Source organism: Falco rusticolus, chromosome 6 (genome assembly GCF_015220075.1).
Source record: "Falco rusticolus isolate bFalRus1 chromosome 6, bFalRus1.pri, whole genome shotgun sequence".
Taxonomy (NCBI): domain Eukaryota; kingdom Metazoa; phylum Chordata; class Aves; order Falconiformes; family Falconidae; genus Falco; species Falco rusticolus.
In genome coordinates, this window is record NC_051192.1 from 18122870 (window position 1) to 18258226 (window position 135357).

At 57.3% G+C, this 135357-nt stretch overlaps 8 protein-coding genes across 20 annotated transcripts; 5 read left to right on the forward strand and 3 right to left on the reverse strand.

The window, feature by feature from the left end:
- Positions 1–3545: 3545 nt before the first annotated feature.
- Positions 3546–23328, reverse strand: LOC119150596 (L-gulonolactone oxidase-like). Its single transcript, XM_037393222.1, has 13 exons — positions 23133–23328; positions 22131–22269; positions 20381–20482; positions 19625–19750; positions 18129–18223; positions 16509–16599; positions 15200–15385; positions 6977–7084; positions 6462–6538; positions 5450–5599; positions 4892–5056; positions 4308–4398; positions 3546–3981 (listed from the first exon to the last, which is right to left on the reverse strand). The coding sequence occupies exons 2-13, from the start codon at positions 22131–22133 to the stop codon at positions 3853–3855; spliced, it is 1323 nt and encodes a 440-aa protein (XP_037249119.1). The 5' UTR covers positions 22134–22269; positions 23133–23328; the 3' UTR covers positions 3546–3852.
- A 6978-nt stretch (positions 23329–30306) lies between these two features.
- On the reverse strand, positions 30307–41772 carry EPHX2 (epoxide hydrolase 2). 3 transcript variants are annotated; one of them, XM_037392698.1, is made up of 19 exons: positions 41597–41772; positions 40329–40413; positions 38159–38318; positions 37426–37616; positions 37185–37307; positions 36821–36895; positions 36404–36499; positions 36033–36111; positions 35780–35814; positions 35643–35669; positions 33495–33580; positions 33227–33338; positions 32819–32893; positions 31962–32007; positions 31775–31877; positions 31469–31538; positions 31309–31389; positions 30895–30953; positions 30307–30791 (listed from the first exon to the last, which is right to left on the reverse strand). In XM_037392698.1, exons 1-19 carry the CDS (start codon positions 41695–41697, stop codon positions 30707–30709), a joined length of 1689 nt encoding a protein of 562 aa, XP_037248595.1. In that variant the 5' UTR covers positions 41698–41772; the 3' UTR covers positions 30307–30706. The 3 variants fall into 3 exon arrangements, 2 of the variants coding, with proteins under 2 accessions (XP_037248595.1, XP_037248596.1); XM_037392699.1 differs by lacking the exon at positions 37185–37307; XR_005105003.1 differs by lacking the exons at positions 30307–30791; positions 30895–30953 and having other exon boundaries at positions 31335–31389; positions 31469–31641.
- A 1458-nt stretch (positions 41773–43230) lies between these two features.
- On the forward strand, positions 43231–47146 carry LOC119150183. Its single transcript, XM_037392494.1, has 3 exons — positions 43231–43367; positions 44856–45334; positions 45832–47146. The coding sequence occupies exons 2-3, from the start codon at positions 44862–44864 to the stop codon at positions 45983–45985; spliced, it is 627 nt and encodes a 208-aa protein (XP_037248391.1). The 5' UTR covers positions 43231–43367; positions 44856–44861; the 3' UTR covers positions 45986–47146.
- Positions 47147–49199: 2053 nt separating this feature from the next.
- Positions 49200–58707, forward strand: CHRNA2 (cholinergic receptor nicotinic alpha 2 subunit). Its single transcript, XM_037392493.1, has 7 exons — positions 49200–49289; positions 51351–51700; positions 52899–53053; positions 53901–53945; positions 54158–54267; positions 54728–55829; positions 56395–58707. The coding sequence occupies exons 2-7, from the start codon at positions 51481–51483 to the stop codon at positions 56518–56520; spliced, it is 1758 nt and encodes a 585-aa protein (XP_037248390.1). The 5' UTR covers positions 49200–49289; positions 51351–51480; the 3' UTR covers positions 56521–58707.
- A 125-nt stretch (positions 58708–58832) lies between these two features.
- Positions 58833–88362, reverse strand: PTK2B (protein tyrosine kinase 2 beta). Of its 8 annotated transcripts, none has more exons than XM_037392489.1 (31): positions 87835–88362; positions 74943–75190; positions 72752–72930; positions 72538–72625; positions 72089–72168; positions 71833–71895; positions 71406–71460; positions 70450–70590; positions 69405–69479; positions 69210–69311; positions 68664–68781; positions 68398–68437; positions 68261–68307; positions 67881–67934; positions 67418–67515; positions 67241–67325; positions 66587–66687; positions 66375–66490; positions 66058–66158; positions 65736–65825; positions 64986–65190; positions 64423–64531; positions 64226–64291; positions 63411–63536; positions 62461–62607; positions 61643–61678; positions 61322–61349; positions 60875–60921; positions 60458–60601; positions 59990–60070; positions 58833–59904 (listed from the first exon to the last, which is right to left on the reverse strand). In XM_037392489.1, the coding sequence occupies exons 2-31, from the start codon at positions 75147–75149 to the stop codon at positions 59689–59691; spliced, it is 3045 nt and encodes a 1014-aa protein (XP_037248386.1). In that variant the 5' UTR covers positions 75150–75190; positions 87835–88362; the 3' UTR covers positions 58833–59688. The 8 variants fall into 8 exon arrangements, with proteins under 8 accessions (XP_037248386.1, XP_037248384.1, XP_037248385.1 ...); XM_037392487.1 differs by having other exon boundaries at positions 60875–60930; XM_037392488.1 differs by having other exon boundaries at positions 60458–60604; positions 87835–88361.
- Positions 88363–97857: 9495 nt separating this feature from the next.
- DRC1 (dynein regulatory complex subunit 1) lies at positions 97858–112165 on the forward strand. The gene is made up of 17 exons (XM_037392794.1): positions 97858–97915; positions 99400–99490; positions 100028–100140; positions 101795–101978; positions 103162–103299; positions 103964–104050; positions 104758–104880; positions 107972–108111; positions 108425–108559; positions 108685–108914; positions 109298–109470; positions 109985–110074; positions 110508–110594; positions 110943–111133; positions 111521–111661; positions 111757–111859; positions 111991–112165. The coding sequence occupies exons 2-17, from the start codon at positions 99431–99433 to the stop codon at positions 112063–112065; spliced, it is 2070 nt and encodes a 689-aa protein (XP_037248691.1). The 5' UTR covers positions 97858–97915; positions 99400–99430; the 3' UTR covers positions 112066–112165.
- Positions 112166–113303: 1138 nt separating this feature from the next.
- Positions 113304–118299, forward strand: TRIM35 (tripartite motif containing 35). The gene is made up of 7 exons (XM_037392795.1): positions 113304–113433; positions 114263–114692; positions 115729–115824; positions 116218–116448; positions 116618–116640; positions 117104–117225; positions 117550–118299. The coding sequence occupies exons 1-7, from the start codon at positions 113384–113386 to the stop codon at positions 118113–118115; spliced, it is 1518 nt and encodes a 505-aa protein (XP_037248692.1). The 5' UTR covers positions 113304–113383; the 3' UTR covers positions 118116–118299.
- Positions 118300–123200: 4901 nt separating this feature from the next.
- STMN4 (stathmin 4) lies at positions 123201–129443 on the forward strand. 4 transcript variants are annotated; one of them, XM_037393126.1, is made up of 6 exons: positions 123201–123313; positions 126412–126469; positions 126913–127008; positions 127705–127913; positions 128097–128288; positions 129239–129443. In XM_037393126.1, the coding sequence occupies exons 2-6, from the start codon at positions 126457–126459 to the stop codon at positions 129296–129298; spliced, it is 570 nt and encodes a 189-aa protein (XP_037249023.1). In that variant the 5' UTR covers positions 123201–123313; positions 126412–126456; the 3' UTR covers positions 129299–129443. The 4 variants fall into 4 exon arrangements, with proteins under 4 accessions (XP_037249023.1, XP_037249024.1, XP_037249021.1 ...); XM_037393127.1 differs by having other exon boundaries at positions 127708–127913; XM_037393124.1 differs by lacking the exon at positions 129239–129443 and adding an exon at positions 128791–129230.
- Positions 129444–135357: the final 5914 nt, after the last annotated feature.

Below are 135357 nucleotides of genomic sequence, written 5' to 3' on the forward strand. Positions count from 1 at the left end.
TTTTGATTGGCATTTTTTCACCTAAAATGCTTCATGTAGGACCTGTGGATATGCCAGCAAAACTACTATGCAGAGAAAATTGTGGAAGAATTTTCAGAGAAAATATAAAAAAGCATCCACACTCTACAGCACCAAACTAGACACTGGATGCAGCACACCCTCGGCTGAAAGCACAAGTTTTGAGACAATGGTGTCAGTTTAATTTTCCAAGAGTTCAAAGAGTTTCTTGCATTTAATCGGACTAAAGTTTCTCTAAGAAAACCAAGTCCAACAACTGAAATACAAGTGCTGAGAGACTTAAACCTTTTCCTTGGAAAGAAATCTTCCCCAAAGTTTCTGTCAATAAATACAGCTAAAATTAGAGAGTGTGTTATTTAGATACTAAAGTCATTCAAATATCAGCTCTGTAGGAAGAAGAAGCATGACCACAAAAGAAGTCCATTGCAAAAGAAATTGAAATTTATGTCAGTTTATACAACCTTCAGATTTGTAGAGTTGTCAGAAACTGGCACAGCAGAAATGAAACTGCAGCAGAATCTGAGGGTGGATAAAACCCTCCTCCCAGGAGGGTGGCCAGCTCACTCATGTGAATCTTCACCTGCTTCCTTTTCACACTTTTTAACTATCCGTTCAAAAAACAATTGACCTTCCTCTCTAGGTTGCCCTCAGGTTGTGTTCTCAAGATCTTGCATAAATGTGAAAGATAGAAAGAAAAATTTCAGACCTTACACCCCGCCTGGCTCTGAGGGCTGGAGACCAGGTTAAACCTCATTGAACTGGCAGCTTCTAGGAGGAACCACCAGACCACCAGCCGAACCACCGTGCCTATTTTTTTCCCCTGAGACAATGCACTTTTTCCAGCATCTCCCACTGTTTCATCCCTGATGCTCCTGGGGACCAGCAGTGACATCCATGCTTTTGCTGAAGCCTTCCTCCCATGTTCTTCAACCTGTTTGCTCGGACATGGCTGCAACGCCAGGTTTATTAGCTGGCATTGGACATGACTCCAGCATCTTACCTTGCATGACCTGAGCTCAGTAAGATGCATGAGCTGCAGCATACCCGTGTGCCAGCCGATGGCTGTAGAAGCCAAAGCACATCTGCCCATTAATGGGTTGTCATGGTCCATCAAGATCAACCCCAGAGACATCATTGCTGGTGCCCCTCATCCTGTCCTGCACACCAGCAATCCTGGCCATGCCACCAGACACCCAGGCCATGATGCTTGTGAAGCTGTGGGGAGATGACACACACAGAAACCATGGCAGCAGTGAGTGGGAGAGAGTCAAACCAAGCAGTGTCACAAGATCTGGGGATGTGTCACTCCCATAAAATCTTGCACTCTCTTCCTACATAACCCTGCAGGGCAGGGAGGCTGCATGGCACTGGGAACTGCTCTGAACAACCAACTGAGCAAGCTGACAATGTATCTCTCTGAAAGCATTGTCAACTTGCTGTCCAACTGTCCTGGCCATCCTGAGAAATCCTGCCACTCCTCTTGAGAAACCCATGTTCCCTTCCCCATCTCTTGGCGATGTCAGCAGGGCTCAGACTGGTACCGTTCAGGTTGGCCTAGCAGGGACGGTTTTCAGGAGAGGAGGGTCAGGAGCACGGGCATCACCCCACTGGATCCTGAGGAATATCTACTGCAGGTTTTGGCAGCATGGGACAGCTGTGGTCCCACCTGGGAGAGGACACAACCCATCTGCCCATGCATGGCTTCCCTTACACCAACACAAGCCATGCTGGGGTGGACCTGGCAGGCAGCCTCTTCCTCCCAAAACCTGCCTGTGTGCCTCGGGGGGGGCGATGGCCTGAGCTCAAGGACACAGCTGGCACCAGCCCCAGGCTGTGCAATGGGCTCTGGTCTCCATGCCCAGCCCTGACCCCCGCAGTAGGGCTGTACAGGGACACCAAGCCACTTCCCCAGTCCCCTGGGCTGGGCACCTGTCCCATTAAGAAGGGAGGTTTCCTTGAACCCCTTATATTTGATCAGCCTGGCAGTTTCCCAAGGAAAACGAGACCCTTGTGCCCCCCCCCAGCCTGCCCACCACCTGCACTTTGAGAGCCCGGGGTGTTGGGGGGTGATTCAACCAGCCTATTCAGGGACACACACCCCGACAGCATCCCTGCGTCAAATCCCTTATAACAACCACTCAGATCTCTGGAGATCTATACAAAATGAACTTCAGCTGAAGAGTTTTGTTATACAAAATGCAAGTTTGTGACAGAACAAGGTTCAAAGATTGTCAGTGATAATACACTGACTGCAAAGCAAGCTCAGAACAACACACCCAGTAACAGCTGGCCTGAGTTAGTCACAGAATAAAGCTCTTACCCAGTAGGTGTCCCTGTGGGGGAGAAGACAGGTTCAGCGCATGGACCGATCCAAGTTACGATGGAGTCTTCCCTAACTTCTCCCCTTATTTGTCCACTTTTTATACTTCAGAGTGTAATGCATATTCATTCATCATGCACAGGATTGTTTACAAGTTTCTCACATCTAAAGCAAATCAGTACACCTCCTCAGAGAGCACTGCTGAAGGATTTGCTGACTACACATGCTCCTCAAGCCAGGGTTTGCCCTGTTTCTGGGGGGTTGTTTGAGTTGGATGTCACAATCTCCCACTAGCACAATTATCTTTGTTCTATTTTCAGTTTTCTGTGGATGTCACTGCACTGCAACACCTTGTCAGTCTGTCTCCTCTTATAACCAGAACTTTCCTCACTTGAAGGCTTCTTTCTGTGTAATTTAGGGAATGGTGTTCTGGTGTTCTTTTCATTCTGGTTCTTTGTTTCCCACCTCCCCAAGGCTCCCCCCGATCAGAAGCCCTTCCATTCAGAACACCTTTAGAGAGTGGGTCAGCTTGACCTAACTTTATGCACAGACTTGTGTATAGTTGAACACTAAATCAGAATTTGGTAGTTCAGGAGGTTAGACCACAATCCCCCCTCTTGGGACTTATTTCGGGCCAGGACTAGTCCATTTTCTTTACATTTATGTGGTGTTTGAGTGACTCTAGTCATACATATTGTTGTTACTGGCTGGTACCACATGCCCAGTGAGTGTGGCCGTACCTCGGAGGCAGGTAACTCTGAGATGGAGGTGTGTGTTAGCATTACAGTGAGATTATTTCATCTGGGGAAAGTAATTTCGCCACAACAGTTGGCTCAGCAATGGACATCTTCTCATAGAGTCTTCATTTGATGACTGCTATGCAGCCTATCAGCTGTGTGGTGCCATCACGTTCCCATTCCCGCAGGGAGCATCCCCGCTCCGCTCCACCTTCTGTCACCCCTACCAGCATGCGCTGAGCTGGCAGGTTGTGCTGCTCGGGGAGCCATGGTGAAGTGGACCCCATGCATGCCAACTGTCCTGAAAGTGACAGCTGGATTTTACCCTAAAATCTTTTCTGTAATACTATGCTTCTGTTAGGTCCCAGTTTTCTCCAATTCCCTGCCCCTCCCCACAAAAAAAAAAGGTAATTTTCCCACAGTGCCTCCATCGGACACACGTCCAGGCTGAAAGCACAGGCACAGCTAAAGTCAGCTCAAAGAAAGGTCTTTATTGAGATGTTGGATTGGACAGGAGCCACTTGGGACTGTACAGGTCTTGGGGGGACAGGGAGATGGTCCCCCCACAAGCTGCTGGTATCCAGGAGAGATTTCCAGGCACTGCAGAGTGTTGTTAACATCAAGATCAGAGCATGTCCCTGCCCATGAGGCCAGCCACCTGCTGTCACATAGACAAGGGCAGAGCTGGGGGTACAGCAGCTTGAGACCACAGAGGACCTGGGTGTCCTGAGAAGGGGGCAACGGCTGATTTTTCCTCCATCCCCGGCATTGCCCCCATTAGTAGAACACCTTTTCCAGATAGGAGTTCAGGAAGATCCCCGTGGGGTCCAGCTTCTCCCGGATGGAGCAGAATTTGGGGAAGGCTGGGTACATCTTCTCAAAGTCCTTCCGAGTACAGCTGTGGGCCTGCAGGAGAGAAAGCGTCTGGGGGGGCTGCCCATCACTGGGGAGTGTGTCACTGGCCCTGGACCCCCACCACCCCTGTGGCAAGCCCCTGCAGAAGTGGTGGGACCTCCATCCCCTTATCTACGTGCCCAAGGCAGGCAGCAAACAGGGCAACACCATCTCCTTCAGGCACCCATCTCCCTCTTGGATCAGCCTGATGTGGGGGCCCTTCTCTGAACCCCACTCAACTGCAAACCCCCCCACTCCCATGAGGAGCTGTGATGGAGAAGCGGAAGGGACACCCTTCTGCAGACCCTCTCCTCCCAGAGGAGTGGGGCCATTGGTACCTTTGCCCAGTGTGGTCTCCCACCGTATTTCTTCATGATGCCTTCATAGGTCAGCCAGTAGTTGAGGCGGGGAACGTTCTTCCCGTAGGGCCTGGCGGGGGGGGGGGGGGGGTGTCAGGTAGGGAGGGCATTAGTGGGACCTGTGGGAGGATTTTTGCACACCCGTGAAACCTCCCCAAGAAACTCCCCTCCTGGGGAGGACAACCTAGGGACCCACCATGGGCTCTTTGACCAGTACCAGGTGATGGAAACCCTCCAGGAACAAGCACTCCACCAGCTCTCGGCCAGTGGACCCTCACATGGACAACATCCTCAAGAAACAGGGCTGGGTGGCTCTAGGGTGCTCCAAGGCCACCCCATCCCTGCTGGCTTGATGTCTGCAAATGTCTGAGTGGGGTGAGTGGACAAAGGTGCAGGAGCTCCTTTGATTCAACTCTCCAGAGCCAGCAGAGAACTGGTGTTGGGGTGTTTGGGCTGGGCGTTCGCTGCTGCCGGGACTCTGGGAGCGGCTCCCGGTGCACCAGCATACTGACCTGGGGAGGAAGAGGAGGAGCAGAGTGGGATGCAGTGGGAACATGGCTCACCTGTACATGATGATGTTCATGTAGCAGCTGTCTCGCTGGAAGCAGGGACTCAGCCAGATCTCATCCCCCCGAGTGAAGCGCACCTCCACGGGGTAGTGAGCCACCAACTTGGGGTTGTTCTCCAAGGCGCCCTTCAGCTCCAGCAGGGCTTCCTTCGTCTTCTCACTGCCCAGGAGAAGCCCCCAGCCCCATTTAATGCCGACATGGGCATAGCCAGCTCCCTTCAGGTTTGAACCCCCATCCCCACAGCTCCATCCCTGGCCCCACGCTAATTCAGGGAATGGCTTGGCATGTCCCAGCACACCCCTCCCATTGCTTTGTGCTCACAAAGCCCCAAGATATGGTGTGGCATGGATTTGGTACCCCAGGGCAGGCATGCAGAAGGGTCCCCATGCTAGGCTTGGAGGAAGGAATGGTGCCCCCTGGACCGGTTCCTTTTGTCCATGGCTTTGCCCCTGCTCCAGGCAGCCTGGGCTGAGGTAGAGCACAGGCAGGGGATGGGGTCTGGGCACGAAGCCCAGCTGGGGGTGGCCAGGGAGGGCCTGCAGGGCCATTTACATGGGGATGGCCCAGTCTTGAACGTGCTGCTTGAAGCGACACTCGTAGTTGAAGATCTTGTAGCTGATGGAAATATTCTCCACTCGGGAGCTGAAGAGGAGCCAGAAGAAGAAGCGGTTGATCCAGGATACCAAGCTGGGCACGAAGGTGCTGCAGGGAAGAGAGCAGGAGATGAGGTCTGATCCCAGAGCTGTTGCCCAGGGATTTGCCAAGGGCAGGCTGTGAGCTGTGGTGCCACAGGCCTGGGGGTGCCCTCCCAAAGGGCTGTAAGCAAAGCTGCAATCCTCCAAGGGTGCTGGAGCCCATGGGGTCCTTCAGCCCTGCCTCGAGCTCACCCATGCTCATCCCACATGATCTTGGACCTTGCACCCTTGCCCTCAGCTCCCTTTTCTGCCTCCTGCTGCAAGCTAGAAAAGGGGTGTTTGGTCATCACCTTCCCTGCCCCCTTTGGCCTCTGTACCTCCTCAGAGCATCCTAGCACTGGGGGACTGAGAGATACTGGGAACAGGGTGGAGTGCCAGGGTGGACCCCTTGGCAGAGTCCTAAGCAGCCACAGCCTCTCTTCTCCCTCTTCACGGGGTCCAGCCCAGCTCTCCTGTGCCACCAGGGTCCAGTTTCCCAGCCCAGCCGCCATGACCCGGCTGGATCTCCTCTCTCCACCCTGGTGCTCGGGACATGCCGACAGCCAACATCGTTCCCCCCAAATCTCCCGTGCTGCTGCCAACCCGTGCCGCCTCGGTGTGCCGGTCCACCTCCGTGCACACGAGGGCAGTGCGGCCCCAGGCGTCAGTCCCAGCCTGAACCTGCTCCGCCTGCGCAGCTGAGCTCGCTCGGAGAGCAAGCACCTCCTCCTTTCCCCGGAATGGGGGTTCTCCGGGTCCCAGTCCCACCTTGCCATCAGCCCTGGGGCTCTCAGCGAAGCAGCACAGGTTTCATTGTAAAGGTGCAGAGAACAGATCTGGATGAGGCCAACCTACACTTGCCCCAGCTGCTGCCCAGGGCATGCTCCTACCTGATCCAGAGCAGAAACTCCAGCAAGTAATAGCCAACAGCATAATCCCACAGCCAGCTGGCAGAGGAAGAGGGGGGCTGCAAAGCCAAGCAGAGGAAGATGATGGTTATCAGTGACTAGCAGGGTTTGCAGCTCTCTTGCCAGCAGGCACGAAGGTGGGAGCACAAGCCTGGACCAGAAGCAAACTGGGAGCAGGGGTTTGGAGAAGGGTACCCCAGGACTCCCCAGATCTCTCTCCTGTGATGAAACAGGTTCGCATACAGCCCCAGAAAGAAACCAGGCTTTGTCATGAGGATGGTAAGAGCTTGGACAGCCCCAACTACATCTGTTTCCTGAGACCCTCGGACTGTGGAGCACGGGCAGTGTCCAGCCCAGCCCCAAAATGCTGTTTCCCTGATCAGCCACCCCAGCAGCCCTTGCACTGCAAGCCCATGGTGCAAGGCCAGCTCTGGGAGGGCACCCAGCTTCATGCACGGGCCCTTCTCCCTTCACACATGGAGCCCGGTGGGACCTGCCTTGTTGGTGGGGTCCTGGTAAATGATGCTGACGTTCTCACTGTGAGGGAACCACAGGAATCGGAAGTACTGGGATCTCTTCAGGTGGTCCTCGAGATGATCGAGTACCTGCAATAACCAAAGAAATCCACCATGGTGATTGTCCCCTGCCCTGCAGCAGGGATCCCAGGAGCCAGGGGTGGAGGGATCTCAGAGGACTCCCAGAGGCGGTGGGGCTGGTCCAAGGAGTCTGTCTGCAGAGTCTCAGCGAGCCCTGGGTTGGATGGGAGTCAATACAGCCCAGCCATGCACCAAGGGGCTAACAGAGCCCATGGACCCGACATCTGGGTAAGGGAACAGGACATGCCTGTTGTCTCCTCTCTCAGTTGTGATGGAGCTCCCCATCTTGAAGATGCTGCTGGACCTGCATCTGGCATGTGTCCAAGCTCAGACCCTGCGTCCTCCCGCCATCATACCTCTGCAGCCCACAAACTGCTCCATCAGGCATTCTCAGACATGAGGCAGCACAGCTAGGGCTAGAAGGGCCCCCTCCAGCCATAAAGCCAAGAACTCTACACTGACTGGTGGCTACCAAAAGCCACCTGCTGCTGCAGTGTCAGGGATGCTCTCCCTAGTTTTGACACCCTGGCAGCACAGCTCTCTGCAGCTCTGGAGCCCCAGGGCAAGAGGGAGTGGAGCTGGGATGCCACAGGGGATGGAGCTGGAATGCAATGGATGATGGAGCCAGAAGGCAACAGAGGATGGAGCCGGGAGGCATTACACGGCCCTGTCCTAGAGACATCCCCTGCTTCAAATGCAGAATTGCCAAATCGTACATAAAGACACCAAAAAGGGCTTTAAGAAAGGCAGCTTCCTCGGATAAGCTGCCTGCCCAGCAGCCGAGGACAGCAAGGCATGGGGATTCTGAGTGGGCAGGGAACAGGCAGGACAACACAGATAATGGGGCTCGAAGGGGTGACCATAGCCTCAGGACATACTCAGCCTGTTCCCAGGGCCACCGGGGTCCCGTCCCAGGCTGCCTGACACGGCAGCACCTGCAGAAATTAAAAGACCCTGCATCCTTTCTCTCTGCCCGTTTGCGCAAGCATAGAGGGACTCTGTGCCCACAGTGCTATTTTGGCTGGGCCAGCACTTTTCTTTCTTGCAAACAGCCTCTCCCACCACCCCCTGCAGAGATCTCCCATAGCTTAGCAGATAGGCTTCAAAACCCAGCAGCTTTGCTTTGAGGAGTTTGCTTGACACAAGAGAAGGTGCAATGACCCATGGATATAACCCCAGGACAGTCTCGGCTCCTTTCCGGCTAGGTCATTTAAGTTACTTGTCTTAATGAGCTATTAATCACCAGGCTGGGCTGCTTTAACACCGAGCATCTTGCTGTGACCCTGCCATAAAGTGAGGGCTGTGGTCCCGTTAAAGCAGGGAGGATGGGAAGACAACTAGTGTATTCCCGTAATTGGTGAGAATTGCTAATTGCTAACTGGTGAGAGAGCTAATGCTGTTGTCTTCATCTTCACATCTGCAGCTCCCAAAGAGCCACAAAATCTAAGATGTTCCCAAAACAACCCATTTTCTGGCTAGAAAAGGTCCTATGTTGGAAACAGTTAACAATCGTGCAAGTAGAAGCAGGGCAAAAGCAGCAATCCCACGGTTTTCATTGGTCCAGTTTAGGAACAAACGCATCAAAGTAGTAAAAGAAGTGGGGAAAAGAAGGATGCAGCTTTCCCAAGGTGATCCTGCCGACGTCTGTTTGTCTTCCAGCTGTGGCGTTTGAGTGCAGAAGCAAATAGCTAGCAGGGTGACCTTTTCAATGTGCGCTTTTGATTCTGGTGATATCTGTCTGAAGAAAATAAGCCTGCGACTTTGTAGGATAATTACAGCACAGCGAGCCGGCTTCAGGAGTCCTTGGGGACGTTGTCTGCTGGCTGAGCGCCGGAGTCGGAGGCAGAGGTCAGGCGGTGGAAATCTCGTCACTGTGACGTGGCCAACGCACACAACAGAGATGACCCTGAAGCATGCAGAGATCTGGGGGGATTTTGCTCGCCTTCATTTCCTTCCCAGGAGCCCAGAACAAATCCCTTTGCTTCATAAAGACTGGGTCAAAAGAAGTCACTTGCTTTCTTGCTTGCAAACACCCTCAAGAGCTCACTGAGCCGAGGGTCAGGCACTGCGCCTGCTGCAGTGTAGGTCTGGTGGCTCTGGATGGTCCTCGGGGAAAGGGCTAGGATGGGATGTGGGGCAGTTGTGGCCAAGGTGCTGTGGAGGATGAAACACAAGAAGTCACGAGCACATGTCCCATAGGTTTGTGAGAGCAATGAAGGGGAGCAAGGGAGCATGGGGAGCTCTCATTTTGGGAGAGACGGATGCTCAGCCTCCCCCTTTGCCTGTGTGCTGCCTTGTGCCTGGCAGGGTCCTACCGCAGCAGGGGACGGTGTCCGAGTCCTGGTTGGAAGAGTCACTTCCACGCACCGAGTCCAAAACCAACAGTCCCTCTGGCTAAGAGGGATGAGGTCAGGCCCAGCAATGGAGAGGGGGTTTAGGTGCAGGGTGGTCTTGGAGGGATGAGGCTTGAGGGATCTATCCCCAGTGCCTGGGACGTCCCCCAAAGGGTTCAGGTTTGGGTTAGGGTTAGGATGTGGTAGGGCTCAGACCGAAAGAAGCACTTCTTCACCCACCAGGTTGCTAAGCTGTGCAAGTCTGCAGGCAGTTAAAAGTTTGCATGGGTTCAGAAGCAGAGCAGAGACCTTCCTGGAAGAGAAACTCACTGCCTTACGCCATACATACAAACCACCCCCAGCTCAGGAAGCCCCAAGGCTGCACAGATCAGGGGAAGAAGTATCATACCTAAGACTAATCCATCTTCATTCTCATCAGCCTCCCAGCACATCTGAGGCAAGGGGATGCTGAGTGCATCCCTGCCACCACCCAGGGAGGCTCTGCAGGCCTCTCTGGTGACCTCAGCTGTGCAATAAACCCTCTCGGTCCTGCGCCTTGTTCGTGGTCATTGTCAGCAGCTAGGGCAGCTGAGTTTATCCCAGTGATAAAGATGATCACGAGGCCAGAAAAGAAAGCATGCAGTTCTTATATAACCACAAATCCAAGCCCGGCTCCTCTGACACATATATTATTCGCAATGTCTTAGATAACTCAGGCTTAAATATTTCAAGCAACCTGCTCCCTTGCCATTATTCTCTTCCGCCTCACTGAGCCACTCGACATGAAAGCCAGAGATCGGGGAAGCAGGCGAGGAGCAGTGATGACTGAGAATTGATAATGGCATTAATATTTATAGAGTGCATTCTTGTTTCACCCTCCTAACAGCCCCGAGGGATGCGGAAAGATGGGTTGAGCTGTGCAGAGGGCATAGCCTGGGGAGATGATGCTGAGCAGGGTACCTGCCCTGTTCAGGACAGCAGGGTTATCCTGCACATGAGCTTAAGTTTCCTAGCTAAGAGGCAGTTCAGGAGGTGTAAACCAACACTCAATCTGGTAATGTGGCTGAGGAAAGGTGCTAGAGGATGCAGTGAAGGTCCAAGCAGTCTGGCAGGGTAGGTGAGGGCCAAGATGTAAGGAGCTGGCAGCCTCCCACCACATTTAAAAATAAATCCATTTACACTGAGGAACTCCCTGCTGCAGGGCACCAGGGAAGTCCCAGCTCAGGGTGCAAAGAGGCCATTCACAAGCAAAAACCACTCCTGAGCCTTTAAACTCAAACCCATCACCTCTGCAGCTGGAACCACTGGTAATGAACTCACTGCAGGCTGGGAGGGCTCCCTGGGGAAATATCTTGGTGGGTTTCTCTTATTCCTGTCTTCTTTTCCCACCTCCCAGCAAAAACAAGACCCTGAAGTGCTCCAGCTCTCGACTGCTGTGGTGCAGCTGCTCTTAGAGGGGTGAGAGCAGGCAGGCAGACATGCTAATGGACTTGGATACTGTGCACGGACCCCTCTGCCCCCCTCCCCAGTCAGCCCAGCCACCTGCAGCTCAGCACGAGGACCACTGGGTGCCTGTGGATCAGGGCTGACGAAGCAGATACTGCAAAACCGCATTACATTCACATTCCAGGTGGTGTTCAAGCCACCCCAATGGGGCACTGAATTATTCAGTCCTTAAAAAATTAAGGACAGCATTTCTCAGAGCTTTATTAGTGCTGCAGCTCTGATCAATCCTGCAACAAATTTTGCTGCATTTGTCTAAGGGATATTTTTTTTTCATGAGCCCAACTTAACGAAGGCTTGTGCTGTCATTAGCCAGGACTGGGACTGGACCTGTGAGACCCAAATGAGACGACAGATGAGGATGCTGCTGAGGATGCACTAACAGGGATGTCAGACCTCACAGGAAGACAAAGACAATCGGTGGTTGAAGCAGATCCAATCTCCTGGAGAGGTCCCTTTCTGCCACCTCCTGGTTTCTCCCTCCTGGTGGACTTAATGCCTGTTTCCCCATCCAGAAATCTTCACTGTTTCCAGTGAACACAGTGAGGCAGCACAGCATTTAGAAGGCCACCAGGTCTCTCAAGTTGCAGGTGGCCCCTTCTCTGTAGGCTTTACCCTCTGCAATGCTGCCGCCTCCAGCGATGATCTGGGACAAGCTGGACAATTGCTCAACGAAAGGCAGTAGATCACATCCCGACACAGCAGTTGTGTCCAGCTGTCCCAGCTGTGAAGGGGCTCAGCATCACAAAACCAGCTTGCTCCATCTGGCTTCCCAACACCATGAGGGTGGGAGGGCTCCAAAGAAATGCATCCAGCAGTTAAAAGGAGTTTACATAACTGCAGAGACAGGGAAAGTTGGTTTCAATGTGTTCCCAGGAGAAAGAATTCCTTCAAATCACTCTGTAGAAATGCCCACTGGGCCTTCAAAAGGCTTTCTGAGGGAACCAGATCGCACCCAACATTGGCCACAGAGCCACATGGAGATCCAAGCTCGTAAAGCCCAGGAGATGCACTGCCCCAAAAAGGGACATTTCATGCCTCTTTTGAGAGAAATCAGTCTGTCTCAACCTGGCTCCTCCTGGGGATGGAAGGCTCGGCTGAAGGAAACCACCCTCCAGCACTAAGCATCTCTGTACCAGCATCCCAGGACACTGTCCCCAGTGCCTCAGCCACACACTGAACAAGAATCTAAACTTCTTGTGTGCTCCACGGTCAACTAAGTGCCCTTTCATAGGTTAATGCAAGATGTTGTCTTCAGGAGGGACATGGCCATGAAGCGGAGACAAGAGGGAGAGGATGGATGGCGGGACAGCAGAGCTTGCCAGGAGAAAACAGCATGTGCAGCTGTCAGAGCCATGCAAGATCCTGATCTATGAGAGAGCAGGTCAGACACCCTCCTCAGAAAGCTACCTCCCTTGGGGACATCCCAGTTACTAGCACCATACAACATAGTCTGAGTGATTTAGCACTTTGGTAAAATAGAGACAGACAAGCCCAATTCAACAGAACAATTGGTTTAAAGGGAGTTTCCTAAATGCAGCTCTGAGGTTGGATCCTGATAAAGGGATTTGTTCAATCTGGCTCTTGAACCGTGTCACCCATCCCACTCCTTCTCATCCCCAGCACGGTTCGTCCCAAGTTCAGCTCAAAAAAAAAAAGAGTTAAACCCAACTTCACACTGGGAGATAGAGAGTCCATCCCAAAAAATACCCAGACCTCACACACAGGGAAGGACCAAGTTATTATCTAGAGCACAAGATGCTCATGGACTATTTTAAGTGGCCCATCTGTTGCTGGAAAAAGCAAGGCTTTCTGTTAGCTGAGCAGCAGGAGACAACGAGATGGGAGTCGGCACTTCCTCGGAGAGCGCACGGCTCATGGGAGCAGCTCTGCCCTGCGGGATGCTGCTCTGCTCCTCTGGGACCCAGCTAGGCGCTGCCTGCCTCGAGGGATGCTGGCTCAGCGCAGGCACTCTTCTCCCTGTTCTTCCTTGGTCCAGGCAGCACATCAGCTCGTCAGGCCAACCCAAGATTTCCAGCAAGGGCAATTTTCTCCAGCTGGAACATTAAATCTGCATTAGGCTTAGTCATGCGTGCCTGGAGTTACCAGATCACTGACCTGCCGGCGCCCGTGAATGCTGAGTTAAACGGAGCAGAGGTGTTGGCTCATCCATCTCACGGTGACGTTTCCCATGAAGAAGCAAATGCTGAGTGTGGCAGCGCTGACGCCTGCAGACTCATTCAGCATCTCTAACCTGATTGCGCTGGAGCCTCTGTGCTCAGCCCTGCCGTGGCTTGGAGGCAGCCCAGGGAAGATGAAGCTGATGACCATGGGCAAACTTCCATCCCTGCTCCAGTGGGACCACTGGCATTGCACAGCCCAAAACAGCTCCCCACCACTGCAGCTGCCCTTCCCTTGCTTGTCCCTGCCATCACTGAGGTTAAGGCACTGCTCACCAGGCAGGAGAACAGTTGAAAACCCACAGAGTTGTGCATGAAGGACAGACCCACAGCTGGAGGAGGGGGTCTGATTTCTGTCACCTTTGCGCTGAGTCAGGTAGGGGACAACTGATGCTGAGAAGTGAGGATGATGCTGCAGAGAGGCCAGGACATGGGGATGTTGACAGGGGTCTCATTGTCCATTCTTTTCCCTAAAGAGGGCACTTCCAGAGGGCATGCACCTCGCCAGACCCAAATGTAAATCAGAGGTGAAATCAAGAAGAGTAGAAGTGTTTTCACCCTCCTTTCCCCCGCCTTGGTCTCACCTGTGACATGCAGCTCCCCCCAGTCAACCCAAGCCCAGCCAGGAGACCCCTCCCAAGCAGGAACCCTCTGCCCCCCTAGATCTCAGGTTTGCAATGTACCCCAAGCCCATGCAGCCCCTCCGAGCTGGGGATCATGCCCAGAACAGCAGGCAGCAGTCCCTGCCCGCCTCCCACCTGCCAGGTGGGCCAGCCCTCCCACAGCATCCTCCCGCAGCATAGCGGTCCCATCTCCCCTGCCAGGACCCAGGGGATGTCTCTGAAGGACACAGCCATGCTCCAGCTCAGAGTCACTCTCTGCAGCTCAAGGTGAGTGCAGAAACTCTTTGGCAGGTTCCTGAGGACACTGGAAGCCACTAGCCATCTCCTGCAGCCAAGAGCCACCTTGGGGCTGCACAGAGTTTGGTCCAGGACAGTGAAATCAGTTATTTGAATCTCAGGCTCGATAAATGCAAAAAATCTCTATCAGTCTGGACCAGTTTTAAAAGAGGAGCCTGGGAACAGCTCAGGGGTGAGTGTGGCAATAACAAAAGAGGTGAGGTTTCACATCACCTTCACACCCCTGAGCTGTCCTGGGCCAGATGTGAAGCTGAAGGGAGCTGGGGATGGACACAACTTCTCCCAGAGATCACAGAATCACAGAATGGTCACGGCTGGAAGGGACCTCTGGAGATCACCTAATTCAACCCTCTGCTAAAGCAAGTTCTCCTAAGAGCAGGTGATGCCTTGCAGTTCTCAAAAAAAGCACCAGGAATAATAAATAAGGGAAATTACTTTCATCTCCGTGTCTTTCACACACAGCTCAGCCTCTCTGCCCAGCTCCCCCAGGCTGGACACAGAGGGGTGGCTGCAGAGGGTCCCAGTGCGAGGTGCAGAGGTCCCATCTGCTCTTTTGTGAGGACTGAAGGACTCCTCCTTGTAGACTCACAGCAGCTTGGGCTTCCCCACCCAGCCTCCTCCCAGATTTTGTGGTCAGCAAAGCTGCCAGAGCAGGCTCAGCCCTTGCCTCTGCTCCATGCAGCCCCCCTGAGAACAAAGCAGATGTCTTCCCCCAGCTCAAGGGGACTCAGCACCTCCATTTCCCACCGCCCCACTGGCTCAGTTTGCAGCCAAGCGAGGGGCTGCACCCCAAGCCCTGCTTTGCTCCTGAGCACCAACTGCGCAAAGCAATGCACATCTTGCTGCAGCTCCCAAGCACCCAACTGCCCTACGTGGCATGGAGATGACACTCACGTGTACCTCTCCTCCCCACCCCACTACCTGCACCTCTCTGGTCCCAGAAGATGCTGTTCCATCTGTGGGAAGTTAAAGTGGCATTTCCTAAGAAACATCTCTTTTCCTTCATCACCCTGGAGAACTTTCCAGCTTAAAGGACACCATGAAGATGCAGGAGAAGTACAACCTACACACACATGTGGGATTTTCCACCAGCATGCAACCACTTCCCAATCTTCCTCCAACCATGTTACCTCACTGACAACGTTGCTTATCCCCAAGGTGGCTTTAAAAGCATCTCCCACATCATACCTCAGTGAGGGTGGAGGGGAAGGCCACCTCGTGCAGGTGGAACTGGGGCACACACTGGAAGGTGACAGTGAGCACGATGCCCAGGCAGCCAAGGTGCAGGCGGGCAGCCTGGAATATATCTGCATTGATGGACTCGGAGCACTCCAGGATCTCTCCTGAGGCTGTCAGGAGTGTGAGCGCTACGACCTGTCGAGAGGGGAGCAAAGCTTCAGCAAGCATTCCATGTGCCCCATCTCCATGCCAAGATCCTGCATTCAACCCAAAACTCCAAAACTTAGGGCTGGGGGCTAAGCAGGGAGACCCCTGTAGCATGACCATCATCATAGGGTGCCTTCTGCAGAGCTTGCCTACACCAGCCCCTCCTGCTACCTTGGATGAAAAAGATCCTTCTCTCTCTGGAGTACGCTAGGAAAAACCATCAAATAAAGAAGTAAAACTCCCCCAGATTGATTCACTTCTCCATAACCATCAGTGGAATCACCATACAGGATTTCACAGAATCATGGAATCACAGAATCATTTAGGCTGGAAAAGATCTTCAAGATCATCAGGTCCAGCTGTTAACCCAGCACTGCCAAGCCCACCACTAACCCATGGCCCCAAGCGCCACATCTACACGTCTTTAAATCCCTCCAGGGATGGTGCCTCCCCCCCCTCCCTGGGCAGCCTGTCCCAGTGCTGGACACCCTTTCGGTGAAGAAATGTTTCCCAGTCTCCAACCTAAACCTGCCCTGGTGCAGCCTGAGGCCGTTCCCCCTTGTCCTGTCGCTTGTGACCTGGGAGCAGAGACCGACCCCCCTGGCTGCAGCCCCCTCCCAGGCAGCTGTAGGGAGCGATCGGGTCCCCCCCGAGCCCCCTCCTCTCCAGGCTGACCCCCCAGCCCCCCCATCAGACTGGTGCCCCAGCCCCTTCTCCATTTGAGCTGAGGTGAGGGTTTTCATAAGTGTCTAATTAAAAACAGACCTGGGCCCTGCAGAGACTTGGTGTCGGGGGACTCCGATACAAGAATTGTTTTCCCTTTGGTACAGAGTTTATTCATTAGATTATAAAAGCATAAAGCACAGGGACAGGGCAGTTTTAAGCTGCATGATGTTTTGGCTGGCAGACGAGGTCCCACTATGCATGGGGGACATGGGGGTCCCCCACAGCAGCTCCATGATGGGGGGACAGGACCCTGCCTGCTTGCAGTGTGCTCCTTCCTTACCCCAGGGCCAGGCACACCAGGCTCAGACTGGGGTGGTGGGACATCTACCCCAAAGCCCACAAGATGCTGATGTCCATGCATCGACACGCTCCCAACTTGTCTCACCTGGGTGGAGAGGATGCCATGCTTGATTCCGGTGTTGTGCGTCCCTGTCCCAATCACACCAGCTGCTGCCACCTCCGAAACGGCTCCTAAGCTGGGGGTAGACAAAGGGGCTGAGTGAGGCTCTTTGTGCACAGGACATGGTGTGGGGCACAGCCCACCATGCCAGGCATTACCCCACATGCAGACCCTGTAGAGAGACCCCCAGGACTCTCAAGCCTCAACAAGCAGGGTTTCCCACCCTTCAGGGTACCCTGCAGCAACGGGTGGGTTTGTTGGCCATGTGCACACATCCCCATGGGACATATCGATCAGGATGTTGCTATAGTCCATGGGGAGGAAGAGTCAGCTGGCGAGCACAGATCACCATGGTCAGCTCAGCTGTATCCCATCTCTCCCTACCAACCTGGAGTGACTCATTGGGGTGGAGGCATCCTTCCCACATGCATTCAGAGCATGGGGCGAGGAACCTGGGTTTACCCCAGGAACATCACTGTGCAGCAAGGCTGGAAGTGGCATCCACAAGCACAAGGTCTGCAGACCAAGGTCTGTCCCTCCAACCATCGCCAAGGTGGGCACATGGGGATGGTAGAAGGTTAAAGCAAACAGTGCTGTTCCTGCCATTTCCCCCAAATACTCCTACAGCTTCCAGCAGCTGGGGAGCAGGGACCTCCTGAACCAGCAATGGTTTCTGTGACCACTACAACCCTCAGTGGATTCCTCCACTGTGAGGGTCTCCTGCTCATACTGTTGGCCATCTGCTCAGGTGGGGCTTATTCCTCTGAACTCTCACCCTGTCCCTGGCTCTGACAAACCCATCACTTTCACTGACAGAGGAACACAGCTATTGAGCTAGACTGTAACGCAAGAGCCATTTCTTCCCCGAGGTCAGCAAATGAAAGAGATTGAGCGTGAGAAATGCTCTCCATGGCTATTTCGTTTGCAAACCCCTGTCTGAACGTGGTTCTCACCGAGACCTTGACAATACACCCACAGCAAGGGAGAACCACAGTACTGGAGGCAAAGGGATCAGCTGTGATCAGCTCAAAGCATCCCACCCTCTGCCCTGATTGCCCACCAGTTCCACCTCCTCTTCTGCGGACACCAGACGTCGCCAAACAATGCAGAGCAAAGATACTCCCACACCTCCTGCTAAGATATTCCAATGGCTAATTGCCCTTTTCCACCAAAGACTCATTTCTAACCTAATTTTGCCCACCATCAGCCTTCTTTGCCCAGAGCTGACTGCTATCAGCCTCTGCCCCATGCAAGACATTCCTAGGAAGGGCGCTCGCTTTCACATTTGGAGGGTCAGGGAATGCAGTTTTCCTTGATGAAATGGAAAGGACCAGCCTGGTGGGGGCAGTGAGAATAATAGGGTTAGGGTGGGGATAAAGTCCAGCCTCCTGCTTCGAGGCAGGATCAGCTACTCTATCGTGGAGAAGGTTGACCTGTAGTCTGTGGAACACTGGTGGAAGACCAGATCCTGAAGGAAACACCCCTATTCCACAGTAAAATCTCTTCAAACATCTTTGTTTTGCTACATCCCAGCACTTGATGTGGGGCAAGGCTGGATACCTGGGAGGATGCCCAGGGACAGCCCTGCACACATATCCCACTTACTTGGCCAGGGCCAGCCCATGCTTGCTCAGCTCAACATTCAGATCTGAGAGGAAAATCCCACCTTCCACCGTCACTTGCTGCTTCTCCTTGTCCACCTGCAAAGGATAGGTTGGGAGAGGAGAAGGTCACACAGCTCAGAGGAGAAAACACCCCATGGAAAACACCTCTGCTCTTACCCATGCAGCTGATAACGTCTCTACAGAAAAGCCACAGACCACGAGGGACCTGTTCCATCCTGAGCTGCCACCTTCCTCAGACCTCCACTCAACCTAAACCTCATCCAACCCAATGGTGCCACTGGTTCCTGCCCCTGGTCCAGACCCCCCTCCCCTCTGCTCTCCTCAGTCTCAGGGTGTGTAACCTCTCCCGTAGCTTTTCCCAGGTGCTGGTCAATGCAAGGGGGGAAGACATTGTCCCCCCAGCAAAGCTTTGCCTGCAGCAAACCTCTTCTCTCTGCCCTCCTGCCCTGCTCAACCAGTTCCTGGTTCTCACCATTAGGAGCTATTCATCCTGTTTCTGACAGACAGAGCTGTCAGGGAGGGAGCTGTTCCTTAATTAATTATTGCTGTTAATTACCACTCATGAGCCAGCTCCCAGAATATGTGCTAGAGACAGGATTTTTCATCTTCAGCTGCACACATACACACACATGCACATGTACAGAAACATGCATGCATATATATAGGCACAAATGCACACGCAAGAGGCATGTACACACATACATGTTGTATGCACACACGACACAGGCGTGCACACACATACATTTGCATGCACACATGACACAGAGGTATGCACAAGAGTCAGTTCTCTCACTGTTTATAACCAGTCATCCATACAGCCCCAGTAAGACCCCACTATCTTCCTACACTCTGGGGGTCTGGATGCAAAGCAGAGGTCGGGAAAACCCCTCCTCAGCAGCTCTCCTTTTCCCAGAGTTGTTCAGGATATGATTCACAGGCAACCAGGAAGAACTGTTTCCTTCCCAGCATCACTGAATGGAGCAATCTCCCACAGGGACATTTCCCGCCTGACACAGGAACAAACCATGGACCATGAACAGCCAGCCGGGTCTCTGCCAGGCTGTTCTCCCTGAGGCACCTTTGCAAGCTCACCACAGAAGGTGATCCTGCCAGGTACCTCCTTCCCATCCAGCAGACCATGCTGTGATGAGGACAACGTTCCAAGGCTAAGCCCTCACTGAATGCTTGCTGGGAAGACATCACTTCTTTCCATTTTTATAGCCGCTCCATACGCTTCCAATGCACAAGGCATGCTTTTACACGGGGAAAATGTATCCCCCAGTCTTGTGCCAGTGTTTCAGGGTCTGGTTTGGGAAAACTCCTGGTTGTGAGGAGAGGAAAGCCTCTCCATCCTTCCACCTCCCACCCTGGGTATGGCAGTGTTGGTGCAACACATCCCAACCCTCGGTGGCCTTACAAACAGGGGTGCCACCACATTTCAGGGCCACCACACCACCTCCTAGAAGCCAGTCTCACCTTGAGGACTCTGTTCATCTTTCCCATCTGGATCATGAAGTCATCGGTGCAGGCGATATCCGAAGGAGAGTGACCACCCCCCACCACCTTCACTCTCTTGTCCCGCTGCCTGGCCATATCCAGGATCTGTAAAGACAACAGCATCCAACATCTCCCTCAATGCCATGTGCTAAGAGAGATGCCAGAGGCACTGTGAAACATCCCAAACTAAAATCTCACCCATGGTGGACATCCATTTACTTGGATAACTCATCATCTGGGATTAAAACCACCCCTGGAGCCCAGACACCTCCTAAGACAGCCCTTAGGATCATCCTTGAGGGTTGGACTAGATGACCTTAAAGGTTCCTTCCAACCCAAACCATTCTATGATCCCAAAAGAGGCAATGCCCACCTGAAACACCCTAGGGTGACAGGCATCTCTGGGGAGATAAAAGTGACACAGGAGTCCCATCCCTCAGCATGGCAGCTGGGGCAGGCAGGGCACGCCAGAAGGATGCCAGATGCTGATGCCCAAAGAACAGAGTCCAACTGGGGCCAGGCATGCCAGTTTTCTACATTTTTTAGGTGTTTGGCACATCTGCTGAAGAACATGTGCAGCTCAGTAGGATGGGCCACCTCCTGGAGCTAATGGAAGGACTCATGTTGCCACCATCTGGGACCTCTCTGACTGAACATGATGGAGCATTACAGCCCTTCCTGGTCTTTCCTCTTCCTTATTTCAAACAGTTTGTCACCTGGAAGCATCGTCCTCACCTCCCGGATCTCTTCCACTGAGGTGGGCTGGAAGTACAGCTCCGGAGAGGAGCCATAAGTCTTGGCCCAGTTCTGGAACTTGACTCCTCCTTGGCCATGAACCTGGACCGAAAACAAGTGTTAAACCAGAAGAAAGCAAGTGCCTTCCCTGCTTTTCCACACAGCCCATCCTTTGTCTGTCAAGACCACTGTACCAGAGCCAGGTTTCCAAAAGGATTAATTATTTATGGACACAGAGGTTCATCTCAACCCCTTGAGTCCATAGAGCAGAGATGTCTCCACGTGAGCAAGTCAGCCTGAACTCCCTTTGCAGTCAGTGGGGAGAATTAGAAGGACTCCTGGGCTGTTTGAGACATTTCCCTTGAGCACAGTCCACCCTTCCCTTCTACAGCATGATGTCTGCCGGGGTCCCCTTTGTTTGCATGGCCTCTTCTGCTCTGGTGTCCTCTCAGACCTGGTCTCGGCACCCATAGCTACCTCATGGCCCATGGGCATGGCCTCATGTCCCAGTGTTCCCAGATGGTCCCACTACAAGGGGCTGACTGGATCCAGGCTGGGACCTCCCTCCCACCTCAGCCATCCACCCTGGGACACTGTCCCCAGGCCTGGCATGAAGGGGTGCAGCCAAAAGACCCAGCCCCATCCCATCTCCAGGCAGGTGGTAACTCAAGGCAGGGCATCCCCAGGGTGGTTTAGATGAGTCCCGGCTGGGGGGGACACGGGGACAGTTTCTCCCTGGCTGTGGCCAGCCCAGGCTGGGGCTTGGGCAAGAAAGGACCTGGTGTGGGTTTGGGCATCAAGCCCTAGAGAAGATGGACAACCCCCCTGCCCCAGGCAGGACTGGATCCAACCTGCTGCCCTCCCAACGCATGTCCCACCTTGGCTGCAGGGTATGATTTGTTCCCATGCCACCTCATGCAGTCTCCTTCCTCCTGTTCCATCTCCATCCTCCGCCTTGCCCCGTCCCACCCAGGCTCCCTCCTCTGCCCACAGCTCATTCTCCTTCCCCCACCTCTGTGATGGCTTCAGCTTCCAGCCAAAGAGAAACTTTGGCCCCAAACTGGCCAAACTTCTCCAGGGATGCAGAAAGGGCTCTTCCAGGGGTGTCGGCAGCACCCTTCCCTGCAGGCCCCATCCCTTCGCCGCCTCCCCATCCCTTCACACCCGCCACCCCCATCCCCCCCAGGCTGCTTTTAGGGGCTGGGCAGGGCAGGGATAGTGGGTGGCCCATCACCCTGCCCAGGGAGGTGACACTGCCTGGAGCCAGAGCCATCAGGAAGCTATTGCAGATGGCCCAGACAGCTGCAGGGAGTCCTGGGGGTGGGGGGTGGGGGGTGGGGCTGGGCAGCATCCCCCAGGCAAGTTCAAATGTAGGGATGGTCTGCGAGCCAGGTGCAGAGAGAGAGAGAGACAGGAAAAAAATGGGAAAAAACCCAATCGAAAAAACAACAACAACAACAAAAAACAAAATAGAGGAAAGTGAAAATCCAGGAGTTAGAAAACGCTCCTGCTCAGCAGCCAGAGCCTGACCTGATCTATCCAGGGAATCTGTTGGCTTTCTTTCCCTCTCCCTTTTCTGGGACACCTTCCCATGTCTCATCACGGAGATGGTGGTTATTAAATCCGTATCAAAGATGGTAATAAAATCGCGTTGCTCTGACCACGGCACATGGCTCCACGCTGCCTGGACCACATTTCCCACCCCAAAACCTGAGAAATTCCCGTCTTGGCTGCGCTGTCTTTTCCTTACCATCCCGTCAGCCTCCCTGTGAGATGCTGCTGGAATGACTCTGGCTGCTCCTGCCCTGGGACGAGGGGTGATCCCAGCAGGTCCAAGGCTGGCAGAGCTTGCTCCTGCCCTGTGGGTCAACGAGGAGCTCCTCTACAGGCTGTAAGGATAATGAATAACAGCCCTTCCCTAGGGATTTGCCTGATTCCCTGGGGGAGGAGAGGGGCTGAGCCCTTTGCTCCTGGCTGGCAGAGCAGGATCCACCCATGGATTTGAACCTGGAGTCCTGCATCTTACAGGGATGCTGCAAACTCTTGAGTGTTTTGGGGAGAAGCCATTTCTCTTCTGGGGGGTCCTAGCCCTGGAGCAAGTCTCCTGAACCCGCAGCCTTTGCACCAGGCAAAGCTGGGCAATGCAGGAAATAGGGAAAAGGCCCTGCCAGGTTTGGGGGGACCCAGCAGTGGGTGCACGGGGGAGCTTCAGGCACTGAGTGATGCGACAACCTTGCTGTATCACATCACCACACGCAAGACAGGTGCTGGGGGTCTTCACTCCCTGCCTTGCAAGGAGGAGGATGCTCCATGCCTTGCACCCCAAACGCACCCCACCATCCCATCCGGAGCAGAGAGGGGGGACGGGAGACAGCCGGGGAATGGGTCTCATCTGAAGGACAGGCAAGGAGCAGTGATTTGCAGGAGCTCTGCAGCGCTCTGTGGCTGCGCTTTGGTGATAAGCAAACCCTCCCTGGTTCCTCATTAAGGAGGGGATGATAACAATTTTTCTGAGCTGGCTAACTCAGGCAAGGTGACCTTTGGGAGCACTGCTCCAAGCCCCGAGCAGGCAGGGAACCACCACTGCAGGCAGCTGCTTTCGCGTGACCATGGGATGCTTTCAGAGACCCAGCCTTAACACAATCACGAACCAGGGGGGAAATTGCTTCTTAATTACAGAACAAGAGCTGTGCAGCCTGCAAAGGGCCTCACAGCATGTCCAGCAGCTTTTGCTTTGGGTCTTCACATCTACCTTCAAACCTCCTTGACCTCCTGGCCATCCTGAAACTCTGCTGATGTTTTCCTGGCTGCAATGCAGCAAATTAATGAATAATCTTCTGACACACCTTCAAGTCCAGATAGACACCAAGGGTCCAGCTGACTGGGGTCAGACACCTCCAGGGCTGCCCAGCCAATAGCTCTGGGTCCAAGTGCTGTGCAAAGGTCATCAAAATCTAAAAAAAAAAAACCAAAAAACCACCAACTCAAGAGATTATTCATTAACAGTGCAGGGTGAAGGGGATGCACATGGGGAGGGATGCAGCTCACCACCACCACCTCAGCCTCTGCCAGCTCTCAGCTACATCCAGGAGGGATGTCACATCTTGGCTAATTACAGCAGAACAGCATGGCCGGGAATAGTTCAATTAAAGGATGAAAGAAAGCATAAAAATAAAAAAGAAAACAGTGGCGTTTTGCCAGATGTGGAAGCTATTTGTGAATTTATTTGTGCATCGATGAAATTTTTGGTGGGATGGAAAATGCCCTGGTGAGCAGCAGAGTCTCTCCTGGAGACATCCTGACAGCAGTGCTTGGCTGGGGGCTCTTCTGCAGCTCCTAGATAATACGTCCAGGTCAGGGAAGGATTCAGTCCCCCAGGTTCACCCTGGGGATCGGGAGACCAGCGGTCACTGGCATAAATCCTGGGAGCACAATGCCAGCAGATGCATCGGGTGGGTTTGCCACGCCAGGGTGTGCACAGGGAGGACAGGGCTGCGGACCCTGAACACTGCCAGCTCTCCGGCACTGCCAGGGTAACACAGGGTTATCGGCTGCTGTGGCTTAGCTGGGGTTCTCTGAGGCAGCCAAAATGGGGTTGGGAGCTGGGAGAAGCCCCTCTCTGCACCCTCACAGGCACCTCTGCAGCTGCTGGCATTGAGCTGGCCCAGCAGTGGGGTCCTGCTGGAATCTCCTGCCCTTGCAGCCACTCTTGTCACTGTCACATCTGCACCAGGAATGGCCAATCCATTCACAAATTACAATGTATTCACAAATTGCAATTCATTCATTCCCATATTTCAACGGATTACCAGTTGCAGTGCATGCCCAAGTTGCAATGCACTCAGGGAGCCTGCCTTGCCACCGTGCTGCAGGGGTGGACACCTGAGGCTCTGCCCACGGAGCCACTGCAGGAGCCTGGAGATTGGGTTTGCCCAAAAAACTGGCTTGTGGCTGGAGCCTTGCCCCCCTCCTCTGCCAGTTGTGCTCTTCCCCAGAGCTGCCTACGCTTGGGGGGCTCCCAGAGCTGCTACGTCCCCTACATCAGTGGGGGCAAGTGAGGCAGGAGATCTGCTGAAGCTCTGAGTGTCTGAATCTTGAGAGCTGTTCAAGCAGTGCCTCAGGTCAGGCAGAAATCAGGTGAGGGTGTTTTTTTGGTCTCCTTTCTTCTCCGTTTAAAAATAAAATAGTTGAAATTTAATTATAGACAGCTTTTATTCTTTATTTCTCAATCTCCAAGGGCTTTCTTTTCTCTTTTCCAAGTTAATTGCTTCCTTTCAGAAATGGGGCCAGAGAACAACGTCTGGAGGAGGGGACGACAGGACCAGAGTTGGAGCCAGTATGGAAGCAGGGAGATATTTTCCTTTAATCCTCACCACTGGGCACAGGCCGAGTCCTACCATGTCCTCCCTGCGGATCAGCATCCCTGCCGATGGGTACCTGGCAGCCTTTGAGGGAGAAGCCAATTAAAACAGCACATTTCCAGGGTTTTTTTGGTCCAGGGTGCTGGCCACATCGTCCACCCTCACACCAGGGTGGGTTTGGCTCCCAGGGAGTTGATGCTGCAGTTTGAGCTCTGGCTTGACCTGTGCAAAGGCGTGTTGGCCCCAGAGGGACCTTCGCCCTTGGCACCCAGCAAATGGGGCATTTTCAGTCCCAGCAGGGCTGAAATATTAACTGAGCATCCCTGTGGCAAAGCCGTAGCTATCCCAGAGTCCAGGGATGCACTGGGTTGAAATTTAACCTGGTGCCCTCAAGCTTGGTGGGTGCAAGTGACTATGGCTGGGTGCAGTCCTGCCCCCCTGCATCCAAACCCCACGGGGCAAAGCTAGTGGCAGAGCAGGGGTCTGTTGTGGGGTAAGGTTCTGGAGGTGCAGGATGAGGCCCACCTCCTTCCCACAGCAGCCCTGAGCCAGTGCCCCAAAGCAACTGTGGTTTTGTGGGTTCTGTCTATACACTCTTTTCTTTTCTTTTCTTTTCTTTTCTTTTCTTTTCTTTTCTTTTCTTTTCTTTTCTTTTCTTTTCTTTTCTTTTCTTTTCTTTTCTTTTCTTTTCTTTTCTTTTCTTTTCTTTTCTTTTCTTTTTTCTTTTCTTTTCTTTTCTCTTTCTTTTCTTTTTTCTTTTCTTTTCTTTTTTTTTTTTTTTTTTTTTTTGAATTTCAGACAGGTTTCAAAGGTGAACCCCAGCAGCTGTGGATTTTCCAGCCCGCCCGCTGCATGTATGGGGCAGGGTCACCCTGCCAGACCCTGCCAGTAGGCCGGCCCCGGGTCTGGGGCTCTGCACCCTCCACAGTCCCCCAGCATAACCCTGCCAGGCTCTGCCTGCACCCTGCACCCCCTGCATGCACTCCAAGTGTGCACCTTGCACCCCAATACCCACATTGGGCATCCTGTGTGTGCAGCCTGCACCCCATGCATGCACCCTGTGGGTGCACCTTGCATTCTGGTACCTGCTCCCTGCACCCCGTGTGTGCACCCTGCAGCCTGGTGCCTGCACCCTGCACCTCATGTGTGTGCCCTGCACTCTGGTACCTGCACCCTGCACCTGATGTGTGCATCCAGCATCCTGCTTGTGCACCCCAACACCCCCAGTGCCTGCACCCTGCATGCTGCTGCCCCCGCCTTGCACTCTGGTGCCCGCTCCCTGCAATCTGTGTGTGCACCCTGCACCCCAGTACCCGCGCTGTGCACTCTGAGTGCGCACCTTGCACTGCCTGCATGCACCCTGCACCTCATGTGTCCTTTGCATCACATGTGCACACCTTGTGAAAGGGTTAAGGCCCCGAGAACAAGGGAGATGTCCTAAATACCTCAGATACAGGTACTCAGCTGAACAAAAGTGGCTCCGGATGGGTGTGAGACGAGGAGGCACCTGCATAAGAGGTGCGCGGGGCCATAAAGATAAGAAAGTCACAAGAGAATGGCAACAACAGCCTGGGAGAACACGTGGCAGAAGTAAAGGTCAGTGGGTGGGTGCAGTGAAGAAGACTACAAGCCTTCATCTGCAGACCCTGACAGCCACCCAAAGACCACCAGGACAGACGACTGTGCACTTGGACCAGAGATTTCAATCTCAGGTTTGTTAAGGAGTTCTCAGCGATCTTGGGACTGTAATGTTAGGGTATATAGGCTCTGGCAGTTTGCACTGATGGTGAAGCTACCTCCAGTGCCCCCCCGTGCTCCAATAAAGGCTGCCTTGCTGAATAACAGCCTGCTGTTATTTTTACTCTATCAGACTCCTTACCCAGATGCACCTAGCTAACCGCTTCCACAAGGGAAGTTGAAAATCGAGGCGGTTTGGGTGCTGCCGACCCTTGCATCACCTGCACTGTACTTGTGCACCCTGCACCTTATGTGTGCATCCTGTACGCTGCTGCCCATCCCTTGCATTCTGGTGCCTGCACCCTGCACCCCAGTACCCATGCTGTGCACCCTGTGCGTGCACCCTGCGTGTACACCTTACACCATATATGTGCATCCTGCACCCCATGTGTGCACTTTGCGCCATGTGTGCACCATTAACCCTGTGCGTGTGTACTCTGCGCCCTGCATGCTCAGCCTGCACCCCATCCATGCCATCCAGCAGATATTTCCAGCAGAAACTCATCTCACCCATTGCAGAGACACTGGTGGGGTCAGAGGGGTAGGAGGAACCCTGGGGGTGACTGTCCCTACCAGATACACTTGTCCCCTGACCATGGTGTGACTGCCACCAGCTTCTCTGAAGCAGAACCAGGCTGGGGAGGGCAACAGAACATGCACCTCCACTGCCATACCAGCATCTTGCTTAAGCGGTAAAAAAGCCGATGGAGGATAAGTAACAGGAGCTGAAGCTTTAATTCCTGCGCATGGCGCTCCTCAGGGGAATGAGTGTCCTGGGGAACAGCAGTGGCAGTGGAAGGTTGCTGCCTGTCCTTGGTGATTGGAGCAACACATCCCAGGGATGGTGGAGGTCAGACCTCCCGGCTTCGTGCTCGCTGACCTTTGGAAGGATTCACAGTCACATTCATCAGCACCAGCACGGATGAGCACAGAGCATGGAAGGGGGGGTGCCCAACTGCACCAGCAGTGCCAGAATTGGAGATTTGGGGGTTTTAGCTGTGCATCACTTTGCAAACACCCTGCAAGCAGCCTCGCAAACCCAGCCCTGTCTTTGTGGCTGGGTCCTGGACACACTGGGTGCTGTCGCTGTCGCCCACATGGTCACTATCGGAGCATCCCAGCTAGAGCAGAGGATGGAGCCAGGGGATGCTGCTGGGCTGGGCTGGCTCCAGGCTGCGTTTCACAGTTTCTCTGAGTGCAATGCCTTGTCAGCACTTCCCTGCAGCCCCCTCATGCCCACTGGCAGACGAACCCTGTGAGATAAGGCCCCAAGGGATTAAGCAAATTAAACTAATCTGTGATTTTACCCTCTGTGCACCACCTCCTTCTTTGGAAGAGCAAGAAAACCCTGGCTGGCCTGGGAAAGCCCTGAACCCCCCAGGTTTGCAGTGCCACAGCCTGAGCAAGGGCTGCTCTGCACCAGAGAGTTGGTTTGCTTTGGGGGCTACTCCCCCACATAACATGGAGTGACCACCAAAGCCTTGCACCCTGCACCCTTGCAGCTTGTAAACCCCAAGACGCAGCAGCGGATGCAGCTGGGTCCAGCCACTGCTGCTGAGCCCAGTGGAAGAGTAACCTCACACCCCCGGTGGGATTTATTCTTTGCCAGAGCTGAACTGCTCAGAGCAGCTGAGCCTCTGCTCCCCCAGGGACATGTCGTGATTCTTCTTCTCAATATCCATTTTTTTTTGTTGTTCACCAAGGTGAGTGTTTAGATTTGTAGAGTGGGAATTGCAAGTACCTCCCAGAAAATAAACCCAGTCTTTTGTGTGCTGCCCTGGGAGCTCCAGGAGCTGCCCCTAATGCCAGGGCTTTGGGAGATTTTATCCAAGCCTCTGCTGCTGGATCAGGGCTTTGAAACCCACCCTGAGGTTTTCCAGACAGTTTCTTCTTTTTCACATCGAAGAGTTGAGAGGGGAGCAGGATAGGACCACCACGGTTCATGCAGATGGATACCACATCCACCCCGGGGGAGGGGTCTGCTGATGCAAGCTCTGCAGCATCCCAAGGGATGTGGTCCCTCTCCCTCTGCTGTGCCCAATGCCACTGTGAGCTGTGAAAAGAAATGGCTCAGAGGAGCCCAGTCCAAAGCCAGACTTCTTTTTTCATTGCAGACTCCATCCATCGCATCAGGGCCTGGTCCCATGGGTACTGTTAGCAGCAGCCAACCATTGCTCATGTTGATAGCTGAAGGGTTTCTCCTGGGAATAAACCCTCCGAGAGACAGGGTGAGGCCTCCGAGGAAACCTAGGTTGGATTTTGCATCTCTTCTCATGGTGTTTGCATTGCTCTGGCCATGCCCTCCCAAAACTGTCAGCATCAAAGCCCAAGTCTGCTTTGGCTTGGCTGGTTTCCTGGGTCCCTGCTCTGCAAGCAGTGGGGTGTCTCCATCCTAAACCAGGTGCCCTGGGCTAACTGCATCCCACCGGCCTGCATGGGCATCAGAGCTCATTGAACATGCTAAGGATGCGTGCACCCGAGGACATGTACACCCCAGGGATGGAGGCTGCATGCACCCAAGGGACCAAGGCCACGTGCACCTGGGGAGCCAAGCACATGTGCACCCAAGGAGCCGAGGACACGTGCACTATGGGGACTGAGGACATGTGCGTCTCAGGGACTGGGGATGCATGCACTGGGGGGGATGAGGACACGAGGACATGTGTACCTGTGGGGACTGGGGATGCATGTACCCAGGGGACCAAGGGCATGTGCACTCCAGGGTGCTGAGGACACATATGCCTGGGGCACTGTAGATGCATACATCCCATGGGGCCAAGGGCATACACAGCCAGGGTGGGGGATGGGAGCTGGAGAAGCCAGTCTAGGCTGCAGGGGAGAGGGCATGGAGCTGGCATGGGGTGGGAATTTGCAGGAAGGGGGCTGCCGGAGCAGAGGGATGCCCTGCTGTGGCAATGCATGGTGCACGGGGAGGGATTACGTGGTGTGCAAGGTGGGAAGGGGGCTTAGGAGCTCTTTGCAGGTCCTCCTGCCTCCCAAAATCATTCCCAGGATCTGCAGAAGGGCTGGTGCACTGCTGGGCACCAATGCAGCCTTGCAGCCTGCCCTGAGCTGGGTGGAAACACCCAGGTCAGGCCCCTGTCAAGGGCTGGGGTGCAGGGAAGGCTGGTGGGAAGCTGCCAACACCTATTAAAACCACAAGCCCAGATGCCAGTGCCATGGGAGAGGCTGTCCTGGCAGCGCCTGTCTGGCTCCCCGGGCAGGGCCGAGGGGCGGGTGCTTGTCTGCAGCTCCCAGCTGCCCGGAGATGCTGCTTTTGGATTTTACATTTCATCAGCAGAGTCCAGCACAGCTCTGGCACTTGCTTCCGAGGCTGCCTTCCCTGCCAGCAAACCCAGAGAGGACGACAGCCAGGGTTACAGATAACTCCAGGCTAGGGGGAGCAGGTTTAAACACCTCGCTGCCTACCCAGGGGCTGGCTTTATTCTCTCCCCCCACGCCAAATCCACACAGTTCCTTTTTCAGGGATGAATCCGGATGCGAAACATTCCCGTGGGTTTGCTGGCAGAGCAGGGATGGGCTGGGAGGAGGGATGCAGACAGACAAACCACAACGCTCCAGCTGAAAATAGTTGAGGGCTGGGGAGAATCTGGGAGGCAGGGGTGTGGGGGTGGAAATACCAAGCATGTTTGCACAAATCCTTATGCTGTACTGGATGCCTGTTTACAACATCTGTTGGGGCCAGGAGAAGGGCCGAGAGCTCAGGGGAAGGGGGCTGCAGGCAGGGGCTGAGCCCTGGCACCACAGGGAAGAGGCAGCAAGATGCTGCACGACCCTGCACCCTAAAGACTACAGGACGAGCCGAGGTGCTGGGGTCACTTTGTGCTTTATTTCTCAACAAGGCAGAAGGCAGCGTTAATTATTATTAGTGCATTAAAACCTCCACACCAAAACAAACCACGTGGCACGAGCAGCTGCCGCCCCAGTGCAGCCCCTGCTATGGCACGAGGATGGCTCCAGCCCCAAACCATCTCCCAACACCCCAGGCTCCCCCCCTCCGAGAGCTCACCGATACCCTTTTAGCTGCACACAGCAGGGACAATGTGGTGCGCCGCCCTCCTCCCAGCCCTGGCTCACCCATCACTTCCACCTATCAAGCTCTAAAAAAAATACAAATCGAGCCCTAAAGGCAAAAATCCAACCCTAAAGGCAAAATCAGGCCAGGGAGGAGGGAGGCACGGGGCAGGGCTCTGCCTGCCAGTCCTGCTCACAGCCTGGAGATCTTGGGCAGGGGGATGTCGGGGGGGAGCCCCTCCAGCCATTTCACCAGGATCCTGTTCACCACCGCCGGCCTGGGGGCACAGCACAAAGCTGGGGTGGGAGCCAGCAACCCCTGGGACACAGGGGAGCCCAGCTCCGATGGAGCAAGGCCGTGTGCCACGCTGCCTGCAGTACCTCTCCATCTGCGTCCAGTGCCCGCACTCCTCAATGTGCTCCCGGTGCAGCTGTGGGATCTACGGAGGGATGCGCGAGAGTGGAGAGGGGCTGGTTTGTGCCAGCGTCTGGCACGCTGGGCATCAGGAGCCCACCCCAGGCTGCCCCTGCACCCTCAGCTCTTTATTTTGGCAGCAGCAAATCCCCTCCTGCCCACTGCAGTTAGGAGAGGAGACAAATACCCCCTTCTCCCCCCACCCTGTCTCAGCCTGCCCCCCTTTATCAAGTGAAGTCCCTGCATCTGGGCCAAATCCAGCTCCTCTCAGCACGATGGCCCTGCCCCAGGGCTCTCCAGCAGTGGGATCTTATGGAAGCGGGATAGCTTTGGTGCATGCTGATCCTGGGCAGGGGTGGGATGGGAGGACACTGGCTTACCCACTCCTCCATGCCCCTGCTCATGCTGGGATGCAGCACCACATCCTTCCCAGCTGTGACCATCAGCGCTGGCATTGTGATCTATAGGAGACACAGGTGACAAAGGTGGGCAACGTGCTGGTTCTGCAAATACTCCCCGCGGGGCAGGATCAGTCCCCACCTTCCTGTCCTTGGCAGAGAGTGCCCAGTGCCAGTTGGGTCGCATGTTACGGTACCAGTTCAGGGGACCACTGGGAAGGAGGGGAATGGGATGGAGATGCTGGGACTCAGCTCCTGCCGACACCACCACGGGGACCAGCCCACTGCCCACAGCATGGCCAGCGCAGGAAGAGCCTTCAAGGGGAAAGCAGCCCCCCTCCGGCAGCCTCGTGCCTTCTTGGGGTTATGAAGCAAGGCCAAGGCAGGTGGGGGGTCCCCCTTCTGCAAAGGGGGGTACCCCACCAGCCCCCTGGGCTCCTGAGCTTACCTGAAGCCAGATTTTTTGAAGCGCTGGATGTAGTACTGCAGCTCAGGGCCGTGCAGGATCTGGCTGGCAGGGGGGTCTTCTGGGAAGCCCACCAGCAGCCCCCCTGCAAGAAGCAGCACAGTACTGCCCACCTGCAGCATCACCACCCGCAGCATCCCCATCCAATCCAGGTCCCCCCCAGCCTTACCTCGCTCCCAGACCTTGTGGAAGTTGAGCGTGAAGGGCAGGCGGTCCTGTGGAGAGAGGGGACTGAGGGAAGGCAGGGGCAGCACCATGCCCAGGGAGGAAAACCACCCAGGGGGGCTGCAGGCACCTGGGGCTCCATGCCTCTCCTCGCTGGGAGCCAGCACCGAGCACTGCTGCATCCTCAGGGATGCAGGAACTGACCGCACGGCTCTGGGCTGTGGAGCTGGGAGCAGACACCAAGCACCGCTGCATCCTGAGGGATGCCAAGACCCGACAGCGCAGCCCCAGGCCACGAAGCCGGGAGCAGCCAGGAGCAGCCAGCTGGGATGGCAGAAGGATGCTGCCAGCAAAGCATGGCCTCCTGCGCACTCCCGGGGCACTGTTATTTTAAACTGCAAAGTTTTTCACCCTGCAGCGAGACATTAACAATTGCAGGGGGTAAGGAAGTAGTGCCACGCTGACACAGTCACCCTGCAGGTATGTTGTGCCCCAGGCTGGGCTGCCACCCCCCAGGCAGCACAGCTTTCTAGGGGTCTTCTCCATCCCCACTCAGGGTCAGCTCTGAGTCCTGAAGAGGTGCAGGCCTTCGCTGCTTACAAGGATGCATTCACTCTGGTCCCTACTGATGGCTGACTTGAATGCAGACCTTGCTGTGGATGGGCAGCAAAAGGATGGCAGACACAGGGTGGAGCATGCCTGAGGGTCACTGTGGGCCACTGCAAAGCCATCCCTGAAGCTTTTGGCTCCTGGTGTGGGTGAGGTGGAAGGGCAGAGGGTGCCACATGCAGAACCCCAAGAAAGCTAGCAGGGCTTAGAGAGGACACCTCTGCTCCCGCTCTGGGTCCACCCTCAGCCTACCTCCTGGCGCACGGAGCGGATCAGGACCTTCAGGGTCCGGCCAATGTCCTTCTCGAGTTCTGCTTCTGCGATGCCCTGCAGGGGGGGGGGGAAGCACCACAGGTGAAGCCAACCCTCCCCAGGGACCCAACCCACCCCAGGGCTGGATCCTGCTGCCCATTGGGGCTTGGGTGGAAGCTGGGCATGTTTCTTTGCTGAGTTCAGCATGGGAACAAGGTCTGGCAGGGGGACCACAAGCCATTTGCAGCTGGGTTGACAGCGAGAGCCCCACAGCGTGGCACCCTGGCTAACGGGGCAGGTGATGCCCAGCCATGAGCTGAGGACCCCGACATGGGCACGTTCCCATACTTGGAGGGATTTAAGCCCCAAAAGAGAGGGAGAGGATAAAACCTGTGGTCCTGGACTCACCGGCTCCTGGAAGTAGAACTGATACTCAAAGGTGGGATAGGTTTTCATCTTCTCCACGATGTCCACAGTGGGGTCAGCGGGTCTGTATGGGGTGTTGAGCGAGGCCACAGCTCTGGGACATCACAGAGGGGGGCAGAGTCAGCATCGCAGCCAGATTTGGGGTGCCCGGCATGAGCCAGGGCTTTGCTCCAGCGGGGGGAATGGAGAAGGCAGGATGCCTGGGGGTAGGGGCAGTCCCCAAGGAGCCACCTGCATGGCACAGACCCACCTCACCCTCTCGGGGTAGAAGAGAGCCATGTTCCAGACCACGGCACCGCCCCAGTCGTGGCCGACCAGCACAGCCTGCGGGATGCCCTGTGGGGAGGGGGGCCGTCAGTGTGTCCCCCCACCCGCAGCCTGGGGAGCACCTCGAAATCCTCCCCAAAACCAGGGCCCACGAGCGATCAGCAGGAGAGATTTGCCTTCCTCCGAAGCAGCAGAGAGATGAGAAAAGAGCAATAACTTATTCCCCCCCCTGCCCTTTTTTGTGTTTTTTTCTTTTCTTTTTCCCCCAAGGAAGCAGCATTACCTGATCCCCTGGAGCAATTTGCTCCAACTTAATTAAACATTTAAAGTACCTGAGCCTCTGGAGGAAAGAGATTCGATATTATCCACCAAAAACACGTCTGGAGGCTGCTTGTCCCCTGGGATCACCGATACGGGTCCCCACTGCCAGCACACTGGGTGACAGCACTGGGAACGTCTTGGTATTGGTGGAGCCGACCAAATCCCCAGGGGCTGGAGAATCCCCCAGGGCTGGCTGGATCCTGCCTGGAGCTGGGTACCCCGAGGTCACTGTTCCCCCCCTTCTATTCCATTTTTCTGACCTCTCTGTGCACCTACAAATAAATCCAATTAAAACCGGTGCTCCTGACAACACAGCGGCTAGTTCATAATTAGCTGATATTTAGAAGTATAATTAAAAGTCCCTCCTGGCAGACGTGGCTCGGGACCAGCTGTGTGTCAGCAAGCCCTGCTTGCTGCTGTTCCACAGCATGAAACCCGGCATCTAAGACCCCCAACAAGGGGCAGAGGGTTTGGTGGGAGTCCCAACATCTCCCACCTCCGATGTGGGGCTGAGTAGGTCCCCCTCCATGCTGATAGGTTTCATCCCACCATCCCTGGCCATCACTGTGCTAGCTCCTGGACCACTCTACATCTTCTGCATCCCCGATACAGGCTCAAACAACATGCAAAGCTTCACAAAGTCATTTATCTTCCTCCAAATCCCCCAGGTTGTCCCGGGGGAGGGAGGAGGAGCTCTCCTGGGAGGCAGAGGAGCAGGATGGGCCCTGATGGTAGTAGAGGAGCAGGGAAAACTGAAGTCCCAGCCATACAGCATGCAACAACTTCACATCCAATCTACCAAGCTCACCCCAAAGCAAAGGGGTGCCCACCCACTTGCCAGGCTGCACATCAATAGGCACCTCTATATCCATTTTCCTTATAATTTTTAATTCAGCATGAAGGCAGTTCCCCAGCAAAACGTCAGGGTCATTATCCTCACCCGCTCAGCACCAAACCAGAGCTGCTGCTCCTGTGGTGCCCAGCTTGGTTCCCTACTGAAAACCCATCCCAGCTCTGATGCTGGTACAAAACCACCATGGCTCCTCAAAAAGGAGCCGTTGCAAAACCTCAAGGGCTTTTTTTCCCCCTTGTTTCTTTGGTTTTTTTAGCACTGTTCTTTTTGAAGGACTCATTCCCTTGGAAGCCATTTCACAAGGAAAAAGCCCTGGAGATGCTGGCATATCTGTGGGATGTGCCTTCCCTTCCCTACCCTTCATCTCTTTTAAAAGGTGCAGGAATCAACCCCATCCCCTCGCCAGGACGGGAATTAAACCTGGACCTCCCAAACCCAAGTGGATCAGATGCCAAGATGACACTGGATTTGAGCTGTGCCAAGGCAACGTTGGTCCCCTAGCCACCCCAGCCACTTGGGAGCTGCTGCAGTTGGGGTTTAAGGAGGATGAAGGGGACGCAGCCCAGCATCCTTCTCCATGAGTATCTCGCTGCCTTACCAAAACCCTGCCGAGCCACAGATGCCACAAGCCCATCCCCCCATACTCAGCAAGGACACAAGGTCCACAAGAAGGTGACAAAGAACTGGAAACCCTCCCAAGGATGGGTTGTCTCCACTGGCAATGGGTTGTAGGAACATCCCCATCCCTAAAATCCTACCCATGGGGAACACAAAGATGGGGCTTGGTGCTACCCCAATTTTGGACCAAAGTCACTGGGGAGCTCAGATGTCCCAGCATGCAACAAAGTCACCAGGGAGTTCAGCTGTCCCTGCACGGGAAGGCAGAGGTGAAAGGCAGCTAGGGGGACACACACCCAAACCTTGCAAAGGAAGGACCTAGCATGGGGGGTTCCTCACCAGTTTGTCCAGAAAAACCACCAGGTCCTGGGGAAGAGAGAAAGGGTCAGATCCTGCCAGGGACCATGCCTTACTAGCCCATGCCACCCTCCACACTGCACTCATTCTGCCCATGCCCATACCCTGCAGCTCCTCACCTTGCATATCTGCTCCTGGGAATATTCTTTGACATCTGCACAAAGGACATAATCGCCATCATTTTAGTATCTACACATTTCTAAGGATGTGTTTTGCATCCACCAGAGCTGCTGAGGCTGCAGGAGCAGGACAGCTTCCACCCCCTCAGGAAAAGGCTTTTCTGCTCACCTCCTCCTGGGTCTTAGCCTTGGGGTTGGCAGCTCCAGCCCCACACCTCCCCGTCCCCCCTACACCCTGGCAAGCCCAGCTCACCTGGTGGGGCCGTGGACTCCCCGTAGCCCTTCATCTCTACAGCAATCACCCTGAAGCCAGCATCAGCCAAAGCTGGGATCTGTAAGGGAAAGCAGCAGCCTCTGAAGGATGCAGAGACCCTTGGATCCCACTCTCCCCTGGTGCCAGCACCCATCCCACACCTGCCCACCCCAGCATGCCTGGAGATGTCCCCAGGAGGGCAAACACGGGCTGGTGAGGCTGGAGGGTGAGGAACACTCCTGGGTTGTGTCCCTCACAGCTCAAGGCAGGGTGGTGGGACAGCCCTGGGACCCCCAGGAGTGGTGGCCATGCACACCCTCCACAATGCTCCAGCATCCCATCACCACCCTCCTCCCAGTCTCCTCCATCACCTGGTAGCGCCAGGAAAGCCAGGACTCAGGGAAGCCGTGGCAGAGGCAGATGACAGGGCCGTGCCCCATTTCCACGAAGTGCAGCTGGATGCCGGGCTGGAAGGGACGGAGAGCCCTTGCTGGCTGCAGGTGGCACAGCTTCACCCCTCCAACCCTCCACCTGCCCCAGCCTGCCACCCCAGAGCCACACAACCATGTTTTAGCCCCTGGGGTGGATGGAGAAGACCTGAACAATGGGGCAACCTCAGCATCGTCCACTCACAGCAGCTCATGCAGGAGGGTGGCCAACCCGACAAGCCACCTCTTGGCTGGCACGTCCTTGCACGGGGCTCAACACCCTCCTCAGGACACCTGCCCCACTCCAAGCCTTGCCAAACCCAGGGACACCTTGTCACCAAGGCAGTCACCTCCACCTACCCGGATGGGCACGTATCCGTGGCTCACAACAGATGGATCACACGCAGTTGGCAGGGGCTCTTCTTGGGTGAGAAGCTGCAGGGTGAGGAGGACAGGGCAAGCTCCTGAGCAAGGCTGGAGCTCCATGGGATATCCCCACCACCCTACTGCTGCTGAGATATCCATCCCTTTGATATCAGCATGGCTCAGCAGGTCCAGGGGATGAGGTTACTGGGGATGGGCAGGGTTTGCAGGAGATCACAGCCCCCATCCCATTCGTTTCCAAAGCCACGTGCAAGTCCTCCACCAGCACCGCATCGCAGAAAGACCCAGAAGATCACCAGAAGAGCTGGGGACAGAGGGGACTCGGACGACCTCTACATGCCTGGATGCCCGAGAGCTCCTCCAGCTCCTTCAGGACGGTTTCAGTGTCCCTGACGAGGACAGTGGCTATGCCCATCTCTTGGGCCGGTTTCAAGTTCTCCCCGATGTCATCCAGAAGGATGACCTGGAGGTACACCAGCAAGAGGCTCAGCTCTCCGGGAAGGGCAGCCACGGTGTTTGGCCAAGAATTTTGGGTGCTTGGAGGGACCCTCCATGCCCTGTTTCTGGGGTGATGGTTGTACCTCCTGCGGCTTCGCCTGCAGCACATCCAGGGCGTAGGTGTAGATCTTGGGATCTGGCTTCTGCACTCCGAGCCGGCAGGACTCAATCACTAGGTCGAAGTGGCGATGCAGCAGGTTCATCAGCATGGCCGTGAAGAGCCTCCCAGCACTGTCATCCACCCAGTTGTTGGTGAGGATGCCCGTCTTAAGTCCTAGGGAAAGGCAAAGCAGAGAGTGCTGGTTTTCCCATTCCAGCTCTCCAGAGCGCCTTTGTTTTCACCTCTCCTGCCTGGCCGCATTTCTTAGACCTCATCCTAAAATCTCCAATTTGCAAGGCTCTGTCCAGACCAGGACACCCCAGCAGGAGATCAAAGGATGCTCAGCAGGAGCTTATGCCCAATTTGTACTTCCAGGAAAGCAAGGCTTGACCACCCCAGTGCAAGTAGGACATGAGCCAGAGCTCAGGCACAGTGAGATGCCGAGCCCATGGACCAGCCATGGTGTGGGGCCAAGGGCTACAACATCCTCCTAATTGCTGGCTGGGTGATAACATCTCTGATGGACTTGGTAGCTGGGCTTAGAATATTTCATTAGAGGATGCTGAGAATCAGGAGTGCCCAGATGATGATGTAGGCCTTGGTGGGATTGACCAGCACCCGGTGGTGAGATTGACCAGGAACCTCGTGGCACCTGCCTGGGAGGGGAACAGCACCCTTACTCCAGCACCCCTTGCCTAAAAATCCTCAGCACCCACCGTTCCTCCGCAGCACCCTTGCTGCCTGCAGAAGGGGGGCATTAATCATCCCCTTGGCCGTCATCTCTTCAAAGGCTTGGGTGACAGAGAAGGTGGGTGGCAGGGTGATGCCTGAGGCAGAGGCGTGCTGCCTGCAGCCCTCTTCCATCAGTGACAAGAGCTGGAAAACACCCGTGCAGTCATAGAATCATAGAATAATGGGATTGTTTAGGTTGGAAAAGACCATTAAGAGCATCAAGCCCAACTGTTAACCCAGCACTGCCAACCCCACCACTAACCCATGGCCCCAAGCACCACATCTACAGTCTTTTACATCCCTCCAGGGACGGTGCCGCCCCACCCCTCCCTGGGCAGCCTGTCCCAGTGCTGGACACCCTTTCGGTGAAGAAATGTTTCCCAGTCTCCAACCTAAACCTGCCCTGGTGCAACCTGAGGCCGTTCCCCCTTGTCCTGTCGCTTGTGACCTGGGAGCAGAGACCGACCCCCCTGGCTGCAGCCCCCTCCCAGGCAGCTGTAGGGAGCGATCAGGTCCCCCCCGAGCCCCCTCCTCTCCAGGCTGACCCCCCAGCCCCCCCATCAGACTGGTGCCCCAGCCCCTGCCCCAGCCCCCTGCCCGGCTCTGGACACGCTCCGGCCCCCCAAGCTCTGTCTGGGAGTGAGGGGCCAGAACGGACCCCAGGGCTCGAGGGGCGGCCGCACCGGTGCCCAGCGCAGGGGGACGGTCCCTGCCCCGGCCCTGCTGGCCACGCCATCGCTGACACCAGCCAGGGTGCCGCTGGCCTCGGCCACCTGGGCTCGCTGCCGGCTCATGCCCAGCCGCTGCCGCCCAGCCCCCCCGGCCCTTTCCCGCCGGGCAGTTCCCAGCCCCCGGCCCCGGCCCGCAGCTGCCTGGGGCTGGTGTGACCCCAGCGCGGGGCCGGCACCGCCCGGGGTGACCCTCACGCAATTGGCCTCGGCTCATCGATCCAGCCTGCCCAGACCCCCCTGCAGAGCCCCCTGCCCCTCAGCAGGTCAGCACTCCTGCCCAGCTTGGCATCATCTGCAAAGGTACAGAGGGAGCACTCGATCCCCTCGTCCAGATCATTGATAAAGGCATTAACCAGGGCTGGCCCCAGCACAGATCCCTGGGGAACACCACTGGTGCCTGGCTGCCAGCGGGATGTGATCCCATTCCCCACCGCACTTTGGGCTCGGCCATCAGCCAGCTTTTAACCCAACATAAAGTACACCCGTCCCAGCCATGAGCAGCCGGTTTCTCCAGGAGATGCTGTGGGATGTGCCAAAGGCTTCACTAAAGTCCAGGCAGACATCACAGCCTTCCCTCACACGCTGAACCACCTTGTCATCGAAGGAGATCAGGCACGTCAAGCAGGACCTGCCTGTCATAACCCCAGGCTGGCTGGGCCTGATCCCCCTGTTGTCCTGCCCATGTTGTGTGACGGCACTCGGAGTGATCTGCTCCGTAACCTTCCCTGGCACCCAGGCCAGGCTGCAGATCCTCCTTCAGCCCTTCCTGTAGACAGGTATCACATTGGCTTCCCTCCGGCCAAGTGGAACCTCTCCGGTGAGCCAGCACTGATGATAAATGATGGAAAGTGGCTGGGTAAGCACTTCCACCAGCTCCCTCTGTACCCTTGGGTGGGTCCCATCCAGCTCCATAGACTGCTGTGTGGCTAAGTGGTGCAGCAGGTCACTGACCACTTCCCCTTGGATTAAGGGAGCTTCACCCTGCTCCCTGTCCCTGTCTTCCAGCGCAGGGGGCTGGGTACCCAGAGAACAACTGGTTTGACTATTAAAAGTCTGACACAAAGACGGCGTTAGGTATCTCAGCCGCTTCCCCATCCTTTCTCACTGTGTTCCCCCCGCTGCCCCCCAGCATCCAATAAAGGATGGAGATTCTCCTCAGCTCTCTTTTTCTTGCTAACAAATTGCTAAAAATATTTCTTATTGTCTTTTAACAGCAGTAGCTGTGTTAAGTTCTAGTTGGGTTTGGGTCCTTCTAATTTTCTCCCTGCATAACCTCACAACATCCCTGTAGTCCTCTGGAGTTGCATGCATTCCACTGACACCCAAAACCCAAAGCACAGTGCACCCCCGAGCCTGCTCCCCTCGGCTCCCTCCCGAGCCCCATCAAGCTGGCAATGCTCCATGCTGGTACCCGAGGGCTCACCTGGGTCAGGGTGATCTGCCCCCTCATCGCTTTGGCGTAAGGACCATCAGAGCCACTGGCAAACATGACCTCCCGCAAGAAATTCCTGCCAGACAAGGGAGAAGAGGTCAGCTGGGAGGGGACCCCAATACCAGGGGGGTGTTGGGGTGCGCTATGGGGAGGGGGATGCTCTGCACTGGGGATGTGGAGCTCCATCCTCCATCTCCACCCAGACGGTCCATCTCCATCACAGGACCAAGAGATTTGCTGCCCATTTATTTCCACTGGCAGCTCAATTACTTCACCCTGTGGACAGAGGAGCAGGGAGTTTTGCCAGGAATTAAAAAAAAAAAAAAAAAAAAGAAGTGCAAAGAGCAAGGTATTTTGTAAGCTGTACCTCAGGGAAAATAATGTGTCCCTATCACAAGATCACAAAAGGCCTTCTTAGGCAGCAATAAAACAAGATTACAGCGACTGGCTTTGGGACAAAGCTCTCCTCCAAGTCGATAAAAGCACAGCTCAGTTAAAAATAAAGTGGCTTTACCTGTTCCAGCAAGATTGCTGTCACTTTTTTTTTTTACTATAAAGCGAAGCAAAAAGATGTTTGATGACCTGATAATCTGGGAATTTATTGCTCCATCTGTTCCACGTCCTCCAGCATTTAGTTATTTAATATTTTATTCTTCCTTTTTTAACTCCCAGCTTTTTTTTTTTTTTTTTTTTTCCTTTCCAAACACCCAGGCGCTGCCAGGAAAGCCTGAGCTGTTGGGAGGTGCTGACAGACAGAACCAGTCTGGCTCCTCTTTGGGAGCTTTTGGGGTTACCAGTTCCCCAACACCCCACATTCCATGGGGCAAAGGGTTCACTAGGACGCGAGGAGCTGTTCAGAAGCCACTCCAGGGGGTCGGTGCTTTGGGTTTCGCCAGCTCCAGCCTGTGCACTGAGTTGTGTCGGGTCTGAGCACTGGGGCTGGGATGGGCTTAATTAATTAACCTGCACCCACATCCAGGAGAGCCCCCCCACCTTGCCCCAGCCTGCACCCCAAATCCAGGCAGGAGGTCCTCAGCCTGTACCCCGTTGTATACACTGGGACCCCCACCTCCCGTCCAGGACAGAGGGTCCCCAGCCCTGTCCTCTTGCTGGGACGGCCCCGGTTGCGCAGACCCCGCGCGGGCGGCGGCCGCACACACACAAGTGTTGTCGCCTCGTATTTACGTGTCTCCAGCCGAGCGGCCACCCGCCGAAACGCGGGCGGGCGGGCGAGTGAGTGCCGCCGGGCCAGGCCATACCTGGGCAGAGCGCAGTCCCGCTCGCAGGAGCCCAGAAAGTGCTGCAGGCCGGGCCGGAGGAGCACACCGCCCAGATCGAACAACACGGCCCGCCGCGCCATGGCCGCCCCACAGCCGCCCCGCCGGCACCCAGGCTCGAACCCGCGGCACCCCCGCCGCCGGCGCTGAGGCCCCTCCGCCGCACTGCAGCCCCGCCCCCACGGCCTCGCCCCGCCCCCGGGCCGGCGCCGGGCTGGGTCCTAGCGCCGCCGCCTGCGCCCGTCACGGAGGGTGCCCTCCCGGACGCCTGCGACCCTCCGCAGGTCACCCCTGCGCGGAGGACACGCCGCTCCGCCCCACCAGCACCCTCCCGGACCCGTGGGGCTGTGGGATTCCGGCCCCACGTCTGGTGGTGGCAGCCCCTCGGCTCCCTGCTGCCCGGGTTTTGTCCATAATCGGGTTTTCTTCCATTAACGGGGAGTCCGGGCTTCCCCCTCAGCTCCCGCGGCACCCCAAGGTGCAGCAGCACCCTCTGACCCAACCTGCCCGCACCCAACTCCGAGCAGCCTGATCGGGCTGAAAGTCGGAGGGGGCAGGGGTGCACGGGCAGGACTGGCCATGTGCTGCAGGCAGGCACACACGTGCACACACACATGCATGCACACATGTTCACATGCACAGAGATGCAAATGCACATGTCTGCATACATACATGCACACATATATGCACACGTGCACACGTGCATGCATGCACAGCTATATGCACTTGTGCACACATACATGCATACATGCATGTTCACATGCACAGATGCACACACATACATGCACACGTGCAAACCTATATGCGCATGTGCACACCTGCATGCATGCATACATGTAAGTATACATGCGCACACACAACATATGTAGACATGCATACACACATGTGCACATAAATGCACACACACATATGTGCATGTGCACATGTGAAACACGTGTGCATGCTGACCATGTATGCACACCACCAGGCACATTGCTGAGGATGTATGTGCACCTTTAAGCATGTGTGCACAGTGAGGCTGCGCAAGCACTACCAGGCATGTGTGTGCACATTGAGCACATGTGCACACTCAGCACATGCATGCACACTCAACGTGTGTGCACTGCTAACTAAGCATGTGCATACACAGTCAGCATACATGTGCACAGTCAGCACGTCTGTATGCTGCCAGGTATACATGCATGTGCAGGCACACTCAGCACATGTGTGCACACTCAACATGTGTGTGCACTGCTAACTAAGCATGTGCATGCACACTCAGCACACGTGTGAACAGTCAGCATGTGCATGCACTGCCAGGCATGTGCAGGCACAGCCAGTGTACATGTGCACGCTCAGCACATGTGTGCACTTCTAGGCATGTGCGTGTAAACTCACCACACGTGTGCACTGCTAAGCAGGTGTATGCACTGCTGAGCACAGTTGCACACCACCAGGCAGCTGCGTGGGCCCTGAGCACATATGTGCATGCTCAGCACAGGTCTACATGCCAAGCACATACGTGCACACACGTGCGTGCTGCCTGGCCATTTCAGCAATCCTGAGCGGCAACCCGGAGAGGCAGCCCCAGGGGGGACACGCGGCTTCCGTGCACCCTGAGCCAGCCCTGGCACACTCGACCGTGGCGGTGGCTGTGGCCGTGGCGGTGGCTGTGGCCGTGGCGGTGGCCGTGACCGTGGCCATTCGTGTGCGTGCGTGGGGGCCGGCCCTGCCTCGAGGAGCCGCTGGCAGTGCGGTGGCAGGACGCTGAGTGGTGAGCGAGGGTGGCGGCGGGGGGGGGGGGGGCTGTCGGCAGTGGTTTCACACGCAATCCCAGCCCCCTGCCTCAGTTTCCACACCTGCAAAACAAGCGGTGGGATGCTGGCTGGGGCACAGCTTTGGCGCGGGGGGGGAGGGGGGGTGCTTAGGGGGGTAACTGCACCCCTGCCCGCTGGAGCGGGGCTGGCGGGGGCTGTTCCTTGCTAGGATGGCTACTGGGGGGGGGGGGGCGGGGAAGAGTTATTTTAAGGGGGCTCAAGCCCAGACAAGCCATGCGTTAATCAGCAGCAGCCTGCTGCTGAGGCTCCGTGTCCCCCGTTCCCTGTCGCCAACCTCCCGCTGTCCCTGGGACACCTGATGGGACCTCCCAGCACCCTCCCAGGGTGGTCCAGTGCCGGGCAGGCGGGTGAAACCCCCTTCCCCGATTCCTGGCATGGCTCAGATCGGCGGGGGGCGAAGGCTTTTCCTCCTCCCATCGCAGTGGGGGCAGCTCCAGCGCACCCCCTCTGCTCACCCCAAAAGTAGGGCTGCAAGCCCCCCCGAGTCCCAGCTGCCGGGGCCAAAAGGTGGGAGCAATTGGGGGGGGGGGGGGGCGGGGGAAGGAAAAACGTTACTGGCCTGGTGGTGTTCTGGTGGGAAGAGCTGGGAGGAACAACCCAGCAGCCTTGGTGCCAGAGAAGTGCCAGCATGGCCGGCTCCTGGCAGGGCTGGGCTGCGGTGCTGAGCTCTGTGCTGGGGGCTCCCCACTGCACCCCCCTCACTCCACCCCCCATCCTGCTTTTTGGGGCCCTTTGCTCTAAAGTGAGAGCCACTCACCCCTGCCAGGTGCTGGCCTGAGACCTGAGGAGCTCGTTGCACCCCAGGGTGCTGGCAGGGAGCTGTGGTACCGATGGGGGTCCCCCCCCTTCCCTCTGCAAAGGGGCTCGGGGCTGGCTGGGAGGATGTGAGGTGCCGGTGGGGACACCCTCAAACGCCACATCCCTTCAGCTGCCGTGGCAGCAGCCTCTGGCACCCGCTTCCCCAGCCCTGGCGCCAAGGTTTTCCGGCGGTGGTTTTGAAAGAGCTGTATTGTCTGCCCACCCTCCATCCCCCACCCCCCACCCCCCCCAGCCGCCGCAGCCTGGCTGCTTTTCCATGGCTCCGGAGGGGGTTTTGGGAGGATGATCTGGATCAGCCTCACCCCGGCCCTTCCAACCCTCATCTTAACCCCTCCGTGCCTCAGTTTCCCCATTGCTATACTCCATGTGATGTGCTGAGGGGGTGCATAAAGGGTCCTCCCTCCCGCCCAGGGAGGGTCTTCCGTGGTGTGAGGAGAGCGGGGTACAGCACCCCCAGATCCCAGCAGCCAGAGATGCGTATGCAGGGGAAAATAAGGGTGCCTGGAGGATTTTGCTGGTGCAAAGTAGAGGGGGACCAAAAAGGGTCTCAGAGGCTGTCTCAGCCACAGTCTTGACCCCCTCCCCATTTCTCTTTGCTATTGCAGGACACCATGGTCCCAGGGGCCCCCAGCTGGTGTCTGCTGGTGGGGTTCTGCACCCTCGGTCCCCCTGCCACCATCCAGGGGGTACCTGAAGAGGATGTGACACTCAGCACCAGGACAGAGGAGCTGGGATACCACCTCGCCCAGGATGTGGACCCCCTCCAGGACCCCCAGCGCTGTGGCATCACCTTCCACACCCCCAGCCCTTGCAGCCCCCTTGGACCTCCTGTCTCTGTCTCTCGTGATGAGCTGGATCATCTCAAGAACCTCTTGCAGGACACCAAGGCCAGCCTGAAGGATGTGGAGATGGCGGCCACACTGGAGGACAACCAGACCCGCTACCAGGACATCATCACCGAGGCGCTGCCTGCCATCCATGGGGCCAACCTGGAATTTCAGGAGAGCCTGGATAATATCCGCAGGGAGCTGGAGGCTCACATGGCTGAGGCTGATCACCCACAAACAGCTGAGAAGAAGGAGAAGTAAGTGCCATGGGAAGAGAATGGAGATGCTCCATGGAGCAGATATCCCAAACTCTTCAGGTGGGAGCAGCCCCAGGCTGCAGACACCTGGGGGTGGTGGTGTCTGGGTGTCCCCAAGGGTCCCACAGCCTTTGTGGTGGCTCTCAGGTGACACATGGTGTTCAGATGCTCAGCAGACCACCACCATTAACATCTGTGTGTGTGTCTCTGCCCTAAAGCCACCACAGCAGGGCCGGTGAGGGGTCCTCTGAGGGCAGGGTTGGGGGATGAGGTGTCAGGAGCAGGGATTGTCACTCCTGAACCAGTGACCCAGTGCAGCTGAGCCACAATGTGATGATGGAGCAGCGTTCACCAGGATGGAAGAATTGGGGTACCTGCTCCTCTAGGTTGGGACCCTGTCCCAGGAGCCCCAGTGCTTCAGCATCACCTTCCACACCCCATTGCAGGAAGGCTGGTGCGGACACAGGGGACACTAAGTCCACTCTTCTCCTCCCCAGGCTGTGGAAGGGTGTCCACGTAATGGCCCACATGCTACGTCTCACTAGGCGCCTGGCCCAGACCCTCGATGATGCCTCCCACCACCTCCACGCTGAGCTGAGCCAGCACTGGCAGAGCTTGGCTGCCCAAGCCACCACCACCGCCGAGCCCTAGGACAGTGGGGACGGGCTCCACTGTCACCCTGTGTATGGCCTTGCTTGCTGGTAGGACCCCAACCCAGCTCATCTCCACAGATTTTGGGGTGTCCTGGCTCCTCTCCCCGGCTCTGGGAGCTGAGACTTTGTTTGCATGAGGTGGTTGCAGAGAGGTCTGGACACTGGAGCTGGCAGCACCAGGAAGGGACAGGAGGTTGGTACCCTCTACCTGGTGCCATCGCACACACGATGCCATCACTCGTGATGCCATTGCACACATGATGCTGTTGCACATGTGTCACCATCACACATATGATGCCATCGCATATGTGATGCCCTTCACCCCGGCCCCAAGTGTTTGATGCATTTATCCTGCAGGAGCTCAGCCATCATATAGCAGAGCCTGGTGCCACCGTGTGTACTCAGCCCCTTGCCCGGGGGAAAACCCTTCTGTGGGGAGTTACTTCCTATCCCCAGCAGACCTCTGCATCCCTTTGGTCCTCCCTGGAAGAGCTTTAGCCACACGGGCTCCCTTTTTTCACAGCTATCCAGCCCCATGTGCCAACAGCTAAGCCATCACACCCCGAGCCTGGCCTGAACCGGGCTCCCAGGGCTCCCCAGAGGGTCTTAAAAATTAAGTCCAGCTCTTTTGGCACTTAGCTGCACCTCGCCAGTGGTCCAGCAGCATCACTGCCCTCCTGGCATGGGTGCTGCCACTGCCAGCCCCAGTTAATCCTTCACTCTTGGGAACACCTTGTCCAGGCTTGGAAGAGCCTTTTTGCCCCTGGGGTGGCAGGAGCGGAGGCTGGCTCTGGAGCTGCAGGCAGGGCGGAGGGGAGGGAGCTGCCCAGCCTGCGCAGGGCAGAGCAGGCAGCAGGAGAGCGGTTGGAGATGAGCTGCTTGGCAATAAATTGAAACTGGCAACTCCAGTGTTCCCAACCCACTGAGGTCTGGGCAGCAGGAGAACAGCTGGAGGCAGAAAATCTCTCTGTGTTTGCAAGCCTGGATGTTCTCCCGGGAGGCTGGAGGGAATGGCCAGGGCCACCCCGGCACGTCGGGCTTGGGGCACCCTGCTATCCCCGTGGTGCACCCTAGGGATGGGCAAGAGGCAGAAATACCCCTGGGCAGTAGCAGCGGCGCTTCTGCAGGAGCTGCAGGCAGCAAAATAAAGATGCATTGCACTCTGCCAGGCGTCAGTGTTATCTCTGCGTCTGTTTTCTCTCCCTCCTCTGCTGTCTAGGGGGAAAGGAGGGTGGATCGGTTTGGTTGTGGTGTTAACTGGCCCTCCACCTCCAGTCAGGAGCCCAGCGAAGGAGACAGGCTCCCTAGCACCCACAGTGCTTCCCACCACCCTCTGAGCCTTCAATCCACCATCCCTGCAGTCAGCTCTCTTTTTTCCTCCCCAGAAAAATCAATGTTGGTTGTCTTTTTTTCCTGATTAATTTTCTATGGTCTTACTTGGCTCATCCTTCTCCCTAATTCCCTCCCTTTGGTGGGCCCAGATCGATCTCTTGGAGCAGTCCTTGCAATTGCCAGCTGCTCCCCATCCCTCTGGCATCCATTGTTCCATCTCCCCCTACTCCCCATCACCCCAGCTTCAGGGGTCCATCCAGCACCAAACACCCTCCCTTTGGCCTTGCGGGCAGCCTTGGGACGTGGCCTCAGGGCTCTGTGCTGTGGCATGGGGACAGGGCTTTGCACCACACCACTGGCTGCAGTGTGGTTGCCTAGGGAAGGGGGAGGTTGCCAGGCTTTAAAAAAACCCAGAAAGGTGGTTTGGTGCAATCATGACATAGATGAGATATCTGGATCATCCCAGTGTGATGCTTGCATCACTGAGATGTTTGTGGCCATGGGGCTGCAGACGGAACCACCCATTATCTACTTGGGTTTGCCACCCACTGCTGCTGGGGTGGTGGGGTGGCAGGGTACCAACTCTGTGGTCCTCTTCCCCATGGATTTCTGGTATTCAGCATCCCAAGAGTAGTGGGCATGGATGCAGGCAGGATAGAGGGGTCCTGCAGTGGAGTTGGGGGAAGCAGCAAATTTAGGTGCCCTCCATGCCTGGGTCTGCTTTTGCATTTATCTTCCAGGGGAAAGGAAGCAAATCATCGGGCAGGGCCCTCAGGGCTGCAAATTGCACCCTTGGGCTTCATTTACAGGAAGGCTGCACATTACATTTCCTAGCAGGAAGGAAGGAGAGAGGCTGGTGTGGGAAGGCTGGGTCTTGCCCTGCCTGGGTGGTCGGGAAGCAGTGGGGAGCCCTGCGTTTCCCATCCTCTTGCAGTGGAAGAACCACGTTCCCGGCCCAAAGTCACCCTGTCCCCATCCCCGAGACAGCAGGGGGAAGGGGTCTGCAGGGGTGGTGGTGGTGCTGGATGTTGTGCTGGCTTTGCTTTCCCAATTTGGCAACCATCCCCATGGCAGTGTTTTATGGGGCCTGAGGCAGGTGCTGTGTGGGGCCAGCTCAAGACCTTGCACCTGGCTTTCCCCAGAGCAGGGGACATTGCTGCTTCCCGGAGCTGCCCTGCCCATGGACAGGTTGGCACCCCTAGCCCAGGGCTGTAGGGCAAATGGGGAAACCCTGGTCTGGTGGGGGGACTGGGGCAAGCAGCGCCCTGCCTCTCTCCACTGGTGCAAGAGCCTGGAACTTCACCGTGCCCAATGTGATGCCTGATGCAATACCATGTGCAATGCCCTGTGTCATGCCCTGTGCAATGCCTCACGTGATGCCCCGTGCAATGCCTCCTGTGATGCCCTGTGTGATGCCTCATGCAATACTGCATGTACTGCCCCATGCAATGCCCTCTGCAATGCCCCGTGGTGATGCCCCCTGCAATACCCCAAACAATGTGCCCTGCAACACCCTGTTCCATGCTCCAGCTCTCCTACTCCATGGCACTTCGTCTCCTGGTCTCCTTCCCTCTGCCTCCTCAGCCTCACCCACAAAGCCCACCGCCCCTTTCCCACTCCCCTGGCCGAGCAGTGCTTTGGAAGAGGCTCAGAAAACCCTAGCAAATCCAGCCTTTTCCAACCCTGGGGAAGCTTTGCCAATGCATGGGGGACCAGAAGGGCCAGGGCAGCTGATGCCCCTCCAGCCGTCCTCCCTCTCATTCCCCCAGCCTCCCCTCCTTCCCTGCCTGGGCATGGCTTTCCCTCCTCCCCCAGCCCCTGTCGTCACTGCCACAGCTTCGAGTAAAAGCTGAGACATCCTTCACTGGATCCCAGTCCTCTCCGGAGCCCTCCGCAGCACAGCATCCCAACCTCAGCATGGCAGAGGGAACAGGGGCTTCGGGGACCCCTCCCTGCTCTCCCCGCAGCAGGTAAGGGGGTTCGTTGGGTCCAGGCTGGTGGGAAGGAGAGAAGCTGTTTTTCCCTGCAAAAATCCACGATGAAAGCTGTTTGCAGAGTGCCAAGGAAAATCAGGGAGCGGTGGGGAGGCAGCAGCAGGGAAAGTTTCCCAGCTCTGCATGAAGTTCCCATCTAAAAACTAAAAATTCCCAGCTGTCCACCTTTAAATTCCAATAAATAAGTTATTTAGTTATTTATTCTCGCTGCCTCCTGACTGCACGTTAGGATTGCCAACAGCTTCGCTGGGCTTGCCATGGTCACAGGCATCCTCCGCTCCAGCCCTTAGCATAGTGCAGGGCAGGTTTCTGCATCCCTCAGGGAAGTGGTCGGCAAGTACCAGGGAGCAGCATTTTGCAGGCATGGAGGTGCCTCCCGGGGCATCTCTGCTGCAGGCTCAGCACTTCAAACCAAGTGCTTTGTGTCACAGGGTGATGGAAAATCCATCAGGGAAATGGTTTGGATGCAGGGAGATGAGGTAGGGCTGTAGGTAAAGGTCAGGCAGGAGGGTAGGGCTGCCCACCCTGCTGGCAGGCTCTGCCAGAGCTGCCTGATGCAGCCGGAGCAGCACTGAAGTGGGTGAAGCAGTGGCCAGAGAGGGAAGGGGGATGCGGGTGCGAGGTGTCAGACAGGTTGCGGGGTGCCTCAGCACCCTGGGGTGGTCTGTGTGTGGTCTCCCACCCACATGGCCCCCCTCCCGCTCACCTACCCATCCCCACCGCAACCCACAGGTGCATGTCCCACGTGGGCTCCCCTCTACCCATGTCCCCCCCCAAACCCCCTTTGCCATGTACAGGCAGTTTCATGTACAGCTTTGCATCACCCAGGGCACCTCTTTTCCCTCTCCACTATCTATCAGAGCTTTGGGGAAGCCACGAATTCCACACTCATGACCCTATAACCAAGCCTAGAGTGAGAGCAGCTCCCCCAGCACCCTCCTGTACTCTTCAGTATATTTCAGTATCTCAGCCAAGAGAGACATATCCATAATTTTCTCTCCAGCTCAGTGCATTGGACAGTGTTTCTCCCGTTTTCCAGCCCTCCACCATCCTTGTATTAATCAGTTGAAAACTGTGTGGAAAATGGTGATGCGTTCAGGAGGGCTTCATGGTTTTACCGGTCCAGGGAGGAATTGAAGCTAAAGGAGCTTCTTGTTTAGCAACATCAGTGCTGGGCTGGGAGCCTCCTTCTCCTCAGGAATGGAGGTTGCCTCCTAGAGAGGAGAGACTGCTCCTGGGGGCATAGGTCAGGTGTGGAGAAGTCACCTTCTAAGCAGGAGCAGATTTTGGAGCCTCTGCAGAGCAAGGAATTCCTCCCCTTGCAGAGCTTTACTGTGTTGGGGAGGGTAACCCAACACATCCATGGATGGGTGGATGGATGCATAAGTAGTGGATGCAATGATGGATGCGTGCATGCATGCGTGGCTGAACAGCTACATGGATGGATGGTTGAATGGATGAGGGTGGATGGAAAAAGGATGAGCGTTCTTCTCAGAGATGAGTGCTACTGGAGAAACCAGCCCCAGGAGCCTGTTTGGGGTGGCTCAGCCTCTTGGAGCAGCTGAGATGTTTCCTTCTCCCTCCCTCCAAGGGCATGAAGCAGTTTCAAGTCAGGGAGGGCAGAAGGATAGTTGAAACCTATTATTTTCCGGTCATCCCAGTAAAAGTTGAAGCACCAGGCTCCATCTCAGCTATTAAATCACCTGGAGGGAGTCCTGGGCTCCCAATTGCTTTAGCTTACCCGGTCCAGCTGCCCAGCTGTGATCGATGCTGCCCAGATTCATGCCCTGCCTGCCAAAGGAGCACTCGTGAAGCGGGGAGCAGAATCTCTGGGGACATTTTCCCTTAACTCTGCTATGGTGGCAGCTCAGATTAGCTCCAAGCCCTGGAGCATGGCTGGGAGCGGCCTTCAGGGGACTGTAGCAAGACTGTCACCTCTCAGACCTGCACCACTGTGACATTGTGGTGACCGTCACCTCCCAGACCAGTGCCGCAGTGGCATCGTTGTGACAGTGTTGCTCTCTGCTGTCATTTCAGGAATGAAATTTGGGGCAGGTGACTTGGCAGAGCATCCCAAATCACGTGCCCACCCTGGCCCGGCTGTGTCCCTGCTGAAGCCATCCCAGCCCACGTCCAGCTCCATCCGTGGCTCCTCCAGCACTTGCTAATGGTGGGGACATGCAGGACACCCCGTCGGAGGTCCCTTATGGTGGCTTTCCCTGCTGACCCTCCTCTCCCGCCACCATCTCAGCTCATCGCTCCCCCTGGTCCCTCCTGGGGGGCTTTGCAAACTGCTCCAGGGAGGGGGTCCAGCACGGGGAGCATGGGGCGGCTGTCCCATGGCATCACCCCCCTTGTCGCATGGTGCTTTGTCACCTTCCAGGCGGGTAAGGGCAGCTCCAGCTTTCCCTGGGGTACATGAATTTCCTTTGCTTGACCCTGCCTTCCCTTGGGTATCACCCATTGGGCCCCAGGGGGGTTAAATTTGAGGAGAGGGGAGGGGAAGATGAGGGGGCTGTGGTGCATGTGCATGAAAAACTGGTTGGTTCCCAGATTACCCCGATGCAGTCTCTCAGCATCCCTAGTCTCCACAGTGGCATGGTGTCCTCCACCACGTGCCGTGCTAGGAGGGGCTTTGTGTCTGCAGAGCAGCTTGGCACCACCCAGACCCTTGGGTGGGGTGATCTGCTCTGCTGGGTCATCCCCCCCAGGGAAGTACCTCTGGGACCCAGATCCATCCTGTTCAAGCTAGAAGTGTTGGAGGGATAGGAAAAAAATATGGATAGTGCTTCCACCTGCCATCAATGCAAGACCTCCCATGAGCTGGGAATCTTGCTTGTCCCTTCACTTGGGACCAGCCCTCCCCAACATCTCTAAGATACTCAATCCCTGGCCAAAGTGCAACAAGCAGCGTCCTTGCTGGGCTTGCCTGCCCAGTGAGGAGAGCTTGCATGGGACATTGGGCATGCTATGGGGCCGTACACCCGTCTTTCTTCAGGGTAAAGCCACCCATACAACGTGCCTTCGGTTGCACTTCACTGCGCAGAGTCCTCCCTCCCTCCCTCCCTTGGCTTCCCTCGACTTGCTGGTGGAAATTTATGGGGCTCTGCAGCCAGCAAGGACAGCCGAGCGATGCACCGCAAGCTGACGGTGCTGAAGACCAATGTCAGTGATTTCTAGGCAGAGCAAAGAGTGTTGCACTCCTTCCCAGTCCTGCCTCCAGCCCAGCCTGAGGGATGGTCTCTGAGCAGGCTGCAGTGGTCTCAAGCACTGGGTCAGCCTCCACCTTGCAACGCTGGACCAGTTAGCACCAGAGAGGGACCTCAGCCACTCCAGAGTGGGATTTTCTTGACCAGCATTGCAAGGCTGACCTTGCACCACTTTCTGCTCCCCAGGACGAGCACGGGGCGGCTTTGAGGGGACAAATTTCTATCCTAGGGTGAGGGTTACCATCCCTGCCTGCTGCAGCGGAGAGGGGGCTTGTCCAGAATGGGCACCCGATTTCATTGGGGTGCAGGTAGGGGAAGGGAGGGGTCAGCAAGCTCTCCCCCATCCCATCCCATCCCCATCCCTGTCTCCCCACAGCCACCTGCCTGCCGGACCAGCCTGGAAGCCATGCCGAGGAGCGCCTCTTCAAGCACCTCTTCACTGGCTACAACCGTTGGTCGCGGCCGGTGCCCAACACCTCTGACGTGGTCATCGTGAAGTTTGGGCTGTCCATTGCACAGCTGATTGACGTGGTGCGTAGCTTACTGGTGGAGATCCCTGGCCCGTGTGGCATCTGACTTTTCACCAGTTGGTCCTACTGGTCTGGCAGACTAGGGCCTGAGGACACGGGTGAGAGATTGGGTTTGGGCACTAGCAACCTCCTGGCCACCTCCAGCAGGTGACAAATCACCCACCCTGCCTCCCTCAGACCTCCAATGAGCAGGGGGATCTGCACCTCTCCTCTCCATCTCAAACCCTCCCTTTCCCTGACAGCAGGAGGGCATCAAGTAAAACCACAGGTCTCCATCCCTGCCATGTCCTCATCCACCATCTACCTGCCCTGGAGCACCTCTGGGCTTGTCTGTCCATCCATCCATCTATATGTGCCCACCCACCCACCTATCTACCTATGCATCTATCCACCCACCTACCTTTCCATCTGTCCACGTATCAACCTATCCATCTATCCACCCATCCACCTATCTACCCATCCACCTATCTACCTATCCATCTACCCATCTCTTCACCCATCCACCTATCTAATCTACCTATCCATCTACCCACCTATCTACCTATCCAGCTATCCCCCCATCCACCACCCATCCATTCCTCTATCCATGTGCATTTGTCCATCCATCCGAGCAGCTCAGAGCTGCACACTGCAAAATGCGATTTCTTGCTGCCATCTAGTGAGAGATACCATGGGGAAACACGGTGTCTCCTTGGACTTGGACTGGTTCCAGCTGCTCCCAGGAGCTGAATCCCAAAGGCAGAAGGCAGAAAGTAAAAGGAAGAATCTGGGGGCCAGTGCAGTGGTGGGACAAACCCTTGGGCTTTTTCTGCCTGTCTCCTCTCATCGCTCCCTCTTTCCCACTACAGGATGAGAAGAACCAAATGATGACGACAAACGTGTGGCTGAAGCAGGTAGGAGCCTGTTCCCTCTCTGGGGCAAGGGCAGGAGCACGTCAAGGAAGGCACATCATTTGGGGCAGAGAGACCCTGCCCAGAGGGGCTTGATGGCATCTCCATGGGGCTGTTCCTCAGAGGGACGCTGCCAGAAGAGGAGGAGGAAGGTGGCATTGGACAGCTTGGTCCACAGGGCCACCTGACGCCCTCCCTTCCGTGTCTCCCTCCAGGAGTGGAGTGACTACAAGCTGCGCTGGGACCCAGCAGAATTTGACAATGTCACCTCCATCCGGGTGCCCTCTGAGATGATCTGGATCCCTGACATTGTGCTCTACAACAAGTGAGTGATGCTGCTGAGGTGGGGCATCCCTTGGACCAGGTTCCCCTTCCCTTCCCTTCCCTTCCCTTCCCTTCCCTTCCCTTCCCTTCCCTTCCCTTCCCTTCCCTTCCCTTCCCTTCCCTTCCCTTCCCTTCCCTTCCCTTCCTCATCCCATCCCATCACGGCAGCTCCCCGCACTGCCAGCTCCCATGGGCCTCCTGCCCTCCATCCCACCCCACTGGCAAGGATGCAGATCAGCCTGCATCCATCTCCCCATGCCCAGTGCTCCTGTTCCCACCCATCTCCATGCTCTGGATGATGCCCAGGAGGATGAACCCAGCACCCTGCAGGGATGCTGGATGAGGCCACAGCCTCAAATCAAGGCTTATACCAGCCCTGAGAGCTGAGGGAGCTCCTGGCCCTATTTCTTGGGAGAAACGCTTCATCCTCCTCTGACCTTTGCATATCTCCATGCCTGCAGCGCCGACGGGGAGTTCGCTGTGACCCACATGACAAAGGCCCACCTCTTCTCCAACGGGAAGGTGAAGTGGGTGCCACCTGCCATCTACAAAAGCTCATGCAGCATCGATGTCACCTTCTTCCCCTTCGACCAGCAGAACTGCAAGATGAAGTTTGGCTCCTGGACCTATGACAAGGCCAAAATCGACCTGGAGAACATGGAGCATCACGTGGACCTCAAGGATTACTGGGAGAGCGGCGAGTGGGCTATCATAAATGCCATTGGCACCTATAACTCTAAGAAGTATGACTGCTGCACTGAGATCTACCCTGACATCACCTTCTGCTTTGTCATCCGTCGTCTGCCACTCTTCTACACCATCAATCTCATCATACCCTGCCTGCTTATCTCCTGCCTGACCGTGCTGGTCTTCTACTTGCCCTCTGACTGTGGGGAGAAGATCACCCTCTGCATCTCTGTCCTGCTGTCCCTGACTGTCTTCCTGCTGCTCATCACGGAAATCATCCCATCCACCTCGCTGGTCATCCCTCTCATTGGAGAGTACCTCCTCTTCACCATGATCTTCGTCACGCTCTCCATCATCATCACCGTGTTCGTCCTCAACGTCCATCACCGCTCCCCCAGCACCCACACGATGCCCCACTGGGTACGCAGCTTCTTCCTGGACTTCATCCCTCGCTGGCTCTTCATGAAGCGACCCCCAGCACCGCCTCTCCCCGAGGGGACCATGGGGCAGTATGACCTCCCAGGGACAAGGCTCAGCACCTCACGGTGCTGGCTGGAGACAGATGTGGATGACAAGTGGGAGGAGGAGGAGGAGGAAGAAGAGGAGGAGGAAGAGGAGGAGGAAGAGGAAGAGAAGACATATCCCAGCCGCATGTCCCAGGATGGCTCCCATGGCCAGGGCACCCAGTGCCACTACGGCTGTGGGCGCCAAGCTGGGAAGGCATTGGGGGAGTCAGCTCCCCGGGTTCCCCCCAAGGGGGAGGAGGAGGAGGTGGGCTCAGACCAGGGGCTGATGCTGTCTCCCAGCATCCTGAAGGCCCTGGAAGGGGTGCAGTACATTGCGGACCACCTGCGAGCTGAGGATGCTGATTTCTCGGTGAGTGGGTGCCCCTGGGAGCTGGAGGGTGAGGGTAGGGTCCCACCTTGGGTCCTGCCTCCTGCCACTTGGATCTCCATGGGGGGTGGTGTGGTGTCAGTGCTGGGACCCCTGGTTAGTTCCCTGGCTGCTGAGGACCCCAGGTAGAAGATTAATGAGCACCTTCTGGGAGATGCCTGGTCCACAGGGTCAGCTGAGGGTTCCTCCAGCTCCCATCCCTGCTGGCTGCAAGGATGTTGGAGGTTGCTCTCCTGCCTGTGGTATCCTGCCCTTGGAGAGCAGAGATGGCCCAGCCTGCCCTGCTGGGACCCGGCTCAGAGGCTGAACCCCTAATTTTACCCAAGTGGTTTCAGAAAACCCTGGGTGGGATTACCGTTGCCCCAAGGAGCCTCCCCGGAGAGGTCCATCCCCCAGCCTTGCTGCTCCAAGATAACCCAAGACACAGGGTATCTCCTCATCCTGAGGCAAACAACAGATGTAGAGGAAGCCCTGGGTGGTCTCCTAACCCCAAGGGGTCCCCACAGGTCGGGGGTTCACATGCTTATGGCCCCTCTCCGCTTGGCAGGTGAAGGAGGACTGGAAGTACGTGGCCATGGTGATCGACCGCATCTTCCTCTGGATGTTCATCATCGTCTGCTTGCTGGGCACCGTGGGGCTCTTCCTCCCACCCTACCTGGCAGGGATGATCTAGGAGCCGGGCCAGGCTGCAGTGGGGACAGCAAGCGATGCACGCTGCCTCCTCCCAGGGAGTGGGCATGGTGGTGCCCACGTCCAGACGGACCCTTGCCTCTCCCTGGGAGGACACAGTGGTGATTGTGGAGGACCCTCAGATGGGAAATGCAGAGTGGAGCAAGGGCTGTGCCAAGGGGTGACTTGGGGAGGGACCGCTGCCTGCCATCCTTCACTGGGTGGTCACAGCCCTCCTGGCATTGAGGAAGGCATGGTACAGCTCCACTGCTTGAGTGCAGGCTGGAGGCATCTCAGAGAGGTTTTTTTTTTTCCTTGAGACGCTGCAAGTCCTACCCAAAACCCAAAAGCTGCATCTGGCTGTTCCTCCAACGTGCTGGGCAAGAAGAGGGGACCTCACAGCTGCTGTAGGGTGCATCCTGACCACAGGGCACTCAGGACCACAGGCTGGCATGGTCATGCATGATGTGGGGCAGGTGATAATGCTTTGGATGGTCTGAGCAGAAGGGGTATGGTTGTGGGATGGAGGTCCCTGCTCTGTATGACTTGGGGAGCTCTGCCCTGCAAAGCCCAGCCCAGGTGTAGACCCTCTGCAACCCACCAGCACGAGTAGTTGCTGCCGCATCATCCCACACTGGAGCTAGGGGTGACAGGGAGATGGAAACAGCTGACTCAGAAATGTGGGTGGCTTGGAAGGGAAAAGCCACTCTGCAGAGTGGGATAACCCCCCCAGCCCTGGCCAGAGGGGGCCCACAGACCCTGGGAGCTCAGGGGTGCTGCCTCATGCTGAGGCTGGTGGACTTGGCTGGCGCAGGGGAACCTGCACTGCCAAGGTCCATCCTGAGCAAATCCTCCTCTCCATCCCATCAGATCCCCAGCTGCTGGGCGCTGATGACTGTGGCAATGCAGTTTTTAATTTCTAGCTTCTACCTACCCCCAAAGGACCCGTGCTTACAGAGCATCTCCTCTCTTTCCCCATGCCCCAAGAGACACAAGGTTTTTTCCTACAGTGTTTTCTCCTCCAGGACACTGACCCATCACGGTGCTGGATGCAGTCTGAGGGGCTTCAGAACAAACTTTGTCATTTCAGGAGTGAAATGGGCCAGAATAAACGGTGCCACAGAGGGACACGCATGACCCGAGGGTGTTGCAGCCACTCAGGCAGGCTGTGGTGCAGGCAGGCAGGCTCAGGCGTGCACACACAGGGCTGAGAAATGAGATGTGCAAGGGAGCAAGTGCCCGTGCGTGGCTGGGTGTACTGCCACTCTTCTACACCATCAATCTCATCATACCCTGCCTGCTTATTTCCTGCCTGACCGTGCTGGTCTTCTGCTTGCCCTCTGACTGTGGGGAGAAGATCACCCTCTGCATCTCTGTCCTGCTGTCCCTCACTGTCTTCCTGCTGCTCATCACAGAAATCATCCCATCCATTGGAGAGTACCTCCTCTTCACCATGATCTTCGTCACGCTCTCCATCATCATCACTGTGTTCGTCCTCAACGTCCATCACCGCTCCCCCAGCACCCACACAATGCCCCACTGGGTATGTGGCTGTGTGCGTCCCACCCAGTACAGACAGGCTTCAGGGCTCTGCAGAGCACGGGTGGAGAGAGCAACTCCTGTCAGGGTAATTTCTGGCTTTTCTGGGACTGTGTCTCCCTGGGGTGATGCAGGGCTGGAGGTGAACAGGACAGGATGCCCAGCACTCCGGGCCATGGCACCCCGGGCTTCAGCAGACCTCACCACCATGGGGCATGCTCCTCTTCCCCTGTTAATCCCTGCAGCCCCTCTTGCCAGCCACAGCCAGCACCCACCACCCCTCTCAGCTCAGCCCTGCCTGGCTGATGAGGCCACCAGGGCGTAAGCTCTGGGGTGACAACCCCCCCCGGCGTGGCACTAGACCCCCAAGCACCCTTCTTTTGGAGGGAGCTCATCCTCATGGCTCTGCTATCCTGTGTAAACCGCTTCCCAGCAGCTCCACCAGGATTTCCTTGTGGTCTTTGAAAAGCAAAGGCCTGCAGATACCCTCACTAGCAAGCCTTGACGTGGGAGCAGGGGGAGTCCATGACCCTCATATGGATTGTGGGCTCACTGGGAAGGAGAGAGGGCTCCAGAGGGGACATGGATGCAGCAGACCCAGGTTCACCCCAGAAGCTCCCCCGGGGACGCTGCCATCAAGAATGGCTCTTCCCCATGCTGGCAAGATGGCTCAGACCTCTGAGCAGCACAACCCTTACTCTTTCTAAGGAGATGCTGGTGACCGGGGGACTTGTCCCCACGGTATGGGGGTGACAGGCAAGCACAGGCACAGCAGGACTTGGTGCATTGGTTTATCTCAGCCAGAATGAACAGCATTGTGGGAAGATGCTGGGGAAAAGCCCGAACTGAACGGTTTCCAACTCAAAGCACAAACCGAATAAGAGACTTGGTTTGCCGTCGTGGCTTACACAGAGCAGCTTGGAGAAAACTCAGCTGGAAGAGGCACCGTTCTCCTGGTTTGTGTCACCAAGGGCTGTGGTCCGCAGGGTCCCATACCTCCCTGCGCTCTGCAGGCTCGGGGCTGGGCGCGCTCTGGCCATGAGTGCTGGAACCAGCTCCACTGCGGTGCGCGGACCCGCTTCCCATCGTTAAATAAACTCTTCTATACAATGTACAAGGAAAAGCAAACAGTCCCTCCGGCCACGGCTCCGATGGCTCCTGAGGACCCCTGCATGGCCCCCCGGGATGCCAGCTCCCCCAGCTGCTGTGCCCCCTGGCTCCCAGTGGCGAGGAGCAGGGTCCAGGTCCCCGTCGCGACATGCCGCCCGCGGCCATCTGTCCTCGGAGAGGCTGAGAGACGGACACACAGACCTGCTGGCAGCCAGGGAGCAGGGAGCTGCTGAGCCAGAGGGATCTTCAGCCACCCTCAGGGATGGCCAGGTCCCCCTAGCCCTTTCCAGGGATGAGTCACCAGATGCCTCCCTTCTTCAGAAGACCAACAAGACAATGCTAAAGACACGAGTGGCTGCAGGAGGAGAGGGGACAGGGAGAGCAGAACAGCGAGGCCACGGGAGACACACAAAAGCCAGCTCCTCCGCAACGCTCTCCGCCCATCTCCACCAACCATAGCATGGTGGTCCCTCTCCTCCTCTCCTTCCCCACCCCTTATCCTTCCCTCTTTCCACCCCTACCCTCACTCCAAACACAGCTTCACCAGATTGGCCTGGACCTTGGCTTGGTCCACGGCATCCAGGAGGTTCTTGGCATCCACGGCCAGGGTGTGGGAGGCTGTCAGCATCTGCCGTTTGCACTCCTCACTCAGCGAGGTGACCGCGTTCTGCTGTGCCAGGCGCATCTTGTTGATGAGGTCAGCCAAGTCCTTGTTGAGCAGCTTCTGGGTCCCCTCGATCTGACCACAGCACGCCGGGGTTACACAGATGTACTACCAGCACACGACCCCATGCCAGACCCCTTTCCCTCCTCCCTGGTCCTACCTCGGTGCGGGAGGCAGCGGGCAGGACAGGCAGGATCTCATCGACGCTGCCAATCAGCTTCCGCAGGGACAGGCCCACGTTCTGCGGGGAGGGTGGCAGGGTTAGGATGGAACCAGGTACAGGCACAGGAAAGAGGTGCATGGGAGCAGTCTGTGTTGCTGAGTCAAGGATCCCATCGGGGAGAGGGGCATGGTGGGAGACTCTCCCATCAATGACCCAAGGACCCAACGGAGGAGCAGGGCGTGCTGGAAATGCTCCCACCATTGACCCAAGGACCCAAAGGAAGGAGTGAGACATGTTGGAAACTCTCCCGTCATTGACCCAAGGATCCAAAGGAGGATCTGGGAATGTTGGAGATGGTCCCTTCCTGAGAAGGATGCTTGGTGGGAGACTCAGCAGACTCATTCCCAACTCCTTACCCCATTTGCCATAGAAGGCCTAGTGCTGTCCCCTCCCTGCCCTCCCTACCTTCACCACAAGGATGTACCCCTCTGGGGGCAGGAGGCTGATCTCATTCTTCAGCTGCAGCACAGCCCGCACCAGGTCCATGACATTGCTGTACACCATGTCATCTGTGCGGTCCAGGTTGGCGGTGGGGGCTGGGTGGATGGACTGCTGGAGAAGGGGGGCACAATGGGATCAGGTGAACCAAAGGGGCAAGGAGGGAAAGACCAACACCTATGGGGAGCCCTGGCCAGACCCATTTACCTCCCACCCATGACCCTGATGCTGCTGGGTCTGTCTGACAGCTTTGGGGCCTGGGGGAGTCAGAAAAGTTCCGTTTTGCAGATGCAGAGGGATGATGGAGGTGGAAGAGGAGGAATGAGACTGTGAGATGGAGGAGGAGGACTGGGAACATGGTGGCTTGATCCAAGGAGGTCTTACCTGTGTCCCAAGTCTTGGAGGCTTCTGGGGGGGCCCTGTGAACTCCGCTATGCCATCAATAAGGGAAAGGAAGGAGAGTCACTCCAGCTGCTCCCATGGACACGTAGGCATGCTGCAAGACCCCTAGAACCTGTGCCGCGTCCCACACCACCCTGCAGCTGCATGTCCCACTGTGGCTGAACACCCATGCCAGCGGTGCCACCTCCCCACAGGGTCTGACTCCCTCCGACCCCCATGCCCAAGACAGGCAGACTCCACCCCTAGGGCAGGCAAAGCTGCTCCCCATTATCTGGGATTTCTTTTGTGGAGGATCCCAAAGCCAGGAGGGATACAGCTCTGAGGCTCCTTGCAGCTCAGTGCACAGCTCCCTGCTTGCAGCCCCAAAGTGGGTGCTCCCAGGTGGATGCCATGGGCAGCCCCGCACCCTGTGCAGCCCTGGGCACTCACTGTAATCCGTCTCCTTCTCCGGGAGCAGCTGCAGGGGGAAGAAACAGTGAATGAGAGGCACGAAGTCCTGGCTAGAGGCAGTGAAGAGGGAAGAGGCATCGCCATCCACTCCTGGCGTTCTGGTGGTGAGCTCCACACCACCGGTATTTTACCCCATTAACATTTTCAGATTGATTTTCCCAATGCAAGGGGCATATATATCAATTTATCACCCATCCATGCCAAAACAAATGAGGATCTCCAGACATTCCCAAAAGAAAGACCTCTTGCACCCAAATACACCCTGACCTGGCTTCTCTGGGGCTGGCACCAACCACTCACCGGAGGAATGTTGTTGTTCATAAACACCATTGGATCCTGCAAAGGTGAAGAAGCTTTGTGAGAGGCATAGAAAAAAGGAAAAAGAGAGGAAAAAAGTGCTTTTCCTGATTTCTATGAGACTCCTGAAAGATATCACAGGAATGCATCTCTGCAGGGTCCAGGAATGTGGGAGGGGAAGGGGCTTCATGCCCATTGCTGTCCCATCCCGTCCCGTCCCGTCCCATCCCATCCCATCCCATCCCATCCCATCCCATCCCATCCCATCCCATCCCATCCCATCCCATCCCATCCCATCCCCCTATTCCCACCTGCTCCCCGCCTGCTGCTGGGGCACCAGAAACCTCAAACTGCTGCTTAAAACCCCCGAAGCTTAATTAAAGCAGCTGTTCACCACTCGGCATCCAGCAGCCCCCGGGGGCGAGGGGAGCTGGGCTTTGCTTTACCGACTGCCTGAGCTGATCAAATAAAAGATGTTCAGTCTTCCAAACCTGTCTTACTGCAAGCTGACACATTAATCACAGGTTAGCTATCTCCAGTCCTTATTTCAAAAGCATTACAAAAGCTCATTAAGGCACGATTGCAAGTATTTAAAAACTGCCCAAGTTTCAAAATATTCATTTCAAAATGAAGCAGCTCCATGAGATTTTTACAAGTGTGGAAAATAAAAGGGGTGCAAGAGGTCTGGCTGGTGGAGGAGCTGTTCCTCCAAGGAAAACTGGCTTCTCCAGCCATGAAGAGGTTATTGATGGCTCCAGTGGGTTTTCCTCCACCTTCAAGAGGATGCAAGAGCTGGAAGCCCCCAGCTCGAGGCCACTCACCAGGGACTTCTCCTCCTGTCGCAGCCACTGGTAGTCCTCCACCATCTGCTTCTGCTGCTTGTCCAGGACTTGCCGCATCTTGAGCCTCTCGGTCTCCCAGAGCTTCTGTGCCTCCTCCCTGCTGCTGGGACGAAGGAAATCTTCCTCCTGGTGTGCAGAGCCAGTGGTGACAGGGGGAACTCAGGAACCAGAGCCCTCCCCTGATTTTGGCACGGGAGCCAGAGCCCTGCTCCATGCAGGCAAGCCATGTACCACACCACAAGAGCCATGAACCCCCCAAACTGAATTTGGGGAAGATCTGGGTTTCCAGCAGGGAAGAGGAAACCACCAGCTGGCTCCACATCTCCCACCACCACATCCCAGCACTTTCCATGGGCAGCATGCATGGGCCATCTCAGTGAGTAGCTCATTGTGCCCACAGCATAGATGCAACCAACATCGTGGCTGTGCTGGCACACCAGGCAGATTATCACAGGATATGCAGCAACACCTGGCTCTGCTTTCAGGGCTCGAGTAACCAAGCTCAGGCTGCAAACAGCCACTGGCATTCCAGGCAACAAAACGCCCCAAGGAGCGGGAGCCACCCATGTCCTGCTCATTTTTGGGGACACCATGCCAATCTCTCATCTACCAACATGCCTTCACCAGGATGCGTGTGCAAACGTGCATGGCAGGGAGCTGGAGACATCCCAGAGCCCTTCGCAGTCTTGATCCTTCTAGCCCACAAACAGCACCCATGGGGTGACAGGATTTGGCCCTCCCACAGCTGGGCTGAGAGCAACATTGAGCTTGAAGCGCCAGAGGCAGCAGCACGAAGCAGAGCATGGTGCAGTGAGCATCTCTCCCACCAAGTCCTCGCCTCCTGCGAGGTCCCCAGCATGCCCCAGATGAGGTCACCTGGGACCAGGATGTCCTCTGGATGCCATGGGATGGGGGAATCCCTCTCTTACCCTCATGCTGTGGCGCTTGAAGACGTTGTGGCGGTTGAGCGGCGGGGTGTGCAGGGAGTTGGCTGGAGACTGGTACTCAATGGGACTGGTGAGCGTAGGTGAGCTGGCACACAGACCCTCGGGCACCTGCGGGCAGGTGGGGGTGGGCAGCGGGGCAGTGCAGGCACAAAACAGGGCCACAGGGGGTTAGTGCAGACAGACAGACAGACGGAAAAAGCAGACAACGCAAGGAAAAGTGGCTTTTGCACTGGGAGCAGCCTCTGCCTTCATCCAGGCAGCAGGATTGGGAACTTTCTCCCTGCTCAGCTCTTCCTTGCCCTGAGCATGGGCTTGAGACCTCCTGCGCTGCTGTCTGGACCCTTTCCCAGTCCCAGAAGAGCACCCAAAATAGCTGCTCTTCAGGGTTTCACCCTGATGCTCCAGGGACCAGCACTGGTCCTTGCAGAGGGGATGACCTGTGCTCCTGCAGGGCAGCCACACTCAGCCCAGGTAACACCAGCAAACCCTCTCTCCTCCCAGCTGGGCATGCAAACTGGCTGCTGCCCAGCGTGCAGATCCCCCTTCCCTGGGGTGAAACCCTCTCTGCCAGCTCTGAGTGGTGGACAAAACCCGGGGCAGGAAGGGCAGGGCAGGGCTGAGCCCCGAGCAGTGTGTTGTTCTGCTGGCAAGGCACTGGGAGGCACTTGGTGGTGACATGGAGCACCTTGGAGCCCCCAGAGCCATAAGCACCCCAGAGCTTGAGCTCCAGGCAGGGATTTCTGGCATTGACCCCCTTGCTCAAGTCCCTGTGGGATGCTTTGGCTGTGCAACCTTACCTGGAACTGCAGCTTGGGAGCCAGGAGGTTGCTCTGCGGTGGTGGCTTGTACCTGGGTCTGCTGGGCTGTGGAGGAGGGGGTGGAGGGAGAAATGTCCAGTGGGTGTGAGCCCAGGGAGGTCCCACTGCTGCAGCACCCCTAAGCAGGTCAAGACGGGGAGATGAACCTGCCTGCACAGGCTCTGTCCTCTTCTCACCTTTGGAGGTGGCTCCTGGAAGGACGGTGGTTCCATGATTTTGGGAGGCCGGTGGCGGTTGTTCCTTTCCTGTTCCTTGGCAAGTTCCTTCTCCATCAGGTAAATGTCACTGCAGGGAGACAGAGGGGGACAGCCCCAGGAGGGAGCATTACCACATCTCCCATACCCCAGAGAGTGGGGATGCTTGAGCTGAACGGGCCACGGAAAACATGAGGGAGCAAGGAGGGATGGGAAAGCAAAAGGAAAGGACTGGGAGGACATAGCTTGGTCCTGGTTGGCCAGACCAGCACCACCATGGCTGGCCCCAGTGAGATGTGGGGTCAGGATTCCCCTGCAAGACACCTCCCTGGGAAGCAAAGCATTTCCATTTCAGCCCAGGCACCACCATAACCCCCTCCGAGGGCAGGTGGGCTCAGATGGTCTCAAGCAGCCCTTTGAGTTCGGACTTGGCCAGAAACATCCAGACCCAAAATTTTGCATGGGTTCGTTTTTCTCCTCCACCCACTTGCTCCCCCTCCATCAAACCCCCCAGCCCACCATCAGTCCCTTGCATCCCCACTCACCTTAAGCTGCAAACCAAGTCCTTGAACTTGGGCCTCTCACTGGGGTCATAGTCCCAGCAGCGCGTCATGAGGGTGTAGAGGATGGGTGGGCAGAGGTCCGGCTTGGGCAGGCGGTCACCCCTCTCCAGCACTCCAATCACATCCTTGTTCTCCAGCCAGAAGAAGGGCTGCTTGCCATAGCTCAGGATCTCCCACATGCACACAGCTGTAGGAGCAACATCAGCAACCTTAAATGATGCTAAAGCTACCAGCTGGGGGACCAACCCCTTGTTGGTGTTTTTGGGGACCTGGTGACAGTGCCATGCTTTGTCGTGTGGCACCAGATCACTTGGCTTTCCGGTTGCTGGGTGAAAAAATGCAGAGGGAAGAGCTGCCTGCTCTCCTGGTGAGCTGCAAGGAGCCCAGCTCCTGGTTGCTGCTGGCCATAGGGCTGCTGGGGATGGACAGACAGACAGACCAGAGGCCATGGGGATGGGTAGATAGGCAGTGGGATGCATATTTGCAGGGGGCTGCACATTTAACTCAGCCCCACAACTGTCCTGAATTCACCAGAGGAGGAGAAAGCACCTAATGGTGGTTGAATTGGAGGAAGCCCTGCCCCAGGAGCCCTTCCCTAAGGTGTCTTTCCCCCGGGGCAAGGCTGGGCTAATCGCCCTGCTCCCAAGTAGGATTTGTCCCTGTGCATTAAGATGATGCCACAGGAGGTGGATGAAGCCTGGGACCCCCCTCCATCCCCATTCCACCACGCACCGAACATCCAGACATCGCTGGCCGTTGTGAAGCGGCGGAAGTTGATGGACTCAGGTGACATCCACTTGATGGGGAGACGGGTGATGGACGCTGGAGGGAGACAAGACAGCGGCTGTGCTCACTGAAGGAGGGCAGCGGCAGCCCCGGCGCAGGCAGAGAAGGGCAGCAAGGTCTCACCATGGTCTCTGCCCCAGCCTCTTCCCACCACCCCGTCCTGACATTGCAGGGACCCCCAGCGTGTGCCAGCTTCACTGTCTGAAGAAATCCCTGCTCCACCCTCACAGGGTTGGAATGAGTCCCAACCCCACTGCACAGCTCTTACCTTTGTAGTACTCCTCGTCCTCAATGTACCTGGAGAGCCCAAAGTCTCCCAGCTTCACGCACTCTGGGGAGGCCACCAGGACATTCCTCACGGCAATATCCCTGCAAGGACAGAGACCCTTGGCTGGGGAGAACGGATGAAGAAGGGGTGGAGAAGGAGACCTCACACCTGGACAGCCAGCTCACCTGACTGCAAAAAGGGTCTGCAGCAAAGGATGCTGCCATCCTCCTACTGCCCACCTGCCTGTCCCCACCATGGTCCTGCCTTCCCCTGCCTCTCATGGCATCCTGCCCAGCTCCTTTTCCCTCCTGCCCTACCTGTGCACGCAGTTGATGGCCTCCAGGTAGGCCAGGGCTTTGCTGATCTGCAGGGCGTAGAGGATGAGCGTGGGCACAGTGAGGCAGTGCTTGTTCTGCTCCAGGTATTGCCCCAGCTGCAACAGGACAAGCGAGCGGGGCTCAGGGACCGAGCAGGGGCAGGAAGGGTAGCAGGGGCACGGGATGGGCTCCAGCGCTGGGACCCTGCTCACCTCTCCATAGGGATACAGCTCCATGATGATCCAGGTGGGCTCCTCTTCTGCGATGCCAATGAGTTTCACGATATGGGGGTGGTCCAATTTCTTCATCAGCACTGTGGGGAGACCACGTCAGACACTTGGCAATGGGAGGGGGGTCCCCTCCAGAAGCCCCAACCCCTTTTGGGATATACTAGGCTATCTTTGGTGATTCCTCCTGCTCTGTCTCCAGCTTTGTGACAGAGACCTGCCCCGATACCCCAGGAGAGGCGCTGAGGCTCCTGGTTTCCAGCTCTACATCCAGGTGGTGCCCATCTGCTCTCATACAAGGATTCAGCAGCTTTTCTCCAGCCCCAATCCCCCATCCTAGTATCCATCCCCCCCATAAACTGGGTATTTTGGAGAACAGCCCTGTCACAGGGGTGAAGGCATGGGCCACCTCCCTCCTCCTGCTCTGTCCTGCATTGCAATGGCAATTTGTCCCCAAGCCAGCCTCAGGGGATGCCAGGCGAGGGTTCTGTCTCTAACAGCCCACCACTGCAGTACCACAAACACCACCAGGCCCCCTACATCTGTCCTCTGCCCTGCTATGTAAGCCCCAGGGTGGGGGTTTAGTGGGCTCCGTCCCCCTGCGAAGGGCAGCGTACAGTGTGCCCCCCCCCAGTGCACCTGCTTCGCTCAGGAACTTGTCCTTGTTCTCCAGGCTGCAGTCCTTCTTGCAGGTCTTCACAGCCACACTGATACACTCCCCTTTCTGCAAGGAGAAGGAAGGGGGAGCTGTGTTATCTCGCCCCCCCCCCAACCGCAGAGGAGGCAGGCAGGGCAGGGAGAGGGCAGGATACTCACTGGGGTGGTGTAGATCCCCTCGTACACCTCTCCGAAGAAGCCTTCTCCGAGGATCCTGCCCAACGTGACATCCTCCCGGGAGATCCCATAGTGCTGGACTTCATGGACAGGAGAGCAGGGCAGAGGTGGCAGCACCAGTGGGTGGGAAGCTGCCTGTACCACCGCCCATTCCGTGGGCAGAGCCCCCATGCTAAGTGGGAGATGTTGGCGATCCCTGGGTACCAACCCTCTCCATCACCCCCTTGGCAAGGACCTACAGGTCCTGCCCCGTGGCATGTAGGGTGATCCCAGCTCCTTCAGCCCCTCTGGGGGGTAAGGTGGGCATCACAGTCAAACCTTGTTCCCAGCTTTGAGGGAATTTGTGGGGATGGGGTAGGACATTGGGGTGGGCAGGAGGAGGTGAGACAGCTTCCTTGAGATGTTGGAACATGGGCAAGAGGGCACCCAGGGGGGTGGCACCTACCTCCAGACCTCGGTCTTAAGGACTCATCAGGGATTTCAGCATAAATATCAGAGTCTAGGGCAAGAAGGAGGTTGCAGGCAGGGATTCAGGCAGCTCAGTGGGCAGGGTGAGCATCCTCATGGGGTCCAGCCACCCAGCCCAGAGCAGTGCCCGCAGGGACCATGGCCATCAGGAGCATGTGGAAGGGACCATGGCCATCAGGAGCATGTGGGATGCCAGCCTGGCCCTCCCCCAGGATGCTCAGCTGCATCTTGACCCCCAGCCGAAGGGCTGGGGGTGTCCAGCTCCACAAAACCCTCAAATCCCTTTGTACTGGTGTCCCACAGCCCTGCCTGCATCCCCTGGGAGGAATGAAGAGAGGAGAAGAGCTAAAAACTCACCGATGCTCACGCTGTCCGACAGCATGGACTGCCTCTCCTCCAGGTGCCTGTGGGGTGGAAGGAGGCTGGAGTCAGGGAGTGGGGTTGGGAGGCAGGATGGGGTTCCCAGCCCTGCTCTGGGGCCAGGCACTACTTACGGGGCTGGGATCTGCGGCAGGCTGATCCTCTTCTCCCGCTCTGTGGAGAGGACAGCAGACAGTCATTTCCCAGCAACCTCCATCAGAGCCTAATGGGTGCTGAGGCCCCCCAGTGCCTCACCCACACATGCAGTGAGTTTGGTGGGTCTCAGCTAGGGTCACTCCAAAGCCACGGGTGATGCTGTGGCCATGGAGAGAGCAGAGAAGCGCTCAGAGGGGGCACGGGTGGGGACCCTGCCAGCATCGGTGCTCTCCAGGGTGCTCACCTCTCCTGGGGAAGATGATGAGGGAGGTTTCCAAGTCCCCCTGCAGCCGGCAGTAACCATCGATGAGGTCAGCCATGTTCTCTGCCTCAGCCAGAGAAGCTGTCTTGATAGCGAGGGACTGGGGGAGATGGTAGGGATAGCGGGATGGGTGAGTCCAGAGCTGGGGCTGGGGGATGCTCCCAAGGGGTTCCTCCCCCTTCTCTCCACCTCAGGGTAGCTCAGTGACCACCTCCTTGTTCTGCACTGGATCCCAGTTTCTCCAGCACTGCTGTTCCCAGCACCCCAGGATACCATGGCCAATGTGCCTGGCACCAAACCCTTCCCTTGAGGCAGGGGCACTCCCAGGGGAGCTTGGACCCCCTCTGCTTTGGGGGACAGTCTCCCTTTGGCAAGGGCTGGAGGCAGGAAAACTCTGTCAGTGGAAGTGGAGCCATCCACCAAGTCCTGCATAACCTGAGGGATGCAATGCCACCCCACAGCAAGGTGATCCCCCATGCCACCCACCCCTCCTCCAGCACCTGGGGTACCCCCGCAGTGCATCCTCACCTGGGGGGTGCCGCTGAGCCCCAGCTGCAGCACAGCCCGGCCCTCCTCCACACTAGAGCACTTGATGGACTTGATGTGCTTGAATTCGGCCAAGCACGTGGGCTGGGGAGAGAGGCAGAGCCCCAGCATCAGCCCAACTGATTTAAGAGCACCCGCCCCTCCGTTCTCCATTTAGCACCCAACACATGCCCGTACCTTGGCCTCCTTGCTCGTCATCTGCCGGATGCCCTTGGGTCCGATGACCAGGTCCACTGTGATGTTCCACCCTTGCTGGGGGAGCAGCAGAAGGAGGATGTAAATTTGGGGAGGGGGGTACCCCAGGAGCCAGGTTCTCCCCCTCAACCTGCTGCAACGTGTGAGACACCTCAGGAAAAACCACCTTCCTGGAGGTATTTGGAGACAGGATAGTTTGGAGAGGGGATGGTTGATGGTGCAAGGCAAGGAGCCCAATGTGGGTGCTTTTTCTCCTCCTGGCTCCAGAGGGGTTCCCGGTGCTCCTGGTTTGCCACTTTCTCACTCCAAAAGCATTTGGCAAACTTCAGGCACTGGCTTGCACCCACTGGGCTTGGATCCCTTCGTGTGGAAGGTCCCCAGAGCCCCAGCCATACCCCCAGCCCCTCTCAGTATTCTCCAAAAAGGAGACCCCAGATCCTCCCTCCACTCTAGGGAGGGGGAGAGATGCTCAGCTTCTCATCAGGGAGGTGATGCTGTGGGGCTGCACAGGGGATCTGGGGTTTGTGTCTCCCTTGGGGGAACAGTGAGTGATTTCCAAGCCTTGGAAACCCCCTGCAGGAACTAGTCCAAGCTAGGGGCAGCTGAGTCCCCATCTGAATGCGGGGACCACAGCAGGGAGCAGCCCACAGCAGGGTAGCTTTGTCCGTGCTGCCACTTGCAAGCATCCCCGGTCTGTGCTGCTTAAGTGGTGCCAGGGGATGCTTTGAGTGGCAGCCCTCTGCCCTGCTATGCACAGTTAATTAACAGCTTAAGACTCCTGATGACTCCAGTTGCATCTTTAGCAAGACTTTGCTGGGTTTAAGGGCATGGGAGATGCAGCTTCGAACACCAGCTTGTGATGGAGGTTGTCCTTGCCCTGCAGTGTCCCTCCTCCACACTGCCTGGCACAGTGGCCATAGCCAACACACCTGGCCCCAAAGCAACCTGGGCAGGGGGATGTGCTCCCATCCCATCCCATCCCATCCCAGCCCAGCCCAGCCCAGCCCAGCCAATCCAGAGCACTCACAATGAGCTCGCAGCGATAGCTCTCCTGGTCGATGTTGGCGAAGCTGGAGAGGGTGTGGAGGAACTTGAGGATGCACTCCTCCTCCCGCAGCAGTGCATACTGCTGGAAGGTCTGCTGGATCATCTTCCGAAACTGCTTGGGCTGTGGGCACAGTGGCTGCTAGGAACGCTGCGCACACGCCTGGCGCGCAGAGGGGGTGTGGGGGTGCAGAGGCTGTGAGCTGAGCTTGGACATGTGCACGCACATGGACACAGGCACGCATGCACTCACCTGCAGATATGAATATGCACCCTCACCCGTGTATGTCCACACGTGTGCCATCACGCCTCCATGTGTGTGTGCTCCTTCATATGTACATGAGTGTGGGCAGGTGCGTGTGCACACATATGTGCAAACGCGGCCACGTGTGTGCATGCATACATACATATGCATATAAGTGTGCATGCAGGTGCATCATCACATGTGAGCAGTGAGCATACATATACAACACATACATGTGCACATGCATGCAAATAATGCCTTCACATGTGTAAGCAGACGTGCCTATACATGTGTCTGCAAATCCACCTGCGCACACAGGAGCACACATGGTCCTATATGTGAATGCACACACATGGGCAGATACACCTTCACGAGTGCATGCAAAGCTACAGGAGCAGGGGCAGTTGTGCATGTACATGCATGTGCAAACCCACATGTGCACGCTGGTGCTCTCACCTGGCCCCATATGTGCACATCTACACACATGCACACGGGTGTGTACATGCAGATACGTCGTCCCACATATGAGCACAACCACACGTGCACGCAATTGCAAGCAGATGTGCACACTCGTGCAAATCTACATGTGTGCTTCCATGCACACACATGAGCACCCACAGCCACACCCGTGCATGCTTACGCACCTTGCACCCATGCACCCAGCCCCACTTCACACACCCATACATGGCCCTCACCTTCAGGTTCTCCTGCATCTGGCTGGGGAAGAAAAGGTCCAGACCCACCTCCTTCCTGGAGAGCAGAGAATTCCCCCCATGCACATTAACAGGCCCGCAGGGACCCCGGCTCTGGGGGCTGTGTGGGGGCCTCCCTCGGGAGCTGTAGCCCAGCGGGGGGGTGATGCACCAAGGAAAGTCGGTGCTGAGGGGCAAAGGGGTGCTACTCGGGGAGAAGCCACCCATGCAGCATGGGGTGAAAGGTTTCCATCTCCCTCTCCATGCACCCTCCCCATAAGGAAGGCTGATGGCTGCAGGAGGATGAGGAGCTGCAGGAGGATGATGAAGGCCATCTGCAGAGCTCTGGCCCTTTGGGACTGGCTGGATGGGGTGGGGAATTTGAGGGTAGGGGGGGTTCTGCCCAGCAGGATGGGCTGTGTCTACTTACTCCAGGAACTCAAAGTTGGACTTCTTATCCAGTGCGTTTTGAGGCATGTCCTTATAAAACCTCCTGAGAGAAGGGAGGGACATCAGAGAGCCTCCCTGTGCTCCTGTCCCCCCACCACGTCCCCCCACCAAGGCAAAGAAATAGGTGGAAACTCCTTCTTCCCCTGCAAAACCCTCCATGGCCCCAGACCCTGCTCCCTTGTCCGCCCCAGCCCTCCCGCTGCAGCAGATGAGCTACAACAGACGGAGGCACGTACCTGAGCTCGAGGCAGCCCAGCTGCAGGGCCATGCCTTCGCTCACCTTGCTGGCATAATTCTGCATGTACTCGCTCCGGAGCTGCCGAGGAGAGGCAGGGGTCAGGAGGCGGGGGGGATGCTGGCAAGGGATGCTGGCAGGGGGCACTTGCAGTGTCCACACACTCCTGCATCCTGCACTGGGATGCAGCAGGGGCAGGAGCAGGGTGAAGGGGTTGGGACTGGCTGTCCCTGATGGAGATGCACAGATCCAGGAGCAGGATGGGAGCACAGAGGCTGCCCGTCAGCAGCCCAGGGTAAAGGTAAATGGGCTGCAAGGTCTTGGGGCTCTTGGGAATCATGTTTTCTGGGCTGGAGAGGAGGAAACATCCTCCTAGAGCTGGGGGGTGGGTCAGGGTGGCTGGAGAGCAGACCTGTCTGGGGCTAGGAGACCCCCAGGGCCACTTCTGACCTGCTGGTAGAAGTAGAGCAAGGTGGTCCTGTCCTCTTTGAAGCGTTCCACAAAATCCTCTGGCAGATAGCGGATTTGGAGATCGTACCTGGCAACAGGAAAGCCCCTCAATGAGGACCATGCTGGAGCTTTCCTTCTAATGGGGCTTGGTGGTCCCCATGCCCACCTGGGTTTGGGGACAGAGAGAGATGGACACCACCATCATGAGTCCTACCTCCATTCGGCCTCCAGGTGCAGGCACTCATACTTCTCCTGCACTTCGCCCACCGTTAGGTCCGGGTGCAGCCAGTGGATCTCATCTGACTTCACATGCTTCAGGCGGAGCCCATAGCATTCAGCCAGCTTGATGTCAGGCCCGATGCGGCCGCTCACCAGGATGGATTTGATCACCTCCTGGGGTGAAAAGGAGCAGGGCTGAGACCCCAGCAACACCAGCCAGGCTCCAGATGAGCTTTAGACAGCAGGAAAACAAGGAAGAAATACAACACAACCACAACAGAAATGTTCCTGGAGCAACCACAGCCCCAAACACAGCCACCAGCCCCAGTGGTCTCCAGGTGAAGCCTCCAAAGATGCCTCCAGCTTGCTCTGCAACTACCCACAGCCTGAACATGTCCCATCCAACCTCCTAGATGTATTTTGGTCAGGGATAAAAGCCCAGGTGTGTCTCTTCCACCCTTCCTTATGCTTCAGCTGAGCTACACCCGATGCACGGCATCAGCGGCAAGCAAGCAGCAAAGCAGGCATCACTGCTGCCAGTGAGCTGGCGGTGCAGCTTGTTTCTCTGCTTTCCTCCCCATCGCTGGGGCAGTGCGGGCAGGGAGTCCCCAGGACCTGCCAGGCCTCTGCTCTCTCTCTGCTACCCAACCAGCCAACTAAAACCAGTAGCCAGGGGCAAGATGGCTGAGCTCTCCTTGGTGAGGAGCGGCTGCCTCCAGTTTGCTCCGCTCCTGCATCCTGCTGGCTGTCCTCCCATCCCTGTGTTGGGGACAGCCTGACTGTGGACATTTCGTGGTTTCATTTGCATTCCTCCTCCCCAGCCTGAGGAATCCTTTCCTGCTCCAACCACTTCTCTGAAACTTTCTGCTATGCCCACGACCCCCTCCTGGAGATGGGGAATGGGGACAAACCTGTCCCCCCATCCCTGTGTTGGGGACAGCCTGACTGTGGACATTTCATGGTTTCATTTGCATTCCTCCTCCCCAGCCTGAGGAATCCTTTCCTGCTCCAACCACTTCTCTGAAACTTTCTGCTATGCCCACGACCCCCTCCTGGAGATGGGGAATGGGGACAACCCTGTCCCCCTCCATGTCCTACCAGCTGAGGAAAAACCCCCAGCTCAGCTGTGCTGAGGAACAACCCCCAGCTCAGCTGTATTTTGGTCACCTTTGCGTGACTGTTGCAATGCGCTGTCCCGAGGACTTGCCCCAGGAGAAGGCACAGCATCACCCATTGTCCCCTGGATGTGCATCTCTCCTGGTGGACACCAACCCTGCAGCACCCAAGCACAGAGATGATGCTGGCCAGCACATCCCCAGCATCCACACATCTTCCCTCAGCTAGGAAGCTGCAGGACTCCAGGTAGGAAGGGTGAGGACCACATTTCCCAGCCCAAAGCCACCATGTCCATGATGGAAAGGCACCAATACCACCTTCACTGTCCTCCCACCTCCATGTCCCCACAAGCAAAGGGCAGGAGTTGGGTGCAGAAGTCCTGGAGGGGTGGTAGAAAAGACCTGGATCCTGGCTCACAGGTCAGGCAGGAGAGCAAGAGGTGCTGCTGGCCCCAGAGCTGGGTAACCCCCTGAGATATCTAGGTATGGCAGTCACCCAAGCAGGCAGTGACACTGCGACATGGCCATGGGGAAATATCGAGGGTTTGGGGCTGTGGAGGTCACTGTCCCCCTCACCACCGAAGACCTGCATCTGTGCAGGCCAGAGGGCATGAAGGGAAGGTGGGGCCTCAGCTCCTGCCAGTCCCCAGCCTCGTCCCAGCAGTGTGGGCTGAGCCCCAGTCCTGCAAGGCACCATCATGTCCCACATCCACTTGTCCTTTGGCCTCCTCCCATTGTCCCCTGCACCTGGGGATGTCTTCTCCAGGATGAGATGAACCAGGTCTGGAAAGTCCTCTCTGCTGCCCATGAAGGGGATCAGCAGCCACTCACCAGGGCCAATCCTTGCTGCCAGAACTGGCAGTGGGGCTGATGAGCCCTCACCTTTTCCAAACTCCCCTGTGCTGCCAGAGATAGCCAGATTTTCTCTCCATCCTCCATTTTTTGGTGCTTCTTAGCCACAGGCTCTGAGGGCTACCATGCCATGGGAAAGGGTGGCTGCAAAGGAGCTAGCTACGATGCTGGGTGCACAAAACAGCCCTCCCCTGGCCCATCCTCCCCTGCCCCACATACCCGGATCTCTGTTGTCACAGGACATTTCACCAGCTTGAAGTTCTTGCCCATGTTGAAGCTATTGCTGTAGAAGCAGACCTTGAGGATGCGCATCTCCTCCTTGTCCATCTCCAATGTCCCCATGCTTAGGGTGGCCTCCAGTGTCCCAGCCAGGCTGCGGGACGAGCTGCTCCGTGGGCGACCCAGTGGCTCAGGGATGGCTGACATCCTCACCACACCTGGGGTGCTAGGAGCTGAGCATCCCTTCCCTGCAGGAGACACACTGCATTGGCATGGTGGGGACCCTGGGGATTGGGGGATCATCCTGCAGGGCAGGGAGAGGGCTGGAGGGATGGGAATGGGAAAGGCAGTGGGGACACCCTGGGGCAGGTGGGGAAGGGATGGAGATATGGAGGTGGGTGGAGATGAAGACAAAGAGAGAAAATAAAGAGAGTGTGACAAAGGGTGCCCTCTCCCATCATACACCCCTGGCCATGTATCACCACTGGGTACCACCAGGGCCCTGAGTCCAGCTCCTCCAAGTGACCCTTGTGTCCTTGTCACCTCCAGAGCAATATGTCTGCCTCCTCGGTACCTCCAAAGCAATACCTCTGTGTCCTGGTGACCTCCAGAGAAATACCTCATGTCCCCAGCACCTCCAGAGCAATACCTCTGCGTCCTTGTCACCTCCAGAGCAATACCTCTGTGTCCCCAGCACTCATCATTTTCTTTCCCCCACGAAACCCAGGTGAAGGTTTCAGGCTGCAGCTCCCCAGCACGGATACCTGCAGCTGCAGCTGTGGTTCAACAACGTGATCTCCCAAGTGAGCTGAATTTAGCAGACAGCTTTGCAAAAAAAACCAAGTAAGAAGCAAAATGGGGCAAGCAAGACAGGTTCCTTTTCCCCTGGAAATGCAATACTGATTTATATTGATTTGCTCTTTTATTTTTAGAGGGGATAAAACCCAGAAGCCTGCTCAATGTCATTTGAGCCAGAAGGGAAGTGGCTTGAGTTCTCCCTTCGCTGAGAAAAACATTTAATGGGATATGTGGGTCTTGGGTGATCTGAATGGATCTGAAATTTTCCTCTTTGCATGGCTTTTGGTTTGCAAGCTGGGCAGGGCTGGCACAGAAGAGGGTTTGTTCTGGGTTGCTTTCTCCGCCTCTCTGGACATGCACCTGGGCTGAGGCTGGGCAAACTCAGCTCACCTAAGTCCCCAGGAACAAAAGTGTTTGCTTAGCTTGGCCACCAGCTTCCCAGGAAAGCATGGAGCTTTGCAAGGAGCCTAAGCAAGCAAAAAACACAGCCAACACAGCCAGATGCATGGGACAAATTCAGGTTTGAAAAAAGCTGCTCCAAACTGCATCTTTCTGGGGCATGAAATAAGAAAAAACATGGAAGTTCATCCATTAGGCTGCTTCTGAGCTGCAGCCCCATCTGAACTCGGGCCTCAAGTTACTGTTTAAACAGCCGAGAAGCTATGTGCAAACTGGAGTGTTGCAGGATTCATGTGTGTCATTCTGGCTCTGCAACACGGGAAGGTCCCGGCATGGCCCTGGCGGGGCTCCTGGCAGGGCTGGAGAGGCAGAGTGAGAGGCTGTGGTACCTGGAGGGTGTCCCCAGTGCTGCCACGTGAAGGCAAGTGAAGGAGCAGACCTGGAAGATACTGGAAGGAAGGGGTGGGGGGTGTGGGACCGGCTGCGGGACATCACATACATCCCCATGCATGGAGCTGAGGGTCCCACTCTCTCCACAATACCCACAGGGTAACGCAGGCGAGACAACCACTGAAACGGTAGCAGCGTGGACCAGAGCATCCCTTGTCCCACCTGGAGCACTGCTGCTGGCTGCTGCCTCAGCACTGGAGCAGACGGGGAGTGCTCACGCAGAACCTGGCAGCACCAGCCTGGGGTGGAGGCGGCGAGGATGGGCTGTGTCCCCCTCGCAGGGCTCGAGGCAGGCTCTGCCCTACGCGACAACCCTGAACTGCAGGGCCAGCCTGCAGCCATCCCCCTGTCCCCAGCATCTGCAAAACCAAGTGCCTATGGGGGAGCAGAACATGCAGCCAGGAGCTGCCGGCAGGAACCCTTCCCAGTGCTGGCTGCCGAGGTTTTCTCTCCCCAGGCCCCCATTTCCCCTTCCCCGCTGGGATTTGCACCATCATTTGCACAGTGCTCAGAGGCAGCTCCACTGTAATTACAAACCTGCGCAAGCTTGCCCGCTGGTGGGACGCTGTGTGCAGCCTCCTGTGAGCTTCGTCTTTTTAAAGCAACTCTCCTGAGTCACTGGACTAAAAATAAGAGTGGTGTAGCCTGGCACTTTCAGGTCCATACAAAGGGTTTTGTTGCCAGCGGTGCAATGCATGGACAGCTCAGATTTTGTTTTCCAGGTTTCTCCAAGAGAACAGGGAAAGAGGTTCTGCATCTCTGCGGCTGTGATGGAGCATTGCTACAACAGCGATGGGATGCTGGGATGTTAACCTTGGACCTGAGCAAGGCAGCGGTGCTGAACTGGGCACCCTCACCTCCGGCACAGGCCAGCAGCAAGTCCAGCCACACCAATGGGCACATGCACATGAGCTCACATGCATTTTTCACATCAGGTTTTGAGGTTTTTTTCTTTCTTTCACAAAAGTGCTCAGGCTGCACAGACAGGCTCTCACAGCAGCCCACATCCTTTGCAGAACACCCTTATGGACAGCTCTCTGCAGGTGATGGACCTTAGCCAGGTCCCCTTCTCATGTGGGCTGCAAGGGTTGACCAAAGCGGGGACAACCAGGGCAGCCCCCTCGCCCTCTCGTCCTGTCTCTGGCCATGCCAGAGAAGCCAAGGCCATCCCTGCAGGTGATACCATAGATGCTACATGCCTGAGCAACGCCAGCCTGCAGACCATATCTGTGTCATGTCTGTCCAGCACCATGCTGTGCTGGATTAGTGTTTCCTGCTCAACCACGCTCAGCCAGCATCAGGGTCAAGCAAAATCAGCAGCTCTCCTTGTCCCACCTCTGCAGCAGGTGCAAAAGCTTTGCTTCAGGCTTTGCTACAGCTCTCACTGCTCTGCAGAAGAGGCTGGTGCTCAAAGAAATATCTAAGATAAAGATCTCTTTCACTAAATAGCTAAAACCTGAACCCTGTGTCCCCTGGGTTTGGGAGGGACCCTCCCAGCGTGGAGATGATGGCCCAAGCCAGGCCTCAGGGAGAGGAAGCTCAGCTCTCAGTGGAGAAGGGCAATGGCTGACTTGGGAAGTATTGCTGGCATTTCTCAGGGCCCCCAAAATTACTTCGCTTTGGCTCTTTTTTCCCCCCACTTTTCATTTTCTGCTTTCTTCCTCCAGCCCCATTCCCATGACACATGCCCTCATACTCTCACTGAGCCCACGGGCCGGGACCAGGGCTGGCTGTCCCTTCTGTGTCCCTACCCTGATAAGCAATGCTGCTGGGGAGTGAGATGCAGAGATCACCCTGCAGAGCATCCTGCTGCCCTTGCACAGCACCTCTGACCATCATGGCCAGAGGCGGACAAGGCTGGAGGCAGCTAGCACGAACAAGGGCACATCCCGCGTTTCAACACCCCCCGAAACCCAGCACAGGCATGAGGGATGGCTCTGTCCCTCCAACTGAGCGCTCCGGGGTCTTGCAGCCCCTGCTTGGGTGATGCCCATATGAAATAAAGCCAGGAAGTGCAGTGAAGGCAGTGCCTGCACCCTGCCTGCACCGCGGCCATGCAGCATCCATAGGCACATCCCCACAGCATCAGGGGCACATCCCCAGGGCCATCTGGCTGGAGGGGATGTGTCCTATATGGACCTGGCTGCTTAGCTTCAGAGGTGGGGAAGGGGCCCTGGCCACAGCCTGAGCCCCTTGTACCTCCACCCCTGCCCACTCGCCTTCCCTCCAGCATGAGGACATGTCCCATGGGAGCCCAGCTCTGTCCCCAGCAGGGATGTGTGACACAGCTCCAGTCGGGCATCATGGGGATAGAGGAACCCACAAAACAAAATCAAGAGCTTTGCACCACTGCCACCAACATCCCCTCACCGGAGCCTCCATGTCCCTCCCCAGCAGCCCTTCATCACCTCCTGCTGTGAGTGACACCCCAAAAGGTCCCGTGGTGCCTCGGAGCCACCTCCCACCCTGGCACAGTCCCAGACCAGGAAGTTTTTCCAGTCAGTCCCACAGTCCTAGAAAAGTTTGGTGCCCCTGTTGCCGTTTGCTCCAGCCCTAGCCCAAACCCTAGACACACCTGGGATGACAGCCACAGAGACAGAGCAAAACCCCACCAAGCCCCTTCCCCAACCCAGTGTGATGAGTTTGCAAGTGCTCAGCCCTCCACCCACCTCCTTCAGGTGAGGGTCTCGGTCCCACCCTTGCACCCCAAGCACCCAGGGAATGGGGAGCAGGAAGCAAGCAGCACTTACGGAGAGGCAGCCATCCCCTCCGTCCCCACGCCGAGCCTGTGCTGACGGAGCTGGTGCTTCCTGCTGCGGCTAACAAGTGTGCGCAGAGGCGTTTGCAAAGCACCCAGGCAGGCAGGGCCCACGCGCAGGCACACTCACGCACGTGCTCAAGCGGCTGCTCGAGCCTGTCATACAGATGGGGAAACTGAGGCACGGCCCAGCCAGCCTGGGAGACCAGCTGGGGTGAGCTTAGCGTGGGGCGGCAGATGCAGGCAGAGAAGGCGGCTCACATCCCCCTCCTCTGCAAAGCCCAAAGCCCAGGTCCCACTGAGCGATACCACAATCCCAAAACACTTGTGCTGGGGGTGGGGGAATCCGACCTGAGGACCCTGCAGGAAGCAGGGGATGGGGACAACGGTAACACGTGACTTATCCCGGCTGCCCAGGAGGGTCTCCAGCTGCCAGACTGGCTGGTGGGCAACATCATCTCTCACACTGGGACCCAGCACAACCCACCCCGAACCATCCTGCCCCTTCTCTTGGCGGCTGCCAAGTTGGATCCTGGCTCCATCCAAGGAAAAGCCCCAGGAGCAACCCCACACCCATGGTCCCTTCTCAGCACGGGGACCCCAGCCCAGCCTGAGTCACCCTGGGGAGCAGGGTTCCCAGCAGGCAGGGCTGCTCTGCTCCAGGCCCTTCCCCTACCTATCTATGCAGGTATTTAAATGACTCATTACTTTATTGCTGGGTTTCCCCGGGGGAACAGACAAGCTCTCACCCTATTCGGCACCTAAAGCATCACCCTCCAGCCCTGCTTCGGCACTGAAACCAGTGAGTTTCCACCATATAACTGGGAGCGGGGCTGGGTGCTCTCCAAGAGATCACCCGCAGTGGCCTGACCACCCCCCACACTCCCAACCTTATCTCTCATTACTTGTATCTACCCCCAGTCTGCCTTGCCCAGCTCCCATCCATCACTCCAGCCCTGTCCCCAGCGGGCAGGGGGAGCAGGATCCCGGCTAGGTACGGATGGCTGGCAAGACAAAACCACAGCATGTGGCCTCAGGATGCTGTTGGGACCTCTGTGGTGGCTGGGAGCTGAGCTCCAGCCAGATACAAGCCCCTGCCATGGGGTGTAATGTTGGTTGTCCTCCCATGCCCGTGCCGCAGCCTGCTTGACCGCAGCCCCACTGCCTTGCACATCTCATCCCCATCCTTCATCCCCTCCACTCCTGATCCTGCCCACCCAGGGCATCTCTCCCCTTTCCTACCAGCGAGGGTTCATCCTTGCAGGATTTCACACCAGCTGGACCCTGGCACATCCCTGGCACACGCACGACTCTGCCAGCTTGGCAGCAGGACGCAATGGACCTTGGAGGTGGGATGGTAGCGGGTTACTGTGGTCCAGTGGTGGGAGCTGGCTCGGGGGCACAGTCCTGCTGCCCCTTTTGTGCCCCCCTCCCCCTTTCCCTGGGGCAGGCTGGGGATCAAGGGCTCCTCACGTGATGTCCCCGCAGAGGAAGCCTGTGTTTCGCAAAGCAAAGGAAATGACACAGGCTTCAGCCATCGAGGACAAGCTGCCTGAGAGGAGGGTTGGAGCAGGTGCATCTCCCCCTGCACCCCATCACTCCCCGTATCCCATGTCCCAGCCCAATGCTGCAACTGTGACCTGCACCAGAACAGCCGGTGGGACGACCAGTACCGGCGACGTGCTCCTGGGGAATTAGAAATAACACCCGGAGAGCTGCCGTCAAAGCCCACGCGCAGCAGCTCAGCTGGAGGGAGTGACTCAGGCACGGAGAAAAGATCTCTGTGTTCCCAGTGCAGAGCAGCACTGTTTATCTGGAGCTGGGGATGGGACGAGGCAAGACCATCTGGGGAGGAACGGCTCACCAAGAGGTGGGGACGGTGGCTCTGCCGGCGGCTGCTCAACGAGAGAGAGCAGGCTGCTGGCACGCTAGTCCCTGAGGTGCCAGGATGCATCAGGATGCTGGTGCAAGGTTCCCCATGAGGATGCACTGGGGAGGGGGGCTCAGGGACCCTCAGCCCCATTTTTTTTTGCTGTGGCCAATGCGGTGCCTGGTCCTGAAGACAAAATATCCCCCCTGAGCCCCTGCTAACTGCTCCAAGCCACCTCCTCCCCAGGCAGGGGAGACCTTCAGCCATCCCCCAAGCATTTCGTGAGCTCTGTTGCTACACAGAGGTCACAGCATCCTCCTCCAGAGCAGATCGCCTGGATCACAGATGCAAGGTTTGCTACAACCATCCCTTCTGGTCTCCACCCTGATGGAGGTCTTCCTGCCAAAACTGCCTGAGCATTGCCCCTTGGCTGTGACAGAGACATTGCCTTCTCCGCACTGCTCCAACTAGAAGCAACTCCACAGCTGCAGGGGGAAAAGCCACTCCCCGAGCAGCTCCAGGCTTTTCAGGAGGAGGGGTTCACCCTAAGTCCCTCATTTTTTATGCCAGGAGAGAAACAACTCCCACCTGAGCCAGCAAAGCTGCATATTTATACTTCCCTACCTGCTGCCTGCAGCTGCCAGACACAAAAACGATCATGGACCATCTCTGAGATCTGATTTCCAGCCCTTCCTACTAAGGGATGGAGGTCCCCTACCTATGATCCTGTATCACAGTGGTCATCCTGGGGCTCCCATTCATTCTTACAATTAATTAATGGAATTATCACTTGGTACATGGCTTTTTTTTCTTGTACATCCACAACTAAAAATGGGACCAACACTGCTCCGGCCAAGAACAATGAGACTGTGGTGTAAGGAAAAGGGTCAAATGTACCAATAGCTGGGAAAAGCTCCCAAAATCAGGTGGGAGGTGTGGGGGGGGTAGGGTGCTCTGAAAACCCTTGAGGGCAGTTGTAAGGGGGACGCTGGAGATGCTTCTTGCTCTGGAATGATGCAGGTGGATGGGACTGAGACAGCATCCTCAGGCCATGGGGCTGGAGTGGGCTGGTAGGGCTCAACCCCACCAAACCAAACCACCCAAGCTCAAGCGATGCTGTCAGGGCTTAAAATAACCCATGAGCAGCACTCAAAGCCTCCCCTCAGGGAGGGGGAACAGCTTCCCAGGAACAGGGTGGGCGTATTTCCCAATAACCTTTCTGTGGGAGAAGGAAGAGGAGCGGGCAAGGGCTTGCAGCATAATTTTTGGCACAGTGGGAAGTGTGCTGGCGGTGGGTCCTGGTCGCTAAGCATCCTGGTCGCCAGGCAACACGTGAGGATCATGGGAGATGCTGCTACTGCTTTGTTTGGGGAAGGGAAAGGAAAATAGAGGGTCTGACGCAGAAACAGGGAGAATGCCCTGCTATGGCACGAGGCTGAGAGGGAGCTGGCACCAGTAGGATGTGGCTGGCATCACCGCACCGAGGTACCTGTCAGGGTCCCTCCTGCAGGCAAGGCATCCGTTTCTGGATGCTTACACTAATTCCACTTATATTCACCTTGGCCTTTATGAAGAAAACTCATCTTCTCCAAAACTCTGGGCTACATTGTGGCTTTTTTGACAGAAATTTCCCGGGGGGGTGCCAAGCCACAGCATCTCCAGCACAAACCCGAGCCCTTCTCCCAGCACCAACAAGGAATTCAAGCTCCAGCCACTTCTCCACAACCTGAACAAGCTCTTGGCTGTGGTCACACTGCGTGGTGATGACCTCCCCGGGCAAAGAACACCAAACATCAGCTCAGAAGTGACCCCCAAATCTGGTTTCAAAAGTCATTTTCCTTTCCAAACTGCTGGGCTCCACCACCGAGACCTCTCAAATAAGCTTGGTAGGTTCATTAGTCGGTCCCACGCCACCCATTACATTATCTAGTCCTGTCCTCACTGGCTGCAGCACAGCTTTACAGCCGCCCCTCTGGTCAGGCTCTCTTAAAGATGAGCAGTCCCAGCACACTCGGCTGGGTTTGCAAAATGTGGGACGTTTGCGTTTCCCTGGGGAACTCGGCTGAGTTTCAGGAAAATTAATTGCTGTCATTTGATTAAGCATTTTATTTTGGCGCTCGTCAATCATTTCTAGCGTGCGCTATCGTACTGCTGCACAGGCTTACACAAGACCAGCTCATCGCTAAACTGGAAGTTTTTTACCCTTTGCAAAGTTTTCATCCTTTTTCTCAGAGAGATAAACATTTGAAATATAAGTTTAAAAAATTAAATAAGGCAAATGACCCTCTGAGGTGCCTTCAAATCTCTGCCTGCCTGGCCTGAGCTGCAGATGCACCAGCTCAGGCCAAAACATGATGTTTATTCCCCTTGAACTTCCTCAAATTGGGTGATTTCTTAACTTTTTTCAGTGTGAGGTCCCTAGCTTTTGACCTTGAGGTTTTCTTTTGATTTGGGCCCAGGAGTGCAGGTCCCAGCAGAGGGAAAGGCAGCTGCATTTCACATTACCTGGCTCTGCGCAGGGTCAGGGCAGCAATGCTCACGCCTATAGAGCAGAGCCGGTTGAGCATCCCATGCTATCTCTGCAAGAGGAAGGGTTTGGGGATGCGGGGTGGAATTTCCCATCTGAAATCCCTCTGTGCTTCAGCCTTTGGAGATATAAACCAGGCAGCAAAATGCCCCGATTTCTGCCAGGTGGAAATTCCCCATTTGCTGGAAGCAGCCCCAGCTGGGCCCCATGGGGACACACCAGATCCTGGCAACACAGGCAGGTATTTTCCCTCTGGCTGTAGTGGCAGAGGGAGGTGAAGGCAATCTCCCTCCTCCTCCTCCTCTGCAGTGTGCCCTGCTGTGGGTCACAGCAGCGAGCGGAGCCCAGAGAAGCACCCCCCAGCCCTGCAGCCTGGCTCCCCCCAGCCTGCCACCCAGCCTTCCCCTGCTTTAACCCAGCAGCCGCAACACCCGGCTGCAACGGGGGAAGGAACAGCCTCCAGCTGCAGGGCAGGCAGAGCCCACTGAACAGCCCTGCGAAGGGAAGAGGTGCTTTCCTTCAGGTAGGGCTGCAGGGGGTATAGCTGGGCAGGGGGAGCGGGTTGTGCAGCATGGCGGGTCGTGCAGCGGTGGCTGGTTGTGCGGAACGGTGCAGTGTGCAGCATGGCAGGGCATGCAGTGCAGTTAGGTGTGCAACGTAGTTAGGCATGCAGCGTGGCAAGGTATGCAATGTGGTTAGGCATGCAGCGTGGCAAGGTATGCAACATGTCTGGGTGTGCAGCATGGCACAGTGTGCAGCACAGCCGGGTGTGCAGCACAGCCGGGTGTGCAGCACAGCCGGGTGTGCAGCATGGCAGGGTGTGCAGCTGTGGCACAGTGTGCTGCATGGCTGGGAATTCAGCAGGGCACACTGTGCAGCATGGCACACTGTGCTGCATGGCAGGGTGTGCAGCATGGCAGGGTGTGCAGCTGTGGCACAGTGTGCTGCATGGCTGGGAATGCAGCATAGCTGGATGTGCAGTGTAGCAGGTTGTGCAAGACAGCATGGTGTGCAGCATGGCAAGTGTGCAGCATGGCTGGGTGTGCAGCAGCTTGCACAAGGCTCAGAGGCAGAGCACACCAGGCAAACCTTGCTGGAGCCAGCTTAGGACATAAGGCTGAGATCAGGTTGCCTGTGGCAAGCTCTTGCCCATGGCAGCACTCTTTCTGAAATGGAAGTTTATCAAATCTGCATGAGTAATTGCATCGGATGGAGGCTGGAAGAGCAGAGCTGGGAGCCAAGTGGGGCAGGTAGCAGGACTCCCTGCCAGGCAGGGGTGAGGGCAGGGAGCAGGCAGAGCTCTCCTGCATCAATTAACAGGGCCAAGATGCTGAAAACCTCCATGGAAATCACCTCCCCGGGACAGGGCACCACTGTGCAACTTTCCAGTCTAAGGAGCGAAGTGAACACTTTCAGGCCACCGTTTTCAGGTTCTGCCTGGGATAAAATAACCGCACCTTAAAAACATCTGGCTTTTTTTTTTCCCCCCCAAGGAGAGCCCTGTTTGTGCCTTCAAGGGGCTTTTTGCTCAGACAAACTGTAGCCTCAGGGAGAGATGGAGCAGCCACTGCTGCGCTGCCTGCCTCCGACTCTGCAGCACTTCCTTCTCTCTGTGGCGCCTTCCTGCACAGCCGGGCCATCCCAGTTCAGCCCAGTGTACCAGCTAGCCTGCCTTGCTGGTGGCTGTAGCTGAGGAGAAGCCTCCCCCCACTCCGGGATGTGGCTGCTGGGTTTTTCCCTGCGGAAACCAGAGTTCTGCTAAAAATATTTTTTTAGCTGTTTTTTAACACGAAACATAGCAAACAGCCCCAAAACGAAAAGACCAAGAGTCCTCTGAGGTTTCCCCAGGGGCTGATGCGAGCCGCATCTCCAACATGTCCTGTTCCTGTTCCCTCTTTGAAGATGCTTCCCCAAACAGCTGTGTGGCCTTGCTGCAATGCCACTGCAGCCACCAGCACTGTCCCTCCCTGCCCCACAGGAGCTCTGTCTGGCCAGCCAGCCCCATCCCAGGGGGAAACACAGCCAAGCCAGAAGGATTGCCACTCCTCCAGAGGATTTTCCAAGAGAAAAGTCTGGTTTTACTCCCCGTGGTTCCTTAAGGAAAGGTCTCCCCGTGATTTTTGTGCTGGGCACCTCAGGCTTTACCCCTCCTGCAGGCCAGGATGCCTTGGTGGAGGAGATACGGGTATCACATGGGGTCTGCCACCATTACAAATTGAAATACATGCACAAGGCTTTGCGTGAAAGGTTCCCAGCTCTGTCTACCCCTCATGAGTAATAACTCTGCCAGGGAAAAAGCAAAATGATTCAGATGCTGCTTTCCCAGCCCCCAGCGCCTGGAAAAGCCTTTATGCTGAATATTAATAAAAGCTGAGCACAAACACATGAAAATGCAGAGCTTGGGGACAGGGGCACTTGTACCCCTGCACGCCAGACCTATGTGTGCCCTTGCACACACGTGTGTGTGTGTCTTACTAGCATGTGCAAAGCATCACTGGCAAAGGTGAGGATGTGTTTCCCATGCACACACACCACTGTGCACTGTCTGTGCATCCCTACCCATCTTTTGCAGACACTGGGGAGCGTGCAGCTCCTGTCCCCTGTGGCCACTGCTACCGGTGGCACTGCCGCCCCACACTGCACTCCATGTCCCCCTGCTCTCTAATGCCCATGGCTCTCCAGACACGTGCAGCCTGCTCCCTCACAGCTCTTCTCACAGTGACTCTCACCTATGCCCTTGCAGGTAAGGCTGAGAGCTGTAAATCAGGCTGTGGACCTGAATCCAAAGGACAATCAGCATCCCAGGGCTGCCCTTCCCTGCCTAGCACTGGGAAGCTTGTGGGTGCCTGGTTTTGGCCCCTGCTATGAGACTCTGTCACCCACAGCACCACAGAGGCAAACTCACAGCATCCTCCCTGCCTTCAACAGGTGGGTGATGCCAGCGGAGCACTCGTAGGTGATTCTGCCTGTGAAAGCAACAGGTGGGGTTGGGGATGTTCCTAGGGTGTCCAAGCCCTGATACCACCCCTCTCCCACAGCTTCATCCAGCGTGAAGACAGCAAGGAGGGGTCTGTGATGGGTGCAGTGGGACACTGAAGCCGGCTGTCCCCTCCCTGACAGACCTCAGGGCCCTGACGGCCATGTTGTCCTGGAAAGAGCCCCGTGCTGGGCACAGTTCCAGGCCAAGATGGTGGTGGAGGACCCCTGCCGCATCACCTTGCCCACAAAGCCCCCAGGACACACCACGGCCAGGCCCAGCTACCAGCACTGACCTCTCCTCACCTCCCTGCCGTAATGCCAGTGCCTCGTCCAGCCTGGTCCCGCTGCTGGCACAAGGCACACGCTCAGCCTTCCCTGGCTGCTGCACATCACCACCTCTTTGGGACAGTCACAACCCCACGCAGCACCTCCAAGACCCCCAAGTCCTTTCCGATCCCTGGCCAAGTGGTCAAGCATCCCCTGGATGTCCCTGTCCTGGCAGGGACCCACCAGTGGGGCTGCCATTTCCAGCTGGGGGGTGCAGGGCAGATTTACCCGGCCAGGGCTGGGTCAGGAGGAGCAGCACGTCCTGGGGGAATCCTCTGTTGGGGCCACACATCCCCGGCTGCATCAGTCCCCACTGGGAAGTACATGGGGCAGTCGCATCAGCCCCCAAGACCGCAACACTCCTGTCTCTGGCTTTCCTCCCCCGTGTCCTCCTGGGTGCCGTGCCGTGCCATGCCATGCCGTGCCAGTGAGCGGAGGCAGGCATGTTCGCCAGCAGGAACCGCCCCACCGCTGGGCAAACATTGACGCTGACGAGAGATAGCAGAGCCTGGGCACTTCCCAGTTGCTGGCTGCGGGGCGGGGAGTACTGGGGGAATGCTGCACCCTGCCCTCACGCCCCCAAGCTCCCAAGCACCCCGGCCACATGTCCCCCTGTGCGGGAAGGGCTAAGGAAGCTAGCTGCCAGGCGCACTGGGGAATGACACCCCGCTGTGGGCAGGGGAGCCCCTCTCCTGCACCCACCTGAGCTCTCATTTCCTCGGCTCTCCTCCCTCGCCTTCCCTGGCACCCAAGCGTCGCCCTGAGAGTGAGCAGAGGCTCTCACCTTGGCGGAGGGCACGGGAGCCACCTTCGCCCCCCCGGGCCAGCCCCAGTCCTCACCCTGGCAGTGGCGGGGGCAGGTGGTTGCGTTGCTGACCGGGAGGTTTGGCCGGGTGGGTGCGTGTCCTGTGTCCCGTGAGGTTGTTGGTATGGGTGGTGAAACCACTCCTCTCCACCGCCCGCTTCCGGAAAGGGCTTGCTGAGGCTGGTGGGTGCCGCCGGCACCGGGAAGAGGAGACAGGAGGTGCGGAAGGGCCGGGACCCCTCACCTGCCCACCCAGCCTTCCCTGCCTGGGTCCCTCAGGCAGGTTGGGGCAGGTCTTGGGATCAGTCAGGAATTTAGGCAGGGAGCCCAAGGCAGCCAGCGTTCAGGCTGGTCCAGCTCATACCTGGGAGGAGCTGGCAAGTCTGCCCACGGTTGAGCCCCTGCTGCAGGGTCCCCCCCTGAAATCGCGGGTCCAGGGGACACCCCAGCACCGCGGAAGAACCCGAGGCAGGAAGAAGGATGGTGCAAGAGCTGCCGGGGCCGACGTTCACAGTCACGGGGCGGCCGTCTGGCACTGCCACACCCCCGTGGGGCCACAGCAACACCTCCCTACTTCTGGGGTGCAGAAGGCCCCCCTTTAATGCTTGCTTTAACACTCCTATGAGGAGCCCACCCACAGCTGGGCATTGAGGCCAGCCACTCAGGCCCCTAGAAGACCTGACCCTGGCCCCAGAGCTCTGCAGAAATGGTTTGGGCAGCACTGGGGATGCCAAGGGGCCAAGGAAGAGCTGGAGGAGGAAAGGAGCAATGGGGTGCACCCCCACCCCACAGCATGCACTGGTGCAGCTGTTGGGGATTGGAGTTGGTGGGTGGCACCCCCGTGACAAGTGGGAATGGGAAAGCAGTGGGGCAAAGATGGTTGGGCAGTTCCCCAAACCCAGGGCAGGAGCTTGCAGGGTCCTGGGGAGCTGCAGCTCCCTGGGGATACCCCTGCCCATTGCTCAACAGGTCCCTGCCATATCATCCCATCGAAGGCTGCACCCCAAAACCAGCACAGTGGGGCCCCTCCCTGCATGTCACCCCCTGCCTCGGAAAGGTGTTCAGAGACAGGTCTCACACCATCTCCTTTCCATTCCTTTCTCCCCCGCTGCTCCCAAATTATGCCCCCGCCTCGAGGTGTGATGGCTGGGAGGGACTGGTGCTACACCAAGCACAACCTGGATGTGGCCCCTTCCTGCTGAAGCTGCTGGAAGACGGAGCATTCCTGCAGCACGGTCTGGCAGCCGGGCACAGAGGGGCAGCAGGATCTCATTGCACCCCGAGAGATGAGTGGGAAGAGGCACAGAGACCAAAAAAGCTTCTGGGCATGAGCAAGACCCTCTCAGGAGCCAGGAGAGCTTTGGATGGACATGGGTCAGCCACTGTTACCTCTTTCCCAACCCAGCCCAGCCACCAGCGGTGCCCTGAGCTCCCACGGCAGCTCTCCCACGTATGAAGAGCAGCACTGACAGCCTGCGCCCACTCTCCTGCCCAAAGTCAGCCAAGTTATTTAAATGCCTAAATACTGTCAAAGGGATGGAGCTACATCCGTACACATCGGGTGGGCTGGCATCTCCTGGCAAGTGGCAGGGGGAAGCACAGTGGGCAGTCAGAGAGAGGAGAGACCACCAGCTCCAGCGACCCTTCTGCTCGCTGCCGCAGCTCCGTGAAGCCAAGGAGGTATACCAGCCCTGCACAGCCCTTTCCTCCGCACCCCTTTCCCTCTCTATCCCCTTTCCCCAGTCCTATCTTGCCCACACCCTCCTGAGGAGGTGCCTGGGCTCCACACAAGTTTGGGAGAGACCCTGGCACGCTGCTTCTGTGCCCTGGCCAGCACAGCCCCCAGGGAGCAGGGCAACCCTTTCCCCCTGCTAATCCCTGCCAAAAATGAACCCAAGAGCCCCCTCCGAGCCCCCAGCGGATTCAGCCCCGTGACTTACAGGAAAGCTGGCTGAACAGCCTGCTGAGCCATCCCATGCTCCTGCACCAAGGGTGAGCTTGTAGCTACGAAACGCTCAAGAGAAACAGGTTTCCCCCCGCCTCCCCCCCCTTCCCCAAACCACCCTCTTCATTGGCACAGAGAGAAGCGATATAATCTGACGGGATTTATTAATAGCACCTCTCCCATCACTAGGGAGCGATGCTTTGGAAACGGCTTTGAGCATCCCAGTGCGGGGAGAAAGGCACAAACTTACTTTTGCCAGGGAGCAGGGCTGGAGCCGAAGGGTTGTTGAGGTGATGGAGGAGGACACCGGTTGCAGCTCCAGAGCCGCCAGAAGATGTTTGGGGATACCAAGGAGCGTGAATAAGTTGCGTCGCGCTGGAGTCATGTAGAAGAAGCGAGGAGATGATGCCAGGAGAGGCGGCTGGGGGTGTTCTTCAAGCCAGGAGGGTTACATGGAGCAGTCCCCGCTCATTTGAAGCGTATAGAGAGATGTTGCATGTTATTGCTGCCATCTTGAGGCCAGCCAGCCTGAGCTGGAGAAATACCCTATGGCATCCTGCAGCACCCTAAGGAGTGTGGAGGTCCCCTGGGTTCTCAAAACCTATAGCAAGTTCCAGCAAAGTAGTTACTATTTACTTTGATAATCAATATTGTTTTCACTTTTAGGGGATGAAAAATCCTTTTGCCAAGTGACTCAGGCCCCAGACCCTTGAAATCAGCAGGAGTAAGGTGGGCAGGTGTCTGCCATGGGCAGCGATGGGGAGACACTGGCCGCAGCAGCGCAGGGTACCAAGCCACTGGCGGGATGCTGGAGCAAGGTTCATGATGCATATGTATGTTTTAAGGTCAATAGGAGCCAGGACAAGTGCTAGCAATGTGGTACACCCCAACAGATCATCACTGCCTGTGTGAGCACTGGGGGATCCCCAGTGGGGGTACTCCCCACCAGCACCCTGCCTCTCCTCATCCCTCGGGGGCAGGAGGGTCAGGTCCTCAGGGTTGGAAGGGGATGGGGGATCATGCAATTATGATTAGCAGAAAAGCACCCGATGTGGGGCTGGATTTGCTTTTCTTTTGCCATCTTACAGCCCCCAGTGAGGAGACTGCTCATCTCACTGGGTCCTAGAGCTATTCCACCTATGACACCTCCAAAGGGGCCAAGCAGGCAGTGGGAGGGCTAGCTGGGCTATCCTAGAAGCCAGTGCGGTCCTCCACAAATTACCTACCGACATACGTCTGCTCGCTGACCCCCACTCAGACCATGCCTACAGACCCCGGGCTGTCCTCCCTCGCCCAGCCCAGCCTCACCCTCCTGGTACCTCAGACCAGTAGAGCTGAGATCCCGCCAGGGGCTTGGAGCAAACCCAAAGCCCTTCCTCAGCATCCCCACTTTGGAGGATCCTTTTCAGTTCTGCCTGGGTCCTGTCCCAGGGATAAGTGCCCTCTGAAAGGGGCTTCCCTGGGGTCCATGCTGGGCATGAAGTAGCTGATGCAGACTTGGAGAGGCATCTGCTCCCCCAGTCCTGGGATGATGATGATGGATGAGTCTGAGATGACCATGTCTGGCCACCTCCAGGCAGCAGGACGTCCAACCCCTTCTTCTCCATCTGGAGCTACTGGTCACCGCCGTAGGGTTGGAAGCATGGTGACCATGAAGTGCAGAGGAAGAGATCTCCAGCTTCAGCACACTGGGACATCTTCCCTCCTCCAGGCTTTGGGATCTGGTGGCATTGACTATGCTGTTGTCATGGGGTTGCCATGGTATTTGTATCTGTGGTTGCCATAGAGACAGGAGGAGGTTGGGAATTGGGAGGCTGCTGCCAGGGCTGCCAGGATATTCTCCAGGCCCCAGGCACAGAGCAGTTACAAGCCTGACCGACCTGTGGTTCCACAGATCCTCATTCTTGCCCTTCCTGAAGACGAGTTGCATTGCCCTTCCAGGGAAGTGAACCTCCCTGCTGGAATGTTTTCACTTTTAGGGGATGTCATGTACAACTGTGTCCCCTCTCCTTCCTGGGAGGACAGGAGCCAGGCAGAACCAAAAGGCATCCTCCAAAGGGGGGTGTCAGAGAAGGGCTTTGAAGTTGCCCCAGGTCCCTGGTAGGACCTCAGTTTTCTTGGACTAAGTTAACCCATCATAGATGAACCGAGACAGGTTCATCAGAGCTGACAAAGGGAGAATCAGAGCTCTGTGCAGTCGCAGGGTCATGATCTCCTGTGATGGGTGGGACTGCATTCCTCCAGTCCCTGCCTTGAGATTCAGGGAACCAAGAGATGGGGTAAGAGCAATTGCCACTGAAAACTGGGGCAAAAAAATTATTGAGGACCTCAGCCTGCTCCAGGTCAGTTGTCACTGGATCTCCTGTCTCATTTATAGGTGGGGTGCCATTTCTTTTGTCTTGATTTTCTGCCTAACATACCAATAATCAGAACCCTTCTTATTGTTCTTCACATCCCTTGCCAAATTTAGCTCCAGCTGTGCCTTAGCCTATCCTGATCTCATCCTTATGCTCCCAGGCAGTATTCCCAGATATTTCAATGAAGCGTGTCCCTGCTTCCAATGCCAATGCATTTTTTGACCAGGAGGTCCCTACTCAGCCATGCTGGTCTCCTGCCTTCCTTGCCTGGCTCCTTGCGCATGGGGTCGCTGTGGCAGCCGCTGCGTATGTGATGTCACCATTGCATCACAAACGTTGCCCCTATTTCAGCGGCTGACGGGGAGGTTCGAGCACCACTTTGCTCGTGGGCCAGCAAGAAGCTGGACAAGAGGGTGAAGAACACACCAGAGGTGGGAAGGAAAGCAAACATGCAGGTGGGAACGGGGTGCTTCGGTGTCACTCCAACATCTCCTACCCTCGCGGGAGGGGGATCTCGCCGGGTTTCTGGGCTTCCCCAGCTGACCCCTTTGCACATCCCCTCGTCACACAGAACCTCTTGAGGAGATGCTGGTGCTCCCTGTGCAAGATGGAGAAGTGGAAGCTGACGCTGGTGCTCTTCACCTTCAACATGAGCCTTTGGGCCTTCTGCAAGCTCATGCCGCCCTGCAACCTCAGCTTTCTGGCCGTCCTGAGTCTGGACATCTTCATGGCCTGGTGGCTCCTCAGCATGGACAAGGCAGGTGTCCATCTTGGCCTGGCCCCAAACACTCCCTGGGCAGGGCTTAGCCCGGGACACAGCCCACCCCCGGGGTGCTCGGGATGGCCCCTTTTGGGAGGGAGCAGTGAACAGTGGCCATTGCCCACCCAGCCCAGGCCCCTGCTCTGGCAGGCACCGAGCCACCTGCGCTCGAGCACCAGGCTTGGGGCCAGGGACACTCCTGTCCCTGGAGCTCCAGTTACCCTTCCCAGCGTCCTTGTTTGCCGGGCAGGGGCCCTCCTGGCTGAGCCGAGGGAGACCCCCCGGCACTAACCCGGGCCTTGCTTTCTGGGGGCAGGGGACCTCTGTGGGGAAGAGCTCTTGGAGAAGCACGAGGAAGGAGCCGTCGGGCGAGCAGCCCCGTCCCAGAGCTGCGCCAGGCTGCGCAGCCGCTGGCGGCCAAGAGATGCCATCGGAGCCGGAGCACCTGCGACAGCTGCTCTTGCTCACTCTGCCTCCTGCCCTAGGAGACCGCGTGCCCTGGGAAGGCGTGCTGGACTCTACAGCGTGGCTTCAGAAGCCTGAGTAAGCAGAGCCCTTCCCTGCCAGGGGGGCAGCCCCCTCCGGGCACCCGGGGAACCCACTTGGGGGTCCCTCTGCCCCGTGCAGCTGCCACCTTGCCCCGGGGAGGCTGCGGGTGGGCAAGAGCAAGATCCAGCAGAGAGCCAGGGCCTGGGGTCGGCCGATCCCCACGAGGAGGCCGAGGAAGGGGTGGGGGGCCAAGGCAAGGGGGGGCGAGGGCCTGGGGAGGGCCAGGGCAACCCCCTGCGGGGAGGGCAGGTTTCCCCTGCTGACACCCACCATACCCCCTCCCACAGAGGTCACCGGTGGCCGCGGCGCCCCTCTCTGTCCTCAGCCCCTGGCCTGGGCTGGCCTTTTCTCCTCAGGATGGAGGGCACCCAGCCCCTCGCTCTGCTGGCCTGGGCTCGCCCCATGTCCCCAGGAGCCCACCTGAGCCACAGCATCCCAGAGATGGCTCCGGGCAGCTGGCAGCTCACCCAGCCGGTCAGGAGAAGGCAGAGGGAGGGTGCTGGCTCTGTCCTGTCCCACAACAGCCCCCACAGCCCAGCTGGTACCTTCCCCCACAGGCGGATGATGGTCCTTGGAGGAAAAGCGGGGGAAAGCAGCAGCAGCAGCGAGGAAGGAGCCTCTGCAAGGGAGCTCCCCGAGGAGGCGGGAGGCATGGCTCAAGGCGGGCCTCTCAGTGCTGACACCAGCTCAGAGCACCTCAGGAACTGGCCCTCCATCGGCAACATGCAGGAGCTCGCCAGATCCCTGATGGCGTCCCTGGACATCACCAAAATCTGCCGCAACCTGCTGGAAGAGCTGAAGAAAATGCGGCACAGCAGCACTTCAATCCCACCTCAAGCCTTTCAGGAAGAATATCGCGTCTGCCTGCAGTGCTGTCGATGCCTCATCAGCACCTGCCCGCACCACAGCGAGCCCGCGGCAGGACAGGACCTGCCCACGCTGGTCATCACCCTCCACAACACGGACATCCTGGTGCACGAGGAGGACCTGCAGCTGGACCTGCGGCTGCGCTTTGAGCTGGCCGTCGATGGGGAGCCGCCCTACGTGTGGGACACCACCCAGCGGCTCCCCGAAATAGCCCCTGAGAGGTGCTGCAAGAACTGCAACGCGCCTCTGCCCAGGAGCCCTGGGGACAGACGGAGCTCGCAGGCATCACACCCCGTCCTCAGGCCCCGGAGAACACAGAAGGGACAGAGGAGACGGGACAGGCAGGACGCAAGGGCTCCTGAGCGGGCAGAACGCAGTGACACCAGCAGCACGGACCTGCATCCGGATGGCCAGGAGGACCCTCTCCCCCCCGCGGTCCCCACGTCTGCCCCATCCCTGTCCTCTGCAGTCCTGGAGCCAGTCCCCACGAATGCCCTGTTCCTGTCCTCGGCAGACCTGGAGCCAGTCCCCACAAGTGCCCCGTCCATGTCCTCTGCGGTCCTGGAGGGGACGCAGAGTGTTGAGAAGCAGGCCCTGCCCCACACAGATCAGAGGGGCCTGCGGCAGAGGTCTGCTGTGCAGCGCGTCGTGCAGTCCTGGCAAATGCTGAAGGCCAGCATGCAGAGGAACATCGGGGATAAGGTGGATGAGCTGTTGGAGCCAGAGAGCCCGGAACCCAGCAGCACCACGGAAGGCAAGCAGAGGCTGACATTCAACCTCTTGTCTAAGGTCGACACACTCTTCCACGCTGCGGATTTGGAGGATTGAGGAGCACCGGCAAGAAAAGGTGGGATGGGAGAAGCGTCGGCAGAGCAAGCGCTGCACGGGAGGATGGGGATGGTCTGGGCTGCCTTGTGCAGCTCTCACAGCTGTGTCGTTCGGGAGGTGTTTCTGTAGGACAAGATACTGTGGTCTGGGAGCGTTGGGATGGCGGTGAGAGCTGCGATGGCCTTTCACCGATGCTTGATGTGGGCAAGAGGAGACGGCCCGCTGGGCACCCACCCAGTGCAGGTGGCAGATGATGGAGAGAAGTGCCTGGGGCTTCCCTGCCCAGCAGCTGCTCCTCACATTCCATGCTGTCCCCAGGTCATTGCTGCCTGCCTGCCTGCTGCTGTCCTGCCCAGAGGGGAAGGTAAAGCAGCCATCGGGGGACCAAGGATAAGAGAGGCCCTCAAGCGCCTTGTGCTCTGCTGGGATGGAGCAAAGATCATCCTGTCATCTCTGGAGGCCTCCAGCAGCAGAGAAGCCCAAAGAGCAGCCGTGAGCACTTTCCCCAGGAACGCGACACCTTGGCAGAGAGGTCGGCTGTGAAACTAAGCTTTTATTTGAATAAAGCAGCAGTGTCCTTCAAACGTCCACGAGAGCTCTTCATGTCTTGAATGAATGGGAGGGGGGGGGCAGTGACCTCCAGGGCTACGAGGGTGTCAGCGACAGTGCTGGCAGTAGGAACAGGCATTGAGGCAGCTCTGTGCCTCGTCCCCACCATGGGGGAGGCTGGCATGTCCCCAGCTGCCCCCACCAGCTTCATACCAGGTCCCTGCTCCATCCTCGTTTCAGACTGTCCCTCCAAGGAGCCTTTTGGGAGCACTCCTGTAGCTCCAGCCATGCAGCCCCAGTTGTCCTTCCCCTTCCCCTGGGGCCAGGGGCTGAGCTCCCCACCAGGGCACTGCCCATGGCCCCAGTGGGCACAGGGCTCTCAGACTGCCAGCCTGGGCAGTCCCGCAGTAGCCGGCTGGGCACCTCTGCCGGCCCCGGTGAGGGATGCACAGCCTCGGCATCGACACCATCCTCCAGCCCATTTCTCCGGGACTAAAGCTGCAACGGAGACCCACAGATGAGGCATGCAAAAGAGCAGCAGCAGCAGCAGCAGCAGCAGCGAGGCTTGAGTCTGCCAAGTCCCTTGAGGCTGCCAAAGGGCTGCAAGGAGAAGAAAGGCAGGGCGCACAGGGCACCCCCCTTTCCCCAGTCCAAGTGCTCCCCACCAGCAATGGGGCCCTCCTGGGCTTTGTTGGGGACTGGCACCCAGGGCCTGTGGGGATCCTGGCAGAGTGGAGACGTGCCTGGCACAGTAAGGCTGCTGGGCATGGGGTTCACAGCGGGAGGAACGGCTGAGGAGAGACTCTGCAACTTGCTGACGTCGTCCTGCTGATGGCATGGATGCAGGGCTGTCTTCTGCTGAGAAGTCACTTGTGCTTTGGCCATGCACCTGCAGCTTTGGAGAACGGGGAAGCTCCACTTGGCATGATCCCTCCTTCCCACCCCCTGGGCAGGCCACCTGGGGTCAGGGTGGGCTACCGAAAAACGTGGGCTTGCTCTTTCCTCCCGGTCTGGGCTGCTGGCTGCAGCAGCCTGTCATCTCCTGATCTTCCCCCCTTGCTTCACTTTGGTTCTGTGTGACTGGGCTCCAGCAGGTCTGGACCTCGGACCTGTGAAGCTGCTGAGCCAGCTCAGGATGGGGTCTCATTCCAGTTGCCCACCCCAGACCTAATCCCGGTCCCGAACCCGCCTTGGCGATCAAATTCCGTGCTGCCTCTGGCTGGGATGAAGTCAGCTTTCCTCCTGGCAGCCCATATAGTGCCGTGCCCTGGAGTTGTAGCTGGAGCGCTGCTGAGAGCGCAACGGTTTGGCTACCACTGAGTACTGGCTGGTACGCCAGTCCCGAGAGACTCTGGCAGGCGGCAGAAATGGGCTGACAGGAACTGCATGAAACCCAACAGGGCCAAGCGCCAAGTCCTGCACTTTGGGAGCAACAAGCCCAGCAGGTCGCGGGAGGGAGAGGAGGATAGAGCGCCTGAAGAGAGATGTATGGCAGGAGGATGGAGAACTGCTCTGGCAGGAGCTGAGAGAACAGCTGGCTCTTGTGAAGGAAAGTAAGGAAGATGAAGGCGGTGATGTAGCAGTGCCAAGGCGCCTGCAGGGCTCCGGAGCTGCGGAACTGCACCAGGGGTTTCTGCCCGGAGCTGCTGGTACCCACGGCTGGGATGCGTACCCGGGCTCCGAGAGACAAGGACGAGCTCCTCTGCCCAGCGCAGTGTCTCTGGCTGCCCCGCGGCCGCAGCCCGGGCCTTCGTACCCACAGGGGCCGGGCCCGGGTGGGCTCCAGGGGTCCCTGCCCAGCCCCCCCGCCCCGCGGCGCGGTGACCGGCAGCGCGGGCTGCTGAGCCGGCCAGGCCCGGCGGCGCGGCGCGGCGCCGGCGGGACCCAGCGGCGTCTCACCGCGGCGCCGGTGACGGCAATCGGCCCCCTCGGCCCCCGCTCTACCGCCCCGGCCTCCGGGCCCGCGCCCGCCGCCAACCGCCACCCGCCCAGCGCAACGGCCGCGGCGGGCGCGCCCAGGGCGTTGCCAGGCGACGGCGGCGGGCGCGCGGCTCCGCGCATGCGCGGTGGCTCCGCTGCGGGCGGGCCGGGGCCGCGTGAGCCGGGGAGCGGGCCCGGGGCGGCGGCGCCGAGCGGGCGGGGCCCGGCCCCCAGCGACCCCGGCCCCGAGCAGCGCGGCGCCGCCCGCCTCCGTGCGACGCGCCGGTGAGAAACGGGGCTCGTCCCCAGCGCCCGGGCTGCGGCGGCCTGCAGCCGCCCCGGCTCCTCAGCCAGAGCCGGGCTCGGGCCCGGGCCCTTCCCTGCCCCGCGGCGGCCCCGTGTCCGGGCCCCGCTCCCCAGAGCCCCTCGCTGGGCACCGGTGATCGGTGTTTGCCCAGCCCGGCACTGGGGTGCTGCCTCCGCCCCCGACTGGTGCCAGCTCCGGGTCCCTCACCCCAAAGTGCCCCCAGTCCTGAGCCCCCCCGGGCACCAGCACAGGTTCAGAGGCCATCCCCAGGGCTCCGAACATCCCCTGCCGCACACCAGCACCGAGGCCGGGACCCCGACCACAGAGTGGCGGGGGGCAGGGACCTGACCTGGCCTTGCCCAGCCTGCACAGGACCCAGGACCCCTCCCCAGACTGACCTTGGGTGAGGGACCGCCCTCAGTCCTGAACTAGTCAGGGACATTCCCCACTCCCTGCCACACGGCAGGAGGTCGCAGGCCACCTTTCCCAAGCCCAGCTCAGCCCAAAGCCAAAGACATCCCTGCCCTGTCCCCAGCCGGGCACCGGCGCAGCGATACCCCCTTCCCCGAGACGCTGCCCTGCCGCGGACCCTCTGCCCCCCCCGGACAAGATCAGCACCAGATCGGTGGTGTCCCGGACCAGGCCAGTGATGTTAACCAGCAACGGAGCACACCTCTCCCCAAAGCAGGACTGGACCGCGGTCCTCTGCCAAGCCTGTGCTGTCCCTCCAGGCCGGGTGGGATCAGACCATGCAGGGGCAGTACCCTGCCACCCTCTCCTGAGCTGGGGCTGGGTCCGGCTCCCCATCTTCCCCCAGGCTGGGGAAAACTGGGGCAGTAGCCACCATCTCCTCCCCAAGCTAAGAGTGAACCTCAACAAGGTGCCTGTGGACCCTGCCACCAACCCATGGGGTGCAACCACACCTCAGTCATTAGCATCCGCTCCCACCCCCGCAGGCACGTTTTCCCCTTCCTGGACCCAGAGCCTTGCCTTTAGGTCAGACTGATCCCAAGGAGCTCACATGGGATCAGTGCCAATGCTGAAGTGGCTCCAGGCAGAAGCTGGCTGTCCTCATGGCCAAGCAAGGGTCCCCCACAGTCACCTAAGGGCTTCCCTCAGATAGCCCCTGCCCCCTGCCCTCCTCCCTCCAGGAAGCAAACGGGGGCTGAGCCCCTCAGCTCTGTGCTGCAGCAGTAACCAGCCCCGGGCTGTACTCCCAGCTCCAGAAAGGGAACCCTGGACCCTGTTTTCCCTCAGGTTGGCTGTCCCAGCCTTTCCTGTCTTCTTTCTGTATCTGTGGGGTCCTCCTAGCCTGGGACAAAACCTACTGAGGGGAAAAAAGAGCAAAGTTTGCTGTGCTGAACTGACAGTCTGGGCTGGTATCCCAGATCCAAGAGCACCTCCGAGCATTAGGAAGATGGTGTGGTATAAAATGTTCTGTCTTTTACCCTCTTCTGCCCAGGGAGGCCCTTAGAGAAGATGCAGAGCTGAAGATGGCTGAGGAGGAGGAAGAACAGAGAATGAGCCACCAGCAGATTGAGGAGAGCAGGCAGGTATGGCAGTAGGACAGGAAGGTCCTCTTGGGTCCTTGACCTCTAGACATTTGGCTTTACCCTTCTTTTAGTTTTGTGCAGTGCTTAGTGGCACGCAGCAGCATTTATGTGAGAAGCAGGAGGGACAGAAACTCCTCAGGACTGGGTAGAGCGTGATTCTTGGGCTGGATCCTGAGGATGTGATTTTGCTGTGACAAACAGCCCATGAACTGGAAGGATCTGGGACTGATGCTGTGCATACATACCCCTAGCCCCATCCACATGCACAGGGGATGCAAAACAAGAAGGTGCTCTGAGCCCTTTCCTCTTGATGCTGGGGCTTTCCAGGGGAGGGAGGACCTATGGGTGCATTGGGGTCCTTGCAGTGCTTTACCAGTCCTGCCGTAGCATTGGAAGACAGGGCTTATAGATCCACACAGGCACCTCTGCATGGGGATAGGAACCAGAGCCTGGACATGCATAGCAAGAGTTCCTCCAGTATCCCTCTCTCCAGAGGTCAGGTCTCTGGATGTGAGATGTTTATCACCTGCTTCACAGAGGCTGGCCAAGCTGCTCTTTGATGGCACGCAGATGGTGACAAATATCCAGGTGACTGCTGACTTGAGGGAAACACAGAGGAGAGCAGAGGAGGCAGAGCTGAAGCTGCAGAGGTAAGAGACTGTACAGTGGGGAGGAGCAGTGTAGATATTGGTGTGGCTTTCTGAGGACATCCTAGTGCTGGTCATCCAGGAACACTTAGAAGTTGGGGCTACACTGAATTTATGTTCACAAGGAAAATTCAGGCAAAGAAAGAGCCTCCAGGCCCCACCTACCACAGTTGAATCTTATCAGAGCTCTGCAGGTCAAGGCTGGTAGGCTGGTTGCTTCCCCAGGTGGCACTGCAGTACTGTGGATGTCTGGTTACTGATCTCCTCCAGACTCATCACATCTTCAGTTCCAAAGTGTGAGAAATGCAGCTGGTTCTTAGCTTTTTACCAGGAGCCTATGCCGTGTATACCCATGGTCTCCTTGCTCCAGAAACATAGGCACAGCTGCCCTTGCATTTGGCTTTCCTAGCAGGTTTCCTGAGCCTGGAGATGAGACCGTGGTGGAGAATGTGCTACTTGTGCTGAGAGGTGGCTCAGTAAATGGCCTGTTTACAGAGCTTGCCCTCTAGTCCTGGAGATAGGGGTAGTTATTGGCTATACCGTGGGAATGCGCCGGGACAGCCCCATCAGGCTGTGTGTGAGGAGTGGGAAGAACGTGAGGCTGTGCTGATTTGAGAAATTGGATATGAAGGTCTTTGCAGTCAGAGTGGTCAGATGCTGGGTGAGGGGCCACAGATGTAGAGATCTTCCTCCTTGGAGATACCGGGCACGCGCCTGGACAAGGCCCTACGCAACCTGCTCCGACATTGAAATTAATCCTGCTGTGACAAGGAGCCGGAGATTACCCAAAACTGTTTCAGCCTCGATTATTCTTTGACCCTCTCTGTGTGCCTTCCTGCTCCCCCAGAGGAGCTGGGCAGTCGCCTGGGGGGACTAGCTTTTTCAGCCCTGTCCCCAGGACTCGGAGATCCGCTAGGAAACACCGAGTCCTTGCTTAATCCCTTTAGAGGGCACTGTAAGAACAGTTTCTGGGAGGCTGGCTGCATCAGGTTGCATGTCCCTTGCTCGGCTGGGATTCCCACTGGGAATCTCCTTAAGGAGCCAGGTGCTGTGTCCAGGACCTGCCTGTAGAGCAGATTTTGGGGTGGCAAAGGTGGTGGCCGCTGTTCAGCCTGAGCCGAGGGCCATCTCCAGAGCATGTTGGATGGTTTGGGAGAGGAAAGAGTTTTGTAATATGGAACGCCAGCTGTTCAGTGCCCTTTGGCTTTAGGTGGAGTACAGTCTCCGGCCACGTTGGCTTCCAAGTCTAGATGTAGCTGGGAGGCTGCTGGGCAACACGTGTCCATCACCTTTTGCCCAGAGCCAGCTCGTGTGGCAGAAGGACTAGTGCTCTTTGCAAAGGTGACTGCTGCTTGAGCTGAGCTCTTCAGTCTTTTCTCCTCCAGCCAAGCGGTTGTTAGATCACTGGGCGAGGGCAAAGCTGGGGAAATACCTGCCTGAGGAGGAGGGCCTGCAGAATGCCGGCTCTGCCCTTGTTTGATGCTCTAACTGCACTTGCAAAAAAGCTGCTGTCCCACTGGTATCATGATGCCACTTTGAATTCACACTGGGTTGTGCAGGAAAGTGCTCCTGCAAGCATGAGGCACTGTACCATGCATGAAGCACTTGCTGCCCTGCCCCAACTCCCCATCTGCCATGTGCTCCTTACTGCCTGCAGGGTAGAGAAGCTGGAGAATGAAGCAGAGTCTAGCAGATGCAAGTTTGAGGAGATCACCTCCAGGTGGGCCTCGGCCAAGGAGATGACAATCCCGCAGGAGCTGTGGCAGCTGCTGAACCAACAGCAGCAGCAGTGCACGCTGCTTCTGGAGGAGAAGAACAAGCTCATTGGCAAAATGCAGCAGGTAGTGTGGGGACCAGGCAGGGACAACTGGGAAGGATGGGGGGTTTCAACTTCTGGAGGATGCTGTTCTAAAGCAACAGGCACCCCTCTGTCTGGCTTTTCAGTCATCCCTCTGTCTGGATCTTCAGTCCACCAGTACGCAGTACGTGGTAGGGATCTGTGTAGTCACAGTTGGTCTGGGTCAAAACATTCTTAACAATGTATACACGTATCTTAAGGCAAGTGCCAAGAGGATGGGGTCAGGTTCTTTTCAGAGGCGCCCAGTGATAAGACAAGGGGCAACGGGCACAAACTGCAGCACAGGGAGCTCCGTGGGGAGAGCAGGAAAAACTTCTTTCCCTTGAGGGTGCCGGAGCACGGGGACAGGCTGCCCAGAGAGGCTGCGCAGTCTCCTTCTCTGAAGATAGTCAGAACCCACCCGGACTCGATCATGTGCAACCTGCTGTAGGAGAACCTGCTTTAGCAGAGGGTTGGACTAGATCAGGGGTCCTCAAACTACAGCCTGCGGGCCGGATACACCCCCCAGGGTCCTCAATCCGGCCCCCGGTATTTACAGAACGCCCCCACCCCACCCCGGGGGTTGGGGGGAAACCAAGCAGCCGCAGATGACTGCCTGCCACTTCATCCGCGCGCCGGCCCCCTGGTTAAAAAGTTTGAGGACCCCTGGACTAGATGATCTGCAGAGGTCCCTTCCAACCCTAACCATTATGTTGTTTGGTGGAAACTGTGCCAGGAGCTGCAGTGCCAGTGTCCCAGTGTGGAAGATGAGATCGTGTGTCCTGGCACCAGTGTGCAAGGACGGGCACACAGGACACTGGTAGTAGTGAGACAAACTGGCAGGTACCAGATTGCACAGTAATAAAAAAAAGGAAAATGAGCAGGGGGTGTGTGGTGTTTTTGTAGAGGGAAGAAAACCTTCCCCACAGCAGGTTACTTGACCCCCAGAGAGAGAGTGGTGTGACTGCAGGCATGTCACCTCTCACTCCATCTCACTTGTACCTTTTGGCAGTGATGATCTGTCTCTCCTCCCATCTTGCCTCCTAACTACCTCTTGACTTTCTGGCTCTTTGGTCTCATCACCTCTTTGGAAAAGGCTGCATCTGGGTCTTACCCTTTCAGTTAGCTCCTGAGGATTCCTGGTCAAATACTTGTCTCTGATTTCAACATCTGCTCTCTTCCTCCAGGAACTGAAAAACAAGGATGAGCAATACATGCAGGCCATTAAGAAGCAGTCAGATGATATCCACCTGCTTTTGGAGAGAATGGAGGAACAGATCAGGATCATGCTGAAAACTTACCGTCACAAACTCCTGCAGATTGAGGTAGCCAGTTCATATGGTGAAGGAAAAGTCCAATGAGAGAACTTGCAGCCGCTTACCTCTCCATATGTATGGCATAAAGGCCTCAGGCCCATTGCACTGGCTGGATTGACTGCTGTCCAGAGCCGCAGGGCTGATGTCTTGGTCAGTGAGGCTGAAATCCAGCCGAGCAAGAGCACTGAATGGTGCTGAGTGCTGAAGGGCTGGTTTATACTGTGCTGTGAATGAGTGTGGTTCAGTGCAGAGCAACTTGGTGGCATGTGAAAGCTGTTGCTGCTTGATGGCTGGTTATGGGTCTCTCTAAAAGCCAGAAGGGAGCACTGTGTTTCTTTAACCTTACCTTCTGCAGAGCACAGAGTTCCACCTTGCAGATCAAACGTGTATTTGTTGCTGAGTGAGGGCATCTCTCCCCATTTAATGTCTCCTAAGGTGAAATCAGGTGGCTGGCTGATCAAGCTCCACTGATTACCCTTAGGCAATGATTTCCAGTGAACTCGCAGAGCTACCCCAGCACCCAGACCATCCCTCCCAGCTCTGGGTGGCCGATAGCAGCAGGCCCCACGGGGTCACAGTATGAAATCTCTGCCAGTGGGGTTGTGACACTGAGAAGAGAGATCAGGCCAGTGTGTGTTTGACATGATGGTGAAAGGCTCTGTCTCCTTCACAGAAAGCTTTTGAGCTTGAACGGCGAGAGCTGCTGGACAGCAACAGGAGGAAGTGGGAGGAAGCCATCCAGGCCTGCAAGGCACAGGAGGTAAGGTCCATGTGAGATGTAGAATCATTTAGGTTAGAGAAGACCTCTAAGATCATCAAGCCCAACTGTTAACCCAGCAGTGCAAGCCCACCAGTAACCATGTCCCTAAGTGCCATGTCTACACGTCTTTTAAATCCCTCCAGGGATGGTGGTTCCACCACCTGCCTGGGCAGCCTGTGCCAGTGCTGGACAACCCTGTTGGTGAAGCAACTTTTTCTGACCTCCAGTCTAAATTTCCCCTGGCACAACTTGAGGCTGTTTCCTCTTGTCCTTTCTCTTGTTACCTGGGAGAAGAGACCGACCCCCACCTCACTCCAACCTCCTTTCAGGTAGCTGTAGAGAGCAAGAAAGTCTCCCCTGAGCTGCCTCTTCCTCAGACTAAAGAACCCTGATTCCCACAGCCGGTACTCATCAGAGCTGCGTTCCAGACCCTTCACCAGCTTTGTTGCAGTTCTCCAGCACCTCAGCGTCTGTCGCAGTGAGGGCCCAGGAGCCATGCTGCACTCCAGCTCTGGGCTGCCTTGAAAAACATGCATGCATGCAGGCAGCTGGTTCCTCAGGAGTATTGGGAGGCAAAAGGGTAGTTTTTCAGCCTGTTCTGCAAGGGAATTATCCGTGCATGAGCTTTCTTTGGGCTGGCCAAAGGAGCTGTGATCACAGGAGGAAGCTGTCACCATTGATGGGTGATGTTCTCCTTTTGCCTGTAGCTGGAATACCTGCATGCCCGTGTGAAGAAGGTGGAAGAGTTTGAGAAACAGCTGAATCAGCTGCGGGTACAGGATGAGGAGGAATATAACAGCATGAAGTTGCAGCTGGAGAATGATGTGCAGGTACAGAAAAGGCTGGTGTGTGCCATGTGGGGAGGCAGTGGATCAGATCTCCATGGGTTTTTCTGCGTGTAGCTGGCTCTGTGGAGCAGCTAGAGGGTATGAAAGCTACAGCTGGTCCCTGGTCACCTCAGCTCTTCAGCATGCACAGTCCAGCCCTGTGTCAACAGAGTGATGGAGCTGTTCTCTCCTCTCCATGGGTCCTGTACCACAGTGTCCATCTGTCTTTGGCTCTCAGAGGTCTGTAGCACATGAACTGTAGCTCTAGGACATATGAAGCACCTGGGAGGGTCAAGGTGTTTGCTTCTGGCACCATGATTGATAGGAGGATTGGATAGTGTGAATGTCCTGACACCACATAATTTCAGATCTGGTTCAGAACCCAGTTTCCTCCTTTGTCAGGGTCTCGGCCTAGGAAGTGTGAGCTTTTTCCTCTGACATCTATCCCCAGACCCATGATTTCTCTATGGATCATGAAGACCACTTGGTGTGAGAATTATCATGAGTTTGCCCTTACTGAGCTGGGAGGACATGTAGTGGAAGAGCACAGCCCTGGCACACAGCTGGCTGAACAACCACCAAGGGCTCTCACAGCAGATCCAAACCCCATAGCCAGGGCTTCCCTGAGTTACAGATACCTTTGTAGTGCACTGCATTCTCTGCAAGCAGCAGTGCCAACAAAGCAGTGCATCTGTGGCTCTCTGTAATCCTCCTGGTCCCCTGGATGACAGCCCTGGTGTTGGCCCTGGGCTGGCAGGTTTGGTTTTCCCCAGCATCATTTAGCCTCCTCATCTCAGCAGAGAGCCCCGCTGCCACTGACACCTTCCCCGCTAGTTGTTGTGTGTTGTTTCCTGGGCTGCATGGTGGGAACAGGACATTTTGCATTTGGACTTTAGTAAGATTCATTGTTTGTCCCATGGGATGTCCTTCTAGGAAGCCCAGGGAAATACAGGCTAGCGTTGCTCTCTAGAAGTTTTTGCACAACTGTGGGTGAAATACTACTGTTGCAAGGTCCCTGTCAGCCTGAAAGGGCATGTCCAGGGGGACAGTTCTGACTCTGTGGTTTCTTCACCTTCGTCTGGATAACCTGGAAGGTGACACAGAGTATGTGACTTTCCAGATGGCTCTGAGCCATTGGAGGGGGGAGGCAGCAGCGTGCTGGAGATCAAGGTTCACAGACAGCAATGCAGAGCTGTTGTGAAAACACACTCGCTGCCTTTAGCTGTAGTTGTGGGAAGGTTTATATGTAACACAGGCATGGTGATTACTCCTCTCCGTATCTCTGTGTCCTTGCCCAGGTTTGGCAGCGTGCTTGGGAACAGGGAAGAAGGTCTAGAACAAACCAAGCAGACAAATGACTGCTAAGAAAAGATTGAAAGGCTGGGATTGCTTAGACCAGGGAACAGATTTCTGTAGGGAGGTGACGAGTCTACAAACATGTACAATTCTGTATGATGCGGGAGGAGGATGACTTGTTCTTTGTGTCCACTGTAGATGCAAGAAAAAATCATGGAGCTGAGTTTTGGTAGGAAAGATTTAAATTGGCATTCAGATTTAGGGTTCACATTTCAAGCTAGCAGTGGCAGGGACTTGCTTGGTCGTTAGCTTGAGTGACTGTGCCCTTGGTTTGTTGCTCTGTGACACAGGGTTTTAGGAACACCTTGAATCAAAATCTGCTGGGACTGATTTGGTGAAGTTTTCCTTCTGTGGGGCAGAGGGATGAATCAGATGTCCTCCTGGTTCCCTTTAGCACTGCAGTTGCGCAACTCTAGAGCACAGACTTCACCCTTCCAGTTCAGGGAGAGTAAGAAAAAAGAATTTGGAAATACCTCTTTTCCTGACTGACCTGTGATATCATTCTCCTGAGGTATCCCTGGAGCAGGAGCTTAGCCAAGACCTTAATGATGAAGTCTACAGTTTGGGGGTTATTGAGTACTCCCCGGTTTTACTAGACGGGAATCAGCATTTTAAGCACAGGGTTTGAGCCATGGCTTTCCTCCATCTGCTTTAAGAAGAAGGTCCCTTGGCCCTGCTGGGATTTACCTGCATCTTTTCTTCAGCTGAGCTTTGATCTTAGCCAGGTGGGACTGCTTCTGGGTGTCTTCCCAGGTGGTTTGTACACTCTCTGTTGTACATAGTGCTACCTAGGAGAGCTCTGAGCCAGCTAACTCGGGTACCAGTGTCTTCCCCACTTCTAGCCTACAGCTCAGGGCTCTTTACCTGCCCCCAAAGATCCCCCTGGCCTGAGAGCAATCCTGAGCCCCTGACAGAGACCCCACTGGCTCTCTCTGCTGTGCAGATTCCTGTGAACAATCAAGCCTGTAGCTGCTGCTGTAATTTGGGGCCATGCAGCATTGTAATGCCAATCACTTCCTATCACAGAAGAAATCTTTATAGGCCTCACCAGCAAAGCACTGTGTTATGAGTTTTTGTCAGTATCAGGTTTCTGCCTCCTTTTGCACACGGAAAACACTTACACTAATGAATTAAACCATAGGGCCCGGGAAGTGGCTTCTCCTTTCCCTCAGCTGTCAAGCACATGGTATGCTGGGAAGCTGGCAGATGTCTCCATTGCAAATGTCTCCTCCATTGCAGCTGCGGAGCAAAGGAGAGAACTCTCTGCCTCTGCTGTCCCGCAGGCTACGCAGCAAGATGCTGCCATCACAAATGCTTCGGTTATTTGTTTTGTCTGCTTTCTTTAAGAGCTGGAGTTGGTGTGGTCACTCTATGTGTCCCTTCCTCCAGCTCACCAGATAACTTCTGAGCCTCTTGGTTAATTCACGGATGTGCAATTCCTAAAACTGACATGAAAATCAGCAGCTATGTTGAGGAGAGAGGCCAAAATTAGTGCCCCACTGAGTGAAAGTTGGGTACAACTTTGGTCTGTTCTCCCTTGCCCAGACATGACCCTGTAGCATGCACCGATGGACAACATCTCCGTCGCTCACCCATGAGTGATGCCATGTGGCCAGGGGTTAGCTGTGAAAATGTGCATGGAGAGATGGGGTTTGGAGATGCAGGATCAGTAGGATCCGGGCTTCAGTGTGGCCTTTGCTCAAAGCAGGGCTTGTTTTCCTGTTTTTTGAAATGCCAGAACCTGGAGAAGCAGCTCCAGCAGATGAGAGCCGTCTATCAGCTGAAGCAGGAGAAGCTGGAGTACAGCCTTCAAGTGCTTAAGAAGCGGGACAAGGAGAACACCATCATCACATGTCAGCAGAAGAGGAAGCTCAACCGGTAAAAACTCATCCCTGGAAGATGGGCTCTGCCTTACTTGCCATCACCACCCATATGTTGTTCTTTGTGGAGCTCATCACCTAGAGCAGGCCAGTGAGCTGTGTCCCAGCCCATCCCTGGGCAGGGCCATCGCCAGAGCACTTTGAAGAGGCTGGCCATGGCCAAGCAGTGCCAGCTGCATCAGGGTTGATCGGGCCCTGGCACTGAGGAGTCACTAGTAGATAAGCAGCCCCAAGTGCCAAAGCCTTCATGCATGCTGGGTATGCCTGAAGGTGCCTCTTTGGGAGTACCCAGCTTTGCTGTCCTTCCTCAGGCTCCACAGCTTGCTCAATAACCTGAGAACAAAACTGGCCAAACAAGAGAAGCAGTTCAGAGAGGAGAACCAGAGCCTGGCAGCCAACTGCGAGCACATCACAGGGCAGTGCAAGGAGGTGCAGAGGAGGATGAGGTGGGGTGTGCACGGGCATCTGCCCACGATGAAGCCTCGGAGCACCTAAGTGAGGTGCAGGGGGAGCTGGCTTGTCATTTTGAGGCATGGAGCCTACTTCCATGGACCATCTCCCTTCTGCACAGGCACTTTGCTGTCCGTGATGCTGAGAAGTTCACAGAGGTCTGGCTTATGAATGAGGAGGAAGCCAAAGGGCTGATGCGGAAAGCCCTCAATGCGGATCGCATCATTCACACCCAGCAGCTGGGGCTGCCCTGGGAAGAGCCTTGTTACTGGTTCCTGAATAATGTTGGCCCTCTTGGGCATTACGAGGAGAAGAGGTTGGCAACGAAGCTGGCTGCAGAGGTCCTGACAGGTGGGATGCACAGCCTTGTCACACTTTTGGCACTGGGAGACCCTCACCTTCCTCCATAACAGCCCCGCCTGTCACTCCTTCCCTTGCCATTGCAAGGTGGGACCTTAGAGGGATGACACTGCGAGCCCAGGCAGGGGCTGTCCCTAGCCCTGAGCTGGCTCATGCCAAGCCAGCTTGGGGTTCTTTGCACTGTCCTTTGCCCAGTGCTCCCAGTTCCAAACAAGCTGACCAAGAGCCAGCACGTGTCCTGAGATCCTGGGGGTGCTTTGCAGGTTGCAGGGAAATTGTGGTTGCCCTGCTGACCCCTGCAGCAATGTGACGGGGGAGCACAGCCTGCAGAGCACAGTTTAAGCAAAGGCATTTGCTCACCCTTCGTGTTTCAGGAAGCAGCTCTGGGGGACAGGAGGAGGAAAGGAGAGAGAAGGGGAGGGAAGAAGTGGACAGCGGAAAAGGAGAAACAGAAAACACAGTGAAGGCTGAGGGTAGAGTCACACCTCTGCGAAATATTTCCAAGAAGACTGCCAAGAGGATCCTGGAGCTCGTGAGCGACGAATGGGTGCGTGATGATGTAGCACATGCTTTGATCAGGGAGCAGGCATACTGTGCCCTGGTGATTCCAGCTTGCAGTGGATCTCTTCCAAGCTCCATGTCTTGGGGTGAAGGCTCCTGCTGCTCTGCCCAGCAGCCTGTTGTCAGAGAGCTGCCCCAGGGGCTGTGAGAGGATCCCCAAGTCTTTCCACTGTGCGTGGCACATATACAATGCTAATAAAAGGTATTGGCAGGCATGGCCCCAATGTCCCCATCCGCAGCTCCCCAGGCTAGAATAAGCACAGGCAAACCTGCTGCATCTAATGCTCCAGGCTGTTCCCCATCTCCAGGGACAGTCAGCAAGAGCTTCAGGTCATGATGTCCTTTTGGCATCACCGTGTTGACAACTGTGATCTTCTCTGTCTGCTGGGTGGCTCTTCCAGCCTCATGGTGCCCAGCTGCTGCCCCTCCATAGCACGGTGTGGGCAGGGACAGAGACGCTCGCTATTTCTCTGCACTCTCTTCTCTGCATGTCTCCCAAGGGTTTCCTCATCAAAGGCAAGCAGCTGAGGCCCCTGCACACGCTGGGGAGGCATGAGCGTGCCCTCGTGAAGCTCGACTCCATCTTTGCGGTGAGTTGTGGCTTGGCACAGCGGGGGCTGCAGGAAAGGCTGGTGGTCACGAGGGAAAGCTTTCTGCCCCGTGTCCATGCAGTGCAGGACTGAACCACCCCAGAGAAGTGCAGTTGAGCTGCTGGGGGGGAGACTAGGGCAGCAAGGGAAGGGGAGCATTGCCAGAGGGTGTGAAGCACTGTGGCCAGTTGCTTCTCAGCTCAAGGCCATCCTGCTGATGAATTAACATCCCCAGGGCCTGTCCAGCCTGTTCTCAGACTCTCCGAGCCACAGATACCCCCGGCTGTCCCACGTGAACCACTTCTTTCCACCTGCTCCTGCCTTGCACGGCATCGCTAGAGAGGCACCCTCTACTCCTGAGAAATGCTCTTCATTTCACTCGCCCTCCCGTGATGTCTTTGGGGGACACTAACATGGTTCCTCTGCTCTCCAGGCCCTCGAAATCGACAGTGAGGATGAGCTGTACCAGCTGATGGATTTTTTCCTGAAGTACAAAACCCAGGAGGTGGCTGTAAGCCAGGTGGGACCAGCAGGCACAGCGGTGGAGACAGCCTAGCAGAGGTCGAGGGAAGGGGTAGTAGAACATCTGCTGAACAGCTGGGGAGGGCAGAGAGGGGGACCAGTGCGTTGGCCCTGAAATGTTTCCCTATGACCAGAAAATGGAGGTGAGCATGCCAGGGCTGAGGGGTTGTAATCTACTTCTGTCAGGGCTGAACAGAGGCTCTTGCACATTAATTTTTGCTTCAGCTGCCTAAATTTGCCAAGGGACAAGGCTGCAGGCAGCTGGAAGCTCCCAAGGGGAAGGTAGCTCCTGGGGAGGAGGAGGGGATGGAAGGCACAGTGCCCAGCTTGCTGGCCTTCCCTCCAGAGCCGGGGCAGCCCAGGTGGAGAAGATGTCACGGATCCGGCTGAGGACAGAGAGGACGGTGAATCTGGTGCCCAGAGGGACGAGCTCAAATCCCCTTGGAGTTTGCTGGGCTCCCTTCCGTCTGTGTACATCCACACTGATGACGTCCTAAAGATCCTGAAAGCATTTGTGCAAGATTTCGACAAGCTGAGGTAGGACTAGGGGCAGAGTGGGGCAGTTGTCCCTGGGAGGGGGCCAGGCTGGGGGACAGAGGAGGTTATTGGGGTGTGCAGGTGGCTGCCCTGGCTGGAGCGAGAGCTTCCCCTGCCTGCCCTGCAAGATTACAGAGGGATGAGGAGGGTCCCACCAGGGCAAGGGGGTACAGACAGCGCCTGAGTGAGGGATGGCTGGTGACAGCCAGGCAGGAGATGACCAGCAGCCCAGGGAGGGAAGCAAAGCCATGGGGCAGGCAGGTACCAGCTGTGGGGTTGTGGTCATCGGTGTGATGATGGCAATGGTGCTCAGTGCAGCTGAGGGGTACGGGGCTGTTTGTCAGCCCTGAAGAGCTGAGGCCCAGGGCTTTGTTCTCTGTCCCCCAGGGAGGACGGATCGGTAAAGGAGGTGCCACAGGTCCGGGACAGCTCCAAGGATGGGGAGTACTGGGAAGCCCTGGCACATGTTATCCCTGAGCCAACACTAAAGCTGTGGGATGCGCTGGCAGTGGCGCTGGAGGAATACTAGTGAGTGACTGGCAGTGCTGTTGGGGACAGGGCAGGCTGGTGGCATGGCTGGGGGAACCAAGTGGCCATGTCAACCCTCTGCCCTCCTTGCCCAGTGAGGTGCTCATGCGGAGGGCCAGCCTGCTCGCTGAAGCAGCTGTCCTGCGGCAGCAGAACTCGGAGCTGTGCCTGCTGCTGGAGGAGTATGTCAGCGCCGGGGTGAGTGGCAGCATCCTCCTCCCCTGGGCTCTGGGGACACCCCGCCATGTGTGCCCCACGCAGAGGTCTCAGACACGGGAGCCACTGCCTGGCACCCATTGCTGGCAGGCTCAGGGTGCTTCTCCCCGCAGGTGAAGAGCAAGTTGCGCTCCCCTCCCACACAGCAGGTGGACCTGAAGCTGTCCTGCCCCAAGGAAGTGCGGTGAGTGCCCAGGGCCAGGGCATGGCTTTGCTCTGCTCTGAGCTGAAGCTGCGGCTGGAATCAGGGCATCCCGACAGGCACTAATAAACCCTTCCCAAACCTGGGCTGTGAGCGTGTGTGTGGCCTGCCAGGGGCAGCCGTCTTGGCCCTGAAGGCGCTGGGGAGCTGCAGCCAAGCGCCCCCCCCAGTCCAGGGGACTCGTGGTGCTGGAGGAAAGCATTTCCCCATGAAGCAAAGCCATGTGCTCCGAGTCCTCCCTTCCCTCCGCAGAGCCGAAGCCAGGCCGGACCCTCCACCTCCCGCAGCTCAGCATCCCCACCACCTGTAGGTGTCCTGGCTTTGGGAGAGCCCTGGTTTTACACCTTATTCCCCACTTTTCCTTTTGTTGCCCCAGAATCTTTTCTCCCCTCAGATTCCTCCCAAACAAAGCCAACACGCTTCCAATTCCTTTTCCCTCATTGTTCCCAGTACTGCTACATCTGCATGCACCTAAACTCTTTGTTCCTAAGGCAATAGCAGCCCAAAGCCGTGCTACTGGCACAACTCTTGCCAGGAGGGCCGCGTTACATCCCTGACTCCCTTCCACTGCTCTGGGTCACACCCGTTGTATCTCATTCCCAGTACAGGCTTCCTGGCCAGCTTGACTCCCTGGCCTCACACGGGCGCCACTTGAGTGATTTCTCATACCACAGCAGGGTAACACGGGTTGGTTTTTTGCTCGCTGCTTCTCTGGGCCCTTGAATAATTTTGATTTTTCTCCTGGTTCCCACCGGGGGATTCAGCCAGCTGGGAGGGCTGGCGATCCTGTGGAACGGCTTGCTGGCTGTAAGCCGGGGTGCAGCAGGATCCACAGGGCAGAAATGCAAACCAAAACGCCAGGATTGAGAGGGTGGCAGGCAGGGAAAGGGTTTCGGGGCGGGGAAGGCGGGGACGGGCACACTGCCTGGGACAGGGGCCCCCGGGACTGCCGAGGCATCGGCTCCCGGAGCTGGGGGATGCCCCGGAGCACCGCTCCCGGCAGACGGGAGCCAGCAGCATCCAGCTCCCGCAGGGGAAGGGGAGCAGGCGGCTATCAGAGATCCCAGCCCCACGGCGGGGGTCGGGAGGGCCCTAAACCCCCCGCCCCACGGGCCGGGGGCTGGGGAAGTGCCCCCAGGAGCAGCAGGAGGGCTGGAGCCGGGCGGGCAGAGCCACCGCAGCGGCGGCGGTGGGCGGGGCCGAGCCCGGCCGAGGCCCCCGCCCCCCAACTCGCCCCGCCCCGCCCCAACGGCCGCCGCGGCCGCCGTCAGCACCGGACGAGGCGCGGCCGCAGGACGCCGCAGATGCCGCCCCGGGTCCCTCGCCGCCGGGGCCGCCAGCCGGCCCCGGCCAGGTAGGGCCCTGCCCGCTCCCCCGGGGCACGGGGGGCGCAGCGTGGAGCGGGCACTGGAGCAGCGCCCAGCATGGGGCACCGGGGCTGCCTCGGGCGGGGAGTCCGTGCAGCCGAGCAGAACCCCGAGGATGGGGGTCCCGGCCCTAGAGCCGAGGGAGAGGCGCGGGGATCCCGGTCCGGAGCAGAGCCCTGGGGGTGGGGGTCCGGGGGAGAGCCGCGGGGGTTCCGGTTCGGGAGCGGGGGGAGAGCCGCGGGGGTCCCGGGTCTGGGGGCCGGAGCAGAGCCCTGGCGGTGGGGGTCCGGGGGAGAACAGCGGGGGTCTCGAGTCGGGGGGGAGGCGCGGGGGTCCCGGTCCGGAGAAGAGCCCTGGGGGTGGGGGTCCGCGGGGAGGCACGGGGGTCCTGGGGCTGGGGCAGAGCTGCGGGGGTTCCAGTCCGGAGCAGAGCCCTGGGGGTGGGGGTCCCGGCCGCAGGGGAGAGCCTTGGGGGTCCTGGTCCGGGGCCCAGAGCAGAGTCCTGGGGTGGGGGTCTGGGGAAGAGCCACGGGGCTCCAGCCCCCAGGGAATCAGCCAGACCCCGCATGGGGTTTGTCCCGCCACCCGGACCCCCAGCTTGGGGGCGGCCCCTGCCTGGCCCAGACCCCCACCCACCCTTGGCAGCAGCCAGTGACCCGGGACCGGGTCAGGCATGGGGGTGCCAACCTGGGGAGGGGGCTGCGGGGGGGAGTCACGGGCAGGGAACCGACTGCATCGGGAACGGGGCTGTTTCTGCAGCTCGGGCTCCCAGACAGCCCCGCTCTGGTCTCCCTCTCTCCATCCCTTCTCCCCCAGCGCCATGGAGAATGGAGCCAGCAGCCTGGTGACCTCATCCTCCACGGCCACCTTCAAGGAAGAACTGCTGTGCCCCATTTGCTATGAGCCTTTCCGGGAAGCCGTGACACTTCCCTGTGGCCACAACTTCTGCAAAGATTGTGTGAGCCGTTCCTGGGAGCACCGGCACCACCTGTGCCCTGTTTGCAAGGAGGCCTCCTACGACAATGACCTTCGCGTCAACCACACGCTCAACAATCTGGTGGAGATGGTCCTCCAGGAGGAAGGGCAACGGCAAGGTCCGGTGGCCGCCCTCTGTCCCCTGCATCAGAAAGAAGCCACGCTCTTCTGCCTGGAGGATAAGGAGCTGGCGTGCTGTGTCTGCCAGAGCTGCAGGCAGCATGAAGGGCACAAGATGCGGCCGGTGCAGGAGGTGGCAGCCAACTGCAGGGTGAGGGATGCTCCAGAAAACGGAGGGGGACCACTAGCACGGAGAGGCAGCCCAGCATCTGGAGGTGTGCAGCTGGTGCACGCCCTGCCACAAACTTGCCGGCACACGGCTCTGGCTCGTGCGTGGCATGCTTATACCCGCCGGTGTGCCAGGAGGAAGGGTGAAGCCACCACGCTGCGAGGGTGGGTCCCTGCAGCGTTGCTGGCCCATGCTCTCCCTGCCTACTAATTACCCGGTGCCACCCTGTCCCCTGGGACATGGCGGTTTGCCCTGTGGGAAATGGGAACAGGGTGATGCTCCAAGGGGTTTAGAGAGTGGCCCCATCCCCGCATTTCCTTGGCTTGTTCCTTCTCAGCTGGGCTCCATCCAGCCATGCGGGTTCTTAGAGCAGCACCTCGTGGCTGGGAGCATGGTTGGGATGGGGGTTGCACAATTCCCCCGGCCAGGGAGGGATGTGGAATGGGGAGGCAGCCCTGAGCCCTGCGGGGGCAGGATGGGTCATGGCTGTGTGAGGAGGAGGAGGAGACTGGCTCTGTCCGGTGGCTGGGCAGGGTGCCAGGATCTTCTGTGTTTCCCGGCCAGGAAAGCAGCGTGGCTGCTCTGACTCAGCCTGCAGGGATGAGCCAGATTTCAAATGTCGCGGGGCAGGCGCTGGGCGGCTGTTTGGCAAGGCTTGGCAGGGTGGCAGGGTACCCCCCATGCTGAGCCTCCCTGGGTGTGGGCCGGTGGCTGCTGGCAGCACCGAGGCAGGCAGGAACTTGAAGGTGCGTCACTAAAAGGGCTTCAAAACAGAGAGGAGGATTCACCGCAGAGGAAAGCTCCTCTGCCTCACTGCTTAGGGGCAGCGTGTCTGCACAGCTCAGTGCGGAGCTGGCTGCGTGCAGCGCCGGCAGACCTTGGCTGCAGGAGAGGAAAGGGTGGGCTGAGCAAGGATCCTGCTTAACCTCGCCCTGCTGGCTTTGGGGCTCCTGTCTTTCCACGCTGGAAACGTTGGGCATAGGCTTGGGGAGGCTCTGAAGGTGTCTCATCCCTGCAGGCCAAGCTGAAGAACATGGAGACCTCCCTGCGGGATAAGGCGAAGGATTTTGGAGCTGTGCATCGGTCCTATGAGGCCATCTTGGGACACAACGAGGTGCGTGATCCATCCTGCCAGGGACACAATGGGCCTGATCCTGACACATGTGTGCACAGGTGTGCAAAGTCATGCATGTGCCCTGGGCAGGGGGCAGGAATGCAGCTGGCTCCGGGACGGAGCGCTGCACCCAGCCTGGGCTGCTCCATCCCTGGGTGAGGAGGATGGTGCTGAGGGGAGGAAGGACTCAGATAGGGAATCGGGGACTGGCATGATGGGACTGTGCCTGCCGTGGATTTTGGGAGGGCAGCATGGTCCCCGTGGGTGCCCAGCAAATCCCTGAGCACTGGAGCTGGTTGGAGGGCTCCAGAGGAGCGTTTAGGGGGAGGGCAGGGGCAGCCCAGGGCAGCTGGGGGCTCCAGAAGGAGGTGGTGACAACCCCACGTGGGGCAGGTGGAAGCGGTGCGGCTGGAGGCGCGGATCAAGAGGGAGTTTGAGAAGCTGCACGAGTTTCTGCGGGGCGAGGAGAGGGCACTGCTGGCCCGGCTGCAGGAGGAGTCATGGCGCAAGCGCAGCTTCATCGAGGACAAGATGAACCAACTGACGGAGGAGAGCCGAGCCCTCCTCGACGAAGCCCACCGGCTTGAGGCAGACCTCGAGGGGGATGACTGCACCTTGCTCCTGGTAAAGCCCTGCTGGGGTGCTGCCCTGTGCCCTGCAGGGTGTCACTCTTGCTGTGGCACCCTTCTGCCTCTGCTGGGGTGCGAGCAGGGTGCTGGGTAATCCTTTTTGCAAGCCCCTGTGAGCCCTTACAAGTGGAGGGTCTGATTCTTGGTCTCTCCTTCTCTTCCAGAGTCACAAGACCCGCAAGCACAGGTAAGTCCCAGTCCCCACTGCGTCCCCTGCCCAGTGACACAGGGTGCTCAGGGTGGCTGAGTCTCCACATCCCCTCCCTGGGGCTGAACAGGGTCTTCTGCCTGGCTGCAGTCAGGTCTCTGCCCCGGGTGAGTGCCCGTACCCATGTCCCCTCCAGGTCTGGGTGCTCTGGCAGAAGAAGGTGCTGGGGGTCCCCAAGGCCAGGCAGCACCCCTGGGTGCCTCTAAGTGGGATAGGGGGGGCACACACGCAGACACAAAGCAGTGTTTCAGGTCTTGGGGGAAGCATTAAAACCCTGATGGTCAAGGAGATTTGGTGCTGGGACCCTCCTGGGGTGAGAGCAAAGTTTGGCAGATGTGGGGTGCTGGTGGGGAAGCTCCTGCCGAAACACAGGGTGCCAGGAGACCCAGCCCAGTCCCTTCCTCCGTCCTTGACCCATCTCCATTCTCTGGCCCTGCCCTAGGATTGCCTGCACGGCTGAGGAGCCGGAGGCTGTGCCTTTGGGGATGCTGCTTGATGTTTCCAAGTACCTGGGCTCTCTGCAGTACAATGTTTGGAAGAAAATGCTGGACATCATCACCGTAGGTGAGGTGCTGGGTACTCCCTGCAAAGGGTGGTTGTCCCCGGGCTAAAGCAGCCTTTGCCTGCAGCAGCCCCAGGGGTGGTGGATGCTGGAGAGGAGCGTGGAGTAGCCATGCCCACAGCTGATGACCCTGGGGAGTGAGGTTGGAGAGCAAAAAGGGTACTCTGGGGCACTTGCACCCCAAAAGGGAAGCCTTGGAAGGTGCATGTCTGCATGGTGAGCTGGATTAGGGGTGGGTGGATGGATGGATACCTGCAAGGCTGTGTTCCCCCCATAAGCTCTTTCCTGCAGCCAGCTGGCTCCTAACACACGTGTTCCCACCACAGTCCCCTTCAGCTTCGACCCCAATTCTGCAGCGGGCTGGCTCTCGGTGTCCGAGGACCTCACCAGCATCACCAATGGGGGCTACGAGCTGCGGGTGGAGAACCCTGACCGCTTCACCTCGGCCCCCTGCATCCTGGGCTCCTGTGGCTTCTCCACTGGCTTCCACACCTGGGAGGTGGACCTGGGCAGCATCATGAACTGGCGGGTGGGGGTGGCCCAGCGGCGTGGTGGCACCCACTGGACCTTCCACCACGATGCTCGCTCCGGCTTCTGGTACATCTACCGCCTGCCTGGGAAGGATGGTGAGACGTGCCGAGCATCCAACGCAGCACGTTCAGAGGCAGCACCAGGCAACCTGAGACGAATCCGGGTGGAGCTGGACTGCGATGAAGGGGAGCTCTCCTTCTACGATGCCGACCGCAAGACCCACATCTACACGTTCCATGAGAAGTTCAGTGGCACTGTCTTCCCCTACTTCTACGTGGGAGGTACACCCGTGGGGATGCTGCCTGAGGCGCTCCGCATCTGTCCTCTCCAGGTCCGCATCTGCGAGGATGTCCCTGTCTAGTAGCCACCATCTCCTGCTGCCAGCACCACTTCTGCCTGCCTTTGGGGTTCTCCAGGTGCTTTTTCATCTTTCCTCAGGAAAAAGAAAAAAAAGAAAAAAGGGAAGAAAGAAAGAATATGTGTATTTTCTGCCTCTTTTTAAAAATTCGTTAATAAAGATTTTGTATTTCTGGTATAGCACTGCATCTCTCTGTGCCCAAGTCCTTTCTCTGTGACAAGCTCCTTTCGTGACCCTCTCCACCATGCATCAAAGCTGGGAAGGCTTCAGGAAGAAGGTATCTCCCTGCTGGGGGTGCTGTAAATAGTAAATTAAACCATCTGGGGCCTTTTCAAGCTTTTACAAGTGCTGCAGCTTGCAGTGCTCCAAGTTTCCCTGCTGTGGGCGAAGTGGGGGACAGTGGCCCTTGCCCCGGCACCTTGGGACAGGAAAATCCCATGCTCCTTGGCTGGATGCAGACAGAAGCATGTGTTCCCCCTCAACAAGAACAACCTTTCCCGGGGACACCCTTGAGAGTAATGACCCATTTCCTCTGGCCCTTCTCCCCGTGACTTCACCTCCCTGAGGGGCTTTTCCATAAATCTCCAGCTCTGGGAGTCAGGTGATGATGTGTTGCTGGTATTTGGAGGTGGAAGAGGCTTAGAGGTGGGCTGGGGAGGGAGACAAAAAGCACCCTCTGCACCCCTGTGCTGGGTCTGGCCTGGCATTCGTTGTGTCAAAAAGGCTTTTCCCCCCACCCTGGTGAGCCCTTGGGCTTTAAAGGTCCTGCCCTGGGGAAAGGGAGGGTGCCCAGCCGGCCTCGATTCCCAGGGGCAGCCTGGCTGGCGGGGACCTTGCTGGCAGGATTGCTGACATTAATGAGTGGTTTCCATGGTTTCTCATAATTTGCATAGGATGCTCCTTAGGAACAAGATCTGGTGACTGAAAAACAAGAGGGAGATGTTGGAGGCGTGCAGTGTGGGGGCGACCCCGGGGGTCCTCTGCCTGCCTGACGTTGCCTGATGTTACCTGTTTCCAACTGAGCATCCCTGGGTACAGGAAAGGAGGAAAATGGGCACGAGCATCCCATCTCCTTCCCTTACACCATACCCCAGCACAGCCCGAAACCCCCAAAAAAGCTGGCACTGCCTGGAAATCTGGTGTCCCAAGGGCAATTTAGGCACAAGTAAGGCATTATATGGGAGCAATAAAGAGCCGGTGAACCAATGTGAGTTGCTGGGGCTGGAGCAGGATGAGGCGTTTCTCTTTGTCAGGCCCAAAGACAATGTTTCCCTCCCATGGCTGTGAGTGCCAGCGCAGGTGCCTGGCCTACAAATGGCAATGCAGGTTACACGAAGCATCACTTTGGATGGCACAACTGAAACATTTTGCCTTTTTTCCAAATCATTTGGTGAAAAATCGGTTTGCAGGAAACAATGTGACTTCAGGAACTGGTTGGCTCCTTAAGACTCTGTATTTTTTAGTGTAATAAATGGTACCTGCATCTTCCCCTGAGCTTAATTTCATTCCCACAGAGGTAAAGAAACGGCTTGAAGTGGAAACCTCAAAGCCTGCAGCAATGATTGATGTCTCCCTGGGACTGAGCGTTTCCTCACACACACAGAGGGCAAATTTAGCAAAAGCTCTGGTAAGGTGCAGGCAGGTTTTGTGTGGGACCCTCATCCGCAGCCATTGCATCCTTCCCTGATGCCTGAGATCCTGCCTGGGACACGCCAGTTTCCTGCAAGACCTTTTCCAAGCTCAAACCTTCCTCCTTGCAATGATTAGAACAGGGGTCCTCAAACTACGGCCCGCGGGCTGGATGCACCCCCCCAGGGTCCTCAATCCGGCCCCCGGTATTTACAGAACCCCCCTGCCCCCCCCCCCCCCCTCCCCCGGGGGTTGGGGGGGAAACCAAGCAGCAGCAGATGGCTTCCTGCCACTTCATCCGTGCGCCGGCCCCCTGGTTAAAAAGTTTGAGGACCCCTGGATTAGAAGGATCTCGTTTATTATTATTAGCAATAGTAATTATCTTTTTAGCATCATTTTTGACTGCTTATGCTGAGGACAGGGAGGGATGGGCCCCACTACAGGCTGCGGGGTGCCTGGGATCCCGGTCCCCATCCATCCCAGTGAGGGGAGGGGTGGGCACCACTGGTTCACTCGTGGACGTGGGGTGCGAGCGGGGCTCCCCGCTACCTGGGAGAGGAATGGGGGGAGGGGGCAACCAACCGGGGGAGGGCTGGGCTCGCTGCAATGAAGCCCCCACCCCCATCAGTACTGATACAACAGCCCCCCACCCCCGCAACATTCCCCCAGTTCTAGGGCCGGGCGATCTTTCGGGGAAGCAAGCGGCTCTCCCATTGGCTGGCAGCCCGGCGATGATGTAATTCCTGCCCAATCCGAGGGAGGACAGCACCTTTTCCCCGCCCCCCGCCCTGGGTACCAGCCGGCGCTGGGAGCGGCGCATGCCGGCGGCGTGGGGGGCAAGCGGGGACCCCCCCCCAAGGGAGGTTTCCCGGGGTGTGCCCAACCCTCGGGCAGCCTGGGGGGTGCAGGGTCGTAGGGATGGACCCTGCACCTAGATGCTCAGCGCTGGGGCAGGCGGGTTGGGGCTGAGCCTGTGCGCCCCGGCGGGGAGGGGCTGGATCTGCTGACTGGTCTGCTGGCTCTTCCCAGGGCCACGAATCCTCGGGGAGGGATCAGACCTCTGGGTCTCCCCGCTGAAGGATCTGCGGATACGGGACCTTTTGGGGTGAGGTGGGAGATGTCCTGGGAGGGGAATCGAGAGGATGCAGAGCTCACCTCCAGTCCTGCAACCCTCCTGAGCGTGGCTGGAGGATGGGAAAGGGCTCAGGGAAAACACCACGGATGCTCTCCCCATCCCTAGCATCTCCCCAGGATGCCTGCTCTTGGCAGAGCAGCATCCTGGGATACATGGACCTTCCCGTGCGGTCATCCTCGTGAGAAAGAGCACAGGCTGCAGATGGGTCCCATGTGCTGTGTGGCCACAGCAAAATGTTTTTTGCCCTGTCTCTCCTATCCCCTCACCCCGTGCCCAGGAAGGGTTTGGATGCTGGCAGTAGGATGCCAAGCAAGTTTCCCTAAGCCAGCAGGCTGTAGCCACAGAAGGAAGCCAATCCTTTGCACGGCGCTTCTCCTGTGGCCTTCTGTGGCTGCTGGGGTTCTTTCTTCCCCAGAATCAGCCTGGTTCCACAGCCAACCTCTCCTCCAGCCCCCTCCTGTCATCCCCTATGCTGGAGATGCTCCCATGCCAGGCTGACCCAGGGGAGGGTTTGTTGAGGACAGTGTATGGGAAAAGGATGGTTCATGGCAGCCCACTGTTCCCATCACCCTGGGCAGACCCAGATCTCCTTGGCCTCCTTTTTCAGTGCCTCATGTAGTTGAGAGCAGCCTATGGTGCTGGAGAAAAACAGTTCCCAGTGTGGAAACAGCTGGAAAGCTTTGCAGGGCAGAGGGTGACAGCCCTTAGTGGTGGCCACCAAGTGTCCCCAGAGCCACAGCCTTAGAGAGGGGCTCCAGGAGCTGAAACCAAGCTCTGTCCCCGCAAAATGCTGATTCTGTGGAGCTGGGGGACAAGAAGGCACCTCCGATGTGACCCCTCCCAGGGCCCCCTGCATCTCCCCTGGCTCCAGCAACCGCAGCCAGCTGCGCAGCTGGACTGTGGCCACCAATATGGGGTGGCAGGGAGGGCTTTGTGCCCCAAGCCTGGACCACAGGGAGCTCAAAAGGGCATTTGAGCAGAGCCCCCTGCACCGCCCCACCACACAGCCCGGTGCCAGCCACAGCAGGGACTGTCCCACAGCCATGTGAGTCCCCAACAAGGGCTGTTTGTCCCCCACTTGGCCACTGCATCTTGACTCTTTCCTCCCCTTGGCCCCTCTGGCTCAGGGCTGCGCTCCATCCCTTCTGCAGCTCCTCACACATCCATCCTGTGGGCACCCTGCCCATGGCACCCACACCTGTGCGGGCGCCCGAGCCCCATCAAGGCAGCCAGGCTCCGGCACAGAGCTCACGCATCACCTGGGCATGGCAGGAACCGTTGGGAGAGCAGCAGCAGTATGCTGCTGAGTTTCAGCGGGATGTGTTAGACACTGAATGGCTGAGCTGCGGTGTCACACGTGGGATGTCACCCCTGTTTCCAGCTGGGTCACCCTGTCCTTCCCCATGTCCTGAGGGCATGAGCTTTGCAAAGCCACCTTACACGTGTTTTCCAAGGGGAACCACCCCCCTACACACAGCTGCCCTGATGCTCATTGCATAACAGAGGAGACCGGTGCCTAAATATACCCACACGGTTCCCCGGAGGTTCTGGGCTTGCGATCCCTGTCAGACGCAGCCGTCGCAGGTAAATAGGCCAGGGTGAAGCAGATCTGGGGGAAGGAGACTTGGTTTGTAGGAAGGGCACAGCTCTGCAGAAGTGTCCCAGCTCTGCTGGTGCTCCCTGGCCACCTCCACTCGCCCCAGCAGCCACAAAAATAGTTTTGGGATCTGGGACTCGGCCTCTCTCAGCACCCGTTGCCCAGGCTGTAGGAGGAGCGCAAGGGACCCTCACGTGCCTTTGGGGCTGGGAACGGGTCACGACGGGCTTGTGCCACATCCCGGTGCCAAGGACCCCCCATTGCTTCCCCGCTTGGAGAGGGCACCCCATGGCCCATGCTGGCAGGGGGCAGGGGCAGTGGGGCAGTTTGACCCCACTGGAGATGCCACCAAGTCCCCCTCAAATCCCCCGAGTCCCCTTTTGTGTCACTGTCACCCTCCAGCTTTGCCGGGCTCTAGCAGCCAGCCAAAGCCTCCGCTCCTCCAACCCAGCACCCCCACCACCCTCTAAAAACCCTTTTTCAGCCCAAATCGAGCTCCTTGTCCCCCCCCAATTCACCTCCTCCCTCCCTTTGCTTTCATCATTTTTCCCCCTTTAACGTTGATTTTCTTTTAACACCCCCACACACCTTTCTTTTTTTTTTTTTTTTTTTTTTTCCCAGGCCCAGCCCGAAAATAGCTGCTGGGCGTGACGTCACCGGGCTGGTCCCCGGTTCGTACCGGCCCCGGCCAATCAGCGGCGGCGCTGGGGCTGGGCCAATCGCGGGCCGCGGAGGTGATGTCATGGGGCGCTGGGCCCCCGGGGATGCTCCGCGCAGACCCCGCGCCCGCGTTAAATGAGCGCGGAGAGCGCGCGGCGGCAGCGCAGGAGCCGGCGGAGGGTGAGTGTCGTGGGCGGCGAGGGGGGGCGTGATGTGGGAGGGGGTGTTTTTTGGAGAAAGTTTTTGGGGAGGGGTTGAGGATTTTCCCAGGAGGGTCGCCCTGCGGCGACGCAGCTCTTTGTCCCCCTGCTCTCCTCTCTCCCCGGCCGCCCCCGCTCCTTTCGGCGCGGTGGCCCCCGACCCCGACCCGAGCAGGCACGGATCCCCCGCGACGGGGCGTTTTCCATGCGCCTGGGCAGCAGGAATTAGCCAGGGGGGTTGCTCCCCTCCCGCCTGGGAGAGCCTCCCCACGCCTCCTTCTACCTCCCTCGCTCCGCACCGCGGGGGGCCTCATCCTGCCCTGCCACGCGGGGCCGTGGGGCAGCCCACGCCCAGGGTGCGGGGGTGCAGGGATGGGGCTCAGCATCCTCCATCTCGCCTCGCCCCAGCATCCCCAGGCGGGCCCGCACCCTCAGCATTCTCCAGAGCCCGAGAGGGGTGCGTTGCCTCGCCCGAAGCCCCCCCTTCTAAATGTGGGCGCAGGGACGCGGAGCCCCCCCGGAGGGCAGGACGAGGCTGAATTATTGATGGTGGCAGGATGCTGGTGGAGGTGACCTGCTCTCAGCAGGAGCTGAAATATTTATTCCAGGGATGGGGGAAAAGAGAGGGGGGGGGAAGGAAGGCGGCTGCCATCCTGCCTTCCCCCCCGGAGAGGGGGGGAAGAATCCATGCAAGCTTCAAGGGAGGGTGTGGGGAGCCCCCTCCATTCCTCCATCTCCTCCCTCTATTGCTGGGTGCTTCTTCCAAGGAAGGGGATGGGAGATGCGGAGATCCACCCTAGGGTCTCCCTCATCTCACCGGATCTACAGTGGAGATCAGGGTGTGAAAGCCGGTTGCAGCCCTTTGGGCTTGGATCGGGCCCCTCCCTGCCACGTGTGCCTCGCTGGGAGTGGGATCATTCCCACAGCCTCCCCACACTGGGGGTTTGAGCGAGGTTTCAGCCTGGGTGTGACAGCAGCAACAGTCCATCCCACACACACACACTCCACTTGCTTTGGGCTGAATGTGCGGGCTGGGGGGCACCGGGGCTGGGAAGCAGAGAGAGAAAGGAGCTCAGCAGGGAGGGGTTTCCCTCTTGGAGGAGCCTCCAAACACCTTGAACAGCATCTTCATGCAGCAAGGAGGTATGGGGCTGGCAACCCACCTCCCCCCCATCCTTGGGGATGGACTCCATCCTCCTCCCTGTTTTGGGTCTGATGGGTGAGCTCTGCATTTTATGCTCCAGCCAGGGCATGAACACCATGCAGGGTCTGGGAGAAGGCTTTCTGTAACATGAAATGCATCCAGGTCCCCCCACAAGCCTAGGGAAAATGAGGATTTGGGGTGGTCATGCTAGGAGCAGGGAGGCACAAGGAAAGCAAATGCTTTTGGCTGCCTGCTTGCATGCAGGCAGCTTCCAGCCAAGCTGTCAGAGCTCCAGGCACAGCCTCATGTTGGCACATGAGCCATCAGAGCATCCCCACCCTGCCTTGGCACTGTGCTTGGCGTGAGCCACCTAGGGCAAAACCCTTCAGCCAGCCGAGGAGGAAAGCCCCTAGTGGGGATACACACCTAGGTAACCCCCACCCCCCCCCCAGCCCTGGCTCTGGGCGTCACCTAAAAGAGGGGAGCATCTCCAGGGAAGGTGTCTCCAGCAGGGTGTCCCCACATTTTGACCTTGTTCCACACCCTGGGCAAGCCCTGGCAGCTATGGGCAGGTTTTTTGCATGATCCCTTGTGTCAGATCCCAGCAGGATGGGGGATGAGGGGCTGGGATTTTTCAGGAGCCCCTGGGTCAAGCTGGGTTGGAGTGTGTTGTGGCTGTGGGAGCTGGCAGTGCCCTGACAGTCCCGAGATGCCCACAGTGAGCATTGCCCCTTTCCTGGGGGGCTGCCAGGATTTAAAAGTCCCTATTTTAAAGAAGGGTTGGGTTTTTTTTTCCTTCTGAGAAACAAAAGCCATAAATAATTCCAAAAACCAAAATCAGCCGTGGCTTTGGCACAGCTGGGAAAGGTATTTCCACTGGGAAGCCCCTCTGATGCCATCAACACCCCATTTGTGTCCCCCAGAAGCCCTGCGAAAGGGGGATAGCCCCAGCTTATGTGAGTATTAATGAGTCTCTGGGTGTTGCCACCCAGTGCCTGATCCTGTGCTCGCTCTGGGGCTCTGCACCCTGGGGATGAGTGGGGGGTCCCAGGGATGCCCCCACAACTGACCCACAGCTATGGAGACTCCAGAGAGGATTGCAGGGGGATGCGGGACAGGGTCCCAGTGTGTCAGCCCTCTGTGTGGGGTCTGGCAAGGCGTGAGCTGAGGACTGGGGCTCTGTAGACACAAGTGCGGGTGCCCACAGGGGTGGGCTTGTGTCACAGCAGAGGCTGTGCAAAGGGGTCACACGTCTGGGGGGGAGTGTGTGTGCATGCCACTCCTGGCACATGTGTGCACACATGTGGCTTGCACAGATGTTGGGCAGTCTGGAGTGGTGGGGGAAGGGCTGTGTGTGCCAGGCCCACCCCATCAGCTGCTGCCACTGTTCCAGCGTGTGCCCATCGCACCTCACCAGCGTGTGCTGATCACACCAGTGTGTGCCCATCACATCGCATCATACCAGTGTTACACCCATCCCAACAGCACGTACCCATCATATCACAACACGTGTCTACCCCTCTCACCTCCTAGGGTGTCCTCATCACACCAGTCTATACTCGTCTCAACAGCATGTACCCATCACATAACACCACACCTGTGTGCCCCTCACACCAGTGTGCCCATCACACCACACCAGTCTGTGCCCACCCCATCACTGTGCCCAACAGCATGTACGCACCACATCACACATCTGTGCCCATCGCACCAGTGTGTCCCTCTCACTGCACCAGTGTGTCCCTCATGCCACACCAGTGTATGCCCATCACACCACTGTGTGCCCACCTCATGCCCCCAGCATGTGTCTACCACAGCATCCCCTGCATGCGTGTGAGGCCATGTGTGGGCAGCTGTCTCACAGGGGCCAGGCAGGGCCAGGCGATGTCCCCAGCCCTGGGACACCCAGCTCTGATCCTGGTTCTTTCCTCCCCCAGGCCCCAGGAACACTCTTGCTGTAGACGCCCAGGAACCTCTACGCCATGACTCTGGCTGGTATGGCACCGTCGTGGGGCCACGTGTGGGAACAGGGGACAGCACGGCTTGCCTGGCTTCACGTACCCAGCCCCAGCATCTACCCCATGCTGCAGCACCCCTAGTTTGAGCGGCACCCCCTCCAAGCCACCACAGGGATGGCTGTGCCCCAAGCATGCTCCCGGCATCCCAGTGGTGACAGCCAAGGGCTCATGAGTATTAACACAGCAGGACTGACATCACCTGTGTGGCCACCAGTAAAGCACCCCACCTCTGCGTGCCTCAGTTTCCCCTTTGCATGTCTTGCTCCCCCCACCCAGATCACCCTGCTTGCAATATCTGTGCAAACTTTGGTGCCAGCCACTGTCGCCATCCCAGCCCTTCCCTGGCACATGGCAGCCACTGCCGCGGAGCCTGGCAAGACCCCCCCCATCTCTGACCCCGATCCCACTGCCTCTTCCCAGCTTACAAAGAGAAGATGAAGGAGCTGCCTCTCGTCTCCCTTTTTTGCTCCTGTTTCCTCTCGGATCCCCTGAACAAGCCAGCGTACACGTATGAAGGTAGGAGCCTGCTGCCCACCCATGGTGGAGGGGTGCATGAATGGGGGGGGGCTGTGGGAGGCTTCAGACCCCCACCTTGGCATGACCGCGGTCACCCTCAAACTAAGAGAGGTGGCTCCACAGTTTGCTGGAAGCAGGGAGCCAGGTTGGGGTCAGGGGGTTTGGGCAGCCCCATAGCCCAGCCCCCCTCCGCCAGGACTCCACAAAGCACCAGGCGTGGGCTCGGTATTTTTAGGCAGACGGTGCCGGGTGAGTCAGGCTGGTTCATGTCAGTGGGTCCAGAGGCAGCAGCCATGATGGAGGGGGATGCCCAGCCTTGGGGGGCTCCTCCTGGCTAGGTGCAAGGGGATCCGCAGTTGGAAAGGGGTTTCATGGTCCCATTCCCAGTCCCCAAAGCAGGGCTGAACTCTTCCCTGTTTGCTTACCTCTCCCTTGGAGGGATGCCCAGCCCCTCAGCTCACCCAGATATTCCCAGCTCAGCCCCCTGGATGGGTGTCTTGGAGTCCCTACCCCAACCCACGATATTTGGGTTGAACCGCAGGGGTGCATTCACAGCACAGGGATTTGGGTGACATACATGGAGGTCAGGGAAGGTGGTGGCCCGTTGGGGAGGCTGCAAGTGTGGGACCCCAGGATGGTTTGCCTGAAGGGGTGGGATGCCCCCGTGCCAGTGGTCAGCCTGTGGCCCTCTCCCAGCAGACACGGTAGACCTCACTTGGTGCGTCATCTCTGACATGGAAGTCATCGAGCTCAACAAGCGTACCTCGGGGCAGTCCTTTGAGGTCATCCTGAAGCCCCCATCGTTTGATGGCATCCCCGAGTTCAACGCCTCCCTGCCCCGGCGGCGTGACCCATCTCTGGAGGAGATCCAGAAGAAGCTGGAGGCAGCAGAGGAGAGGAGGAAGGTAGGTCTGGTGGCTCATGCACGGCAGTGCAGCATGGGGACACGCAACCTCGCACTTGGGGTGCTCACCCAGCAGGGTACTTTCACTTTTGGGGATGTCGCTGAGTTTGGAGAGGGTGGTTTTGGCCAGCGGGGGAAAGGACCCATGGTCCTCACGGCTATCATGTCCGCTTTGCCTGGGCAGTACCAAGAGGCTGAGCTGCTGAAGCATCTGGCAGAGAAGCGGGAGCACGAGCGGGAGGTCATCCAGAAGGCCATCGAGGAGAACAACAACTTCATCAAAATGGCCAAAGAGAAGCTGGCGCAGAAGATGGAGTCCAACAAGGAGAACCGTGAGGCCCATTTAGCGGCCATGCTGGAGCGCTTGCAGGAGAAGGTGAGAGCCCGGTGAGGAGGGAGGGGGGACATGCTGGGGCACCGGTCCAGGAGGGTGTCACAGGACATGTGGGTACCTTGCGTGGCTTTTGGGGTGACGTTACCCCCTGGGGACACCACCAAAGTGGGGGGCCCCTTCTTCCTTCCCACTATGCAGCAATATCCAAACGCAACATCCCACCCGGGGTGGGGATTCCTGCTCAGGGACCCACCGAGCCTGGCATGTCTGTAGGCTCACAAGTGGCCGGCGGGTGGAGAGCTGGGACCCATCTCTTGTTCAGAGACATGCAAAGCCTTTGCTTTCCCCATGTCCCACTGTGATGACCTTGACCCACCACTTGTAATCTTTCCACCTCCTGGGTGGCAGATCTTCCCCATGTCCCTTCCCCAGAGGCTGTGGAGCCATCAGCTCCCCGGCAGAGCTGGAGGGGTCCATGCTGCCGTGCCAGGAGATGCTTCCACCTTGCCAGCCTGTGCAGACCTCTTCTCTCTCCCCGAAGCAGGTCTGTTCCCAACCTCAGCATGGAAGGTCCCACCCTCACCACCTCCAGCTCCCTCCAAAACATGCCTTCTGCAAGGAGCTCGCCCAGTGCCCTTCTCCAAACGCCTCAGCTAGCCTTGGGTCAGAGGCAGAGAGCACAAGATAATGAAGGACAATCCGAGCTAACCCCATCTCCTTGGGGCTCCCGGTCCATCCCGTCTGGTTGACGTCTACCTCCTAGCTAGAGGGCAAGGACAATCTGTCCCTGAGAGCCTCCACAATCCTTAAAACACCCCAGGGGAGGAGAGGATGCTGTTGACCCACCGGTGGTGTCCCTCGGGGGATGAACCTCGCAAACGCCCTCGTGCCTTCGAACCCCTCTGAAGCCGCTGGCCTGCCCGTGGGGACCCCGAAGTCCATCCAGCTAACGCGTGTCCCCCCCCTCCTTCCCTCCTACCCCCCTCCCACAGGACAAACACGCAGAAGAAGTGAGGAAAAACAAGGAGCTCAAGGAAGAAGCCTCCAGGTAAAGAGGCGATGGTTGGACTGACAGCTCCGGGGAGGTGGCAGAGGCTGCCGCAGCGCAAGGTCGGATGGTGGAAGGGTGGACGTTCCTCTGCTTTCTTTGTTCGTGAATGTAAAGAGTTGACCAGTGAAGCCATCCTATTCATTTTGGGGAGGGTGGGGAGGGAGGAGAAAGGAGGGAGGGTGGGCGGGAGGGTGCCAGCTTCAGGATGCCCACCTCCTTGGTGGGTCTCGCATGCCACCCGTCAACCAGGTCTGGAGGAGACAGCCGAGGGCTGGCAAAGTGGAGAAGGCGACCCCCCGGGGAAAAGCTGGGGGGGACAGAGTGGGTGGGGAGGGAAGTGAGGGGAAATGTGCATTGTGTGTGACTTTAATTTGGTGCTGGGCAGGCAGGGCGGGCAGGCGGGCATCCCTCTGACTTCTTTCTTCTCCTCCATCCCACCCCACCGATGGGCAGCGGCACCTCTTGGTGTCCCTCCCTCCCTTTTTCCCACCTGGACTCAGGGCTTCTTGCCCAGAGCGGGTGTTATTTCCCCATAGACCTTACAGAACCATTTTGGGGAAGGGGGAGAAGAGATCCCCCCGTTGGAGGTGGTCAGAGAGAGGCTCACTTGCTCCAAATGCTTAATCCGGCTGTAGGAGATGCTGATGATCTTTTTCAAGAGTGAAATCGAAAAGCCCCGTGACTTCCCAAAGATCTTTTTTGGTGTGGTTTTCTTTTTTCTTTTTTCTTTTTTTTTGTTAGAATCTCCTGAGAATTATCTTTGTGGGAACTCTTGGATGAAATCGGCTTTTCTGCCATAGAGCAGCCGAAAAGCCATCGGCTTTTAGAGGTGGCAGCTCAAATGGTTATTTGAAAAGGGAGAATCACCCCCATGGAGAGCAAAAGCAGGAGAGGAAAATGGGGCAGGGCTGTGGAAACTGTGATGGAAGGGACAGGGAAAAACAAGAGGGAAAGAAGAGCTGGGGAAACTGAGGCTGGAGAGCCAGAGGTGGGATGGAGATGCCTCTCTGGAGAGCAGGAGAAGACAATGGCCATAGGGAGCCCCTGGGGATGGTGATGGTACCTCCTGTTGACACCAGGGCAGGGGAAGACCAGTTTGGGACCCCACCAACAGCTGGTGACCAGCCCAGGAGGTGCTTTGTGGGAGCTGCTGTGCTATCTCCTGGGTGAACTGTGCCTCCAGGGAGGGCAAGCGAAATGCAGAGCTTGCAGTGAGATCCTTCAGGGTGGGAGAAGGAGAGTCTGCTTTCTGCCAGGGGGTGGGGTGGTACGTCCCCTCCTCTCCCAGTTGCCAGCAGACAGTGGTCCCAGTGCCGTGATGCCTTGGCACCTCACCAGCCTCCAACCCTGATGCTAACAGAGGGCTTGGTCTCCGCTGTGGCCAGATAGGGCTTTCCAAGCTCTGATTCAGATCTGGAGGCAACCATGTCTCTTTACCTGTGCCACGAGATGCTCACCCGCACCCCAGAGCCCTGGGGGGGACCAGCCCAGGGAGGGGAACACGGGAGAGGGCAGCAGGCAAAGGAGACGGAGTGGGCTGTTCTAGCTGTGGCATGAGCTGTCCTTTTTTTGTATACAATGGTTGTAAATAAACTGCCTTGGCATTTCTTTGGTTTTCTCATTACCTCTGCAGTGTCTTGTGTGTGGTTTGTTGGTTGTTTGGGGTTTTTTTTAGAGGGGAGGCATCCCAGTGCCACTTACACTGGGATGGGGAAAGGGACTGGGGGTAAACGAGGGTTGAAGGCAGCTTGTGCATCAGGGAACGGGTCTGTTTCACCCCCATGCCTCAAACACCCCCAGCCTGGTGGGATTGCATCAGATTTGCACTCCTTTGGCCCTCCAGCACTACTGGCCCCTTGCACCCAGCCAGGCACCCTGGGCTCACCCTGTGCACCCCTGGGGGCATGCAGCAGTGATGCTTTCCCACCCCAAACCTGGAGCAGGGAGCTGGAGCCAAATTTCAGCCATGTGCTGGGAGACGAGGAGCTGGCGAGGAAGCATGGGGGTAGCTGGACATGTGTTGAGGTCTGCGCTGAGGGCAGATGACCCATCAGTCTATCCATGGAGCAGGCAACAGCAAAACGTCAGGTCCTCAGGGCCAGGAGAAGAGCCAGGGGATTTCTTCTCCAGCCCTAAGGAGCAAGTGGCACCAGTTCCTCTCCTGTCTTTGCTCAGTCTGAAAGAGAGGTGATGGCAACAAAATTTAGGACCAGTATCCCAGACAGGCCATGTGTCCATTCCTCCTGGGCCAAAGAGGTCCTCTTTGACCTGATCCTCTCCGATCTGAGATAAGGAGGCCCCCTCTGACCCTGGGAAGCTTTGGAAGATGGGTGTCCAACCAAGAAGTTGGTGGTTCCACAGGTGTGGGATTTGGTGTCAACATTAAGACAAATCCCAGGAGGGGATTCAGACCTCCCTGTGAACACAGCAGCCATGCTTAGGGGTTCCCATCGTGCCCAGGTGTAACAGTGAAGGGGCCATATCAAAAGGGACCATGCAAAACAGGACATGAAATCAGTGTTGAGGTAGTAGAGTCCACCATGGTCATACAAACTGGTGGGACATGAAGTGGCAACCCCCAAATCCAGGTGAGAAAGGACCTGGGGAGAGCAGAAGAGCTTGTTACACCCAAGAAGGGACGAGAAGCCACAGGCTCAAGAAGAAGGTAACATCATACATCTAGTACAGATGATGGCAACAGGAGTCTTGAGCCTGACCATCAACAGACACGTAGGAGCTGGGTAAACCTGCAGCAAATAAAAGACTGGTTCTGTCAGGTATATTGTGTTTGAATAAACAGAATAATGAAATATGTTGTTCTGCCCTAGGGCTCTGTGCTGTAGCCCCACAACAGCACGTGCATCGACATGGGTGTGAAGGGATGCAGGAACCATGACACTATAGAAAGGGGCACCCAATTTGGGCAAAGGATGAACAAAATGCTTTCCTCCAAACAGCTTTAAAACCCACCCAGAAGCTTTGAGGGGGGTAGCAGAGAAATGGGGAGCAGATCCAGGAGAGCACAGCTCTCCCTGGGAACTAGCCAGCCTGGTGGTGAGGGGGAAAATGGGGCACCAGGGGAAGAAGACAATGATGGGGGCAGAGCTGGTGGCACCAACATTATCAGGAGAAGACTGTTTGGAGGAGGCCTTCCAAAGAGGCTCAGGCAAAACATGATGCTGCTAGTGTCAAGGATGCACATCCTAAAAATTCTTGACTCCAGGCACCTGGAGCAGAAATGATGCAAGAAAATACAGCGAGAAACACAAAACTCTGCTGCAGGCAGGAGCTGCACAGGTAACGGGAACCATCCACATGGGAGCAGGAGCCTCACTGTCTGCGGGAGAAGGTCTGGGGCTCGGCCCCCTCGGCACCTCAGGAAGGGACAGCCAGCACAGATGTAGGTGAGCCCAACAAGAATGTAAATAAGGAGCCTTCTGGCAAGGACCCGCTAACTGCTAAAAGAAAACAAACTGCTGAAGCGATATGACTCAAGGATACCAGAGTAAAATGATCATGGTAGTGGGAGATCCCAACCTCCTACTCATGGTGGATCCCCCGCGTTCCGGGAGCATGCGTAGTGAATTTAAAATGAACCGTACCTTTAAAGTGAAGCGAGAAAGCAACTAACAAATAATTAGTTAGTAGGTGTAGACTTCGGGTGGAACTAACTAACTTCACTGTAAAAATACATGTTATGAGTAAAATTAGGTGTGCAAGTTAGGAGGAGCGACCTCCCTCGCACCCGGCACCACAGCAAACATACCTGCTTTGTAACTCCCCTCCAGTTGTAGAGTTTGATGCCGCATGTCAGAAACCCATCCCACCCATAACCACCTGCATCTCAGATCATCCTGCTCCGTGGCCTGGATCCCCATGAACACGGTCAATGCTCCAGCAAGGTTTCACGGACTCATTTTTCTCCCCTTGCTGATGAGGGGGAGAGATAATGATGGCTTAGGCTGGATCTTCTTCCTGCATCCAGCTTTTCGCCCATCACAGAGGTCCACCTCAGACAATCCCCTCACTAAACTGATCAAGTTTTAATCTCTTTTCCAGTGTTTTCAGCACTGTGATTTAGAATAGCTAATGTTTAACTTCCCTCTTCTTCTCCCTCTCTGGCTCTTTTTCTCCATCCCTGCCATGTTTGAAGATCCAGCCCTTTGGCCATGGACCCCTCCCCAAGGATTTTTTGATGACCATCAACCCAGTAGCCCTTTCCTGCATTTTTTCAGTCTCAGTTCAGATATCTTTCCCAGCCATGGGACTGGAGACCTGTGGAGCACGGGCTGGTGGCCCTCACAAACCTTCTTATCCCCAGTAGAGACATTAGGTCCCCGTTATCATGCAGATGGGAATCCTTGCATCGACCTAACATGTCAGGTGGAACCTGTCCTCAGTCCTTCCTCTGTCTTGGGTAACTGTGAGCCAAAACAATGCCAGGTCATGTAGCTGTTCTCCAAGCAAGCCCCTGCTCTGCAGCAGGATTGTTGCATGTCCACATGCGCAGGGCTCTGCAGGGCTGTCTGGTCAGTGCAGCAAGGCACGGGACCTGCAGGGTGTCTGCCTCACAGCTGCGCTCAGTGAGGCTCTGTCAGCACAATTTCCTGCCCCGTATCACTTTAGACAGCGCTATAATGGCATCAGCCAAATTAATGAGGCAGGGGTTAATTTGAGTGTGAAGGGGAGGGGTGGAAGAAGGAGCCAGGCTCATGGTTGGTCGGTTGGTCGGGAGCGCTGTCCTGGGGGGCAGTCAAACACGCTTTCCTCCCCCAGAGCAGGGCTGAGTGTATGGGCTCATTTGATGGGATATATTTAGATTCTTGTTTAGCCACACGGCTGGGTCTTGCCTGAAGCCTGGCACCCAGCAGATGCCTGGACCAGGACCGTCACCTTTGTCCAGGGGAAGTCATCAGGGCTGTCAGACCCTACAAGGGGACAGGCAGGAGATGTATCTCCATGTCCTGCCTGCTACAAGCTACAGGGCATGAGCACCCAGTAATTCAAGCTTGGCCTTTCCTTCCCACCGCAGAGCTGCTTTTGCAGGTGCTGGCCCCACTTCTCCTCCCTGGCAGGAACTCAGAATCCTCTGGCTGGATTTGGGGCTTGTAGTGATGAGACTCAGGCTGCTCTTAGCCTTGCTGGGGTACCAAATACCTTCATCTCACCATGCAGAGCCGTTTGAGATGCTCCCAGAGTTTCCCACCTGGTTCCAAAGGGCCCTGTGGATCCCATGTCACCTCTGCCTCTGATAGCCCATGAGTCTCAAATGTCAGAAGACACCTACATCTGGATGAGGGGTTGGAGCTCAGAGCCTTGCACTTGGGCATCCTGTACCAAACAGTGGAGAGAAGGTGATGGAGAACAGGTCCTTGCCTACATGGTGGAGTCCTGAAGCACCATCTTGCGGGCACAGCCAGGACATACAAGGGGAAAACACAAAGCAAAGGTTTGGTGCCTTCAAGAAACCTCCCAAGGAGACATTTCATGGCACTTGCCAGATTCTCAGGGTTGAGATCTGGACAGACCTTCCACGTGTGATCCCACCTCTCCTATTTGAAAAGCCAGATGCAATCCCAGCCCTAAATCTCAGCCCAAGCAAGATCTGTGCTGTGAGCTGCACCTCCCAAACATCAGAGCTTGCCTAGGTGTCCTTCAGAGCAGACGTGACGGGTGCCACTCAGTTGCTGACCTGCACATGAGGAAACAAGTGCCCATTGCTGCAAAATGACATGTAACAGATCAAAGCACCTACAGAAAGAGCATCCTGGAAGTGCCTCCAGGACGCCAAGTAAAGACATTAATCTTCTTGCCACCAACCCACTGCCGGGCTCTGGGAGCTTTTCCTGATTTCTCCATCATCACTGCTGCGCAGGGACTGTTCTACCATTTGGTGTTCTTCCTCCAGCCCATAGCCTCATGTTGGTTTCTCAGAAATCATAAATTTGGGCAAAGGACCAGCCATTCATTCATGGGAAGCTGGTACTGGTGAGCAAGGGGTGCAACTGGAGCATCGGGCATCATAACTAGCTGGGGCCTCTGCAGGGCATCAGGGGAGTT

Coding starts and splice junctions, on each gene's coding strand:
- LOC119150596 (XM_037393222.1), bottom strand. Junction 18,224..19,624: donor AGATGAACAGAGTCCTCAAG/GTGAGACTGGCT, acceptor TATCCTTTGCAG/GTGGACAAGGAGAAGCAGCA. Junction 5,600..6,461: donor GAGTTTCTGCTCTGGATCAG/GTAGGAGCATGC, acceptor TCTTCCCTGCAG/CACCTTCGTGCCCAGCTTGG.
- EPHX2 (XM_037392698.1), bottom strand. CDS start 41,697: ATGGCGCGGCGGGCCGTGTTGTTCGATCTGGGCGGTGTGCTCCTCCGG. Junction 37,308..37,425: donor TGCAGGCGAAGCCGCAGGAG/GTACAACCATCA, acceptor GTGTACCTCCAG/GTCATCCTTCTGGATGACAT. Junction 30,954..31,308: donor GCAGGGGCATGGAGGAGTGG/GTAAGCCAGTGT, acceptor ATCCCTCCGTAG/ATCCCACAGCTGCACCGGGA.
- LOC119150183 (XM_037392494.1), top strand. CDS start 44,862: ATGGTCCCAGGGGCCCCCAGCTGGTGTCTGCTGGTGGGGTTCTGCACC. Junction 45,335..45,831: donor ACAGCTGAGAAGAAGGAGAA/GTAAGTGCCATG, acceptor TCTCCTCCCCAG/GCTGTGGAAGGGTGTCCACG.
- CHRNA2 (XM_037392493.1), top strand. CDS start 51,481: ATGGTGGGGACATGCAGGACACCCCGTCGGAGGTCCCTTATGGTGGCT. Junction 53,054..53,900: donor TTGCACAGCTGATTGACGTG/GTGCGTAGCTTA, acceptor TTCCCACTACAG/GATGAGAAGAACCAAATGAT. Junction 53,946..54,157: donor CAAACGTGTGGCTGAAGCAG/GTAGGAGCCTGT, acceptor GTCTCCCTCCAG/GAGTGGAGTGACTACAAGCT.
- PTK2B (XM_037392484.1), bottom strand. CDS start 75,149: ATGTCAGCCATCCCTGAGCCACTGGGTCGCCCACGGAGCAGCTCGTCC. Junction 67,326..67,417: donor AGGGGATCTACACCACCCCA/GTGAGTATCCTG, acceptor TTCTCCTTGCAG/AAAGGGGAGTGTATCAGTGT. Junction 61,679..62,460: donor GACAGGAGGAGAAGTCCCTG/GTGAGTGGCCTC, acceptor TCACCTTTGCAG/GATCCAATGGTGTTTATGAA.
- DRC1 (XM_037392794.1), top strand. CDS start 99,431: ATGGCTGAGGAGGAGGAAGAACAGAGAATGAGCCACCAGCAGATTGAG. Junction 100,141..101,794: donor GCAGAGCTGAAGCTGCAGAG/GTAAGAGACTGT, acceptor TACTGCCTGCAG/GGTAGAGAAGCTGGAGAATG. Junction 111,662..111,756: donor GTGGCGCTGGAGGAATACTA/GTGAGTGACTGG, acceptor CTCCTTGCCCAG/TGAGGTGCTCATGCGGAGGG.
- TRIM35 (XM_037392795.1), top strand. CDS start 113,384: ATGCCGCCCCGGGTCCCTCGCCGCCGGGGCCGCCAGCCGGCCCCGGCC. Junction 113,434..114,262: donor CGCCAGCCGGCCCCGGCCAG/GTAGGGCCCTGC, acceptor CTTCTCCCCCAG/CGCCATGGAGAATGGAGCCA. Junction 117,226..117,549: donor GCTGGACATCATCACCGTAG/GTGAGGTGCTGG, acceptor TTCCCACCACAG/TCCCCTTCAGCTTCGACCCC.
- STMN4 (XM_037393124.1), top strand. Junction 127,009..127,704: donor GCCAGCGTACACGTATGAAG/GTAGGAGCCTGC, acceptor GCCCTCTCCCAG/CAGACACGGTAGACCTCACT. Junction 128,289..128,790: donor TGGAGCGCTTGCAGGAGAAG/GTGAGAGCCCGG, acceptor TCCCCGAAGCAG/GTCTGTTCCCAACCTCAGCA.